This window comes from Cololabis saira, chromosome 18, assembly GCF_033807715.1.
Source record: "Cololabis saira isolate AMF1-May2022 chromosome 18, fColSai1.1, whole genome shotgun sequence".
NCBI classification, from domain to species: domain Eukaryota; kingdom Metazoa; phylum Chordata; class Actinopteri; order Beloniformes; family Belonidae; genus Cololabis; species Cololabis saira.
Window position 1 is genome coordinate 3389397 of NC_084604.1, and position 144179 is coordinate 3533575.

The 144179-nt window shown below is 45.1% G+C and overlaps 6 protein-coding genes across 13 annotated transcripts in view; all 6 read right to left on the bottom strand.

Moving 5' to 3' along the window:
- LOC133464727 (serine/threonine-protein kinase D3-like) overlaps nt 1-9472 on the bottom strand; it is an 85148-nt gene extending 75676 nt beyond the window's left edge. For all 3 annotated transcript variants that reach the window (XM_061746875.1, XM_061746876.1, XM_061746874.1), the window contains exons 1-2: nt 9247-9472; nt 4573-5247 (exon numbers count right to left, since the gene is read on the bottom strand). In XM_061746875.1, coding sequence (XP_061602859.1) covers nt 4573-4875 — 303 coding nt within the window. In that variant the 5' untranslated portion in view covers nt 4876-5247; nt 9247-9472. The remainder of the gene's footprint in view (nt 1-4572; nt 5248-9246) is intronic.
- A 13092-nt stretch (nt 9473-22564) lies between these two features.
- si:dkey-85n7.8 (COX8 domain-containing protein) lies at nt 22565-28504 on the bottom strand. The gene is made up of 6 exons (XM_061707492.1): nt 28484-28504; nt 27471-27536; nt 26391-26511; nt 26322-26347; nt 25969-26199; nt 22565-22931 (listed from the first exon to the last, which is right to left on the bottom strand). Exons 1-6 carry the CDS (start codon nt 28502-28504, stop codon nt 22818-22820), a joined length of 579 nt encoding a protein of 192 aa, XP_061563476.1. The 3' UTR covers nt 22565-22817.
- Nucleotides 28505-29941: 1437 nt separating this feature from the next.
- ubr7 (ubiquitin protein ligase E3 component n-recognin 7) lies at nt 29942-47826 on the bottom strand. The gene is made up of 12 exons (XM_061746891.1): nt 47704-47826; nt 46545-46669; nt 44240-44373; nt 44033-44093; nt 43853-43948; nt 43717-43770; nt 42640-42745; nt 42456-42553; nt 42160-42324; nt 32073-32238; nt 31917-31978; nt 29942-30238 (listed from the first exon to the last, which is right to left on the bottom strand). The coding sequence occupies exons 2-12, from the start codon at nt 46659-46661 to the stop codon at nt 30149-30151; spliced, it is 1149 nt and encodes a 382-aa protein (XP_061602875.1). The 5' UTR covers nt 46662-46669; nt 47704-47826; the 3' UTR covers nt 29942-30148.
- Nucleotides 47827-51330: 3504 nt separating this feature from the next.
- Nucleotides 51331-55264, bottom strand: tmem251 (transmembrane protein 251). Of its 2 annotated transcripts, none has more exons than XM_061746902.1 (2): nt 55160-55264; nt 51331-52100 (listed from the first exon to the last, which is right to left on the bottom strand). In XM_061746902.1, the coding sequence occupies exon 2, from the start codon at nt 52090-52092 to the stop codon at nt 51724-51726; it is 369 nt and encodes a 122-aa protein (XP_061602886.1). In that variant the 5' UTR covers nt 52093-52100; nt 55160-55264; the 3' UTR covers nt 51331-51723. The 2 variants fall into 2 exon arrangements, with proteins under 2 accessions (XP_061602886.1, XP_061602887.1); XM_061746903.1 differs by having other exon boundaries at nt 55120-55253.
- Nucleotides 55265-57969: 2705 nt separating this feature from the next.
- On the bottom strand, nt 57970-74511 carry LOC133464743 (proline-rich membrane anchor 1-like). 2 transcript variants are annotated; one of them, XM_061746900.1, is made up of 4 exons: nt 74254-74511; nt 70444-70573; nt 59377-59497; nt 57970-58415 (listed from the first exon to the last, which is right to left on the bottom strand). In XM_061746900.1, the coding sequence occupies exons 1-4, from the start codon at nt 74293-74295 to the stop codon at nt 58325-58327; spliced, it is 384 nt and encodes a 127-aa protein (XP_061602884.1). In that variant the 5' UTR covers nt 74296-74511; the 3' UTR covers nt 57970-58324. The 2 variants fall into 2 exon arrangements, with proteins under 2 accessions (XP_061602884.1, XP_061602885.1); XM_061746901.1 differs by lacking the exon at nt 74254-74511 and adding an exon at nt 73943-73999.
- Nucleotides 74512-96130: 21619 nt separating this feature from the next.
- LOC133464731 (ankyrin repeat and SOCS box protein 2-like) lies at nt 96131-138176 on the bottom strand. 4 transcript variants are annotated; one of them, XM_061746880.1, is made up of 10 exons: nt 138084-138176; nt 136516-136871; nt 125963-126073; nt 124731-124900; nt 118405-118560; nt 116998-117243; nt 101717-101888; nt 97741-98320; nt 97048-97201; nt 96131-96951 (listed from the first exon to the last, which is right to left on the bottom strand). In XM_061746880.1, the coding sequence occupies exons 2-10, from the start codon at nt 136851-136853 to the stop codon at nt 96815-96817; spliced, it is 2064 nt and encodes a 687-aa protein (XP_061602864.1). In that variant the 5' UTR covers nt 136854-136871; nt 138084-138176; the 3' UTR covers nt 96131-96814. The 4 variants fall into 4 exon arrangements, with proteins under 4 accessions (XP_061602864.1, XP_061602865.1, XP_061602866.1 ...); XM_061746881.1 differs by lacking the exon at nt 138084-138176 and adding an exon at nt 137949-138020; XM_061746882.1 differs by lacking the exon at nt 116998-117243.
- Nucleotides 138177-144179: the final 6003 nt, after the last annotated feature.

The following is a 144179-nucleotide window of genomic DNA, read 5'->3' on the forward strand; positions in this document are numbered from 1 at the left end:
CAGCTAGTTGTTAACCTGAAGGGAAGCGTGTCACTTCCACCTTCACATCTGCTGAAAACATGGTGCTGCTCTCGTTTGCTCGACACCTGAAAGAGGAAAGGAACATCTGGAAGTTGATGTTTTTGAATATGGGTACAGCATGAGTTGATGTTTTTGAATATGGTACAGCATAAGTGAAGCGTGGAGGTCAGATTGAGGCCAGTTTGAAAAAATGTTAGAAACAATGGCCGTTTTCGAATTCGCATACTGTACTACAAGTATACACTGATTTGGCCAAAGTGTAGTAAGTAGTATGCTGTATGTGAACAGAAGGAAATCTGCAGTGTGCGAAAAATACCCGGATGTTGTACTGATCTGGAAAAAAATCCGCAGCATGCTTCAGACAGCCTACCTCGCTTACAATATCCCAGAATGCAATGCGGCCTCGGCCGGGCAGCGCTTTTTTCTTTTTTTTCTCAAAGCTTTATTGAGAAAACAGCTGCAATCGGACAGTGATGTGATGTGAAGGCAGAAAGGACTAGTTACACCGTGGAGAGGGAGAAGGAGGAATATAAATGTAAGTAACTTTAATATATAACCTTTTTAATTCAATTTAGTGTAAGGACAACGATTAAAAATTGTGGGTTTTTAATAGTATGTTAGGTTTTTGTTAGTTATCTTAGCATGCTTGCTACGTAAATAAAAGTGAACTAAGTGTTATGACAACGTTATATATCGGTAGTTCGTTGTATTTTCATGAAATAACTTTCATTTCTGTGTTTTGACAGAGAATTTGTCCGGGAGCTGAAATAAATAGATGCAGAGAGAGGGTTTGGACAAGGTGGAGAAGATGGAGAGAGAGCTACTCGACAGAGAGGAGAAGATAAATAAAATAAAATTAACTTCAATAGACTGATATGTTCATTTCAAGTTCAGGTTTCTCCCCGGGACGAGGCCGTGGGTTGACCCAGCGATCGCGTCTGTTCTCCGGCCGTGAGCTGCTGATGCGGCCGGACCGGCGGCTCTTTTGATCCCCGAGACATCGGATCAAATTTCTACGCCTTACTTTTACGCCTGAATGTTAAAAGATGTTAAAACGTAATAAAGTGGCATATTAACAGCGCTACAGCTGGAATTACAACAGCTTCTAGTCCAGTGTTTCTCAATCCTGGTCCTCCTGCATGTTTTAGATGTTTCCCTGCTTCAGCGCACCGTGATAAAAGTACGTGTGTCATCAACAGAGTTGTGCAGACCTTGGTGACAGCTAATTAGGACCTTTAATTAGAATCAGGTGTGTTGGTGCAGGGAAACATCTAAAACATGCAGGACAGGGAACACGAGGACCAGGATTGAGAAACACTCTAGTCTGCTTTTAAATCTCATCTTTCGCTGACGTTTTGGTGCGAGATGCATTCTGGGATACACTGTAGCACACTGCTGTGTGAGCGGTCTGCTGGAGCAGCGTACTGAATCCTTCATTCAGTAGGCAGTATTCAGTGCATACTTTGCAGTATGTAGCATATAGTGCGGTAGTGTCTGAATTCGAAAACGGCCAATGTCAGGACAACAAGGAATGTTACACATGATTCTAGAGGGAAAGAGTCAGTCAGGTGGTGCTGATCATTGCTCCGACGAGCTGATCTTCACAGCTGACAAGCTGATCATCATGCTGAGATATTGATCATCACGCTGAGATAATTGTCATCTGCTCAGATGTGTGTTAACACAATGCCAAGAGGGAAAGACGTCAACAATGTTGCTCAGTGATCTTCACATTCCTGACCCCCAGCGGTGACATCATCAGTGGTGCAGGAGGCGGAGCCTCAGCAACCACAATCCACTCTGCAATGCTTGACCTATTGTTTTATCCGTCCTCCACCCAACCCCGTCCTCCACCCAACCCCGTCCTCCACCCAACCCCGTCCTCCAACCAACCCCCTCCTCCACCCAACCCCGTCCTCCACCCAACCGCGTCCTCCACCCAACCCCGTCCTCCACCCAACCCCCTCCTCCACCCAACCCCGTCCTCCACCCAACCCCGTCCTCCACCCAACCCCGTCCTCCACCCAACCCCCTCCTCCACCCAACCCCGTCCTCCACCCAACCCCCTCCTCCACCCAACCCCGTCCTCCACCCAACCCCGTCCTCCACCCAACCCCGTCCTCCACCCAACCCCTCAGATCTGAAGGACCAGGAGCCCCCTCAGATCTGAAGGACCAGGAACTGGAAGGGTCCCTCACAAAGACCTGATGATGTCATAAAGACTCAAGTTCTGGTTCAAACTTATGAAACTAAGCTGATTTCAGATATTTGCCATAAATGTGAACTTTCAGCCGCTGGTGGTTCCTTGGATTTAGTTTTTCCATTTTTGACTTCGTGTTTTCATTAAATAAATGAAAAGGTCGTCTGTCTTTGTTCACCCAAGGTTCTTCTGCCCGACACCAAGAACCGCCATGATTAGGTGATTTTACGATGTTTCTAAGCACGAAGAGCAGACGAGAACTTCTGAGCAGAACTACAGACGGCTGTCAAACGTCTCACGGAGCTGACGCAGCAGCGCTCCTGGAAAAACCTTCAGAGACGGGGTAAGGCCACACACCTTCAATCAATCAATCAATCAATCAATCAATCAGACGATCAATGAATACATGAAGGGTTCAAAATGTGACAGAAGTTCAGCTCAAGCGTTCCAGCGAGAACCACACTGATCATACATCTGCAGAGCAGTGTGTGTGCGTGTGCGTGTGTGCGTGCAGCTGCACGGTGCAGCAGTGCTGTAGACGCAGGTGCTGCGTTCGCTGGAAGCGGTAAAATCAGAAGACAGCGAGCGATGGGCCGGATGTTTGCACGAGGAGATGTTTGGAGATGAGCTCTGACGGGAAGCTCACAGACGCCGACAGGACTGGAAACAAGCGGCGGTTTCCACCTACAAACATCCGTCTGGAAACAACCTGAATGTTTGTTATCGTCCCGGAGGAACCGGCGGCGCTGATGGCGGTTCAGCGTGCTCTCAAGCTTCTTATGGAGACATAACACTGCACTTCAGGGTCAGGGTCGGGGTCAGGGTTTGGGTTGGGGTTGGGGTCAGGGTTGGGGTTGGGGTCGGGGTCAGGGTTGGGGTTGGGGTCGGGGTTGGGGTCGGGGTCAGGGTTGGGGTTCGGGTTGGGGTAAGGGTCGGGGTCATGGTTGGGGTTCGGGTTGGGGTTGGGGTCGGGGTCAGGGTATAAAACCGTGTGCACACATCTGCACGCAATGTTCTCTTTATAAATCACAGTCCAGCTGGAAGGTTGCGCAGGTGAATTCGCCTCATACCCCGCCCTCTACACGCCCACTTTCTACCATAAATGGTCAATGCAAACTACAGGATGATTGTATTTGCATATGAATGAGCCTGCTGAGCATGCACAGCGGCTTCCTGCAGTCTGTTTCTGCTGCGTCAGGATGAATGAGATGTGTCGAGCCACCGTGCCATTAAATTTCACGGAGACTGGGGTGGAGATGTTGTGGATGAGGTGGAGGCAGGAAAACCACATTATTTGGTGGTCACAGTAGTGGCACTAATCACTAACAAAAATAAAGCGAGTGAGTGGCAGCACGTCGTTGCTGCGCTAAACGCTGTGAGTGCCACGGACAGATAGTGCAGAAAAAAAAAGAAGTGGTGTGATTTGAAGGTGGAGGCCAAGAGGTACGGAGCCCCTAAAAGGACACAGATTTTTTTTATATATATAATGAGTTTTATATGCGCGCGTGAAACCTTTAAGGCTGATTTATGGTTCCGCGTTACACCAACGCAGAGCCTACGGCGTAGGTGCGAGTCGCCACGTACCCTACGGCGTAGGCTCTGCGTCTTTTTAACGCGGAACCATAATTTAGGCTTAGGCGCGCGTAAGCCTAAATTGTCCTAAATTGTCCTGCACCACGGCTGCAGCAGCAGCACCAGAGTCCTGACTGATGCTGTGCTTCAAACACAGAGAACACGATCAGCGCTATTTTATTATAAGTCTGATATGTGATGACATTAACAGTATGACATGAATCTGGCTTTATTTCACCACCTCACCGTCTGCGTCGCCAGTTCCCCATATCTTCAGACTGTTCCTGTGCGAGGGTCAGGGTTGGCATAAAGATACGCACATTTTTCGGTTAGTTTTTTCTTTTTAAATCCCAACCTTTGTGTAGAAGGTGGCTTGCGCATCTTTCAAGCCCTGTTTTGTGCGCAAGCAAGCTTTATAAATGAGGCCCCTGGTCTCTGGAAAGATCCTAGAGACAACTTCTGTTGTAATAGACGCTATATAAATGAAATTGAATTAAATTGAATTTAAATCTGTGCCACAACACAGAGTTCATGAACGTTGGGGACAAATCCACGAGATGATGTTCTAGCAGTAATGGAGACGGTGTGGGAAGTCAAATAAGCGATGTGTCTTGTGACACAAAGTTTTTGCAAATCTCCACTTTGGCCGGAGTTTTCAGAAATGATGGTTTTTGGAGACTTTGAGCTTCGTTTTCGTGTAAACGATCGGCCAAAACGCATGAAAACACCACAGATTTTGCTCCGTGTAAACGCGGCCTTAAACGACTCGGTGACTTTACCTTCTGATCGACGATGGAGCAGACGAGTTCCCGGACGGCCGACAGAGACATGTCTGCCGGGTCCAGCGTCACCGTCTCCCTGGTGAGTCCGATCTGGAGCAGGAAGGAGACGCCGTGCAGCGATCCCCGGGAGTTGGTGGGGCTGGGAGCCGTCAGGCTGCCGTCGGACAGCCGGCCGCAGACGCTGGCGCTGGCGGAGGGGCTGGGGGACGGCGGCGCGGCGGCCGGGGCGGGGGGCTGGGAGGGGGCAGGGACAGACCTCTGCAGGGCCAGCGGGGGCGGGGAGCTGCTGTCACCTGACATCTTCTGCTATATGTGATGTCGTCTCGATGGGGAAAAATGTCTCGTGGACAAACAACGTCCAACAGAAGCTCAGACGTCTACTGTCCCTCCAGAGGTCTCGGGTCCCGCCTCTCTCCGCTGGAGCGTTGCTTCCTCTCACCGCTGAACATCCTCCAGTAGGACCACACCAGTCTCAGAGGTCAAAGGTCAGGCTGGCGGCACGACCCCTCAGTGGCCCCTCAGTGGCCCCTCAGTGGCCCCTCAGTGACCCCTCAGTGACCCCTCAGTGGCCCCTCAGTGACCCCTCAGTGGCCCCTCAGTGACCCCTCAGTGACCCCTCAGTGGCCCCTGGGCCGGCTGCCGGTCTGCTCTTCAACTGCTTCAGCTCAGTTTCTGTCAAGAAAAAAGAAAGCATTTCATTAAAAAATAAAAAAGTTGTATTTAGAGAAGTGGACACCTGTCATAAAGCTCCTAACTGAATGAATGTAAGATGATCACTCAATTGGATAGATCAGATTGAATGTGACAGTCCTAAAACTTGGAAGATTCCCCTTCCCCTTACCCTGTGTCCACTTATTTCTACTTTATTTCATTTGCTCTACTTGGTCATTGTATATGTTTGACACACTGCGTGAAATTCTCTGTCAAGGAACTTGTTTTAATAAATGTAAAAAAATAAAAAAAAACTACTTGTGAACTGCTTGGAGTTCAACGATCTACAGAGATGATTCACGAGCAGAAAACATTAAAGACAGATGTGGAAAAAGATCTGGGGCCTCATTTATAAAGGAGTGCATAGAATTCATACTAAAAGTGCACGTACACCCAAAAAAAAAATGGCGGGCGCAAAAAGAAATCCGGATTTATAAAAACGCGTGCACGCACACTTGCACGCAATGTTCGCTTTATAAATCACAGTCCAGCTGGAAGGTTGCGCAGGTGAATTTGCCTCATATCCCGCCCTGTACACGCCCACTTTTTACCATAAATGGGCAATGCAAAGTAGTATTTGCATATGAATGAGCCTGCTGAGCATGCGCAGCGCCACCTGCAGCCTGTTTGGGCGTCAGGATGAATGAGACGTGTCGAGCCACCGTGACACTGAATTTCACGGAGACTTAGATCGAAATGTTGAGGATGAGGTGGAGGACAGGAAAACCACATTATTTGGTGGTCACAGTAAAAGTAGAAATAGTATATAAATAGTATAAAATAAAGCGAGTGAAAATAAAACGCTGTGAGGCGCAAGGGCGCAATTTCCACTGGGAACAGGGGGGACATGTCCCCCCCACTTTTCAAACTCATGCTTTTGTTCCCCCCCCCCCCCCCCTTTTTTTTTTTTACAGTTTAATAACTAACGGTAGGCTCAGCCTGTAATTACAAATCATCAAAACACCCTGTGCGAAGACGGGACGGAGCCCCACTCCCCCTCCTCTCCTCAGTGCTGCTCAAGGCTGATTTATGGTTCCGCGTTAAATCGACGCAGAGCATACGCCGTAGGTCACGCAGCCACGTGCACCGTACAGGGCGCGTCGCCGCGTAACCTAAGGCGTAGGCTCTGCGTCGATTTAACGCGGAACCATTACTCAGGCATAATTAGGCTTAAAGGAGCTTGAGGCTCCTTTTAAGAAATGAGACTCTCTAGCGCCACCCTTCACCAAGACGGCCGTTGAGGGTACTGCAGCCAACAGTGAAGCCGGCACGGGAGAACGGGGAGAACGCACATGCAGCGTCATGTGACGTCACATCCGCAGCCCAGCGCAGGAAATTCGTGACCGAATTGCAGCACATTTTGCAGCACACAGCCTGTTCAAGGCAAAGGAGAGATACACTAGAGGGATCATTCTTTTGGGTTTGGAACGCTTCATCTGACATTATTACTAGAAAAATTAAAATGTATACGGATTTTTTTCATAAATCCTGCCTCAATCCTGCCTCATGCTCCTTTAACTAGTGTGTGCGTGTGTGACAGACGTGCATGGGATGATTGTGAAATACGGAATAAACTGTTTTTATATAAATTTTAATTCCCAATTACGTAACAATTCCGTAATTCAAGGGACGGGTGGCAAGCCCACTCACCGCGGCTGCAGCTCCAGCAGCACTAGAGTCCTGACTGACGCTGGGCTTCAAACACAGAGGGACACGATCAGCGCTATTATATTATAAGTCTGATATGTGATGACATTAAGAGTATGACATGAATCTGGCTTCATTTCACCACCTCACCGCCTGCGTCGCCAGTTCCCCATATCTTAAGTAAGTTCCTACGGGAGGGTCTGGGTTGGCGTAGAGATACGCAGATTTTTCGGTTAGTTTTTTTTTCTTTTTAAATCCCAACCTTTGCGTAGAAGGTGGCTTGCGCATCTTTCAGCCCTGTTTTGTGCGCAAGCAAGCTTTATAAATGAGGCCCCTGAGCTGGAGGAAACGGCGGTGCTGAAGTCTGCTGCTCAGGAGAGGCATCTCTCATGCCTCGCTACCAGGAGACGTCTGGAGACACACGGTCCGGAGCAGAGGACCCGGCTGGACACAGGTGGACAGTCCTCTGAGTGGTCCTCATCCATCCGTCCACAGTTGGACAAACCGTCTCGGGATGGAGACAGTTCAGTGCCGTGTCCTACGCTTACTGGAAGTGGACGACCAGCGACAACAAAATCCACCTTCTGGAGTGGTCCAGTCCAGACCTTCCCCCCATAGAGATGTCCCACAAGTGGGTCTGAGACCAGAATTCCTCCTGAAGGTTGAGGAGCTCGGGTCCAGAGTTCCTGGAAGATCTAGTTGAGGTTCCTGCTGCTGCAGGAACTCCGGCAGGAGGGTCCCCCCTTATGATCCAGGTCCTGGTCCAGCAGTAGTAGCAGTATTAGCAGTATTAGCAGTAGTAGTAGTATCAGTAGTAGTAGCAGGTTTCTTCCCTCCTAAAGGGGAGTTTTTCTTGCCACTATATGGCTTAAAGATTTTCTCCCACTAGGGGAGTTTTTACCTGCCATTGTTTATGTAATAATTGCTCGGGGGTTTATGTTTATTTTCTGGGTCTCTGGAAAGATCCTAGAGACAACTTCTGTTGTAATAGACGCTATATAAATAAAACTGAATTGAATTGAAATGAATCCGTACAGGTACGATGAAGTCTCAACACCATCAAGACATTCTGGAGACAAATGTCCCGAGTCAGAGAGCAGGGTCTCCGTTGTTGTGTCTTTACCGGTTGCGTTTTCATCCACATGTGCACCAGTCCCCGCGTCCTCACCTCGTGTTGGACTGTTACCTGGACTTGGACGAAGATCAGCTCACATGGATGCAGAAAACCCCATAACTCCACAAGGTCATCAACTGTCTCTCGCCACCGTACAATTCAGTTACGCCATCAGAGGTTCAATCCAATTCAATTCAATTCAATTGTATTTCTATAGCATCTATTACAACAAATGTTGTCTCCAGGAGCTTTCCAGAGACCCAGAACATGAGCGCCGAGCAATATACCCCGGGTTCATACTGTGGCTCATTTAAAGATGTCCACAACCGTCATGATGCTTCACGTTTAACATTCATTTGTTTATAAAAAACAATTAAATCAGTGTTTGAAAGTTGTTTCGTAACACTTCATATATCAACGTCTGAGACCACTGCTGATGTCCTTCCCTTTTTGGCATTATTGTAAATAATGCATAAATAACACAGTGCAATAAGTCGTCAGAGATTCTACAGGACTGTCTCAGAAAATTAGAATATTGTGATAAAGTTATTTATTTTCTGTAATGCAATTAAAAAAACAAAAATACATTCTGGATTAATTTTTTCACAGTTTAAGATTAAGATTCCCAGAATATTCTAATTTTTTGAGATAGGATATTTGAGTTTTCTTAAACTGTAAGCCATGATCAGCAATATTAAAATAATAAAAGTCTTGCAATATTTCAGTTGATTTGTAATGAATCCAGAATGTATGACATTTTTGTTTTTTTAATTGCATTACAGAAAATCACAATATTCTAATTTTCTGAGACAGTCCTGTATCTGCCCAACACTCAGTTTTAGGAACCGCATTTGCAATAATTTTGTAGAGAAAAGCAGCCCGGGACTAAGAGCGTTTGTCTGGTGAATCTGAAATAGTTGAAGAGGTATTTGGGGTTTCACCTGGAAACATCTGTCTGAGCGCAAGGTTAGTGATTAGATAATAACGGATTGACTAAATAACTTCACAGTCGCCAAGTTTGAACATCAGCAACAGGTTCTCCCTCCAGCCTCGTCCCCGCGGAGCCGACCAGCTGCTGCAGCCCCGGGTCGGGGTGTCGGCCCCCCGGGGAGACCGCTCTCTGGTCGGGGATGTCTCCACTTCCACCCGGTCACAACCCTAGCCCTAACCCTGCTCTGGCTCCAGCTGTGAGCGCTCACCGGTCAGTCCGAACAGCCCGGTCCTCGGTCCCCGGGTCCGCAGGACTCCGCTGGAAACACCGAGGCGGATTCTCCACTTGTTTCACTCTCTTTCCAACTAAGTTGCTGTGGAAGCCGGGGCGCGTCCGCGCGGCTGCAGCTCTGTGCGGGTCTGATGGAGCCGCGGGGACGAGCCGCGGAGACCGCAGAGAGCAGGACACCGAGGAGATGTCTCACTCTGATGCGTTTACGGGGGACGGACGATGTCAGTGTTCTGCCAATAGGGCTTGGTCACCAAGGTGCATTCTGGGACGCGGCGGCCATGTTGGCAGCCTCGTGAGTGTAAACCAGCCCCCGGGTCTCGCACTCAGAAGGCACGCCGATTTTTCCCAGTGGCCAGCCGCGGTACTGCAACAAAAAATCCCATGGGGCCCAGAAAGCTTTTTTCCCATAGACCGCAATAGTAAAAGAGAAGCCTCTAAAACTGTTCACAGGAACCTCCAGCTGTAATCACCGGCAATTACTAATCTTTGTATTCTATATTTTTAGGTCATGGACTTTATATCCGTCAAAAATGTTTTATAACGGCCAGAAAAGTCAAAGAAAAGTCTCTTTCTGGGCGTGACGTCACGGCTGACGTCACAGCCGTGTCCGTGCATTCCACGGATGTTTTATATTAATATATATTATGTAATTATATTATATTAATACATTAATAATATATGTAATGCTATACATGTAATAATATACATTAATTAAGATATTATATGAATACATATTATATTAATATTCGCGTCATTGCCCCGGGGCATGATGGGAGGCCCCAGAGCATCATGGGAGGTGACTCAACTGCGCATGCTCTATGGGCCTGTGTATGCGGAAGTAAACCCGGAAGTCAGAGATTTTTTCGGCGTATGCGCTGGTGAGCAAAATGCATTGAAATGAATGGGCGGCCATTTTCAATTTCCCATCCAGTTAATATTATAGATCCATGGTGTAAACAAACAGCAGTGAGTAGCACCAAGTGAACAGACGGAACGCAAAAAAAAGATGTTAGACTGCTGGAAAGGAACTGGAATTTACCGGGACACCTTAAAGATGACCTATTATGGCATTTAATGTATATTTTAAACAGGCCTTGAATGTCTTAAAAACAATCTAAAGCTTGTTTTTTCTACATAAATCATAAATCCAGCCTGTGGGCCCTGTCACTAGTTTTACCGCTTCTAACCTCTTTTTCTGCGCCTCATTTTTAGGGAAGGGGGGGGTATGATAATGAGGCTCTGTGCTGATTGGCTCCCTGAATGACGTGTAGCAGGGGAGGAGCATAAACCTCGCTCCGCCAGAGCAGCCCGAGCCTGTAAATTATCACAACACTGAATTTTCACAAATGGAAACTTTATTGTTAAAAAAATAAAATATGAGTTGTATATAAATAACATTTATGCACTATTTAAGCCGGATCTACCCGGCGGATGCTGAACGCTGGCCCCGGAGCCACGCCGGGCGCCCGGGAGCAGCGCTGCTGGAGCAGCGCGCATCACCGCGGCTTTAACGGGGGAATCTGACCGGTTCCGACCGGCCGGGACCGCAGGAACCGGCCTGGACTGGTAGCAGGGACTCCCGGGGACCGACCAGTGGAATTTCAGCCGGATCTGCCCGGCGGATGCTGCGCGACGGGCGCTGCAACCCCACGGTGGACGCACAGATCGGCTCCGGAGCGCATCCTGTGCGCATCGTCGGTTACCGGTGATCAAACCGACAGATTTGCCTGAAAATCTCGGAGGATGAAGCTGGTCCGACCTGGGACAGACCCCCGAGGACCCAGCTCCCAAACCACCCGGGAACCTGGATGATTTAACCCGGATCCGCGGCGCCGCGGCGCCGCGTCCGACTGGCTCAATGAAAGGACCGCTCCAGCAGCGTAGAGAGCTGGTTGTGGGCGTGCTTTCAGCAGCGGAGGCTGAACCTCTGGAAATCTGCTCCCGTCGTGACGTCACGACGGGAGCAGATTCTAATCGGCTCAAAAAAAAACACGTGACACTGGGGGACTCTGTCCGGCGGGGGTCAGAGACCTTGCAGAAATTCATGGTATTTTGTCTCCCCTGTGTTGGCAGGGTGAGGGGAAACCACTTTATATATGTTAAAACAAGAAAAAACCTGTTTTTCATAATAGGTCCCCTTTAAACAAGGAAGCTAAAGACTGGAATATGGAGAAAATAATGATTATCAACGGTCTGGATCCATATGAAATCCCTTAACTTACTGCCGCAGTTCTGCACAACCCACGTCTTAGGCTACCGTGTTTAGGAGTGTTTGGCAGCTGCTTTGGTAAATGTTTGACTCGCCATGTGTTTCAATAAATTTGTATAATAGTACAGCATACAGTACATGTTTTGTATTACTCTTACTTTTTTCTTTTCTTTTTTTTGACTGCTATATTATGCTGAAGAGACTCCGAGGCGTGAGCAATATTTTTGTTTTCCTCGTGGGATTATTTTTCTCCTCTGCAGCTACAAATAGAGTTAATATTTTTGCATCAACAAACTAGTTTTATCTGCAGATTGGGGTTAATCGCACCACAGAGAGCTGGCCAGCAACTGCGTTTAGCTGGAGAAGTGGGGAATAAAACCCATGTGAATGATCCGACCCCGGTCTGTGTGAGTGTTTGTTTCTGGTTCACTGTGGAAGGTTATGTTTGGTCGTTACAGCCGCGATCCAAGCGAGCCGACGACTCTTTCCCTCTTTCACTCTGTTATCTCAGATACTTGGTGTCCGTGGTTCTGCCTCCGAGCAGGAAAGCGGTGAAAGGTTAAACCATTAGCGATCTTTTCCCCACGTCTGTTATGTGGAGCTGCTGCAGCTACAACACAGCAACGGGTTACCATGGTTACAGAATAACGGAAAGTAACGATTACAAGTACCGGTAGGCTAAGACACAACGAAGAGGGAGCTCGTCTGTACACAGTGCTCAGCAGTCCGAAGAGCAGCTCAGGTAGCTTCCAACATGGCGGCTCCGCCAGGTGATGACGTCAAGACGACCAAGCCTCTGCTGCTTTGCCAAAAAATGCTCCCTAATGGTTTTCTACCTTTGTAGAGTTTTGGGGGGATGGAAAATCATTTAAAAACATTTAAAATCGAGGTACATTGTTGTTTTCTTTCTTTTAATGAGTTCCTTAAAAATATTAATATGAACGATAAGTAACCTCCCACAAAGTAACGAAAATAAATGAATTAAAATATTTGAATAAAATGTATAAAATAAAATATATTATGTAATAATGATATTAATGATATAAGTATAAATAATGTAATAGATAATAAGTAACAAATTCCATGAAGTTAAATTCAGTTAAAAAAAAATTATAAGATATTTCTAAAAAATCCAGCTGAACTAATCTGAATATTTACTTAAGAAATTGTAATTATAATAGAGATTTTGCAAATAAAATTTCTTAACAAAATACAACCCAAAGCTAAACTCAAACCTCTTTTTTGACAAACCAATCCCCAAGAGTGACTCATATTTCATAAAATAGACAATCTTTGTCAGATAACGTACAAGGAGATATAGTTCCATTGTATTGTTCATTGTCGCCATCTTCTGGTGAAAATAACACATTACAGCAGGAGGAATCTAACCGTTTACACAGGACAGGGTAAGTGACTGGATTTGGTAAATTCTGTAGAACTACGTACTGTGATTATTACAGACAAAAAAAAGTTATAAAGTAACAAGAAAGATAATTTATTATTCTCCACACCATAGTTTTCATTTTAAAGGCAACATAATTTTATATTTAAAAATAGTTTGAAAAAGTTCATTTTGCAAGGTTAACAGTGTCAGGGTTAGACACTTCCTGTTTTATTTTGAAACCCGTGTCTTTGTGTTTAAGTTCTGGTATGACCTTCCTGTTACCCATCTGCCCTGATTGTCTGCACCTGTGTCTCGTTTACCCTTGTGTATATCTGGTCTTGTTTTTCCATTGCTCCCTGTTGGTCCGTACTGTTTTCCTCCCTCCGTGTTTCCACGTTCAGGTTTTTGGTTCTTGTTTGAGCACTGGTTTTTTTGTATCCTGCTCAGCAGCGATTTTTGTTAGTTTCATTAAATATATCACCTTTTGTCTTATGTCCATCCGTTTAGTATCTGCTCCTGCTTGTTCTTGTTCAGAATCCCAGGGGTCTGCTGGAGTCTCTCCCAGATCTCTCCAGGTGAAAGCCAGGAGTGCACCTGGACAGGTCACCAGTCCATCACAGGCCACCTACAGACAAACTACCTCACACTCACACTTGCTTGTATAGGCAATGTAGACCCATCCACCGGTTGTTCCCTGACCTGCCAGAACCTGGAGAAACTCCTCACCAACACTGGGAGAACTTGTGAACTCCACACAGAAAGACTCCTGCTGGGAATCGAACCAGGAACCTCTAACTGTGTGCCAACGGTGCTAGCCAGGAAAAGATGAATGTGGCTCAATGTGTGATGCTATGATCTAAACAATGTATTTGTTTGAAAAATGTTGCGACTAGAGTAAAATTAGAGTTCAAAGGCCACACCAGTCTCTGCACTCACCTGAGGGCCAATGTCAATGACACGATTGGACTGACCTTGGCCGGGTTTCCCAGATCAGTTAAGAAGCTCTTAACAGCAAAAGGCTTCTTTCAAACCTTCTTAAGGAGCCTGTGAAAGAAAAATGCGTTTCCCAGAGTTAGTCTTAGCTTAAGTATCTCTTTCATTAAGAAGGAAATGAAAGATGCTGCTGACCCAGTCTTTACAACCATCTTAGTGAACAAAGACTCACAGATCCAGCCGCGTCAGGCAAATCAATATCAATATCAATATCAAATCAAAAGTTTGTCTTAATAGATATTTTATAATTGTAAATTTTATCATTCGTAAATGTATGATATATTGTGGATGGTGTGATTGACTGTTTTATATTCTTGTTGTTGTTCTTTGTGGACCCCAGGAAGACTAGTGGGTTACTATGGTACCAGCTAATGGGGATTCCTAATAAACTAATAAACTAATATCACACCAAGCAATGAGATATTAAAACAATGCACACCGCACAAATTTAGATCTATTTTATACTTTAGATTTATATTGTTTAGCATTCATTGGTGACAGCAAAGGGGAAAAAAAGAAAAATAAGGAATAACAAGTGCGTTTCTGTATATGCTTTATGCATTACGCACAAATAAAACGATCATCATGACTATCATTTATCACATGTGTGAGATACCATGGCTGCTATACAGCATATTCTCGTTGCAAATCAACCGTGTCGCCGTGTGCGACACATTGGTGCGTCAGCACTTCAATCCCCTGGACGTGCTGTCAGACCGGCCTGTCCAGATGAGGTACCGGCTTCCACGGGCTGAGATACAACGCCTCATCACGTTGGTGTCTCCACATATCCGGAGGGAAACCCGGTGCAATTTGGCCCTGAGCCTGGAGGTCCAGTTACTGGCTGCACTGCGTTTTTACGCAGTGGGGAGCTTCCTGGAGGTGGTGGGGGACGGCACCGGACTGAGCAGGCGTCGGTGTCACGGAGTGCGGCAGCTGTGACACCGATCCTCCTGCCCGAGCCCGAGCCCGAGCCCGAGAGCACCTATATGTGTGATGACAGGGAATTAGTGCATTGAGGAGCAGCGCTGCGTGTCTCCACCAGTGTTGTGCTAGTTACTGAAAAATAGTAACTAGTTACTGTTACTAGTTACATTAAAAAGTAACTCAATTAGTAAATCAGTTACTTGGACCAAAAATTAATGCGTTACTATGAAAAGTAACTTTTTTAGTTACTTTAAATAAAAACATTATTTTAAATGCTCCCATAAATCCCCTCAAGCCTTCATTTCAGCAGGTTCTGTATGGATTTACATTGTGCATCGTGTTCTGCATTCTAAACCCGCTTCTTCACTTCCTGTGTCAATAACGTTGGTTGCTTAGCAACAAGCTGAGAACGGCCAATGAGCTTCAGCAGCAGCTCAAGAACGGGACCTTTGATGAATCGTTCATTACAGTCTCAGATATAATCCATGGTGGCATGTCGGTTTATAAGAATCTTTTTGCCCAGAAGAAAAAAGAGCGAAAACAATGACCCATAACTAGTTTCTTCTCTGGTAAAAACACTCCTGCACCGCGGCTTTAGGAGAAAAAGACGCTACAGAGTCGGGATGTAGCGGCTCAGAAGAGCAGTGGAATACGTGAGAGGCGGGGCTGATCTCCGCAATTTGAAGCCTTCTATAATAATTGTAAAAATAATTTCACTCATCACAGGTTCTTTTTGAAACGTAACCCCTGCGAAAAACCAGGGATTACTGTAATGACAATATCTCCACTTTGGGAAACTCTCCTTCTCTTGGCTCATGACCGTCATGTTTTTGAACGCACACACACTACGTTTCCTCCGGTCTCCGCGTGTGGGGAAAAAAAGCTTCACTGTAGCCAGAAATAACGGAGTAACGCACCGTTTGGTAGTGGTAACTGCGTTACTGAATTTAAAAAGTAATACGTTAGAGTATTAGTTACCGCAAAACTAACTGTGTTACTGTAACGCGTTACTAAATAACGTTAGTCCCAACACTGGTCTCCACACCCGCTATGTGTCTCCAAACATCCGCAAATACAACGTTGATGAATGCAAGATTCTGCTTAATAGTGAAAACGGTCAAGCAGCTAAATAAACTTCAGAATATTTTTTTTAGGTGAAGGATTCTGTTTTACTAGTCACGAGGATACAATGTGGTCCTATATGCTGAATGATCATTAAGTTAATTTGTCCTTTCGTCCAACTTTCACATTTAATAAAAACAATACATTTCCTCATTATTCTCTTACCAAGACTACTTCTTATTTGGTTTCAGTCTTGTTTTCATCATGAAAAGGGGTCATTGAAGTATATTTATCATCTTAGTTTTTCATTATAACACACATAACGCACAGGCAGCAGGGAATTAGTGCGTTAGGTGGCAGTGCTGTGTGTGAAAATGCGCTGATAGTGATCGGTGATCGATTTGCCTGGCATCGACTGATTTGGTTTCAGAACCGGACAGCTCCTCCAAAGAGCTTCTGAAAGAGCCAAACTCTCAGTAGATGTTTCCTTCAGCAGGAACTCTCAGTAGATGATCCCTCAAGCAGGACAGCATCCAATGAGGATAAAAAGTTATTTATAAACACAATGGTTGACTACTTTAAAAAACTAAAAGAAATGTGTCAAAAGCTCCTCTACGATGGATAGAAACTACTGCACCAAGCTGCGACCAGGAACAGCGCGACTGGAGAACTTTATTCTGTCTGATCCTTATTCTTTTATAAAAATAGGTCCCAGTCCCAGTAAGAGACCCCAGTCCCTAATAGACTTGCGTCCCAGACTATGAGGACACCGGCAGGGATGTGGACCTGTTCACTGCCCAGGAGAACGCAGACAACGCCGAGTCGGCCACACCACATGTGGACAGAGAAGACAGCGTTCCCAGGCCTGACATGACTGTACGGAGACAGACCCAGTCTGGGCCCTGAACGCAGGTGGGGTGTTTACCCACATCTAAGTCCTCTATTAGCCTTCAACTAGTGCTGAATGCAGCTGCCCGTCTTTTAACTAACACTAAAAGACGTGAGCACATTACTCCGGTCCTCTATTCAAACCATTGGCTTCCTGTCCATTTTAGAATTGATTTTAAACTTTTAATGTTTGTTTTTAAACGACCTCTCCCCACTCTTGGCAGGGCATTGAGATCCTCAAACCAACTGTTGTTGGAGGAGCCCAGGTCAAAGTGAAAGTACTGGGGTGACCGAGCCTTTTCAACTGACCTCCCCCCGGAACAAGCTCCCCTGCATCTTACGCATCTCTGACCTGAGCCTTTTTAAATCAAGGCTTAAAACCTATTTATTATATTATATATATTATATATATTTATATATATATTGTAAATTCCAAGTAATTTGCTGAATAGGCTCCAGCTGATCCAAAATGCAGCAGCAGAGTACTGACAGGAATCAGCAGGAGAGACCACGTCTCTCCAGTGTTAGCGTTGTTCCATTGGCTACCCGTAAAATTCAGAATCCAATTTAAAATTTGATTACTTGCATATAAAGCCCTAAAATGGCTTAGCTCTGCATTATTTGCAAGACCTGATAGTGCCTTATGTTCCTGGCAGAGCTCTCCGTTCTCGGAGTGGAGGTTTACTCATAGTTCCTAGAGTATCTAAATGTAGATTTGGAGGGTGGCGTTCTGCTATCAGGCACCACTACTATGGAACCAACTTCCAATCTGGGTTAAGGAGGCACAACACCTGAACCTGCAGTGTGGGAGTGAGAGGGGCAGGGTAACGGCCCGGTCAGGCGGGGGAGAGATTTGTCCGTCAAGACTCCTCTCCCTGGCCCTGCCCCTTCTAAAACCTTTCTCCGACCCTGAACCTAACCTGGGGCTTGCTGATTGGGCCGGAGCTTCGGGAGCTGCGTGCTGGCCTGTGGTCCCCACCCCCGGTCATCCCGCTGCTGCTTCCACCTGCCTGCTGTCCCCGCCCCCGGTCATCCCGTTGCTGCTTCCACCTGCCTGCGGTCCCTACCCCCGGTCATCCCGTTGTTGCTTCCACCTGCCTGCTGTGTTGCTGACGTCCCCGACCCCCAGTCTGGCCCTCGGCAGGAGGGTCCCCCCTTATGATCCAGGTCCTGGTCCAGGTTTCTACCCCCTTATGATCCAGGTCCTGGTCCAGGTTTCTTCCTCCTAAAGGGGAGTTTTTCTTGCCACTGTTTGGCTTAAGGTTTTTCTCCCACTAGGGGAGTTTTTACCTGCCATTGTTTATGTAATAATTGCTCGGGGGTTTATGTTCATGTTCCGGGTCTCTGGAAAGCGTCTGGAGACAACTTTTGTTGTATTAGACACTATATAAATAAAATTGAATTGAATTTATTTAGAATGGCTTTTAATACCCAGTATTGTGGTGACACGTTTTACTCTTTTTCTTTTATTCTATTTATTTTTTGCTCTGTCTTATGATTGTATGTTGTATTTCTGTATGTTTTATTCTGTGAAGAACTTTGGCTCACCTAGAGGTGGCTGTAAAGGGCTATATAAATAAAGTACATTTATATTTACATCTAAAGAAATAAACATTAAAAATAACAGAACCTGTATGGGAAAGAAAAAGACCGGTATGGGAGTGCCTCTAGCTGAACACCAAGGGGTGCAGGTCGTCCGGATGTGTTGGCTAGGATACGTGAGAATGTGGGGACGGGTTTGGACGTGGCATCTCAGCAGGGATGTGGAGCTCTCGGGGGATTGGTCAGGATGTTTGTGAACTGCGTGGACGGGTCAGGAGGACGGGGGTCTCTGGGGATGAATCTGCACCCTGTTGGATCTGAACACGTCTGAAGTGCAGACGTCTCTGGTGCTGTGTGAGGACGTCTCTGCATGTCTCCACCGAGCAGACGTGTCCTCACACGTCCCTGTGGTGCAGTGTGGACTGGACTTCCTGTGTCTGTGCAGAGCCAGCAACAACCGCTGTTTATTCAGACTGTTTATTTATGTGGATGTCAGCAGCAAACATTCCACCTGCCAGTGTTCAGCGATCACTGACCAGTGACCTGGACTCACGGACCCCAGTCAGACCAGCAGTGGTCCATGTGTGGCCGGGACTGGAACTGGGGCAGGTTTAGTTTAGTTTTAGTTTAGTTTGTTTTGGTCAATTAAAGATGTTTGCATATACACACTGTATATGTATACACACAGGTGTGACCAAAAAGGTATAGGCTGAAGCCTCATGGCTTATTTTGCCTATCCTTTTCAACAAAAGGCAGAACTACAGAAAAGGAAAAAAGATACTAATAAGAAGAAAACGAAACGAACAAACAAAACAAAACAAAGAAAATGAACAAAGAAGAGAAGAAAATAAATGTGGTCACTCACGATTGAGGACAGCATCATTTAGACAGTTTGATATTTAATATCAAGATAATGTATATTAGTGTTCTATATTTATCTATTAATTTAGATGTATAATTTTTTTAAATTTGTAAATTGAGCTACTTTTTTTAGTTCCTCATCCAGGCGGTTCCATAGTTTCACCCCTTCGACGCTGTTACACCTTCACATTTCTTTTGTTCTTGGCCATTTCTGCTGAAAAATGCCATGTTGGGAGGACGGAGGGACCAAGAAGACCTCTGTGTTTATGTTGTGGCGTCCGTGAGAAAGTATGTCCTAAAGCAGGAAGTGATTAACTCTCTAAATCCAGCGGAACAAAGTAAATAAACGGAAGACTTCCTGCTCAAACAGAAACGCTCCGAAAACGCGTTTTATGCTGCTGTGAATCATGGGAGAAACCAGTCACATTTGACTTACTTTTACTTTGAAAGGACGTGTTTTCTTGGATCAGCACCACAGACTATAAAGACGACAGGATAAACCCCTCGGTCACATGAATGAGGACGCCTGGTCGTTGGTGGTGACATCTGTACCAGTCATACAGTCGTACATGTACATGTAGTCATACATGTACCAGTCATACGTACACAGGACTCTTAGTTCTCCAGTTAACGGATCAGCAATATTGATATATGTGTGTCCTCTCTTTGTTCTTTATCCTCTCTTTCCTGGTTCTCTTTTCATCCTCTACCTGGCTGGTCTTCGGCAGGAGGGTGATCCAGGTCCTGGTCCAGGTTCCTTCACTCCTAAAGGGGAGTTTTTACCTGCCGTTGGTTATGATTATGTAATAATTGATGGAGGGTCATGTTCTGGAGCCGGATTCACAAAACATTCTTAAGAAAAAAAATCTTCTTAAGTGTCATTTTTTTCTTAAGTTAAGAAGAAAAAAGAGAAGAAGTCATATTCTCCAAAAAAGTTCTAAGTATTTTCTCAACTTTCTTCTTAAGATTCTCCTTAAGAAAAAACTTAAGAATAAATGGTATTCTGGAAATAAAAGTTCTCAAATTTGTTCTTGACTTTTTTCTTAACTTTAAGACAACCTTGACCTGTCTTAAGATTTCTTCTGTGAAAAGGTAATAATAATAATAATAATAAGCCTCTAATATCACCTTTTTCAACACATTTTAGACAAGTTTAGACTAGTAGGTCATAGTTTGAGGATATACTTTGTAATTACAGATACATTGTAATTAGACGCTATATAAATAAAATTGAATTGAATTTAATTGAATTAATTACACAAAGAGCCTGTTAACTGTTAGTTAGCATGTTAGTTAGCGTGGTAGTTAATTATTATTAATTTTCCCCAACAGTATTTTTTTTCACACATTAATCTCACCCACCATAACCTTGAAAAGTTCCTGCATCTCTTTTTCTCCTTCTCCATGTTTAGTGAGTGACTGACGGTTAAGACCAAACTACCTGTATATATAATATATATATATATATATATATATATATATATATATATATATATATATATATATATAAATGTTGTTTGTTGGCGCGTGCAATGCAATGACATATTTTAAGAAGTTCTTAAGTAGGAAAAATAAGAAATTCGTAAGAAATGACAGTTATTAAGATGGTTCTTAAGAAAATATTGAGGAATTGCACTTAAGAACTTTTATCATGAACTTCTTAATTTTAGATCTTAAGACATTTCTCAAGATGGTTCTTAACAACATATTGGTGAATCCGGCCCCAGGTCTCTGGAGACCACCTGGAGACCACTTGTGTGGTAAAAGACACTTTATGAATAAAAGTGGACTGAAGTGAAAGCCAGCCCAGCGCTATGGGACACCAGAAGTCAACGTTAACACTAACCCACTAATCAGAGACGAGGCCGCTGTCTCTACGTAACCACTGTGATCTTTAGAGTTCAACTCTCTGCTGCTCTGATTTATCTCCCAACAAACGTAGACGTCCTTGTTGATCTTATGGAAGACAAGGAGGAGTTTAATGCAAAACAGAGGTTTAACTCGGTTTAGTTTGGATTTAGGAAATAAAATAAACTCCATCATCTCCAGTACCTGGAATCAGTACCACAAAAACTGCAGACACATTCATTTAAATAAACTCAATAAACAGATGTGAGTTCAGGATCTTCGGGGTTTTTTTGTGGAGCTGAAACCTCCACAGAGTCCCAGTTCTGCTCCCTGTGGAACTGATATTCAGGAGCCATTGGCTCACCTTTGTTGGGGGGGCGGGGCCTAATGGCAGGTCAATTAAAGCAGCACAATGTAACTTTCAGCTTTTGTTGAGTTTGGCGGCTCCTTTGGACAAAAGCGGTAGTGCTTTACCAGTAGTGTGGAAGGGTTCCTACCATGCTCCTCAAAGTTACATAGTGCCAGTGAAGGCGATACAGACCCCTCAGACCATGACAGAGGTTCATTAAACCTGTTGGAAGTTGATGTTCCATCACAATGATGATGATGAAATATTAGATTAAGGTGGAAAAGTTACATAGTGCTGCTTTAACAGGACTATAATTATATTGTCTTTAAAACCAGTCCATGTAGCAATAACTTCTGACACGGTATACGGAGACGTGCCGGGTCGTCCCCTCTCATATGCACGATATAACCCCCCCCCACCCCCCCCCCCATGAAATACAATGATTCTGCTGTTACGCCTTAATTCACAGTTTAGAGGTCAAGTTCACCAAAAAGTAGCTTAAGTCCTCCTCAGAGCATAAAGCAGCTGTCTATCAAAAACCTGAACTAGTTTACCTGGGGATGAACTACTCACACTGGTTTCTACCAGTTTAAACTGTTTCTGCGGTAAAGTTAGACATTTAAACACTGAGGTCCATGGAGATGAACTCACTGCTGGATCTGGACCCTACTGGTCTGTAGAGGACCTGCAGGTCTGGATCTGGACCCTAGTGGTCTGTAGAGGACCTGCAGGTCTGGATCTGGACCCTAGTGGTCTGTAGAGGACCTGCAGGTCTGGATCTGGACCCTAGTGGTCTGTAGAGGACCTGCAGGTCTGGATCTGGACCCTAGTGGTCTGTAGAGGACCTGCAGGTCTGGATCTGGACCCTAGTGGTCTGTAGAGGACCTGCAGGTCTGGATCTGGACCCTAGTGGTCTGTAGAGGACCTGCAGGTCTGGATCTGGACCCTGGTGGTCTGTAGAGGACCTGCAGGTCTGGATCAGGACCCTAGTGGTCTGTAGAGGACCTGCAGGTCTGGATCTGGACCCTGGTGGTCTGTAGAGGACCTGCAGGTCTGGATCTGGACCCTAGTGGTCTGTAGAGGACCTGCAGGTCTGGATCTGGACCCTAGTGGTCTGTAGAGGACCTGCAGGTCTGGATCTGGACCCTAGTGGTCTGTAGAGGACCTGCAGGTCTGGATCTGGACCCTAAAAGCGACACCAGAATTTGCCTTTTAATGAAGAACTATTGATGACGTCAAGTTAAATACCTGATGATGTCATTGAATCTGATAAAGACAAGCTGTTCCAAACTTTATTTTCTAAAAAGGTTAAGATAAGGGAAGACACAAATACAGTGAACTAAACCTAAACTGAACTCTTTATATTTGATTGATTACAGGTCACATGTATTTCTACATCAAAGATGAATGAGGATGATTAAATGTGTAGGTGACTGAAGGTCATGCAGGTGTACGAGTGAGGAGGATGGAAGGCTTGGATGGGGATCAGGTCCGGGGACGCTGCTGGGCTCTCTGTCTGTACTCCGGCAGGTGATGGAGGATCCAGGCTGCTGGGGCCAACATGGCTGCAGCAAACACCGACATGACCAGGAAACTTTGCTGTTAGAGACAAGAAACCAGCAACTGTAGTGAATCAAACGAGAAGCTGATGCAGAAGTATCCACACGTAGTTGCATGCTGGGAACCATGTAAATGGCATGTTATGAAGATTTGATCTATATTTGACATAGGTTTGATGGCAGCTCACAAAACAGCTGGGATATGGACCCAAAAAAACATGACCCCCCCTCCAAACCAGAATACAAACTGTCGACTAAAGACTCCAAACTCCAGACTAAAGACGTTCGATTTAAGACCCCGGACTAAACACCCCAGACTAAAAACCCCGGACTAAAGACTAAGACTAAAAACCCTGGACTAAAGATCACGGACTAAATACCCCAGAGTAAAGACTCCAAACAAAAGACCCTGGACTAAAGAATCTAGACTAAAGATAACAGATAAAGACCCCCGAAAAAAGAATCCAGACTAAAGGCCCTCGTCAGGGGGTCGGCAACCCGCGGCTCTAGAGCCTCTTTAGCGCCGCCCTATTGGCTCCTGGAGCTTTTTCAAAAATGTTTGACCTTTTTTTCGTTTTTTTCTTCTTTTTTTTCTCTTTTTTCTCTTTTTTTCTTCTTTTTTCTTTTTTTCTTCTTTTTTTCTTTTTTCTCGACATTTCGATTTTTTTCTCGATATTTTGACTTTTTTCTGACATTTCGACTTTTTCCTCAAGATTTTGTCTTTTTTCTCGAGATTGTACTTCAACATTAATCTCGACATTTTGACTTTTTTCTCGCCATTTTGACCTTTTTCTCAACATTTACTTTTTTCTCGACATTTCAACTTTTTTCTCAAAATTCTGACTATTTCCTCGACATTTCGACTTTTTTCTCAACATTTCAACTTTTTTCTCGAACTTCTGACTTTTTTCTCGAACTTCTGACTTTTTTCACAACATTTCGACTTTTTTCTCAACATTTCGCCATTTGCCTTCATTCTAATACAAGACTTTTCATTTTTTGCGGCTCCAGACATATTTGTTTTTTGTTTTTTTTGGTCCAATATGGCTCTAAAACATTTTGGGTTGCCGACCCCTGCCCTAGACTAAAGACTCCAGACTAAAGACCCCTGACTAAAGGGGTAGGCCAGCACGCAGCTCCCGAGGCTCCGGCCTGCAAACATGCACAAAAGAGAAAAAAGGGGGGCCGGCATAAGAAACTACAGGAACGATGGACAAAAAATAAATATTAAATAAAATTATAAATAAAAATGGAAATGGAGAAGAGAGGAAGGGAAGAGGAGAGGAGAAGAAGGGTGAGAGGCACCGCCCAGTGGATCATGTCGGTGCCCCCTGCAGCATAAGCCTATAGTAGCATATCTACCACCAAGCTATATTTGAGACTAACTATTATAGTCTTGATCTATAGCTGCAACTATGACTACTGACTCTAACAGTTTTAAGACTTCAGACTAAAGACTCCAGACTAAAGACCCAAGACGAAAGAGTAGAAGAACCGTCAATCTTATCAGAGCTCTGCATCTCTTGTGGTCTGGAGGTCCATTGGTGTAAAACCAAACCCTAAACCACATCCTGCATCCTGCACCACAGACTGTGTTTCCATGCATCAATAACCCTTTTAAAACCCGAATATTGGCAATAACCCGAATTTGCACGGCCATGTAAACACCAATAACCCCTTTGAATAACCTGAATTTGCTCATATTCAGGTTTTTAAAAACCCCAATATGAGCCCTGGGTTACTCCTTTTATAACTGAATATTGGGTCATGTAAACACCAAACAGAATATCCCCATCAAACGGAACAGGAATTTGTTTTCTGCACATGCTCTGTTCACAAGGAATCCTGGTCTTTTGAGTCCAGGAAGTTCTTCTAAACACGGAGAAACAAGACCAGGAGGAGACTAATCACTTCATAAATGTAATGAAGGATATGAACATTTCTGCATTTGTAGACGGTAGAAAGTACCGGGATAGAAGATTTACAAGAAAGTGAGTGAAAAGTTGCGCAAAGCAGCATTTGTTTTGAATTTGGATACAGGAAGAAGAAGCAGAAATGACGGGAATTGTGTCATGATGTTCTCCGTGCGTCGCTGGTTTGATCCAGATATCCTGAATGATTAATTACCATGTATACAGGGATAACCCTGTTTGCTCACGCATGGAAACTGAATATTCCCAATGTTTCAGTAACCGGAATATTAGCAATAACCCCAATTTTGACTGCATGTAAACGTAGTCACAGTGGGACTTCTTGGTACAAGAGTCCAGGTCCTCAACAGTTTCTTAGTTTCATTTTTTCCAGTAAAGGTTTATGAACTGCAGAGGAGTACATCATGATTTCACTTTACACAACTTTCTTTTTTAGGATTCTGGTTGTAAATATTCACTTCTCTGGAATCAATAAAACAAGCAACATCCCGTGTTCAGGTCCTGATCCGGGATCAGAGAGATCCAACAGTCAAGGAGAACTAGGACCATCTTTTTTAAAGGTTTTTGTGGCACTAGTGGCCTTTATTGAGAAAGTGGGTAGACAGAAAACGGGTAGAGAGAGGGAGAGGGGGGGGACACACACACTGCAGTACAGAGACAGGTCGGGACTCGAACCTCTACAAATGGTGCCCGCTGAACCCACTGAGCTTGCAGGGCCCCGAATTCACAAGGATCTTTGAGTCCTGGATCATCCTGAGTCCTGGATCATCCTGAGTCCTGGATCATCCTGAGTCCTGGTTCCCTCTGATTCAGAGGGAACCAGGACTCAGTGATACTGAAGTGATACTAGTGCAAAAGGGGCATGCAGTGAACCAGGACTCAGCAGGAATTATTCAGCTTCTCTTGAGGTAAACCTTCATTATTTGTAACTAACTGGTATCATGTCAGTAAATCTAAACAGAAATCAATCAGTAATAAATGTATAAACAGTGAACCAGTGTACATTTTTAAGTTAAACCTAGTTAAACACTAGTTAAAACCAGTTTTTGTAAACACATCTGTCCGTCCAGGATTATTTTTAATAAGCGATTAATTATCTGGTTGCCTGCAGGTGTTTTAATAACTTAGTTATTGACCTTGACTCACCGCGGCTCCGATCTTGTTCCGGGGTGGTTTGCTGTAGATGGTCCTCTTGGTTTCCACCAGGATGTCCTTTGGAGGAGTCAGTCTGGAGATGTTCACCACCATCCTCTTCACACAGCCCACCATCTTCCACAACTGACTCCTGAAGCAGCTCTGACGGGCTGGTGCTCCGCTCTGGTCTGGTGCCTTCGCCTGCCGTCCTTCCCTCCGACTGAGGCTGAAGCCTGCAGGACCCTGGAGGAGGAGGAGGAGGAGGAGCCAGCAGGGTGACGGGACACAGGCTGACAGCTGGCTGAAGGGTCGTCACATCAGCTCAGACAAAGCTTGAGGTCTGAAGAACTGATCAACGATCTGACCCGGTCAGGTTCAGCTGCTGCAGGAACTGGAGCAGATGAAGCAGAAGCAGGAGCACCAGGAGAGTTAACGTGAGCAGATGTTCAGCTGCTCCCCCAGCTGCTGATTAGATCTCTGCAGGACAACAGAGCCGGAGGAACGACGAGTGACGAGCTGGAGGATGAAAGCCGGAGCAGACGTGCAGGTGACAGTCTGCTGAGCATCGGAAACACATCAAACAGTGGTGACAGATGACACACACACACACACACACACACACACACACACACACACACACACACACACACACACACACACACACACACACACACACACACACACACACACACACACACACACACACACACACACACACACACACACACACACACGGGTACAGTGAGTGATCAGCAGATCTTTTGCAAATGTCAGGTGCGTGTTTAAGACACCACCTGAACAAACATGCAGCTGATCAGGAGGACCAGGACCTGGACCTGGACCAGGACCTGGACCTGGACCTGGATCTACACCTAGACCAGGACCAGGACCAGGACCTGGATCTACACCTGGACCAGGACCTGGACCAGGACCTGGACCTGGACCGTCCTCCTGCACCTGCAGCCGAGCTGTCAGTCAGAACCCAAGGAAACGTTAACACGTCTAAGGCAAGGCAAGTTTATTTGTAGCACAATTCAACACAAGGTAATTCAAAGTGATTTACATAAACATTAAAAGCGGCAAGACACAATTAAACAGTAAATAACAAATAAAATGAAATAACAGTACCGGTAATGTTTTTATCCTGATTTGAAGGATCTACAGTTGGAGCAGACCTCAGGTCTACAGGAAGTTTGTTCCACCGGTGAGGAGCAGAATAACTGAACGCTGATGAACCTTGCTTGGTTCTGGTTCTGGAACCACAACAAACCGGATCCAGAAGACCTAAGGGGTCTGGGAGCTTCATAGGAACTAACAGATCCAGATGAAGCTCAGGGGTCTGGGAGCTTCATAGGAACTAACAGATCCAGATGAACCTCAGGGGTCTGGGAGCTTCATAGGAACTAACAGATCCAGATGAACCTCAGGGGTCTGGGAGCTTCATAGGAACTAACAGATCCAGATGAAGCTCAGGGGTCTGGGAGCTTCATAGGAACTAACTACCAGTCACCCACCCGGAAGTGAGAGGGACCGTGGGCCCACGTCACCGTGACCGAGCCAATCCACGAAGCTAATGAACTCTGCACAGAACACAAGGTTCCCCTCAGCAGTTTAACTGGACAGCTACTATTTCATTTCGGCAAGTAAAGGGATGAAATACGACGCGGGACCGGAAACGTTTCTTCTCGATCGCTGCTTGTTTGTCGTGTTGGAGGTTGAAATACTGGTTGTTGTATTTCTATTTTCTTGTATTTAGTTATGATGCAAAACAACGTGACCTGAAGCAGTTTTGACTGAAGCCCCGTTTCCACGTAGCAAAAACGGTGGTGTTTTCATGCGTTTTGGCCGTTTGTTTACACGAAAACGAAGCTCAAAGTCACTAAAAACCATTGTTTCTGAAAACTCCGGCCAAAGTGGAGATTTTCAAAAACTCTGTCTTCACGTTTGCTTGTAAACGGAGAGAAACGGACATTTAGGCTTCAGAACGTCACATTATGAGACAGAAACGTCACCAGCGTCATGTGTACGACCTGTGTTTACAATCTGTAAACTGTAGTTACTGTTTTTTTCCAGGATTCTGATTGGCTAGCATGACTTTATCTTCTCGTTACACTGCCCCCTGTAGGTTTGGCTGCTCATAGCACCGTAACAGCTATTTATGCAGATTCGTGTAAATGATGGTATTTTTCAAAACGTAGAGGTATAAATATACATTTTTGTAAATACCCGGCTATGTGTAAACGTGAGAATTATATGCACGCACACACAGCAAAAAAAAAATAAAGGGAACACAAAATAAAACATCGTTCTTTACATAGTTGAATGTGCTGACAACAAAATGGCAAAAATTATTAATGGAAATCTAATTTTTTAGCAACCCATGGAGTCTGGATATGCAGTTACACTCCCTATTTAAGTGGGAAAACACACGACAGGACGTAATGTCCTTAAACATGTCAGAATGAGGCTCAGCAGTGGGTGACAGACCTCCCTACACGCCTGGGTGGGGGATGGTCTCCTCCCAGACCTGGACTACAGCATCTTCCATCTCCTTGACGGTCCTAGTCGGATGGAGGAGACATGATGTCCCAGATGTGCTCGTCTAGGTTCAGGTCCGGGACGGCGGGCCAGTCCAGAGCATCAAGCTTTTGTTCTGCAGGACCTGCTGAAACACTCCAGCATTGTCCTGGAGGAACCTGGAGGGAACGGCACCAGCATGTAGTCTCACAACAGACCTGAGGAGCCCACCCCGGTACCCCCACCACCCCCATGCAGGCAGTATACTGTTCAGCACGGCGTCTCCAGACTCTGTCACATGTGCTCAGTGTGAACCTGAAACCCCCACCTGTGGCCGGCGGGCCTCCTGCCCCTCACCGAGTCTGTTTCTGACCGTGTGAGCAGAGCACCTTCGTGGCCTGCTGGAGGTCATTTGGCAGGACTCCGCCTGTGCTCCCCCGGTTCCTCCTTACACCAAGGTGGAGGTAGCGGCCCTGCTGCTGGGTTGTTGCCCCCCCTAGGCCTCCTCCACGTCTCCTGGTAGCGCCTCCATGCCCTTGTAGTTTCTTGTGCTGGCCCCCGTTTTTCTCTTTTGTGTATGTTTGCAGGCCGGAGCCTCAGGAGCTGCGTGCTGAGCTGCAGTCCCCCCCCCCCCCTCTGGTCATCCCGTTGTTGCTTCCACCTGCCTGCTGTGCTGCTGACGTCCCTGACCCCCCCAGTCTGGCCCTCGGCAGGAGGGTCCCCCCTTATGATCCAGGTCCTGGTCCAGGTTTCTTTCCTCCTAAAGGGGAGTTTTTACCTGCCATTGTTTATGTAATAATTGCTCGGGGGTTTATGTTCATGTTCTGGGTCTCTGGAAAGCGCCTAGAGACTTTTGTTGTATTATTATTAATAATAATAATAATAATAATAATAATAATAATAATAATAATGACTTGGTTTTATACAGAACTGTCTCAGAAAATTTTAATATTGTGATTTTCTGTAATGCAATTAAAAAAACAAAAATTTCATCCATTCTGGATTAATTACAAATCAACTGAAATATTGCAAGCCTTTTATTATTTTAATATTGCTGATCATGGCTTACAGTTTAAGAAAACAAAAAATATCCTATCTCAAAAAATTAGAATATTCTCGGAATCTTAATCTTAAACTGTAAGCCAACTTGGACATTAATATATATGCAGACAAAAAAAAAGTGACAGAAATATCAGCCAGAAAGCAAAGGAACCGAGACGAGACCACACACGCACACGATTATTTCTTTTGTTGTAACGATGCTTCTTGGTAATAACTGTTATACGTTGGAAAGTGTTTGTCCCCTCTGAAGCGGCGACCCGCCTGAGGGACACGCCGCTGTGGACCACGAGGCCTCCAGACCAGTCAGAGAGCTGGGTCTCCGCTGATGGAGCCAGGACCTGTGAACCCAGTTCTAGGGACACCAGAACCAGAACTGCTGGCTCTGGAAACACGACAGCATGACATGTTACTCAAGCTCACTTTTATTCTTCTTTTAAAGGAAAATACCACACTAAGAGGCATTTAACAACGTTAAAACAACGTTAACAACGTTAAAACATCCAGAAACATGACGGAGGAGACGAAGGTCAAAAACAAGTCCAGAAATGCATAAATATGTGGCGGGGATGAAGTCAGGGGACCAGGAGCAGATCAGGAGCAGATCAGGAGCAGATCAGGAGCAGTAGAAGGCCGGCCCGTCCACCCGCCGTCTTTTGCGACTGTGCTGCTCGAAGAACTCCCGGATGTCCTCAGAGGTCACGACCTGCCGGACGACAGAAGGTCACATGACGCCTTCAGGCAGCTTTAGCAGTGGAGCGGTTTCAGGCGAGCAGCAGCTCTGGAAACGCTGGCCAGGGGGAGGAGTTAACTAGCACACTGCTGCATAGGGATGGGAACTGAGAACCGGTTCTCCTTCAGAACCGGTTCTAAAGTGTTTCAATTCCTTGGAATCGTTTCCACATTTTGCAAATGATTCCCTTTTGGATTGTGATGGGCACGAATGACGTCATCACTGAATACTCCCATGAATAGTAAACATGGCCCCCAAGATATACAAACCCTCGAAAGTCCGGTTACATTTCAGTAAAAAAGACGACAGCAGGGCAACTTGCAATACTTGCCAAGTGAATATTTCGTCAAAGGGAGGAAATACTACCAACATACAAAAACATTTGTGCACACAGCATGCAATTAATCAATGAATGTTGTGTTTTGGACTAACGTCAGTAATTCTTAACCCAGCAGCAGCAGCAACGTTAGGGTGTTCTTGGCTAATAGTACTGCAGGTAACTAATTAACTAACGAACACAGCCTGTCATATTAGCACCATTTGCTTCATTGTTGTCCCTTTTTTCAAATGAGAATCGATAAAGAAAGAAAGAAAAATAAAATAAAGAAATAAAGAACCGAATCGTGAATGGAAAATGGAATTGGAATAGTAAAAATCTTATCAATTCCCATCCCTACTGCTAAAGCTACGGGCGACAGAGCTGCAAGGCTGATGGGTAACGTGGGCGTGGTAAGAACACAGCTGGAACGTTCTGTCCAACAACGGGTTCATGTAGACGCGTTTTTATGACCCGACGGTATGAGGTGAGGCGTGGAGCCGAGACGCAGCCACATGGCGGGATCCAAATACCAGACAGACGTCAGTGTGGGTTTATCTGCAGCGCCAGGCGGGGGGGGTCATGCAGCCACAGCCTTGCTGGGTCAGAGTAAGACTGTAACGCTGTAGGACTGAGATGAGGCTGAACATCTGATAACTGAGTACAGTAATCCCTAGTTTTTGGCGGGGGTTACGTTCCTAAAAGAACCCGTGATAAGTGAAATCCACGAAGTAGGAACCTTTTTTTTTTTCCAATTATTATACAAGTCTTCAAATAGTGGAGATCAGCACCGCCCCACCGCGACCCGAGCTATTGGATCTGAACGGGAGAAAATGAAAAATGATTATGAAAAAAAATACAATAAGTCCAGTAGGACAAATTGTGACTTGCGGGAATTTCACTGCATCCCGACTCGCTCTGTAGTGTCTTTTTCTTCTAAAGCCGCGGTGCAGGAGTGTTTTTACTAGAGAAGAACATAGTTATGGGTCGTTGTTGTCGTCGCTCTTTTTTCTTCTGGGCAAAAAGATTCTTATAAACCGACACCATGGATTATATCTGAGACTGTAATGAACGATTCATCAAAGTTCCCGTTCTTGAGCTGCTGCTGAAGGTCAATGGCCGTTCTCAGCTTGTTGCTAAGCAACCAATGTTATTGACACAGGAAGTGAAGAAGAGGGGAGACTGTTTAGCCAATCAGAATGCAGAACACGATGCACAATGTAAATCCATGAAGCAGCGAGTCGTGAAAGGTGAACCGCGTTACAGCCAGGGATTACTGTACTGATCGTCGACCACCTGCTGAACCCAAACCTGACCGCAGTTCAAGGCCCTCACCTTTCCTTCAGCGGCGAACCTCTGCAGGAAGTCCTTCAGCTCCGTCTTCATGTCATTGTACCCTGAAAGACAAACACGGTCAACAGCAGCATGGAACCATGGGAGCTGTGGTTGTGTGGGGTCTGGTGTGGGCGTAGGGTTGGCGGTTCCGTGTACCGTGGATGATCTCCAGCTGCTGGACTCGGTTCAGGTTGTCCAGCGCCGACATCAGAGGGTCGTGTCCCTGCTGCCCCTGCTCGTTGTTCTTCCCCTTGTTTTCGTAGGCCAGGACGGTATCAGACTCGTCCAACAGGAAGGACAGTCCCGCTTCAGACAGCTGCTCCTGAAAGAGTTTGAGAGAATCGATTGGAGCTTTTCCACTAGTACTTACTCAGCTCGACTCTCCTCCACCCGGTTTGTTTCTTCTCCGTTAGGGGTCTAACGTGCTGAGTAGTTACTTTTTCTGTAACTACTCTGCCGAGGTTCTAAGCGGGCCGAGTCGGGCTGTGGACATCAGTTGAAGAGCGTCTCTGACGGCGGATTCTTGTTCATTTTATTCAACGGCAGCAAAAGTCTGTTTCTGATCCAACTCTGAGGGTCAGATGTTCATAAACCTGGTGACTGGGGAGAGAATTAAAAAGGGATCTAGACGGAGATAAGGAACGACCAGATCTACCAGGAGCTCTGTCTCTTCATAGCTGCTCACGGCTCCAGCTGACTTTTCAGCAGCACAGAGACAAAATAAAAAAAAAATTAAAAAGCGTTGCCGCTTGAATCTTCTCTCACTCTCATTTTTTAACTTGATATCAAACACAAGCCACAGATCCAGCAGCACATCTATCATCTCCTCCAGGTTCTACATCTTTAGTGTTGTTGTCTTCTTCCTTTAGATACACAATCAAATACGTCACAGCAGCTTCTCCAACCTCCTACTTCTGCTGAATTGTAGTGAAAAAGAAACCAGGCCGAGTTGAGCTGAGTAGGTGCTAGTGGAAAAGCGCCATATGAGTCACGTGACAGCGAGGCTGCTGATCAGCTGTGAGCTCCGAGTGGCACTCGGGTTGCCATGGCGATGTCAGGTGCAACAAATGTGAATGTGGTAGCTCCCAGTGGAGTTACTCTGCCACCACGAGGGGTTCCCACGCTGGCCAGGACCAGGACCAGAGAACACTGGGGACCAAAGACCCGGAGAGTGGCTGTGACATTACCATGCAAACAAGACAAGCTTCTAAGTTCAGAGTCGTCCAAGACTGGGCTGTACCTGGCAGGCACGACTCGGGGGGGGGGAGGGAAAGTACTTTGGGAGACGGGGGGGGGGGGGGGGGGGGGGGGGGGTTTCAGTCTTCCTGCAGTTGGAGCATCTGTCCACTTGATGACATCACAGCTCCGCTAGCGGGCCAACGTTTGATCACAAAGCTCGGCAATTTATTTGAGCATAAAATAAAACATTAACACAGCTGAGAACGGACCATGGACCCCTCCGGCAAAAGGTATGATGTTTTTAATGTTTTTTAAATCCTTTTATATTTCATCTGTTATAAATAAAGTTTGGAGGAAGCAAAACAGCTACTCATTTTCTTGATAACCACAAACCTGCATGAAGCAGCTTAAAACTATATTCTTCTGCACAAGAACAATGTTCTAACTTTACTTTTTATTCTTCTCCTCTACTGTTACTGCTGCTCTTCGGTGTGCAATGCATTCTGGGAGACTCTGGGACAACAGTTTCAACAGTTTTTAGTGAACAGAATCCAGTTTGCCGCCTTATTTTCTCGTCTTTGAGTATCTCCACCCGGAGTAATGTGTCTGATTATAAACTTGTGATGTCAAACATGGTGGAGTCACGTCTGCAGCGCCTCTGGTCGCTACGGTAACACGGTCCCCTCTACCTGCCTCTGGTCGCTACGGTAACACGGTCCCCTCTACCTGCCTCTGGTCGCTACGGTAACACGGTCCCCTCTACCTGCCTCTGGTCGCTACGGTAACACGGTCCCCTCTACCTGCCTCTGGTCGCTACGGTAACACGGTAACACGGTCCCCCTCTACCTGCCTCTGGTCGCTACGGTAACACGGTCCCCTCTACCTGCCTCTGGTCGCTACGGTAACACGGTCCCCTCTACCTGCCTCTGGTCGCTACGGTAACACGGTCCCCTCTACCTGCCTCTGGTCGCTACGGTAACACGGTCCCCTCTACCTGCCTCTGGTCGCTACGGTAACACGGTCCCCCTCTACCTGCCTCTGGTCGCTACGGTAACACGGTCCCCTCTACCTGCCTCTGGTCTCTACGGTAACACGGTCCCCTCTACCTGCCTCTGGTCTCTACGGTAACACGGTCCCCTCTACCTGCCTCTGGTCTCTACGGTAACACGGTCCCCTCTACCTGCCTCTGGTCTCTACGGTAACACGGTCCCCCTCTACCTGCCTCAGGTCGCTACGGTAACACGGTCCCCTCTACCTGCCTCTGGTCGCTACGGTAACACGGTCCCCTCTACCTGCCTCTGGTCGCTACGGTAACACGGTCCCCTCTACCTGCCTCTGGTCGCTACGGTAACACGGTCCCCCTCTACCTGCCTCTGGTCGCTACGGTAACACGGTCCCCTCTACCTGCCTCTGGTCGCTACGGTAACACGGTCCCCTTTACCTGCCTCTGGTCGCTACGGTAACACGGTCCCCTCTACCTGCCTCTGGTCGCTACGGTAACACGGTCCCCCTCTACCTGCCTCTGGTCGCTACGGTAACACGGTCCCCCTCTACCTGCCTCTGGTCGCTACGGTAACACGGTCCCCTCTACCTGCCTCTGGTCTCTACGGTAACACGGTCCCCCTCTACCTGCCTCTGGTCGCTACGGTAACACGGTAACACGGTCCCCTCTACCTGCCTCTGGTCGCTACGGTAACACGGTCCCCTCTACCTGCCTCTGGTCGCTACGGTAACACGGTCCCCTCTACCTGCCTCTGGTCTCTACGGTAACACGGTCCCCTCTACCTGCCTCTGGTCGCTACGGTAACACGGTAACACGGTCTCCCTCTACCTGCCTCTGGTCGCTACGGTAACACGGTCCCCTCTACCTGCCTCTGGTCGCTACGGTAACACGGTCCCCTCTACCTGCCTCTGGTCGCTACGGTAACACGGTCCCCTCTACCTGCCTCTGGTCGCTACGGTAACACGGTCCCCTCTACCTGCCTCTGGTCGCTACGGTAACACGGTCCCCCTCTACCTGCCTCTGGTCGCTACGGTAACACGGTCCCCCTCTACCTGCCTCTGGTCGCTACGGTAACACGGTCCCCTCTACCTGCCTCTGGTCTCTACGGTAACACGGTCCCCTCTACCTGCCTCTGGTCGCTACGGTAACACGGTAACACGGTCTCCCTCTACCTGCCTCTGGTCGCTACGGTAACACGGTCCCCCTCTACCTGCCTCTGGTCGCTACGGTAACACGGTCCCCTCTACCTGCCTCTGGTCGCTACGGTAACACGGTCCCCTCTACCTGCCTCTGGTCGCTACGGTAACACGGTCCCCTCTACCTGCCTCTGGTCGCTACGGTAACACGGTCCCCTCTACCTGCCTCTGGTCGCTACGGTAACACGGTCCCCTCTACCTGCCTCTGGTCTCTACGGTAACACAGTCCCCTCTACCTGCCTCTGGTCGCTACGGTAACACGGTCCCCCTCTACCTGCCTCTGGTCGCTACGGTAACACGGTCCCCTCTACCTGCCTCTGGTCGCTACGGTAACACGGTCCCCCTCTACCTGCCTCTGGTCGCTACGGTAACACGGTCCCCTCTACCTGCCTCTGGTCGCTACGGTAACACGGTCCCCTCTACCTGCCTCTGGTCGCTACGGTAACACGGTCCCCCTCTACCTGCCTCTGGTCGCTACGGTAACACGGTCCCCTTTACCTGCCTCTGGTCGCTACGGTAACACGGTCCCCCTCTACCTGCCTCTGGTCGCTACGGTAACACGGTCCCCTCTACCTGCCTCTGGTCGCTACGGTAACACAGTCCCCCTCTACCTGCCTCTGGTCGCTACGGTAACACGGTCCCCTCTACCTGCCTGTGGTCGCTACGGTAACACGGCCCCCTCTACCTGCCTCTGGTCTCTACGGTAACACGGTCCCCTCTACCTGCCTCTGGTCGCTACGGTAACACAGTCCCCCTCTACCTGCCTCTGGTCGCTACGGTAACACGGTCCCCTCTACCTGCCTCTGGTCTCTACGGTAACACAGTCCCCTCTACCTGCCTCTGGTCGCTACGGTAACACGGTCCCCCTCTACCTGCCTCTGGTCGCTACGGTAACACGGTCCCCCTCTACCTGCCTCTGGTCGCTACGGTAACACGGTCCCCTCTACCTGCCTCTGGTCGCTACGGTAACACGGTAACACGGTCTCCCTCTACCTGCCTCTGGTCGCTACGGTAACACGGCCCCCTCTACCTGCCTCTGGTCGCTACGGTAACACGGTCCCCCTCTACCTGCCTCTGGTCGCTACGGTAACACGGTCCCCTTTACCTGCCTCTGGTCGCTACGGTAACACGGCCCCCTCTACCTGCCTCTGGTCTCTACGGTAACACGGTGCCCTCTACCTGCCTCTGGTCGCTACGGTAACACGGTCCCCCTCTACCTGCCTCTGGTCGCTACGGTAACACGGTCCCCTCTACCTGCCTCTGGTCGCTACGGTAACACGGTAACACGGTCTCCCTCTACCTGCCTCTGGTCGCTACGGTAACACGGTCCCCCTCTACCTGCCTCTGGTCGCTACGGTAACACGGTCCCCCTCTACCTGCCTCTGGTCGCTACGGTAACACGGTCCCCCTCTACCTGCCTCTGGTCGCTACGGTAACACGGTCCCCCTCTACCTGCCTCTGGTCGCTACGGTAACACGGTCCCCCTCTACCTGCCTCTGGTCGCTACGGTAACACGGTCCCCTCTACCTGCCTCTGGTCGCTACGGTAACACGGTCCCCTCTACCTGCCTCTGGTCGCTACGGTAACACGGTCCCCTCTACCTGCCTCTGGTCTCTACGGTAACACGGTCCCCTCTACCTGCCTCTGGTCGCTACGGTAACACGGTAACACGGTCTCCCTCTACCTGCCTCTGGTCGCTACGGTAACACGGTCCCCTCTACCTGCCTCTGGTCGCTACGGTAACACGGTCCCCTCTACCTGCCTCTGGTCGCTACGGTAACACGGTCCCCTCTACCTGCCTCTGGTCGCTACGGTAACACGGTCCCCTCTACCTGCCTCTGGTCGCTACGGTAACACGGTCCACTCTACCTGCCTCTGGTCGCTACGGTAACACGGTCCCCTCTACCTGCCTCTGGTCTCTACGGTAACACGGTCCCCTCTACCTGCCTCTGGTCTCTACGGTAACACGGTCCCCTCTACCTGCCTCTGGTCTCTACGGTAACACGGTCCCCCTCTACCTGCCTCTGGTCTCTACGGTAACACAGTCCCCTCTACCTGCCTCTGGTCGCTACGGTAACACGGTCCCCCTCTACCTGCCTCTGGTCGCTACGGTAACACGGTCCCCTCTACCTGCCTCTGGTCGCTACGGTAACACGGTCCCCCTCTACCTGCCTCTGGTCGCTACGGTAACACGGTCCCCTCTACCTGCCTCTGGTCGCTACGGTAACACGGTAACACGGTCTCCCTCTACCTGCCTCTGGTCGCTACGGTAACACGGTCCCCTCTACCTGCCTCTGGTCGCTACGGTAACACGGTCCCCCTCTACCTGCCTCTGGTCGCTACGGTAACACGGTCCCCTTTACCTGCCTCTGGTCGCTACGGTAACACGGTCCCCCTCTACCTGCCTCTGGTCGCTACGGTAACACGGTCCCCTCTACCTGCCTCTGGTCGCTACGGTAACACAGTCCCCCTCTACCTGCCTCTGGTCGCTACGGTAACACGGTCCCCTCTACCTGCCTCTGGTCGCTACGGTAACACGGCCCCCTCTACCTGCCTCTGGTCTCTACGGTAACACGGTCCCCTCTACCTGCCTCTGGTCGCTACGGTAACACAGTCCCCCTCTACCTGCCTCTGGTCGCTACGGTAACACGGTCCCCCTCTACCTGCCTCTGGTCGCTACGGTAACACGGTCCCCTCTACCTGCCTCTGGTCGCTACGGTAACACGGTAACACGGTCTCCCTCTACCTGCCTCTGGTCGCTACGGTAACACGGTCCCCTCTACCTGCCTCTGGTCGCTACGGTAACACGGTCCCCCTCTACCTGCCTCTGGTCGCTACGGTAACACGGTCCCCTTTACCTGCCTCTGGTCGCTACGGTAACACGGCCCCCTCTACCTGCCTCTGGTCTCTACGGTAACACGGTGCCCTCTACCTGCCTCTGGTCGCTACGGTAACACGGTCCCCCTCTACCTGCCTCTGGTCGCTACGGTAACACGGTCCCCTCTACCTGCCTCTGGTCGCTACGGTAACACGGTAACACGGTCTCCCTCTACCTGCCTCTGGTCGCTACGGTAACACGGTAACACAGTCCCCCTCTACCTGCCTCTGGTCGCTACGGTAACACGGTCCCCCTCTACCTGCCTCTGGTCGCTACGGTAACACGGTCCCCTCTACCTGCCTCTGGTCGCTACGGTAACACGGCCCCCTCTACCTGCCTCTGGTCGCTACGGTAACACGGCCCCCTCTACCTGCCTCTGGTCGCTACGGTAACACGGTCCCCTCTACCTGCCTCTGGTCTCTACGGTAACACGGTCCCCTTTACCTGCCTCTGGTCGCTACGGTAACACGGTCCCCTCTACCTGCCTCTGGTCGCTACGGTAACACGGTCCCCCTCTACCTGCCTCTGGTCGCTACGGTAACACGGTCCCCTTTACCTGCCTCTGGTCTCTACGGTAACACGGTCCCCTCTACCTGCCTCTGGTCTCTACGGTAACACGGTCCCCTCTACCTGCCTCTGGTCGCTACGGTAACACGGTCCCCCTCTACCTGCCTCTGGTCGCTACGGTAACACGGTCCCCTTTACCTGCCTCTGGTCTCTACGGTAACACGGTCCCCTCTACCTGCCTCTGGTCTCTACGGTAACGCGGTCTCCCTCTACCTGCCTCTGGTCTCTACGGTAACACGGTCCCCCTCTACCTGCCTCTGGTCTCTACGGTAACACGGTCCCCTTTACCTGCCTCTGGTCGCTACGGTAACACGGTCCCCTTTACCTGCCTCTGGTCGCTACGGTAACACAGTCCCCCTCTACCTGCCTCTGGTCGCTACGGTAACACGGTCCCCTTTACCTGCCTCTGGTCGCTACGGTAACACAGTCCCCCTCTACCTGCCTCTGGTCGCTACGGTAACACGGTCCCCTCTACCTGCCTCTGGTCGCTACGGTAACACGGTCCCCTCTACCTGCCTCTGGTCGCTACGGTAACACGGTCCCCTCTACCTGCCTCTGGTCGCTACGGTAACACGGTCCCCCTCTACCTGCCTCTGGTCGCTACGGTAACACGGTCCCCCTCTACCTGCCTCTGGTCGCTACGGTAACACGGTCCCCTTTACCTGCCTCTGGTCGCTACGGTAACACAGTCCCCCTCTACCTGCCTCTGGTCGCTACGGTAACACGGTCCCCTCTACCTGCCTCTGGTCGCTACGGTAACACGGTCCCCTCTACCTGCCTCTGGTCGCTACGGTAACACGGTCCCCCTCTACCTGCCTCTGGTCGCTACGGTAACACGGTCCCCTCTACCTGCCTCTGGTCGCTACGGTAACACGGTCCCCCTCTACCTGCCTCTGGTCGCTACGGTAACACGGTCCCCTCTACCTGCCTCTGGTCGCTACGGTAACACGGTCCCCCTCTACCTGCCTCTGGTCGCTACGGTAACACGGTCCCCTTTACCTGCCTCTGGCTGTAGTTAACACCGGCCCAGCGTCTTCCTGCACTCCAGTTAATGTCCAGTCATGACTGGCTCCGTTAACGCCGACATCAACTCAACATGAAGGTTGCAGCGATAGCGGGGGGTTGTGGGAACTGGTGTGGAGGGTCCTGTCGGAGGACGGGGATTAAGAGATGGACCAACACTAGGGATGGGAATCCAGAACTGGTTCTTGTTCAGAACTGGTTCCCAGTGTTTCAATTCCTTGGAATCGTTTCCAAATTTTGCAAACGATTCCCTGTTCGATTCCCGTGGGAACGAATGACGTCGTCCCGCACGTTGCATAAGTCAGCAGTCAATAGTAAACATGGCGCCCAAGTGATCAAACGCTCGACAGTCCGGTAACATTTCAGTAAAAAAGACGACAAAATACTTGCCAAGTCAATATTTCATCAAAGGGAGGAAATACTACCAACATGCAATAACAATCAATGAATGTGGCGTTTTGGATCCGCTCCGGACCAACGTCAGTACTTCTCAGCCCAGCAGCAGCAGCAGCAACATTAGCATGTCCTTGGCTGACTCCATCCGTTACTGCAGGTAACTCATTAACCAACATTGCATATTAGTGCAATTTGCCTCATTGTTTTCCTTTTTTCCCCAAATGAGAATTGATAAGGGAATCGATTAAGAACCGAATCTTTAAGCAGAAAGGAAAATGGAATCTCGTATCAATTCCCAACCCTAATAACTTTAGAGGTGTGCTGGAGGGCACACAGAGGAGGCTCCCTCTTATATCTCTCAGAGCACATGCCATCGTTTCCAGCCCTGCTTAGAAGATGATAAGAGTCGGAGGGGAGGACCCCCGAGAGTGGGGGGGCGGAGGACACTGTGTCCTTCACTTTAACAACATCAACCCCACCCGCGACTCCAACCCGAAGCTCGGCCACATCAGCGTCCACCTGGATTAGCAGACGCCTGTATTACGATCGTTATGGTTGGTTTCACCGGTCGCTTTAGAATAAAAAAGAAAGAAAAGAAGGTCTGAGAAGTCCAGATGCTAAGGGACAAAGATGCCAAGGGACAAAGATGCCATGTCCATGACAGTGTGTCCCAACATGCACCCCTCCTGAGCATGATGGTGCACTGTGACCTACAGCTCAGAGACAGACAAAGAAGCTTGTTTGTCTGCTGGAGACCTGAATAATATTAAATCATAATTACACATTTTATAAATATTTTAAAACTAACAAATGCACAAGTAGCACCCGTTGTCTCCGTGTCTCTTCTTCTTCTTTCGGTCTCCTTTCATGCTGCTGGCCGTCTGTGTTACCGCCCAGGTGGTCGGCGGTGTTACTGGATCAGTCAAAGGTTCTTGTGAGGCGCTACGTTGTCATGGAGACGGGCCGAGGAAAGGGTCGGCCCTGGTGGGAGTTCCTGTCTGCTGGGTTTACCCTGAGACCCCGCTAATGGACGCCACGTACTGTGAGCAAGCATCAGGCTGGCGGTTACGACTGGGACAGGTCCAACTAGTGGGCCGGTAGGTCCTGGTTTACTCGTCCAGCGGCTACCGCGTCGCTGCAGTTTTTAAACCCGACTGACTGCTACTGAAGTTTGAAATGCTGTAAGAAAGTCAGTGAAAGGCCGTCAGAACCATTTTCCATCGGACCCGATCTGTTTGAGTCACGGTGTGTAAGATTCATGCAGGACGTCTTCAAAGGGTCCAGTTTCTGGTGCAGTTCATGCAGAGCCACACCCAAACCCAAACCTAACACCAGCACCGGCGTCACTGGTGTTCTTACCAGCTCTGGTGGTGGCAGGAAACAACAAATCAAGCTTGAGATTTCACTCTCATTCCCCTTTTCCACCAAACCGGTTCCAGGGCTGGTTCTGGGCCAGTGCTGAGTTTGGAACCGGGCTTTCTGTTTCACTGACCAAGAACTGGCTCCGGGCCAGAAAAAGCAGTTCCAAGGTAGCACCAACTCTTTGCTGGGCTAGAGGAAAGAACTGCTTAGGTAAGCGGAGGGGCCGGAGTTACTAAGACCAACAGCAATAGCAAGACTGGGAGACGGAGACATTTTTAAATAAGCAACGCAACGAATGAATGTGGATGCAGCAAAGCAGCAGTGGTTTGTGGAGGAGACAACCTGTCTCTTAGTGATGTGGACCAAGTCTGTATTAGAGCAAATACGTTGTTGCTGCTTCAATTTTCACGCCAATGCAAACGCAGCGACATAACTGAAGTTTACAGGGACGTAATGACGTGGCTCCCCTTAGCACCCGAGCTGTGGAAACAAAAAATAAAACGGTTCTCAGCTGGTTGGCTAGTTGAATGCGTTGTGAACCAGCACCAGCACTGGCCCAGAACCAGCTCTGGAACCAGTTTGGTGGAAAAGGGGCATCAGATACGTGTGCAGCTCCGGCCACAGGTAAGCGGGGCTTACCTGACAGCTGCTGCAGCAGCAGAGTTTGGAGCGCCACACGGAGGGCCAGAACACGGCTCCGGACTGGACTCTCTTCTGACCCGCCGACTGCAGCTCCTTCAGTCTGCAGCTCGGCTCCGCCTCGTCGCGGCTTCGCTTGCAGCTGGGCTCCGTGACATCATCAGCCTGACAGGTTTTTGATCAATACCCAGATAGGAAGAGATGTGGATTCAGAAATCTTTCTTGCCATCACCATGGAAACCAGAGGTGTCAAATCCCCTCGACATCATCCAGATCAGGTGAAGCAGGTGACTCACCTGCTCTTCCTTTTTAGGAGCCTTTACATTTGACCCTTCTGCTGCCGATTCTTCCTTCACCGGAGCTGCTGCTGCTGCTGCGTCTGTTTCTGCTGGCACTAAACAGGAAGTCAATCACACTCAGGACAGGATCCAGGAAGTGTTAAAACACCTGCAAGGTGAGCTGTGTAAACGCAGGGCTTACCTGCCAGGTGAGCAGCATAGGTCCAGAGAAAGGAGTGCTGGTTCATACAGGACTCACAGATCATCTCCTGCAGCTCCGCACAGTCTGGAACCGCACAGCCCAGGTGCTGCAACACAAGTCAACACCAGCGTAAGCATGCAGGCAAGTGCCAGGGTGAGTGTGTGGTGGTCCCTCTTTTCATTCTGCGTTTTTTGTGCTAAAACATTTTGGGCGGGATGGTGGAGAATATTTTTTTTGTCAAACTTTATTGAAAAACTGCAGGCATACTAGGCCTGTGTTGAAAAGATCGATTCTCCGATTTTAAATCGATTCTCATATTAATTCCTAAAAATCGATTCATATGTCTAAAGATCGATTTTAATTTTTTTTTTTTTTCATCATTACTTTACAACTTTTGGTATTTTTTTGTTTATCCCCAAAAAAGGAATATTTTGTTGGACAGGAGAATAACTGTTGCCATGTTTTTGCCTTTAAATGTGTTTAAAAGGTATGAAAACATTAAAGTTTTCAGTTATAATTGCATAAATTGTCTATATTTCTTTGCTTTATATACTGTCTTGGGGTTACATTTGCATAAATGTTAAAAACCAAATTATCATAAATGGGGAAAAAATAAAAGCGATTTCTTTCGTCTCTGTTTCCTCCCTGGATCTGTTTGGTAATTCTGCCCACGATGTTTCCTAAAGCAGTTCTATCAGCATTCTGGGAGCTGATTGGTCCTTACAGCATCATTAGCTGCAATACTTGCTGTTGAATCTCAATATAATACTAGTATTCATATATTGCATAACTACACGGTCATATAATTCACACAACAGCTGAAAAAACTGTTTTATTAACAGTAACCTAAATCAATATCGGATCGAATTGGATCGAATCAAATCTTGATAATCGATTCTGAATCTTAAGAATCGGAATTGAATTGATTCTTGATATTTGTATCGATCTCCAGCCCTAAGGCATACAGACATTAATTTTGTATGTAAAATACAACCTTTCGCAGTGTAGATATTTACAATTGGATAATAAGGATGGTGGAGAACGTGACACCCAGGTACAGGCGATGCTGTTACTCACCTTGGCGTGCAGCCAGTCCTCACACACCACGCACTGAATCATCTCGTCTTCCTCCTAGACACAAACCGGCCAATCACAGTCAGACACGGCTTCATCAACACCTGCTGGACAGGTCAGGTCCATGTGCGTCGCTCACCTGGTCGTCCGGGTCTGGATACGGCCGTCTGCAGGTGCAGTAAACGCCAAAGAAGTTGTGACTGTATTTATTCAGACTGTTCACGTCCTCCTTGTCCTGAAACACACACACACACAGTCAGGATTGCTATGGGAACCAGGTGACAGCGAATGCTCTGCAGTGAATAACGACCAAACTCACGTGCTGAAGTTTACACTGCAGATCTGGGAACTTCTTGTTTCCACAGTCACAGCGAAAGTTCCTGCATAAACCACGGAAGAAGAAAAACGAACAACATCAAAAAAAATATGATCGCCGCGGTCTGTGTTGTTACTGATCTAAGACATTTATGAACCGATCGATTCATCTGACAACTTTTCATGAGAGCATCTAACAGTGATCCATCACCTCTTGGTGTAGAGTTCAAAGAGCTCGTGACCCTCGTGACATTTGTAGGAACACGCCAAACAGATCCCTGCAGCCTCGCCTCCCTTGGGCGTGCAGGTGTTGCAGGCGTACAGCGCCTGCCGCTTCACGTAGCCCTGAAACACAAACACATGGATGTGATGGATGATGGAGGCAGAGCTGCAGACCTCCACCTGGAGGAACCTGACGGAGAACTACGCTGCGCTCAGGTGGAGACCTTAGAGTAGAGATGCACCGATCGATTGGCCCCTGATCGGGATCGGGCCGATAACGGCCCTATCGGCTTTGATCGGAGATCGGAAAATAATAGTTCAGAGCGGCCGATCTGATGATGTTTACAACAACAAACGCTGCCCGCGCGGGCGTTCCCACATCTCAGACCGAGCTGTCCTAAGGGGGCATGACCGGCCTCGCCGGTGCGGGAGTTTTACAATGTCTGAAAAGGACAACAAATTTGCAGTTTGCAAAGTGTGTCCAAAGGAGATACCATGAGGAGTAATATTACAAAAGAATAACAACACAACGAAGCTGATAAGACATTTGAAAGTTCTTCACACGGAGTATATTGAGTTTTCAAAGTTGGCTGCCGCAGAAAAAAAGGGAGAGAAAAAAAGGAGCGCGCGCAACGTCACCAATTCAGCTGTAACACCTGTAACGGAGACTTATAAACGACAGGAAGAAAAATAAAGAAATACATCGTAAGGTAATGAATTCATAAGCTTTGCTCATCAGCCGCTCTCTGTTGTAGAAGAGATCGTGTTTAAACACGTTTGCAGCTTGGATCCGCGGTGTGCGCTGCCGCGTCGTAAATATTTCACTGATGAAATCCTGTCGGAGTTTTACCAAACTATAAACAGTCCAAAGCCTCATGCAGGACGACAAGCGTGTCAGTCGTTTCACAAACTCTAGCATGAAGAGTTTTGCTTCACTCACAAGAGTTTCTTAGGCGGATGCTATCGCTAAAGCTTTAGCAAAGCTTTATAATTCATAATTAATTTTTATTTTAAGATTTAATTCCTCTTTCCACAGGAAAACTAAGGTTTATAGTTTGCAACTTCTATCAACTTTTAGAGAGTGACATGTCTGCTGTTTCTGTGTTGGTCACATGTTGTACATAATTATTACCACAGGAAAGCTGAAGCTACTAAACTACACTTACTCTTTATAGGCCGAGTTTACACCTAATCTCCTAATTTTTATACCTAATAATACAATGTCAGTGTCGTGTACATGAGACAACAATATTGACGAATTTATGGATTTCATGCTGTGATCGGTGATCGGCAATATCGGGATCAGCCAATACTGGTTTTCGAGATCGGTGATCGGCACTCAAAATCCTGATCGGTGCATCTCTACCTTAGAGGAGCGCTAACAACATGGTTCTGGATCAGCAGCCAGAACCTTCACCACACCGTTTCCATCTAGGGCCGTTTCTGCTTCTGTCCCAGTGCAGTTCCAGTTCTGACTGACTGCATTTACAACACGGGTTCCAGTCATGAGGAAGCATATTCATTTCACCGATCGTAGCTGATGGTTCATGATGCATTTACAATTAGCTTACAACACCCTTTACACGTGCCAGCTAGCATGTTTGTCCCAATTTATGATGGGGAGAGAGTACTTCGGAAACGGTTTCCACAACATCTTCCGTGACTGTGAGCAGGCAGGTTTACGACCTCATCACTCATCAGCAGCTGATCTAAAGACCAGCCACAAAAACATTCTCAGACGTAATATTTCATTTTTTTCTTCAGGTAATAATAAAATGAAATAAACAAGAGGCTAAAAAGAAAGAAAGAAAGAAAGAAAGAAAGAAAGAAAGAAAGAAAGAAAGAAAGAAAGAAAGAAAGAAAGAAAGAAAGAAAGAAAGAAAGAAAGAAAGAAAGAAAGAAAGAAAGAAAGAAAGAAAGAAAGAAAGAAAGAAAGAAAGAAAGAAAGAAAGAAAGAAGTCCTGCCGTTTCCCACTAAATACATTAATCTTCCTCAAAGCTTATCCTGGATTAAGCAAAACAAGACTGTTGCATTCATGAACTCGTGAATAAGTTGTCTGACCATAAAAATTTAAATATTTCCCACAATGTCCTATTTCATGATCCTCCTTATGACCCTGCAGTGCATGGCGTCATTCTGCACACGTATGAGTTGATTTCCAGGCAACTTTGAGGAAAACTGAAACTGTAGAGATCTCAGGACTTCACACTTCTGAGATGGCAGGCTCAACGTCAACAGTATCGCACAGTTGCATCCTAGTATGATCTCAATGTCTGCAGGGTTATGTGTGTACCTGTGGGTATGAACAGTGGTCTGAATCGCTTCCTCCCAGCACCGCTGAAGCCTCTTCCTCCAACTCCTCATCCTCCTCCAGGACGTCCACCAGAGACACCGTCTGCTCCTCACACATTTCTGCTCCTGGATGATTTGATTTGATTTGAAGATTTTTATATCGAACATGCATGTTAAATAAAAAAGAATACAAAAAAGTAAAGAAATAAAATACATACTTCTTTAATAACTATTCAAATAATGATATAATACTCAATTATATGTATATATAGTCAAAAACAACACCAACCAAAGCAAACAAAAAGAACACAAAACAAACGCCCAGCATTTAGTTGTGCTACTATGTATGTATGTAATAATAGAAGTCATTATAATGGATAATATTACATTATCATTACTTTACTATAATACTAGAATATAATAGAGAACAATAGACAGCAATGATACAACAATATACTTGAATAACTATATAAGATGAAACCAATGATCAGTGAAAAAGAAAAAAACAACAAACTAGAGCTCAAGGACTAATTATTCCGGCATGTTCGTTTAAAAAACCCAAATATTTATTCTTTTAAAGCTTGCTAAGTTGACTCGAAACTGAGTGTAAACATTCGACAATATAGACAGCACCAGACTGAAAACGTGGTTTATTTTTACAGTATAAACCCAACCGTCAGGATTAAGATCTTTAGAATCTTAATCTAAAAACAAGATTAAGATTCCCAGAATATTCAAATTTTTTGAGATAGGATATTTGAGTTTTCTTAAGCTGTAAGCCATGATCAGCAATATTAAAATAATAAAAGGCTTGCAATATTTCAGTTGATTTGTAATGAATCCACAATGTATGACATTTTTGTTTTTGTAAATGCATTACAGAAAATAAAGAACTTTATCACAATATTCTAATTTTCTGAGACAGTCCTGTAGGGACCAGGTCAAGTCATGACACTTTGCACTGATAATACGTTAAACGCTGCAACTTTGTTCCTATAATCCAGGTGGACCGTTAACACGGCAGGTAAACCAGTAAAACCCCAGTTAGCGTGCTTAGTTCTCTCTGTTCACAAGAATCTGCCTAATATTGATGCTAAGTTGATGCTAACACTCTTAGCTGTGATATAAACATGAATCCCCCGCTGGAAACAGAGTCTTACCGGGTGTGTTTTCTCCGTGTGACTGTACTGTGAGAGCGATGGTCGGGCTGTCTGCTCCGCGCTGCTCTCTCTAGTAAACAACAGGAGCTGCGGTCACTTCCGGGTTACGGCTCGGATTTGGCGGGTTTTTCTGGTCTGACGTCATCGCGTTTCGTGAGCAAAAATCCATCCAAATCCATTTTTGTGAAGAGAACAATTTTATATTTTTTGGACTATAATGATGCCTATGTATGTTTGTGTTTTATATTATTGAATGATGTCTGCCATATATTTTAATATTTTCTGGAATTGAAATAAAGTTTCATACAAAAAAATAAAAAAATCCATCCAAATCAATACAGAAGTAAATGCCAAATAAAACTATCGTTTAGTGGTGTTTATCATGCATACTGACAGTGACACAACCCCTAACAGCTATAAACTAACGTAAAAACACGACGTCAACCCTGCGATGTGTTCACCCCTCACGCAAAAAATCAGTCTGCACAACAGATCGATAATGTCATTGATAAACTCCGAACTGAAAGCGTTTAGTGATAGAAATCTTAAAACATATTTAAATGTATGACTTTCATGAGATTGTAATATAGTTATATCCAGTACTCGAGTTGTAAAAAACAATCAGGGGGGGTGGTGGATTTTATCATATGGGGACAGATCATTTGTGCTGATTACAAATAATATAATATATTACAAATAATAGCAGTGACCAAAACACCTGCAGAAATACTGCAGGAATGACATAGCAGCAGTTAAATGCAGCCTTCTGTAAGCTTTAAATATCCACTGGGCTTACATCAAATACATCAAAACATAACAATAAAAAACACTTTTCTGAACTTATCAATATGACTCTGTCATTCACAGGATAAGTAAAATGGATCACTGCAAAAACTCAAAATCTTAACAAGAATATTTGTCTTATTTCTAGTTAAAATGTCTCATTTTAGTAAAAAAATCTCATTACACTTAAAAAAGACTCATCACTGGAAAAAACAACAATTTTCACCTGTTTCAAGTAGATTTTCACTTGAAATAAGTAGAAAAATCTGCCAGTGGAAAAAGATTTATTTGCTTGTAATGAGAAGATAAATCTTGTCCCAATGGCAGATTTTCCTACTTATTTCAAGTGAAAAATTGACTTGAAACAGGTGAAAATGGTCAAATAAGTTATTTTTCTGGTGATGACTCTAAATGTTGAAATAGCAGTAAAACCACATTCATTGATGAAATGACATAAGGGATGGAAAGGAGGGATGGCAGTTTTACAGGGGGGATGATTTTGACCGTTTTTATTTCAGGGGGGATGCCATCCCCCCTCTTCCCCCCTCATCTCCAGTACTGGTTATATCAATTATCATTTTGCTGAAGATCATTATTTTTAATTAAATGTATGACGTCCAAATTAGCACGCGACATATACAGTAGAGTCGTATAGCACTCTAATATACAGTAGGTCCGTGAAGGCCACATAGTGTACGTGATGACGACAGCAGGAGCGTGTGAAAGCATGGCGGCCGTGGCGGTGCTGGCGGAGCTGCGGTACCGGGACGGGCAGACACGGAGCATCAGGGTCCCGGTGGACAGCAGCCTGACGGCTCTGATCGGCGGGATTCACCAGCTGAACGAGAAGGCGTCGCAGCTGCTCAGCGAGCTGGTGGAGCGGGAGAGAGCGGGGGGAGACGGAGAGCAGGGTGAGCTCCCCATAGTATACATGTCTATGGAGCTAAGATCCATGTGGAGCTCCCGCTGACTGTTGTGGTCACGTGATTGGTTACCTCTTTTTTTTTTTCAAACTTTTATTGAACAAAATTCTGTACGGTATACAATAAAGGGCACATGAAACCAAACAATCAATTACCTACACATATTCAACACTTGGGGGGGTTGAGAGAAAAGAAAAAAAAATATACATTTTTACTGACAAGCTATGGGAAGTGTATTAATAAAAATTAAGAAACAAAGGCATCGTTTCATATACAGGACTCTCAGAAAATTAGAATATTGTGATAAAGTTCTTTATTTTCTGTAATGCAATTACAAAAACAAAAAATGTCATACATTCTGGATTCATTACAAATCAACTGAAATATTGCAAGCCTTTTATTATTTTAATATTGCTGATTATGGTTTACAGTTTAAGATTAAGATTCCCAGAATATTCTTATTTTTTGAGATAGGATATTTGAGTTTTCTTAACCTGTAAACCATGATCAGCAATATTAAAATAATAAAAGGCTTGCAATATTTCAGTTGATTTGTAATGAATCCAGAATGTAGGACATTTTTGTTTTTTTAATTGCATTACAGAAAATCACAATATTCTAATTTTCTGAGACAGTTCTGTAAGCTTTGGACAATATCGTTTTTTTCACACATAAGTTTAAGAGACGCAAAGTACAGTTTACATTAATTTTTCAAATTTATAATGGAGGGTTTGCTGTTATTACATTTGCATTTACGTATGTGGTATTTACCTAGTAAAATAACTGTTAGCCATATTTGATATATTTCTTGGAAGATTGTCCATATAAATTAAGATTTGATAGGAGTCAAAAGATGTGTTGTTAATCTCAATGTTTAACCAGCTGTAGGTTCCTGCAAGAATTGTAATGAGATTGGGCAAGAGTAGAACAAAATGCTCTACAGTTTCCGTCTCTTCTAGGCAAAACCCACAGGGTTCTACAACAAAGTTAAATCTTTTGCGCAGAAATTCAGGAGCTGGGTATACATTGTGTGATTATTTACCTCTCGACCTGCCTGTGCAGTGGTCTCCATGGCAACACGGAAGGCCCCACCCTCAGCCTAAGCCCCTCCCACCACAGATGTTTCCATGGTGATATGCGTGAGGGGTGTTTACGAAGTGAGATCTTTAAATCAGGTTCCAGCGTCGCCTGTGCGGTTCTTTTATTGTGGCAAGATCACCATGGCAACATGATTTGGTCAAAACAATATATGTTCCCAGTTCCAGATCAAATTGTCCATAAAATGCTTTAAGATCCTGTTCTCCTAACTAGGATGTTAAAGAGCGAAGAATGATTCAACTGCCCTCTGAAAATGCACCAGGTGCAGGTGCACGCTCAGTCCAGTCGCTCAATGTAATCAGATTACAGTGTTGATTCCTTCTCTTCACTCCGTCCTGCAAGGGTTTGAACAGGAACCAAAAATCAACTCTTGTGACCAGAAACCCGTGTTAACAAGTCAGGTGGAGGGAAAATGTCAAAACATCTAAACCTGCTGGACCACATGAACCAGAAGCACTTCTGCACTCCCATTGGTTGTTGCAATAGTCATGATTTATGATTTAAGTTAAGTCATATGGACCAAAGAAGCTCTGCAGTTCCCCTTTAAGTGTAGCATAGGCGTTGTTACTATGGCAACCATGAAGCCAGGGTAGGATGTGTTTGTGCTGATCTTCTGGTGAGTGGGCTCTAAGCTCCTGATGGCAGCTACTCTGGAGTCCCGTCACCCTTCTGATTCTCTCGTGTTTCACCAGCTGCAGGCGAGGAAGACGAGGACAGCGATGGAGAGGATGGAGAAGAAGAGGATGCTGTAAAAAAAGAACTGCAACCCCCAGCTAAAAGATCCAAAACCTGAAACCCATGTAAACACCTGAGACTGCACATAGCTGTTTTGGTTTCGCCTTTATTGATGTTGTATTAAAGTTGTCATGGTAACCAGTGTGTCACATTTTTTAAATATAAAAATTCACAACAATCAAAACAGAAAAAGAGAAAAAAAAGTTGGTCTCTGCTTGGTTGACAGCAGTGAGTAACCATGGCAACGATACCACCGTCATCTGACCCAGGCGCACATCAGGAGCAGCCAATCAGAGCGCAGAATTTTCTGAGATGTCACAAAGAGAGGGTGCAGGGCAGCTGCAGGTGTGTGCCTGACAGTCCGAACCGAGGGCAGAGCTGCCTGCAGCTGCTTAAGTCCGAGGGAGTGTTTCTTCAAAGGCACACAGGAAGTGACGTCACAAACAACACAAACACGACCGTGAACCGTGGCCCCGCCCCCCTACGTGTGGATGAGTGATCCCGCTCTCAAGTTGGCTGGTTTGTCGGCGTGGCGGCGGCTGCAGAGCAGGACGATGCAGACCGGAAGCACGCAGTACCCGATGGCCCGTGGGTCGGCTCTGGTGCACGAGAACAGGAACAGGAAGAGCTGCAGGTACGGCAGCAGGAAGACCGACACCCACATCCACGCAGGGAGCGGTGGGAGGTGGGCGGAGACGGCGGGCGGCAGAGCCAACGGGCCCATGCCGCCCCTCTGCACGTGCTCCAGGCTGAAGCTGTGCACCTCAAAGATGTAGTACGCCGCCACCATGCTGAGCAGCAGGTAGAGAGCCACGCCCAGCCATCCCATCCTCTGACGAAAGTTCATCATCCTCCATACTGCAGAGAGACCATCAACACAGCATCAGACGTCACACTCAAAGCTCCTAATCAATACACCACCAACACATTATACACCACGCAGGAGTTGCAGACATGTTAGCCCGAGCCTCCGTTCTCAGAGCGCAGAGTATTCTGGACATCATCTATGGCAGGCCATTTTAATATTTAACAGCTAGATTGGATATGTGTTGTAGATAACCACAATTCAATTCTTCCTAGTCAAAAAGAGCATTTCAGATATCTACAATTACATTCTTCCTATCCACAATTGTCATTTCAGATATCCACCACGTCATTCTGTCCAGGACTAATGACGTCACTTTTGCCATTCATGTGTGTGGGGTTTCTAATTACAGATATCTACAATTCAGTTGCAGATATCTGCAATGTGAATTACGGATATCTGCAACTGAATTACCACTAGCTGTAATTCCAGTTTCAGATATCTACAATTGAATTCTGACTAGACCTAATTCCAGTTTAAGATATCTTTAATTCCCCTCAATTCAAGATATCTACATCGTCCTTTTAAAATATCTTAAATTAAGTTTTGACTAGTCTGAACAATGTTGTAGATATCTTGAACTGGAATTCTGACTAGTCACAATGTAATTCTGACTAGTCAAAATGCAGTTGTAGATATGTTAATGTTAATTCAATGTTAATTCCGGATAGTCATACTAAGCCATTAAATGTTAAAAGCTTGCCATAATCATCTGTCCTCAATAAGTCTGGAATCCATGAACATGAGCAGACGGTGAGTTTCCTCCTGGAGATGCTCGTCCTGACCTTCAGCTGCTGTCCTGTCACTTACACAATGTACCAAACTGTTTATTGTGGCCCTTTTGCACTAGTCCTTACTCGGCCCGACTCGGCTCGTCACGCCTCTACCCGTTTTGTCCCCGTTTGTTTTTCCCCCCCAGGGGAGAAGTGGGGGGGTTGGGGTGAAGCTGCTGTGACGTACTCGATTGCGCAACCGCTTTGTTCATGTCGGCGCTGATCAGAAATCAGCTGGAGCTGGGAGCGGCTGAGAGTAAAACAGCCCGTCTACATCCCTTTTTTAATTCTCTCCTCAGCACCAGGTTTATGAACATCTGCACCTCAGAGTTGGATCACCAAACAGACGTTTGGCGCTTTATAATAAAATCGCCACGAGCCGCGAGTCGCGCTTGCGCTGACTCCCGCTTCCTGATTCAAACGTCTGCCGCCTCTGCCCCCGACCAATCAGTGGCGAGGAGGGCGGTGACGTCAGAAATAGTCCCGGCTCAGCCCGGATAGAACCTCGCCAGAATGGTTACAGAAATAGTATCAGCTTGGAGCGGCTCTAACCGTCTCAGCCCCTAGTGCAAAAGCGCAAGACGGGGCCGTGGCGGGTAGAACCGAGCTGAGGCGGGACTAGTGGAAAAGGGCCATTGGGTCACACCTGACGTTTATGTCGTCTCCTACTGATTTCTGTAGTTTTTCAGTCTACCGATGACCTTTGGTTGCACTCAGACCTCCTTGGACGTTGGTAGTTGCAGTCTGTCTACTAAGACCAGTTTGATACCTGAAGCTCCAGCTTTTTAACCTGCTGCCATTGTCTGGAAGTCACGAGAAAATGGATCTTTTCAGTACATATTGTCTGCTGTCTACACCCGTTTCCTTAGTGGTCTCTGTAGTCCCCCAACTAACCAGGTATCAGTCATATCTACATAGAACTCTTAGTTCTCCAGTTAATGATCATTAATACTAATATATCTGATCTTTTGGACCTTTGACAATAAATCTGTCTCTCCTCTCTCTGTTCTTCATCCTGTGTTCCCTGTCTCTCTTTTCCTGCTTTACCTGGCTGGTCTTCAGCTGATCCAGATCCAGGTCCTGATCCAGGTTCATTCCCTTCTAAGGAGTTTTTACCTGCCGTTGTTTATGTAATAATTGCTCGGGGGTTTATGTTCTGGTCTCTGGAAACATCCTTGAGACAACTTCTGTTGTAATAGACGCTATATAAATAAAACTGAATTGAATTCAGTATTTTCAGAAACTGCTGATTATTGGGATTTTGAATTGAAGGGATTCTGATTCTCCTACTGTATGACATTTAGGCCTTTATATTCTGATCAATATATTACTAATATATTCTACTTTACAACTATCAATAAACTACAGAAGAGTATTAGGGTCATGCAGGAGAAAAAATATTTTGAGAGGGGAAGATTTTTTTTATTATGCACTTCGAGAAAAAAGTCGAAACGTCGAGAATAATGTTGAAATACAATTTCAAGAAAAAAGTGGACATTTCGTGAACAAAGTCGAAATTTCGCCTTTTTTCTCAACATTTCAACTTTATTCACGAAATTTTGACTTTTTTCTCGAAATTGTATTTCAACATTAATCTCGGCATTTGGACTTTTTTCTCAACATTTCAACTTTATTCACAAAATTTTGACTTTTTTTCTCAACATTTCGACTTTTTTCTCGAAATTGTAATTCAACATTAATCTCGACATTTCGACTTTTTTCTTGTAATTTCGACTTTTTTCTCGAAATTGTAATTCAACATTAATCTCGACATTTCGACTTTTTTCTTGTAATTTCGATTTTTTTCTCGAAATTGTACTTCAATATTAATCTCGACATTTCGACTTTTTTCCTCGAAGTGCACAATGAAAAAAAAAATGTTCCTCCTCTAAAATATTATTTTTATTTTTCTCCTGCCTTGCCCTAATAAAATATTATTTTTAGTTTTTCTCCTGCCTGGCCCTAATAAAATATTATTTTTATTTTCCTCCTGCCTGGCCCTGATACTCTCCCGTAATAAACATTAATCCAGCACACAGGCCAGAACATGGATGTATTATATTAACAGGCCAGGGCCAGTGTTTGGAGGAGCGGTCACGGCCCGTGGACCACGTGACCGCTGCTCCAGCTGCTCCAGCTGCAGAGGTGTTCGGCTCGTCTGCAACATCTGCTCCACTTGTTGTTCAGGAGTAACTGATGAGCAGCACCGTGAGCTCGTCCTCCACGCCGCTGCGCTCACCCGTCTGTCAGCTCGTCCCCGTCGGTCGGTCGGGCCTTACCTTCCCTCGCGCCGATTCTTTTTACAGGTAAATTCAACTGCAGGCTCGGGTCCGATCCCGGATTTCCTACGCTTCCGCGAAACCCGGATTCTCCGTCCCACTTCCTGTTTGGTCACCTGACCTCCTTGGGTGACGTCACTGGAGCTGTCGCGCCGCAGCGCCGCAGCGCCCCCCGCTGTAGACGCCCCATCGAGCGCTGAGCCGTACGTCAACGTCGCCGCCATATACACTCAGATGGCAAAAATAAGAACTTTATTGATCCCACATAGGAGTAATTCATGTTATATCAGCTATAGAGAACAACGTAGTGCCGAAAAACAATATATATCCGCCCTCACAAAAATAGAGAAACATATTTTTTCATCAACAAAACACATTTTCAAATAACAAAATAACATATTTGAACCATACAATAAAATAACATTTGAATAATTTTTCAGACAGTAAAATAACCTAAAAATAATCATTTAAAAAAAATATGTTATTTTGTTACTTGAAAAATATAAAATATGCTTTGTTGATGAGAAAATATGTTTCTCTACTTTTCTTATTTTTGTGAGGGGGGATATATATTGTTTTTCGGCACTACCTTGTTCTCTATAGCTGATATAACATGAATTACTCCTATGTGGGATCAATAAAGTTCTTATTTTTGCCATCTGAGAAAATGAAATATATTATATTTGGTGCCTAACTGTTTCCCAAGTATATTAGTGCATGTGTGAATGAATAAATGAGACGTAAAACCAGGGGTTAATTTGTGCCTGATCCTGCCGGAACAAGATCCGGCACCTCTCGATTTTGGCCTCCCTGTGTTCCGGGACTTATTTGGGCAGATCCGGCACCTCTCGTATATATATAAAACAATAATAATATAAAAACGTTTTTTTTTAATGTATAAAAAATAATAATATGCATAAATTCATTTACAGAACAAATCCCAAGCATTTCATGTTGTTTATAAAGATTTAACGTCATTTGAAAGAGTCGGAGATTTGTTGATGCAATGAAAAGATGGGCCAGCAAACCACGCCCCTGACCAAAAAAACTTTGGAAATTTGCTGGATCTGGGGAGCCAGCAGCGAGCAACGCAAACATGTCAAAAAGACAGTTGCGTCGTCCGTCCGTCCCCCCCCCCCCGGTACCCCCTCGATGTTCCGGGACCTCTTCATTGACAAATTAAGCACTGCGTAAAACGTACATTTCTTTGTAGAAAGGCGCTTTATGAAAATAAGTCAATTTACTTGTATTAACCCTAATCCTAACCCAGTCTTGAACATCCAATATGGCGGCGACGTTGCCGTATCGCAGCAGCGGGCAAAACCACTCGATGCGGCGTCTACGTATATATCTCTCTGGTCTGAACAACGCTGTTACACCTCCAGCCTTTCACTTCCCCACTGGACCAGCCCCCTTACTGCACTGAGTGGCAAAACATCAGCAAAAACAGCTGCAACTAGTGGAGAAGACGGGATAACAGACGATTATGGGCTGAAATTAAAGGCAGTTGGACTTGACAGTGACCCGTACAGTTACCCCAAGAACCAGTGGTCCATGGACATTAATATTTGGTACAGTTACCAAGAACCAGTGGTCCATGGACATTAATATTTGGTACAGTTACCCCAAGAACCAGTGGTCCATGGACATTAATATTTGGTACAGTTACCAAGAACCAGTGGTCCATGGACATTAATATTTGGTACAGTTACCAAGAACCAGTGGTCCATGGACATTAATATTTGGTACAGTTACCCCAAGAACCAGTGGTCCATGGACATTAATATTTGGTACAGTTACCAAGAACCAGTGGTCCATGGACATTAATATTTGGTACAGTTACCAAGAACCAGTGGTCCACGGACATTAATATTTGGTACAGTTACCAAGAACCAGTGGTCCATGGACATTAATATTTGGTACAGTTACCCCAAGAACCAGTGGTCCACGGACATTAATATTTGGTACAGTTACCAAGAACCAGTGGTCCATGGACATTAATATTTGGTACAGTTTCCAAGAACCAGTGGTCCATGGACATTAATATTTGGCCCCGAATCGAGTTTCCGGATATTTATATGTACTTAATTTCTACGCCGGGGAAATACACGAAGCAAAGCTTGAAGATACAAAAGTCTTGACGCTTGGTTCGACTTCAAGGCAGGATTTGTTGTAGAAATTAAAGTGATGAGGACACCGAACTTTATGATTTGACCGTTTAACGGTAGCTACCCAAAAATCCAACATTACCTGATACAAAATGGGAACCACAAATCCACGTTTCGGTGTCTGGAATCCAGTTGTTTCTGTGAATTGCAGCGATCCATTTGTCTCTCTTTAGTTTATTTTTCGTCAGTCTGTAAAACGATAACTCAGATTTCTTGCTAAATCTATGAGTACAGTCGATCGCAAACAGCTCTTTCCCATTTTAGATGTTTTCCAGTTGATGAAACTGAAAGTTTACGCTGACACTCAGTCTTTCTGACACTCAGTCTTTCTGACACTCAGTGGGCGAAATCTGCTGTGAAGTCGCATCCGTGACGTCATGCGCATTCCCTCTATTCTGACGATCAAAACTCTTCCGTCACTCAGATAGAAATCTGTAAAACTCTTTTTGTTAAATCTTAAATGCAACACCAGCTCCAAAAACGCCGGGGCACTTTGTGAAATGTGAATAAAAACAGTTCAACGATTTCCAAATCTCAAAAACACACATTTTTACTGACAGAAGAAGAAAGAAAACACATTCACAGTCGAAAATAAGATATTTTACCATTTAATGAAAGGTTTTAGCCATTTTGAGTTTGTCAACGCATGTCAAACAACTTGGGATGTTGGAAACAATCGGCTGGAAAAGTGACACAAGGGTATTAAAAGACCAACTCAAAAGAGTTCTCAGAAGTAAAGATGGATAAAGGTTCATCTGAAAAAGAATCTATCTTGAGGATTTTTGTGAAACAATTTCAGTGTAATGTTACTCAGTGGTAAATTGAGACATCTTTAGAACATCTCAACATCTGCAGGTAAGTGACATCTGAGATAATCCCTGTACGCACGGTGCAAGACTAAACATCCGTACTGGATGCCCTGTTCCCTCTCAGCCACAGCTGATGCCGATCATGTATGACCTCAGATATGTTGAACCTGTTTCATGCTTCACACTTCTCAGAACTGGACTCGGTCATTGGTGCTGGTGAGGGTGTTGCTGGTGCTCGCTCCCGCGTTCATCCCATCTTCTTCTTTCTTGCTCTGTTTTCTGCCAGGACAAACATAAACTACAAATTAAAGACGAGAAGAGCAGAATCACAAACGACCCACCCTATTTCCCCAACCACAGAGGTCCTGAGATAACCGTACGTCAGCAGATCAACCATGTGCCGGCTGGAATCTTTTAAATTCATTTTTAAATCCTTTCGTGGCCTTTTTTGCCTTTTTCCCGATGTGACTGTGGTCCGCAGTGTGAAATTATGTTACAACTTCAGCCTATATCCACCCCATATTGGATAATGATGTCATAATTTTAGATGATAAACATACAGAATGAACCAACGTCACGCGGAGACTCATGAAACAGGAAGTCCAGACTAGCTCAATAGTAACAGTGAGATGAAGACGTGTAGCTGCACCGAGAAACGAGCGAGAAACCTTCAAGCTCAAAGCCTCCCAGAAAGCTACATTTACTGTTACCATGGCAACTTAATACGTAGGCTGAAACGCCATTTTCAGATTTTGTCACTTGTCAAGATGTGATGGGTCGTCAATGAAATCTAACTCTCGGATCTCTGATCAGATGCTTTTAACTCAATTTTCAAATTCAATCTTAAATAAACTCTGAAATCTGCCACCATGATCCCTGCCCCAAGGTTTTGGGCCCTGTTTTTTTAAACATGCAAAGCACTTTGTGCTTTATAAATAAAGTCTGATTGATTGATTGATTGATTGATTGATTGTGTGTGTAGATTGCATGTTCTCCTTATACCTGCTTACGCTCTTCTCCAGAGGAAGATTAACAGAGGCATTAGAGAGGCTGTAATGAGCTTGTTCATATAGCTCAGTTCAGTCTCACAGTGATGCAGTGTCCTCTGTCATCTACTGCCCTTCGTGAACTTTAGGGAGAAACATTTAAGAACCATCTCAGACAAAACTGGACATGTTCACAGACCCTGAGGAAGAACCTGAGGTAGGGTTGGGAGTTGTTTCAGTGTCAGACGGCTCACCTGCTCAGAACTTTAAAACAGACAACGAAGACCGCCACTAAGACGATCAATGACGCAGGAATGACAATCATCAGGACTGGCAGGAGCTCAAGCTTCACATCTGGAGCAGCAGACGGCCGCACTAGTGATGATGATGAAGAGGAGGAGTGAAGGATGAAGAGAAAGAAGAATCAGGATTAAAAACCCCTGAGGAAACAGCTCAGAGAAATTTGCTGCTCTGATCTTCTTCATGAAGGTAATTAAACTGTCAGATTATCAAAATAAAAGCCTCCGGCAGCTGTCAGTCACAGTCTGTGACCACCCACATCTAGAAGTTAAACGTGCCTGAGGTCAGAGGTGATGGTAAACTGCCTACTGAGATTCTGGAATAGACCAGAAGTTGGTGTTTGTGTCGTCAGGGGTTCACGTCAACTTCCTGCTCCAGAGATTCAGAAACTGAATGCGTCTAGGTGAGTCAGCAACACAGCTGTCAGTTCACCAAAAACTGGATAGAAGGACTGGACTTGGAGCCCAGCTAGGGGAGCCCTGGTGGACGCCAGACATCTGTTTGGAACACACCAACTTTATGGTTGCCTTTGCTGAGCTCATTCAATTCAATGAATTTCGCAGGCCAGCACGCAGCTCCCGAAGCTCCGGCCTGCAAACATGCACTAAAGAAAAAAAAGGGGGCCAGCACAAGAAACTACAGGAACGATGGACAAAAATGATGGCTAGCAGCATATCTACCACAAGGCTATATTTGAGACTAACTATTATAGTCTTGTTCTATAGCTGCAACTATGACTACTGACTCTAACACAGTAGAGTTTACACTACCTAGAGATTTACCAACACCAGCTAGAGGTTTACTAAACAGAAAGGTTTTAAGTTTAGTTTTAAAGGTGGAGGTGGTGTCAGCCTCCTTAACCCAGATTGGAAGTTGGTTCCATAGTAATGGTGCCTGATAGCAGAACGCCCGCCCTCCAAATCTACATTTGGATACTCTAGGTACTACGAGTAAACCTGCACTCCGAGAACGGAGAGCTCTGCCAGGAACATAAGGCACTATCAGGTCTTGCAAATAATGCGGAGCTAAGCCATTTTGGGCTTTATACGCAAGTAATACAATTTTTAATTGGATTCTGAATTTTGCAGGTAGCCAATGGAGCGACGCTAACACTGGAGAGACGTGGTCTCTCCTGCTGATTCCTGTCAGTATTCGTGCTGCTGCATTCTGGATCAGCTGGAGCCTATTCAGCAAATTACTTGGACATCCTGCTAATAACACGTTACAGTAATCTAGTCTAGAAGATACAAAAGCATGAACTAGTTTTTCTGCATCACTCTGCGAGAGGATTTTCCTAATCTTCGCAATATTACGGAGATGGAAAAATGTTATTTTACAAACCTGATTAACATATGGTTTAAATGACAAATCCTGATCGAAAACAACACCAAGGTTTCTCACAGTTGCACTGGAAGCCATCGCAACACCCTCTAATCCCTTCGTAAGATGCTCTGGACGTAGAAAGATAACCTCTGTTTTATCTGAATTTAGAAGCAAGAAATTTCCGGACATCCAGTCCTTGATGTCCCTAAGACATGCCTGAAGTTTAACTAACGGTTCTGTTTCATCCGGCTTCATAGACAAATAGAGCTGCGTATCATCAGCATAGCAATGAAAGTGTATGCCGTGATTCTGGATTATACTTCCCAATGGCTGCATGTATAAACTGAACAAGATTGGCCCTAGCACTGAACCCTGCGGAACACCATAACAGACCCTTGACTGTTCTGAAGAAACCTCATGTACATGAACAAACTGGAACCTGTCAGATAGATATGATTTAAACCAACGTAGAGCTGTCCCTTTAATTCCAACAACATGCTCTAACCTGTGCAGTAAAATGCTGATCTACAGTGTCAAAAGCAGCACTGAGGTCCAGTAGAACCAGTATGGACACTAATCCCTTAGCTGAGGTCCAGTAGAACCAGTATGGACACTAATTCCTTATCTGAGGTCCAGTAGAACCAATATGGACACTAATCCCTTATCTGAGGGCATAAGAAGCTCATTCGTGACTCAAACCAGTGCTGTCTCTGTGCTATGATGCATTCTGAACCCTGACTGAAAGACTTCAAACAGATCATTCCTATACAAATAGTCACATAACTGGCTTGAAACTACCTTTTCATTATTCAATGGCAACGATCTTAAGACATTTGATCAGCTAAAAGATGACTTTGGTCTTCCCAGGACAGATTTCTTTAGATATTTGCAGCTAAGAACTTTCCTGACAACACACAAGGAGTGGGGCAAACTCGTAAAACCTACCCCCATAGAAGAGTTCCTGATGGAAATACAAATGGGAAACAGAGACCAGAAAATAATTAGTAAATGATATCACATATTCTTATCTATGAATTTACATAACTCCCTACAGACTAAGCAGAGATGGGAGGCAGAAACGAAGATGGTCATATCACAGGACACCTGGAAGGAGGTGTGCACTGAGGCACACCTGGTCACAAATTCAAATACATGGAGGGAATTTAAATGGAAAATAATCACTAGATTCTTCAGAACGCCAGAAATAGTATCCAAAATGGGCCCGACACATCCCAGCTCGTGCTGGAGGAATTGTGGGACACACATTGCAAATCACACCCATATAGTCTGGCTATGTCCTAAGTTAAGTGTATTCTGGAGAGAGGTATTTGATGCCCTCAAAGAGGTTTTTCTACAGGATATCCCACAAGACCCCACAGTGGCACTGCTGGGAGTAATACCCAAAAGCCTGGACGGGAGGGCCAAGAAATACCTTTTAAGTATATTATTTACTGCAGCCTTGAAGTGCATAACAATAACTAATAAAATAGAATAAAATGAACAGGGCATGTCTCGTTATGTACAAAAAATATATAAATATACGAATGTCAAAAAAATTTACAATAGAGTGACTGTAGTGGTATAAATAAGAATATAAAGTATAAAGTGTCAGTGTAAAGTGTCAACAGTGGATGTAAACAGTCTAACAGGAGTATAGAGTAATCCGGTTGGGGGGGGGGGGGGGGGGGGGCTGTGGATGTGGGGGATGGAGTTAAGCAGCTGGAATTAAAAAGCAGGGTAGCTTTGGGGACAAAAGTAGCTCTCCTCCTCTCAGTCCTGCAGGCGACACAGCGCAGGCGCCTCCTGGAGGGGAGCCACTGGAATTCGGGATGAAGTATGTGGGAGGGGTCCTTCATGATTTTAGCTGCCTGACTGAGGGCCTGCTGGTTGAAAACCACAGACAGAGTTCTGACCGGCAGGCCGATGACTTTCGAGCACAGTGATGCTGTGCTCTGCAGTCTGTTCCTGTTCTGGATGCTGAGGGAGTGGAACCAGCAGGTCATTGAGAAGGTCATGATGCTTTCCAGGAAGGGGTAGTAGAAAGTCATCATGATGTGTGTGCTGACTCCAAAGGAGTTGAGTTTCCTGAGGAGGTACAGCCGTTGGTGACACTTCCTGAGAATCTCCTCTGTGTTGGCGGAAAATTTCAGGAGGTTGTCAAAGATGGTGCCCAGGTATTTGTATTCCACGACTGTCTCCACTGGCTTCCTGTGGATGGTGGTGGTGACTGCAGCAGCCAGATCCCTCTGTCTGCTGGAGAAGGTTACCACCATCTCTTTGGTCTTGCTGGGGTTTAGTTCCAATTTGGAGCTGTCACACCACTCCACGAACTCCTGCAGAGCGGGTCCGTGGTGTTGTGAGGGGCCTGACAGCAGCGACAGGAGAATTGTGTCGTCAGCGTACTTGACCAGATGGCGGTTGGGCTGTGTGGCTCTGCAGTCATTGGTGTAGAGGATGAAGAGCAGGGGGGAGAGCACACAGCCCTGGGGGGAGCTAGTGGAGGTGGAGCAGAGGTCAGAGAGAGAGTTTTTGACACGAACCCTCTGAGTCCTGTTAGTGAGAAAGTCCAGGATCCACAGGATTAACTGGTCATACAGGTGAAAGTGGGAGGAGAGTTTAGTGGCCAGGATGTGGGGCTGCAGGGTGTTGAATGCTGATGAGAAGTCAGCGAACAGAAGTCTGGCGGATGAGTCAGGGAGCTCCATTATTATTATTGACTTTACTATTTTTCTTTTCTTTTTAATTTATGGGTTTGTTATTATATACGTATATTTTGGAGTGAATAATTATGTTGTTGTTTTCTCTTGTTTTATTTGCTTAATACTTAAGTATAATGTGTACAGATATTGTATGCAGCTGAAAAAGGGAAAAAGAAAGAAGAAAATGTATGTGGTGTATTGTTGTTGAAAACTAAATAAAAATTAAGTTCCAAAAAAAAAGAAACTACCTTTTCCAGAATTTTAGATACAAATGGAAGGTTGGAAATTGGTCTATAATTAGCTAAGGTGTCTGGGTCAAGAGAAGGTTTTTTAAGTAAAGATTTAATTACTGCAACTTTGAAAGCCTGTGGTACATATCCTAAGTTTAGGGATAGGTTGATTTGGTCCAGTATTGTCGCACCAATAAGAGAAAAAACATTTTTGAATAGTGGAGTCGGGATGGGGTCTGACATACATGTGGTTGACTTAGCTCTATTGACAAGTGAGGTCAGCTCAGGGAGGTCTACAGGATCAAAACAGTCTAGAGACAAATCAGAGCCTAGGGAAGTCGCTAAAGCTGAAGAAACGCCCACAACCGGCTGGTTGATTTCTTCTCTAATTCTCATGATTTTACTGTTAAAGAAGTTCATAAAGTCTTCACTACTGAGAGCTGCAGGAATGCACGGCTCAGGACAGTTGTGACTCTTTGTCAGCCTGGCTACAGTGCTGAACAGAAAATGTGGGTTAGTTTTGTTATCCTCTATCAACGTTGAATAATAAGCTGTTCTGGCTTTGCGAATGGCTTTTTTATATACTATTAGAATATCTTTCCATTCACGATAAGAGTCTACAGACTTACAAGAGTACCACTTCCTTTCCATTTTACACACGTTTTGTTTCAAAATGCGGATATCTGAATTATACCAGGGAGTTAAGCTCCTGTGGTTAGAAATCCTCCTTTTCAAAGGAGCAACTTCATCTAAAGCTAAATGCAACAAATCAGGAGTGTTACTAGCAAGGAAATCAACATCTGCAGAGGTAGAAGCCAGGTCACTGACCTCGACTACTTCACTATTTTCCACTGTCGTAAGATGAGCAATGGCCTCCCTAAATTTAGCGATAGCTTCATCAGACAAACATCTGCTGAAATAATACCTCCTATTTTGCACTTCAACATCGACAATATTAAATTCAAACGTTATTAAATAATGGTCGGATAAAAGGGAGTTTACAGGTGACACCAACAGATCATCAGTTTCAACACCGTAGGTGAGAAAAAGATCCAGCGTATGATTAAAACAGTGCGTCGGTTTGTCCACTTTTTGTGAGATACCCATTGATTCTAGAAGAGAATTGAAAGCTAATTTAAGATTATCGCTTTCAACATCCATATGAATATTAAACTCACCCACTATGATGAATTTATCTGTACTGATCAATATTCCAGATAGGAAATCTGAAAATTCAGACAGAAACTCTAGATAAGCACCAGCAGGGGGCCGGTACACTACCACTAACAAAACTGGCTTCTCTGATTTCCAGCTCGGGTATTTCAGACTAAGCGTGAGGCTTTCAAATGTATTATAATTGCACTTGGGTTCAGTTTTTGTTTGGAGAGTGGAGTTATAAATTGCTGCGACTCCTCCGCCTCGGCCCGTGCTTCTAGGAGTATGAATTCAATTCAATTCAATTCAATTTTATTTATATAGCGTCTAATACAACAGAGTTGTCTCTAGACGCTTTACAGAGACCCATACCCAGAACATGACCCCCGAGCAGTTATTACATAAACAATGGCAGGTAAAAACTCCCCTGGTGGGAGAAAAACCTTAAGCCAAACAGTGGCAAGGAAAAACTCCCCTTTAGGAGGGAAGAAACCTTGAGCAGGACCAGGCTCATCAGGGGGGACCCTCCTGCCGAGGGCCAGACTGGTGGGTCAGGGACGGCAACAGCACAGCAGGCAGGTGGAAGCAGCAACGGGATGACCGGGGGTGGGGACCGCAGGCCAGCACGCAGCTCCCGAAGCTCCGGCCCAATCAGCAAGTCCCAGGTTGGGGTGCAGGGTCAGGAAAAGACTTGTGCTCCGTAATGCAAGCTACAGCCACCCACGACCACCTGCAGGACAAAAGAGAGAAAAGGGAGGAGAAGGGGGGGCCAGCAACGGGATGACCAGGGGTGGGGACCGCAGGCCAGCACGCAGCTCCCGAAGCTCCGGCCCAATCAGCAAGTCCCAGGTTGGGGTGCAGGGTTGGGGAAAGACTTCTGCTCCGTAATGCAAGCTACAAGCCACCCACGACCACCTGCAGGTTCCGGTGTCCGGCAAAGGATGCTGCAACATGGACAAAAGAGAGAAAAGGGAGGAGAAGGGGGGGCCAGCACAAGAAACTACAGGAGCGACTCTGACACACTAAAGTTTACACTACCTAGAGATTTACCAACACCAGCTAGAGGTTTACTAAACACTAACTATAGGCTTTACTAAACAGAAATGTTTTAAGTTTAGTTTTAAAGGTGGAGGTGGTGTCAGCCTCCTTAACCCAGATTGGAAGTTGGTTCCATAGTAGTGGTGCCTGATAGCAGAACGCCCGCCCTCCAAATCTACATTTAGATACTCTAGGAACTACGAGTAAACCTGCACTCTGAGAACGGAGAGCTCTGACAGGAACATAAGGCACTATCAGGTCTTGCAAATAATGGGGAGCTAAGCCGTTTTGGGCTTTATACGCAAGTAATAAAATTTTAAATTGGATTCTGAATTTTATGGGTAACCAATGGAGCGACGCTAACACTGGAGAGACGTGGTCTCTCCTGCTGATTCCTGTCAGCACTCGTGCTGCTGCATTCTGGATCAGCTGGAGCCTATTCAGCAAATTACTTGGACATCCTGCTAACAACACATTACAGTAATCTAGTCTAGAAGATACAAACGCATGAACTAGTTTTTCTGCATCACTCTGCGAGAGGATTTTCCTAATCTTTGCAATATTACGGAGATGGAAAAAGGCTATTTTACAAACCTGATTGACATATGGTTTAAACGACAAATCCTGATCGAAAATAACACCAAGGTTTCTCACAGTTGCACTGGAAGCCATCGCAACACCATCTAATCCCTTCCTAAGATGCTCTGGACCAAGAATGATAACCTCTGTTTTATCTGAATTTAGAAGCAAGAAATTTCTGGACATCCAGTCCTTGATGTCCCTAAGACATGCCTGAAGTTTAACTAACGGTTCTGTTTCATCCGGCTTCATAGACAAGTAGAGCTGCGTATCATCAGCATATCAATGAAAGTGTATGCCGTGATTCTGGATTATACTTCCCAATGGCTGCATGTATAAACTGAACAAGATTGGCCCTAGCACTGAACCCTGCGGAACACCATAACAGACCCTTGACTGTTCTGAAGAAACCTCATGTACATGAACAAACTGGAACCTGTCAGATAGATATGATTTAAACCAACATAGAGCTGTCCCTTTAATCCCAACAACATGCTCTAACCTGTGCAGTAAAATGCCATGATGATTGATGATTAAAGTAGCCGGGCGGAGTCAATTCATTCAAACTAACATACTTTTCCTCCTGTAGCCATGTTTCTGTTTAACAGAAAACATCACTCCTGCTCTCTGTTATTATATTGTTTACTAACAGAGACTTGGAAATAACGATCGTATATTTAGTAGTCTGCATCTAATTTTTCGGTCTCTTATTGGTACCAAATGCGCATTGGTTTTAATTTTTACAAGGTTATTTTGGTTAACGCCTCTATAATGCCGCACCTGGTGAACTTTTGGAGGGCGGGGAACTGCAACCACTTCTATTTTGATAGGCACCTGGTTAGAGTCGCCAATTACATAATGCAATCCTACAGTTTTAGAGTCGCCAATTACATAATGCAATCCTACAGTTTTATCGGCAAGCATTGGTCCTCGAGAAGCAGCAGAGAAGTGTGTTAGACTGCAGCTCTGCATCCTGGCCTGGACCCTGCATTGTCAGGGGGAGTGTCTAATAAAACTGTGCAAATTACTAGAGACAAGAGCTGCACCATGAATGCCGTCTCTTCTAATCAGACCAGGCTTTCCCCAAAACGTCTTCCCATTGTCAATAAAGGCCACGTCGTTTTCTGAACACCACCGAGACAACCAACGGCGGAGCGATAACATGCGGCTAAACATCTCATTGCTGGTCAGATTGGGGAGGGGACCAGAGAAACCTACGGAGTTCGAAAGGGTTTTGGCGTAGTTACACACTAGGGGTGTAACAATATATCGTGCCACAAAATTTCGCGATACAAAAACTTCCCAATACGTGTCGTGGAGGTGACAAACTGTATCGTGATATTGGGTTATTAATATTAATCTATTGTGTTGACTAGAAACGCGCATCTGACCGCGACCGCGCCTCGACCCGCGGACCAAAATCTTACTCCGCTCAGAAGTAACTAGTCCCATTTTGCGGTCCCGTTTTGAGGTCTGAACCTTTACTTATGTAAGTCTGGTGTAGAGTTAAGCCTTACCTTATTAAATTAAACCTTTTTTGGGTCGTGAGTAGGATAAACGCGGGACAACTTCTGCGTGAGTTCCAGTGTACTTCAATGTCCGCTCAACAGCGTAGGATTTTAGATCATCAACACAGCACCTAGTGCTGTATCACTCCGCCCAATCTAAAACATACTAACAACTACAGATTAACTGACTAGTGTAATTATAGTCCCTGATTAACAGAATATAAAGAATATATTTATAAAATAATGAACCCTGAATTACCAAACTAACCTTCTTAACAAAAATAAATCTCCTCTTACACTTAAAAGGTGAGCATGAATCAATCTTTTTTATGATGTAAAATTGTATGTATTTATTTACTTTTATTTATTTATTTAATTGTAGTTGTTACATTTCTGGAAAAGAAAAAAGTCGAATCATACATGAGAGAAACTATTCAGTTTGTGGCAAAATATTTTTACTTGTATGAAACTGAAGATGCATAATGCAAACCTGACATTTACTTTTGGTTCAGTTTGTGGAAAATGGTTGGCCTGGCTTTCTCTTTAAAACTTAAACATTTATAAAGCATTACAAACTGTAACAATAGGGCAAACGCACAGCACTGTTTTGTATTTTGTGTCTTTCAAATAAAAGACATCTTTTTCCAGTCATATGTTCCTCATTCAAGGTTGTTAAAAAAGTAATGCTATAATATCGTATCGTATTGTTATCGTGACCTCAATATCGTGTATCGTACCGTATCGTGAGATTAGTGTATCGTTACACCCCTATTACACACCAAGACAATATTCATTTTAGTGACTTCCGACTGGCGAAGACGGGAGTCATTAGCTCCGACATTTATGATAACTTTACCAAATTTACGATTACTCTTTGCCAGCAGCTTACAATTTGCTTAAATGTCGCCCGCTCTGGCCCCTGGGATGCACCTAACTATGGTCGCTGGAGTCGGCCTCACATGCCTGACTATGGAGTCGCCAATCACCAGGGTCGGCTTCTCAACGAGTGTATCGCTGAGTGGGGAAAATCGGTTAGACACATGAAGCGAGTGGTGGTGTTCCGTGTGCCCTTAAGGACTACGCTTCCTCCGAACCGTCACCCAAGTTGGGTGGAACCGGACCTCTAACTGACTGAATCTCGCCTCCAGTCCTGCAAATAAACTACACTTCAAGCACTTACCGTCTTCGCTAAAGGAGGCAGAGGAATGGCTAAACATTTCACACACTGAGCAGCAAAGAGGTGAAACGGTGGGAGAAGGGGAGGCCATGCTAAGAGGCTAACAGAGGCTAACGGACAGAAAATGTATCGGTGATTGGTCACAATGAAAGTTACGGAAGAGAAAAATGTGCGAGTGTTGAAATAAAGACAGAAATTTACCAGATATAGTATTATTTTACCAGAAAACAATCTAAGTTTAGAAAAAAAAGTCTGGAGAGATCAGAGCCCGCAAACGCAACGGCAACAGACCCGCAACACCAGGAAGTGACGCGATCGCGTGACGTGATGCGTGGCGCATTACGTTACGCAATCAGCAAGCCAGCCTCATGCTAACCCACAATGCTAACTCATTGTGGTTCTGATCCAAATTGTGCACTTGTCTCCTTGTACTGTCAGTTATCACATAACAATAACATAATAACATAATAACAATAACAACACATATTTACAGTCTGGTACTAAAACAGTTTTGGTCTCCAAAGTTAGATTGAAGATGTCCTCTGTAGCGCAGTGAGCTCGCGTCATCGTTGTTGGTGTGCGACAGTGTCATGAAGTGATAAATATTCGTCACAGCAGGGATAGAAATCTAAAGTTACTTTGGGGTTTTCTTGACAGGAGTGATGACGATGACAGCTAACGATCCCTAACAAGAAGCAGAAATCCCTTAAAATGAACTTGAAGCTGATGTTGTGTTTCCATGTCGGGGAACAGGTTCAGACTTGTTTGTGCTTATGCAGCGAACGGCGGTTCAGAATACCCAGCATTCCTGGAGTCCTTGGTAGGGTGGTGCGAGCTCTCCTAAAGAGGACTCTGCTGTGGTGGAGGGAGACGTGGGTAACGACAGTGCTGGGGGTGTGGTTAACGACAGTGTTACCTGGAAGGGTGTGACCGGGAGGAACAGCCTCTCCAATCTGAACCCAAGTGGTGTTCTGCTGTTGGACTTGTTCACGTTTGAGCAGGAGGGTGTCCACAAGGGGAGACCCAGATCGTGAGGGTGTCCACAAGTGGAGACCTCACAACACACAAAGGCAACCATAAACGTGGTGACATCAGAAATAGCCGCTGTGCTTAGCTGACGCTCGGTCACCACTAGCTTCCTGCTCTCAGCTGAGCTTTGTCCCCAGAAGCTTTCAGACCAACCCACAACCGGTCACGGTGGTCTGTGAGTAAAAGGAACCGCAGGTCTTGATCCGGACCCTGGTGGTCGGTAGAAGAACTGCAGGTTTGTTATGTCATTTTTCAAAACTGGAAGTTGTTTATTGGTGTTTACCTGAGAACGTCATCTCTCTGGAAGGAGGAGGAGGTGGAGGAGGAGGAAGAGGAGGAGGTGGTAACAAGACAAAAGGACAAAACCTGCAGGCTGTTTCCATGGTAGCACATGGACACGCCTCCCTGCTGACCTGCAGACACACAGATGTAGACTGGAAACCACACAGCAGGACAATCCCTGTCTGATTATTCCCATAATGCAAAGCTGTTCACCATAACCCTGAAAACGATGGAAAGACGCTTTGATGGAGGTGAAAATCAGAGAAACACCAGCAGCTACACTCGACAGTCACAACTGTTGCTCCATTAATCAATAACAGTTTCATAACAGTAATGAGTAGTGACGCGCCCCCAGTTGAGTTAGGATCATGGCACCAGCCGGGTCAGGATGATTGCAACAAATTTTTTTCATCCGCTTATCCGTTACCGGGTCATGGGGACAGCAGTCTAAGCAGAGATGTCCAGACTTCCTTCACCCCAGACACTAACTACAGCTCTTCCGAGGGGAGTCCGAGACGTTCCCAGGCCAGCCGAGAGACATAGTCTCTCCAGCGTGTCCTGGGTCTTCCCGGGGTCTCCTCCCGGAGGGACATGCCTGGAACACTTCCCTAGGGAGGCGTCCAGGAGGCATCCGATAGAGATGCCCAAGCCACCTCAGCTGACTCCTCTCAATGTGAAGGAGCAGCGGCTCGACTCCGAGTTCCTCCCGGGTGACCGAACTCCTCACCCTATCTCTAAGGGAGCGTCCAGCCACCCTGCGGAGGAAACTCATGTCAGCCACTTGTATTTGCGATCTTGTCCTTTCAGTCACTACTCAAAGTTCATGACCATAGGAGAGGGTGGGAGCATAGATTGACCAGTAAATCGAAAGCTTCGCCTTTCGACTCAGCTCCTTCTTCACCACGATGGTCCGGTACGCCGTCTGCATAACTGTGGATGCTGCACCGATCCGTCTGTCTATCTCACGCTCCATCTTTTCCTCACTCGTGAACAAGACCCAGATATATTTAAACTCCTCCACTTGAGGCAGGACCTCTCCCCCCACTCGGAGAAGGCACGCCACTCTTTTCTGGTGGAGAACCATAGCGTCGGATTTGGAGGTGGTGATTCTCATCTCAGCCGCTTCACACTTGGCTTCAACTCCCCCCATCTGCACTAAGCAGAGATGAAATCCTGTGGTTCCCAAATCGGATCCCCTACGGCTCCTGGCTCACTGGTCACAAAAGGCAGCCCTGCTGAAGTCCAAAATGCACAGGGAAAAAGTATGACTTACTGCTGGTAAGTCAGTGCAATGCAAACCAAACTCATGCTCCGATCATACAGAGCCGGAACAGCCCCTTGAAGAGGGCCCCGTACCCCATACTCGCAGAGCATCACCCACAAAATGCCACGAGGGACACGCTCAAATGCATTCTCTAGATCCACAAAGCTCATGTGGACTAGTTGGGCAAATTTCCATGAACCCTCAAGCACCCTGTGGAGGGTACAGAACTGGTCCAGTCTTCCACGACCAGGACGAAAACTGAATTCTCCTCTCCAGTACCTTGGCGTAGACTTTCCCAGGGAAGCTGAGAAGTGTGATCCCCATAGTTGGAACACACTCTCCACTCGCCTTTTTAAAAAGAGGGACCACCACCCCGGTTTGCCACTCCAGAACGGAAACTTGAGGTATTCATGGCAGATCTCATCCTGGCCTTGCCACTGACGAGCTTACGAACCACCTTAGTGACTTCGGCTTGGGTTGATTGAAGAGTAGTCCGCAGTTACTGCTTCCTCAAAGGAAGGCATGTCAGTCAGATTGAGGAGATCCTCAAAGTATTCCTTCCACCTTACAAAAATGTCCCCAGTCGAGGTCAACAATTCCCCACCCGCACTGTAAACAGCCAGAATTTTTTTGAGGCCGACGGAAAGTCTTCTTCCATTGCCTCACCGAACTCCTCTCAGACCCAAGTTTTTTCCTCCAGTACTGCCCGAGTTGCGGCTTTCTTGGCGTCCCGGTACCCATCTACTGCGTCAGGAGTCCCATAGGCCAACATGGCCTGATAGGACTCCTTCTTTAGCCTGATAGCATCTTTACTTCCGGTATCCACCACCGGGTTTGGGGGTTGAGGCCATGACAGGCCCCCGAAACCTTTCGTCGACAACTTCGAGCTGCCGTGACAACAATGGAGGCAGAGAACATCCCTTTGGACTCAATGTTCCCATCTTCCCTCAGAATCTTTGAGAAGTTCTCTCGGAGATGAGAGTGGAAGACTTCCCTGACAGAGGGCTCGGCCAGAAGTTCCCAACAGAGTTTCAGATTGGGGAAGCCATTCCTCCCAATCACGCCTCTCCAGGTATCACTGTCATTGCCCATGTGAGCATTGAAGTCCCCCAGTAGAACAATGTAGTCCCCAATTGGAGCACTATCAACTACCCCTCCCATGGACTCCAAGAAGACCGGGTACTCTGTACTGCTGTTCAGCCCGTAGCAGTACAGACACAAACACAACACAACAGTGAGAGACCTTTCCCCCACCAGAAGGCGCAAGGTAGCGACCCTCTCGTTCACCAGGTTAAACTCCAACACATGGCGACTGAGCTGGTGGGCTATAACCAAGCCCACACCAGCTCACTGCCTCTCACCCTGGGCAACTCCAGAGTAGTGGAGGGTCCAGCCCCTTTCAAGGAGCTGGGTTCCAGAGCCCAATCTATGTGTGGAGGTGAGCACGACTATCTCTGGCCTCTACCTTTCAACCTCCTTAACAAGCTCTGGCTCCTTCCCCTCATGCGAGGTGCCATTCCATGTCCCTACTGCAAAGGTTTTGATCCAGGGGTTGGGTCGTGGAGGCACCCCGCCACGACTGCTACTGAGACAACATGGCACCAGCCTTTCATTGTCCTTCCTGCAGGTGGTGAGCCTACTTGAAGGCGGGCCCACGTCGCCGTTTCAGGGTGAGCCCTGCCGGGTCTCATGGGCAAAGACCCGGCCACCAGGCCCTCGCCTTCGAGCCCCAACCCCAGGCCTGGCTCCAGGGAGGGGCCTCAGTGACCCCAATCCAGGCGATGCCACAGCAAGAGCAAAAGTACACGCTTATGAAAAAGTAAGAAATATAAGGTAAGCAGGTGGGAGGAGTTAAATACGTTGATGACTACTGTCAGGAGGGAGTTACTGTAATATTCTGTGGTGGACAGAATTATTGATGTTACTGAGAAGTTCTTGACCAGACTCGAGTTCCTCTCCAAAGTGAGCTACAGCTTCGGAGGTCTGCCGGTGTCTTCACCCTGCTTCCTCTGCACTCTGCAGAAGATGATGCAAGCTACCACCGAGAGAAAAAACATCTGCATGATGGTTCTGCAGACACTGGAATGGACCTGGATCTCTTGAGAAAACACAACTCAGCTGATCTGAAGAGATCTGAAGAAATTGACGTGGTTTCTATTATGTACATCTGTGTTCTCTCATGTGCAGCAGGTGAGTTCACATGTGCAGGTTAGGCCAACATGAACAGGTCACTCACCTGTGGACGTTCTCTGCTCTCCATATGTTCTGCTGGGACCTGCTCAGCCTGAAGGTAAGCCTGCAGACAACATTTGGGGCTGAGACTTCTCAATATACCTGTCACTGAGGTCCAGCAGGAACAAATACAGTGTTCCCAGACATCACTGAAGTTCTGCTCATGTTTCTATGAATATTATACTGACACCATTATTCTGCATCATTGTGCTGATGTTTAACAAATCATTGTCACATATTTGAGTCTTTATGAATCATTTCTAGTCTTTTCTGATCCTTCTAATTTGTTTTCATGCGACTGAGCTGAAGTCTCACCTGGTTGAATTGACCAAGCATCATGAGGAAAACAGCCAGCATAATCCTGGAGCAGCGGTTGGACCTGGAACAGCGGTTGGTCCCGGAGGAGTGGTTGGTTCTGGAGCTGCGGTTGGTCCCAGAGCAGTGGAGCAGTGGTTGGTCCTGCAGCAGGGTTCGGTCCTGGAGCGGTGGTTGGTTCTAAAGCCGTGGTTGATCCCGTTTCAGTCCAGATTTATGAAAAGTCACAGATCCACATCAGAGCTCACAGAAAAGATCTTTGCTGCTTCACCTTTAGAAGGCTCTGCTGTTCTCCGTCTGATCGAGAGTGGAAGTTTCAGAAAAAACAGAGAGAGGGGAAACAGCTGCAGCAGGGGCGGAGCCTGCAGGGCTGGCTGGGGATTTTAAGCTCTCACGATTTAAACAATACATGAGTCTTGACTAACCTTCGACATCCCTCCATCATCTGGCATCTCTAACAGGATCCTGCAGAAAGAACCGATCAGGGTCAAAGGTCCTGACCTGTGGGTTGAGCAACTGGATCAGTCAGGATGCAAAAGTTCCTGATGGGTGATTTAAAGACCTTTAACAGAATGATTTCAGACTTAACATATATATAATATTAATATAGAATGATTTCAGATTTAATACTCATAATTAATCAGCTTATAGCTATAGATCAGTGGGCAGAGTATCGTGGGCTGCTCAACGGACCATTCGGACTGACAGAACCGTCTCCAGGGCACAGAGGGAAAACTCTTGATTCTGCCATTATTTATTTCACAATAATGAAGTTAAAAAAAGGGACCGTAATGGGCAATACTAAGTACCCTCATGATTCAACAATTTGCAGATCTACCTTCAGCAGCAATAAGTTCATATAGCGTATTTTGCAGACTATCATAAGGCAGGTCATAAGGCACATAATAAAACATATAAAGCCAAACAAAACAGTCTGGAAAGTCAAACTTTATTAAACTAATTGACAGTATTGTAACTCAGAATATTGTTCAGTTGTAACTAATACATTAAAATACATTCACATTTTAAATAATTCGTCTTCCACGAATCCACAAATAAAAAGTGGAGGAAGTAAGCGTCGTACTACATCCTGTTCTCTAATTGGTTCATCGTCACCAGGGATAGTGGACACCTGAAGTTAGTGTGAGGTTGGAACAACGTTGTATTCAAACATTTGATTATATATATATATATATATATATATATATATATATATATATATATATAAAACAACAAAAAAACTTGATTATAATACGATCATGATATAGATTTGAAAATTGGGTTTACCCTAAAACACCTAACGTTGACGTCTAATCATAGTAAGGTAACATGGCTAGATGTTGGATGATGGTTGCTTGCCAGCGCTACATAATTTTCAATTCAATTCAATTAAATTTTATTTATATAGCGTCTAATACAACAAAAGTTGTCTCTAGACGCTTTCCAGAGACCCATACCCAGAACATGACCCCCGAGCAGTTATTACATAAACAATGGCAGGTACAAACTCCCCTAGTGGTAGAAAAACCTTAAGCCAAACAGTGGCAAGGAAAAACTCCCCTTTAGGAGGGAAGAAACCTGGACCTGGACCTGGATCATAAGGGGGGACCCTCCTGCCGAGGGCCAGACTGGGGGAGTCAGGGACATCAGCAGCACAGCAGGCAGGTGGAAGCAGCAGCGGGATGACCGGGGGTGGGGACCGCAGGCCAGCATGCAGCCCCCGAAGCTCCGGCCCAATCATCAAGTCCCAGGTTGGGGTGCAGGGTCTGGGAAAGGTTGAAAAGGGGCAGGGCCAGGGAGAGGAGTCTTGAGGGACGAATCTTCTCCCCCGCCCAAAAGGGGCCGTTACCCTGCCCCCCTCACTCCCACACTGCAGGTGTTTTACATTCAGAGATGCTCTTCGCCACTGGCAGAGGATGCTGCAACATGGACAAAAGAGAAAGAGGGGCCAGCACAAGAAACTACAGGAGCGACTCTAATACACTAGAGTTTACACTACCTAGAGATTTACCAACACCAGTTAGAGGTTTACTAAACACTAACTATAGGCTTTACTAAACAGAAATGTTTTAAGTTTAGTTTTAAAGGTGGAGGTGGTGTCAGCCTCCTTAACCCAGATTGGAAGTTGGTTCCATAGTAGTGGTGCCTGATAGCAGAACGCCCGCCCTCCAAATCTACATTTAGATACTTAGAAGCAAGAAATTTCTGGACATCCAGTCCTTGATGTCGTTCAGACATGCCTGAAGTTTAACTAACTGTTCTGTTTCAACCGGCTTCATAGACAAATAGAGCTGCGTATCATCAGCATATCAATGAAAGTGTATGCCGTGATTCTGGATTATACTTCCCAACGGCTGCATGTATAAACAGAACAAGATTGGCCCTAGCACTGAACCCTGCGGAACACCATAACAGACCCTTGACTGTTCTGAAGAAACCTCATGTACATGAACAAACTGGAACCTGTCAGATAGATATGATTTAAACCAACGTAGAGCTGTCCCTTTAATCCCAACAACATGCTCTAACCTGTGCAGTAAAATGCCATGATCTATAGTGTCAAAAGCAGTTAGTTATCTAATTTTGTATAACGTTGCAACCCGTATCCAACCAAGGACCGACTTCAGGCAGTCAGCAGAACGGTCCGACAATCAACAAAGTGGAGCGGCTTCGTCAGTTTCGTGTTGACAGATTTTTGAGCGCAGTGTACCTCATAAAACTGATTTGAGGTCAGTAGGCACAACAAAATTCATACATAAGGCGCCCCAGATTATAGGGTGCACTGTAGATTTTGAGAAAAATTAAGGATTTTAAGTGCCTTTATAGTGCAGAAAATATGGCATGTGGTTTTATCTCATGGTCCGTTTCCCAACGTTTTCCAACGTTGCTTCAGGTCATTGAGGTTCTTGGACATTCACGTCTACACGGGTCTCTGCAGGTGCACCACAGCATCTCAACCAGGTTAAGGTCTGGACTTTAATGGAGTCTTTTCAAAACCTTGAATATTTTATTTTCCATCATTCTGATGTAGACCTATTGCTGTGTTTGGGATCACATTTTCATTTCTAGTTTCAGCCAATCCTCAGCTGTCAGACAGATGTCCTCACATTGTCTGGTGATTTCATGAAGGCGGTGTTGTGCCACAAAGGGGGTGCTGGTTCAGTTATTAAATAGTTATTAATAATTGTCCTTCGATAATTATTAATAATTAATAAAGAAGATTACTCATCAAAATGAATTATCAAAATGAATGAATCAAAACAGGGCACCACCTGACAGGAAAATAATAACTATCAGCAAAATCAGTCTCAAAATATCTGTTATTCCATACGTGCCAGCCTGTTGCCAAGGGTGGTGTTACAGAATAACAGTGAAGGAAGGAAAGAGTCCGAGCACAGACCTTTGCAACCAGCAGCTGTGACAAATATGTATAAAATAAACACAAACCACTTCTCTCATTCAAATTAATCCGAATTTATTTACACAAGTGTTAAAAAAAAAGATGATAAAACAACACCTAGGATAAATTCTGATACCTAAACTAAACATAAACAACAACTAACTAAACATTAACAGAAACTTCAGATTATATATGTTTGTGAATGAGTGTGTGTGTTTGTGCGTGTGTGTGTGTCACAATGGCTGTTCATACACGTGGTGAGGCAAAAGAAAAGATGGCTGACAAAGTCCCGTGACTGAGGCCGTATCCAAAATCGCATACTGTACTACTAGTACGTACTGATTTTGCCAAATGTAGTATGTAGTATGCGAACAAAAGCAAAATCTGCAGTATGCGAAAAATACCCGGATGTCATACTGATTTGGAAAAAATCCACAGCATGCATCAGACCAGTCTACTTCGCCTACTATGTCCCAGAATGCAATGCGCCCTTGACCGGACAGTTTTTTTTTTTTACAAGCTTTATTGAGAAAACACAAGTGCAATACAAAACAGCGGCGACCAGACAGCACAATTTTGTAATGGCGGAAAGGATATTATTTTGATATATTTAATATGATAATGATATACATAATATTTTGATATTATTTTTATTTTTATTATGTTTCATACCAAGTACGTAGAGGTGCACTAAATAAAAACCCAAACATATGTAGCTTAATAAAATAAAATGAAATTCAATAGACTGATATGTTCATTTTAATACATTTATTAAAATTGTGAAGGCTCTGATGTACAGACAGAGCAGCAGCAGCTGCTTCTGGGGCTCTAGTAAAAACATGAAGCTTCACTTTATATTCAGACAAAATAATGTGGCAGCTACAACTGTTAGATTTCATCTATACACCAACATTTATCTTCCTAAATGATTTATTTCAGCCAGCTGTAATTCTCCACAGAGCTGCAGGTTTCTCCCCGGGACGACGGCGTAGGTTGACCTGGCGATCACGTCTGTACTCCGGCCGTGAGCTGCTGCTGCTGCCGAGCCGGCAGCTCTTATCATCCCCGAAACATCGGAGCAAATTTCTTAACAGGCATTATTTGGATAAACTGAGCCCAGGTTGGGGATCTTAACGGTTACTTTTACGCCTGAAAAAATATTAAAACTTGGCATATTAACAGCACTACAGCAGAAATTAAAAAGCTTTTAGCTTGCTTTTAGCGCTCGGCTTCCGCTGTCGCTTTGGTGCGAAATGCATTCTGGGATACTTGGCTGCATACTGCTGTGTGAACGGTCTGCTGGAGCGGCGTACTGAATCGTTGATTTAGTAGGCAGTATACAGTACATACTGATGCAGTATGTAGCATGTAGTACGTTAAGTATGCGATTTCGGATACAGCCTGAGTCTCGCGTGATTCAAAATGGCGGACGAGATTTCGTCTCATCCAGTGAAAAACAAACTTGGAGGCTTTATGACCAAGATAAGAGGATGAGAGGAGAAAAGTAAAACCCAAGACACTAGAATAACTTCTCACTACCGGAAAACCAAGTTCTTCTGATGTTTCCCACACAGAGACGCACTATTGTGAAACTAACTTCACATGTGCGCTCTGGTCATTCAACTGGGAAATGAGGAAGGACTTTTTTTTCTGTTGTGGAGGAACATGTCATCAAGATCCAGCAACGTGGATGCAGCAGTAGACAGACAATAAAATAAACAAACACACTTAAACCAATAAGCACAGTTGTGATGGGATCAGTGGTCCGGGTCACATTGTAAAACTAAACTAGTTAAATGTGTTAACTATGTTTCTCTGCCCAGACACAAAACAGCCTCTTACGTGGATCTTTGTAGTTGAAGAAAAAGGTGGTTTGGTCTGGCCGGTCAGCGTTCCTTAGTGAACAGCTGGATGGTTACGCTCCGCAGGTGATCCTGATAAAGAGCAGCTCTCTCTCCTGCTCTCCTCGTCTTAGTGAGGATGAGAGGAATGCATGGGCACAACACCTGGGCCTCCTTCAGCTGCAGGTCGGTCCAAAGGCGTTCACATCGAGACATGCAAGGGTCCCTCGTTCGTTCTGGGGCTCGGAACGTTTGCGGGTCACTCATTGCAGCGCTGCAGACTATGGTTGCCATATCAAGGCAATCAGACGCTTCTTCAGTCACGATCATGGAGAAGGCCGGCCATTAGCTAGTAGTTCTTCATGCTAAAATAGGAGCTGTGGCCTTCTTCATAGCTCACAGACTCCATGGGACCGTGGACAGGTCCTAGGTAGAAGAGACCCTGGGAGCAAGAGAGGAGGAAAAGAGAAAAGGAGAAGAGAGAGAAAGAGAGGGGGGAGCCTGCTCTTTATAGCTGGGCCCAGGCTGCGACTGCGGCCCCCCCTGCAGTTTGGGGTCCATGCCCATTGAGGGTGCTATTCCTTATCACCGAAGGGCCGTAAATGCAAAGCCTGCTCGAGCTTTGAGTCAATATGGAGGTTCCTTTTTTTCAGCCATGCGGTCAGCTGTAAGAAAATCAAGGCTGGTCTCAGAGTTAGGCCTCAGAGCTGCACCGTTACACCTGGAGGACTGTTACACCTGCAGGACCGGTTCACCTGCAGGTCCGTTACACCTGCAGGACCAGTTCACCTGCAGGACTGGTACACCTGCAGGACTGGTACACCTGCAGGACTGTTATACCTGCAGGACTGTTACACCTGCAGGACTGTTATACCTGCAGGACTGTTACACCTGCAGGACTGTTAAACCTGCAGGACTGGTACACCTGCAGGACCGTTACACCTGTAGGACCAGTTCACCTGCAGGACCGGTTCACCTGCAGGTCCGTTACACCTGCACGTCCGTTACACCTGCAGGACCGGTTCACCTGCACGACTGTTACACCTGCAGGACTGTTACACCTGCAGGACCAGTTTATCTGCAGAACTGTTACACCTGCAGGACTGTTACACCTGCAGGACCAGTTTATCTGCAGAACTGTTACACCTGCAGGACTGTTACACCTGCAGGACCGGTTGACCTGCAGGACTGTTACACCTACAGGACCAGTTTATCTGCAGAACTGTTACACCTGCAGGACTGTTGCACCTGCAGGACTGGTTGACCTGCAGGACTGTTACACCTGCAGGACCAGTTTATCTGCAGAACTGTTACACCTGCAGGACTGTTACACCTGCAGGACTGGTACACATGCAGGACTGGTTCACCTGCAGGACTGTTAAACCTGCAGGACTGTTACACCTGCAGGACTGTTAAACCTGCAGGACTGTTACACCTGCAGGACTGTTACACCTGCAGGACCAGTTTATCTGCAGAACTGTTACATCTGCAGGACTGTTACACCTGCAGGGCTGTTACACATGCAGGACTGTTACACCTGCAGGACTGTTACACTGGCAGGACTGTTACACCTGCAGGACCGGTTCACCTGCAGGACTGTTACACCTGCAGGACTGTTACACCTGCAGGACTGGTACACCTGCAGGACTGTTACACCTGCAGGACTGTTACACCTGCAGGACAGTTACACCTTCAGGACCGGTTCACCTGCAGGACTGTTACTATTGCAAATTTGTATTGCAAATGAGCCTAAAATGCTAATGTTACATCATGTAAACATGAACCTACCATGTTTGCATACTCATGTGCCTGATGCTAACAGGTTTATATGCTGATTTTTTGGAGGCCTTTTGCTCGGCCATACTTTATTGTAGATATGTCATTCAAACGTTCAAAGAGTCGGGACACTTTGAACTACAACATATTAAAGCCTCATTAGGCTGTGATTGACAGTTGATGAGAAATTCAGGAAGAACAGTTTACATGGCGAAGATGGTCCCATTCATTCCTATGGGTGATGTTTATGGCGTTATATTTATGTCAATAAAGGAGCGAGCGATAACACATGTGCACGCGCGCATATTTCTTTGCGCGAGTGAATTATTTCGTGTCACGCGCGCGGATTTCAATAGCCGCGCGCACTTGTTTGATGTTCGCGCACATATTCAGCAACCGAGTGGAGCAGAGGGAGGTGCGAGCGAGTAAAAGACGCTGCTTTGCGCGCGCTGGATTGCTCCTGCTCTCCCTCTCTCTCCCCTGGGCTCTCACAGATGGAGTTCTGCTCGCTCGAAGCAAAGAGTTTTGACAGTTTGGGGGCGGAGACCAAGGATGACCCCCGGCCCTCTTATGATTGGTCATTTTCCAGCCCCCCCTCCCTCCCCCCACGTGGGCGCATTTTCTCTTTTCTGATGATGATGATGATGATGATGCTCAGTGGTAGCCGCGACAAATTGGAAGACGAAGAAGAAGACGGAAGGAAAAAGAAAATTAATGTGACGGTAACGTAAGTATGCTGTTGTATATTTGGTTGCGTATTTTATAGCAGCTAACTTTAGATAGCTTTCAAGTGTTGACGCCCACTTCACGCCAGCTCTCTGATAAGGAAAGTTGGGGGAAGCTCCGGTTTTTTTTACACCTGGACCTTATTTATCGGTGTGTGTATATGCTCATATACTCACACAGACAAATCTCGTGCAGCTCGGAGTCCTTCAATGTTAGTGCTAGCTTTGATATTAGTAAGTAAGTAATTATCACAGCAGGTGTAAAAAACCGGAGTTTCCCTAGCTACCAAACTGGCTGATGCATTGTTACTGTTTTGCTAAGTCAGCCATTATTACAACATATTAACATTAGTGTTGATATGTTAATCACAGCATATGTTAGAAACAAGTCCTCAGACTAACTGTATTTTTTAGTATATCAGACTAACCCCCCCCCCCATCCTCCTGCAGGTAACGTTGAGAAAATGGCAGGCCGTAAAGAGGTGAACTATTGTTTTACATTAAAATGGGTGGCATAAAGTTGTTCATTTTGGGTGCAGACTGTCTGTAGTAATGTAACATTATTTCCTCCCTGTTCCTTTAGGACGACTTGCGCAATGCTGCCCTGAATTTGTTGTCTATGTTGAGGACAACCGTGAATACCACAGCATGCAACAGTATGTAATGTTTGGATCAGTGTCTATCAAATGTTTTAGGTGGCCCACTTTAAAAAGAAAAAAAGCCAAACATCCAATAGGTCTTACCTAATAATAGTAATAACAATAATAATAACAACAACAACAACAACCACAACAACAACAACAACTGAAAGCACAAATAAAGGACAGTTCATTGTTTCTGTATCTCATTAAGAGCTGCTATTATAATTGCTTAATTAATTGCCAGCTATTCTGATATTAGATCTGATATTAGATTAGAATACTTGCATTTTGTATATTCTTGTTTGTTTCATCTGCAAAGTGTTATCCAGTGTGTCCTCTGAGTTTAATGCAATCTGTACAACAGTAAATATACAATAGTGTATTGCATTCATTATGGAGGATTTCCTGTCACTATACAACCACAAGGCAATTTAGCTACTTATGTTGACTATGTTTCTTATGAAGCTCAGGGACAGAGCACTGCACAGCTGAGGTCAGCTAGGGGCAGCATACAAGAATCACCCCAAGGACCACCAGTAACTTCAGGAGCCGCTATTCAGGGAGACATGGCCAGGTTTGGTTGCTGTTTCAAGAATACATTTGGATGACAGTCATTTTACATCACTCTGGCATTGTTTTTTTTTAATTTCTGTAAAAGTGAGGAAAAAACAACACATATGTCATGAAGAGCCCTCTTCAGTTGAGGTCTTGGAATAATTAGAATTTCTGCATCCTTTATTCTAGGTGTTTCCCAGGACTTTATAGAGGTAAATGTAATGCTAGGCCTGGATCACAACTGTCCAGAAAAAGACCAGGCAAGAAGAATGCACCAGTCCAGTTTTTTCTAATGCAAGGCCCCTCAGAAAAAACTCCTAAACCGTCCGAGGAGCTCACACTTTTACAGGCTGGGCTGGGAAGGAGGACAGTAAATATCCCGGAGGATGCCAACCACAAAGAGGTATGGGAGCTGATATGACACTGAATAAAGTATCAAACAGGGTAAAAATTGAAATTTGCACAAAATAACCACACCTCTTACCCATTGACTATATAGTAACAGATCATGGTGGATCTTGGCCACCTATGCTATTTCATTTGTTCTATGAACACCACCATCAAGCATATACAGTTCTCCTTGTACACATTGCCCTGATCATTATTTCCTCATCTTTCTTTCTTCCATAGATTACAAACATTCTTTGTGAAACCTATCCAAAGATGAGTGATCTGGAGGGGGCCTGGATGCTTCACAAAGCCATAGGTAAAATAAATAAAAAAAACTTGACCATTATTCAAAGTGAAGAAAATGTTGTTGTCATTTAAAAATATATATGATTTTTTTAAACAGAGCAGAATAGAAATATACTTGTTGAATATTTAAACCCAAACAGGAGGTTCAGGTCAACGAAGGCTCAACCTTGTGTCACCTGAAGAGGCAGGATACACTGGGGCCAGTCTTGTGAAGACCTGGGGAGGCAAGGGCTGTCTTTACATAATGCCCATCCAGAACACACTGGACATTACTCCCTTGCTCTATACTGCTCCAGAGTTCCAGGCCATGCCAAAAGCCCGGTGTGTATCCTGCCAAGACTATGTGCCCCTGCAGCTCCTAAGCCTCCACATTAAGTCATGTGCCCAGTCTAAAGCCAGTGATGAGGTATGGCTTGCTCCCAACAAACTTAATATGTTGATGTTTTGTTCTCTGTTTCTTGTGTAGGTTGGTGTTGTCGACATGTATTCCCTTTACTTACACCAAGTATTGGATGGTGGAAAGCATGTTACCAACATCCCTTTTAGCTGACCAAACATGCTATTAGAAAAATGTGTAATTCCTAAATCTCATTTTACTTTCATAGAACAAATCTGTTGATGATTTCATCAACTTGGATGATATGGCCTCAGATGCTGAGGATGTGGTAAGCTATTGAGACAAACCTAACTTAAGATGGAGGTCATGTATTTCATACTGTTGAGACAGGGGATTATGATTTCATTATCAGACAGTTATATATATATATATATATATATATATATATATATATATATGTATATATATATATATATATATATATATATATATATATATATATATAACTATGACCCAATGATTCTATACAGGTGTCCACTGATGTGCAGTCAGCATTATGGTTGGAGCATGAGGTGAGCAGACTGCAGTACTAAATCAAATGGTTAATGTTTTATTCTGTAGGAGCACAGTTTCAGAGATGCATGATGTGTTTGGACACTTTACAGGTGTCTTCTGATGTGCAACCAGCATTAATGAACAAGGTAAGTACACTGCAGCTCAAAGTCAAAAGTCTTGTTTCATTTTAAATAACATTGTAGCATTTATTCTATAAGTAAATTGTCTATCCTTTATATTTTCTGTTGTGTATCCCTGTGTTTTCTACTCCTGGGTAGCTGATGTGCCAAGCTGCTTTGGTGGCACCCTCCTTGAAATTGCTACCTCCTCATCTGTAGGCTAGAGTTATAGTTCAAAAGTTGAACAGTTTTTTGTTTGTTTTTTATAAAATCTTACTGTAAACAAGTCAATTGAAGTGCTTTTAAAACCTATCAATCTCTGAAAGAATTAAATGTGGCATGTTACATAATACTCACCACAGACTACAATGTTGTATAATGTGTAAAGTTACTTTAAGTTGTTTCTTATGTTCATAGGTTGCTTGTCCATTGTGTTGTGAGCTGTTTACAGAGGATGACATCCTTACACATGCCAGTGCCTGCGGGGAGAAGTAAGAGCAATTGATTCCACTGGCTATAACATTCCCATTGCAATTACATGAATTTGTTTCCAGGCCTGTAATTGGTTGGGTATTAACATGTCTTTCATTTCATTTTTTCCTCCTAAATCTTCTTCCTCTACTCTTTTTCTTTTCCCACCTCCTCATCACTTCTATTCCCCCTCTTCATAATCTTATCTCATTCCCTTCCCCTTCCACTGCTTATTCCTTTTCTCTTTCTTTCCTCATTCCTCTTTTCCCCCTCTCTCTCTCCAATAAGATTAAGGGGGGGGGGGTTCCAAGTTAGGCTTTTATGGAAATTGATAATGCTATTGTATCTTCACAGAGACACAAATGAACGGCAAACCAATACCTTTGACGGCGCCCATGAAAATTACAACAGGTGTGCTGTAGAATATTTTGTTTATTGTGTGACCTGATATGAACCAGAATTCTCAGTAATTTTGTCTCAATATGGTTTTGTAGTGTGTCAGCCCTCCTGTTGTCACTTGAAAAGAAAATTGACCCGTCCCAGACATTCAACATAAGTGTAACAAGAGAGGACATGTATCAAAGGGCAATGAAACAGTGGTCCAGGCAAAAAAAGGGCTCCCCAAAAAATCCCCTTGTGGTTTCTTTCATCGGAGAATATGGGATTGACCAAGGTGCTCTTCGCAAAGAGTTTCTTACTGGTATGTCTTTCTGATCAAGGCCTAAAGAAGTAATGAAATTCAAATTTAATAAATTAACAACATAGATAACATCTTGCATCATTACAGAAATGATACGTGGAATTGAGGCACATTTCTTCGAAGGAGACGAAAAGGGGAAAAACCCTAAATACAGTCTTTTAGACTACCAGGACAACAAATTCAAGTATGTGTCATAACACACAAAATATAGTATTGAAATTGAGAAGAAATATTACAAGATTATAGTAATTTCATGTTTTCAAAACTGTTTGTGTCATTGTCAATAAGGACATGTGGAGAGATTTTTGCCACAAGTTTGGTGCAAGGGGGTCCTGCACCAAACTTTCTCACAAAATGGTGCTACCATTTCTTGTGTCATGGGAAGATGGACAACAATGGTGTGCCCAATGACGCAACTGCTACTGACATCAAATACCTGCAGAAAGAGGTTTTGACACTGTTTTATTTAGTACAACTTTTCTCATGTTATGTTAGAATTATCAGAAAAATGTTTCTTTCCTTTGTCAGAAACATGGTTTATTATGTGCTCCAGATTGAGGAAGCAGATGAAGAAGCACTGCTGCAAATGACTGACACAGTTGTGGCATGTGGCTACATTGGGTTAATTAATGTTGACCAGAAAAAGGCAATCACAGAGTATGTTTGGCACAACATTTAAATATTTGTCTCAAAATGACTTGGTGTTAAAATTTTCACTCTGAATCAATACTACATTTTTTTCCTCGCTATTAGTGCTGTTACTTTGCATGGACTGGTGAGGCTCATCCCAATCCTCAACCAGCTACGTGAGGGGTTGCAGCTTTATGGACTACATGAGGTCTTAGGGCACCATGCCCAGATGTGCCAGCAACTGTTTGTTCCTGGCTTCATACAGGAGGTCAGTAACATTAATTAAGATTGCTTGAATTAAATTGGTAAACATGTGATTTTTTGTCTTACTGTTATCTGTTTTTCTTAAAGGGATGGTTTGGATTTTTGGACATGAAGTTGTATAAAATACAAGCCAGTAGTATAGTTGATGCAAAGGTGCTAATCTCCTGCTCTGAGTTATCACCTGTTTCTTACCGAAAAAATAGTACAGGAGATATGAGCGGGACACGAAACCAACAATTTCATGCTCTCCTCATGATGGGGTCACCATACCAACAAGTTTTGCTCTACAAAGAAACATGCATGTGTTATGTTACACTATTCTAACAATTAAACATCTGTCCTCGCATATGTCAGACCCTTAATTTCATGTCCCCCTCTTATCTCCTGTACTATTTTTCTGGTAAGAAACGGCCAATAAAAGATGCTCCATTGCTAGAGAAGCTATAGCATAGCAACAAGAGCCAAAGACTGCGGAATAATCAGTTAACTGATGTTAAGGTTATCTATAAGTTATCTCTTACATTTACATTTTTAAAGATGTGATCTTCAAACCTTATTGCACTTGTGAGTGGAGCATGTGTAATTCTTACCTTTTAGGATTTATCATGTTTCTGTATTTAATGTTTCCTTCATTTAGGTGGATTCAGACTTCCTCGTGAATGCTCTGTCTCCCTCATTCAGTGAGGAAGGCACCACACGAAGGCATCGGGAGATGAAAATAATAAACTTCCTGCAGGATTTCCTGCAAAAGCTGGAAGACAGAGGTAACAAGCTGCATAGAAACATTTTCTTTGATAATATTTGTCTGTCATTCTTTTAACAATCATTATACAATTGTTTTTCACCTACTAGATTCAGTTTGCATTTTTATCACTTTTCCGAGGATTATGCTCTTGAATTAAGTCGAACTTTTTATGCAATTTGCATACTTGAAAATTTCTGTTTGGCAAACCTTCCTTCTTTATGATGAAGGGCACTGTGCCAATGGCAATGTTTTAATTTACATCTTTGTATTTATCTCTATGAGAAGAAGAGGAGGAGAGCAAAGAAAACTACGATGAAGAGGGCATCCCCTCCGCTGAAAGTCACCTGCCAGCTGTGCCTGGAATAACTGGCAGGGGGAAGCTTTTAACTGTGCGGAGTTTCTTGCAGTGGGTCACAGGACACGCACATGTGCCACTGATTGAAACAGAAAGAGAGGCGTTCAAAATTTCAGTCAGCTTCACCCATGACTGTCAAACCCACTACGGGGAGCATAGCATTTGCTTTCCAACAGTTAATGCTTGTGCAACCAGCCTTACATTTCCCACACAACACATTGAAACCTATGAGGATTTTGAAAAAAACCTCACCACAGCCATCCATTTTGGATTTGATTTCAGTAGGCACTAAAATAGCCTGATAGTTGCTTCATGCATCATAAGATATTTACTTTATTTTTTGCACATGTTTCCTTGTTAAGTGTGTGTTTATTGTGTTCTACTTGAGGTGTGTTTTACTTGAATTGTTTGAAACCTGCCTCTGTTTTACTCCGTTATTAAATAAGCAAGAAATTGCAGTTTTTCAGCATGGCTCATTTTTTAGATGTCTTCTTCATTCAATTTAAAGTCCAGAACTGCTTTCACAGTTTCACAACTGTTTTTACTAAAACCTTAAAATTTGCTAATTTTTGGTTTGCTGGCTACAACAGCACTTGTGCACCCACAACTATGGCGAAGACAGGACACAACACTTGACAGTTTGACACTCAAAACATTCTGATTAAGACCAAAAAGACATTTAATTTCATATCGTTAATATACAAATTATATACATTTTCAACAGATTTCCAGGGTGGAGGGGGTATGGAAAGCAAGAATTTCACAAACTGTTGTGTTACAGCAGTAAGAGAGCAGCATGGTAACGTGAAGCCATGGCAGTCAGTCTATAGACAAAGCTGCAACCACATACTCCCGACACAGGAGGTAAAGGTTTCTGGAGTCAGTGTCCCCATTCTCATGTAACAGCATCTGCATCTCCTCTAGCTGCCGATCATTCAGTGAACAGTCAAGTTCAGGGACCACTACCACACCATCCACATCTTCTCCGTAGTCTGTGGCTACATCCCAGTCGATGTCTGGTTCCCGAATATCCTGAAAGTTGTAGAGGACAGAGTAAACCACCATGTTTCATTCCATATCTACAACAACACATGCAATGAGTTATCCTAACTGTTTTGGCTTTAGTGGCAGTTCTTCATAAAGTAACACAAAAGCATACTTGAACAGATCAAGATAAAGTTTCTGACAGTCACATAAGCAAAAATTACTTGACTAAAAGTTTTGTAATGTTGGATATTAAAAGTACCTAACGCAAAACTAATGTTCTGGTAATGTTATAATTTAAGAGAAAGTTAAATGATACAAATAGTGGCACAAATCAATACCCTCTGTGTTCACTGGTTATCAGCTGATTATCCAATTTGATAACCAAAATTTTTCTTGTTGATGTTATTACTTTTGTTATTAATCTGATGGCTGATAAATCTAATTATTTTAAAGATGTGCTAGGCTGGCTGATTGATATAGAAGGTTGAGAATTAATAGAAAAACAGATTAACAGTCATTATGATTTAAAATGTAAAACATTAGGTCAAAGTCTTACTTATAAGAAGACTAAGTATATGTAACTTTAATGGAACAAGCAAAAAATACATATCTCACACTTTTGTCTTTTTATCTTATAACACAATATGGACATTGCTTTAACTGAAATTGGCTTTAATAGATACAGCTTGTAATATGTTAACAATTCTTTTTAAATGAAACTTAGTTGTATGAAACTACATATTTTATCCCCAAAGTTGTAGTGAACTGGAAGTTATGGGGGAGAAAATGGAAATCCTCAAGAGTACAAGTTATAATGATGTAAAGTGCCTTGAGATGATGTATGTTGTGATTTGGCACCATAAATCAAATTGAATTGAAAATGCTGTGCCCAAGTTAAGTTCTTAAAACAAAATTCTGTAACTTTTCAACTGAAAATAGCAGTAAAGTAATTTAAAATAATTTTAATGGTACACTGTCTGCTATCAAGGAGAATTGCAGTCATTTAAAAAGGTAAATGTAACCTCAAGATTCTCCGGCTGGTCAACTGGTCTGAGCATCCTTCCTACATGCCAAAGCTGTTCAGGAGTTTTGTTCCCTTCACTTCTGAGAGGGTGGTTGTTCCAGGCCTCAATAAAAGCCTCCAGGTCTGCCTTCAGTTTTGGAAGGAAGGTCATGTGCACAGCAAAAAGATCTTCTGTGGAGGACAGGGTAGTAGTAAATCATTATGTTTACAGGTGCACATCAAACACAGGCTATAAAATGTTACATTATGTACAGGGTTGCCTTTTGAAATTATATCCATAATGGTTTTTCTAGTGTTTTTCTAACATTTTGTAAATTCAAAAGTTAAAAGATCTACAATGAACCGTGATTCCATTAATGTTCATTATAGTAGCCCTGACATTTGTTAACCAATTTAATCCTGTTGAAACTGACTAATCTTACAAGGACTAGCACCATTTTTGTTTTCCACCCTAAATAATATGACCCTTACCTCTAGAGGAAACATTAAGAAGATGATCAGTTTCAAGGTTATGGAGATCCCGGTAATACTTTGATGTGACACATGTCCTGACATCACGCCACAAGCGTTCAATCCTAAAAAAGATAGAAATTAACATTATTTCAACCTCAATATCGAAGCTTAAATATTACTTTGGCAGTGTATTTTTTTTTCACTCTTTTTTTCATTTAGAGCTGTGATTTCCATTTTTACAATTTGCTTGAGGGTACGTGAATGCACCACAGTCTATTTGGTGCCATATGTAAAAAATTGTAATTTCATGTCAGAAACAACTTGGTTTTGGCTTTAGTGCAAGCATGGCAGTATTATCTAATTTTGCGGTATGTTTCACATCTGGTTATTGTGGGGCTCAGTCAGGTCAGTAAGAATTATAATAATGAGTGTTGATCATCAAATTGATTCGGTCAGCACCAACTCGGGTTTGGACAGGGATTGGTCTTGAGAATCTCAGACCAAATCCCAATCCCAAAACTAGTAAAACAATGCAACATTTTTAAAATACCTTTGATTGTGGACACTTTTTCCAGACAGGAAACTTCCTCGATCAGTTCCACGGGTGGTGAACATGTATCGTGCAATTTCCACATTCTCCACACCCTGATCACCTCTTACCCTGAGGTGCAAGCACGGAGATGATTAAAATTTGTAGCAATCTGTCAGTGAGGAACAATGCACAGAACTCTAGGATTTTGTGATACTGGGTAAACACAAGAAATGACAGAGTATAAGAAAGTACATTAGTAATCCTTTAACCCTACATTCCCAGATTCCTTGTTGAAATTCTGTCTAATAATAGCCTACAACAAACATCCATCATGTTTGTGCCAGTACATTGCAGTTTAACACAAAATATTTACCTTGAAGGTATGCCATGGATCTCAGTAGCTCTTTTGAAGGCAGCAAATGCAGTGGATGCACGGTTATTAGTAGCAGCTTCCAAGCACATCACCTGTGATATGATAAGAAATTTTTGATAAATGTACAAAATATTTTAAAATATTTTATTATTTAATCATACTCAGGTCAGTGCAACGTGGAAATTCTTCTTGATAATTTAAAAGCATATCTCACCAATATACTTGGAGAGCAGACTCCTGAATAATACTATCATTATTTCACAGCAATACCTGGCAGTGTTTCCTTTTAGTTGTCAATCACATGTACACATTATGAAATGATCACATATTTACACCACACACATTGAATTAAATGAATCGTTACCTTCCTGGAATAGCCATCCACTGTCCCAAACAGTACAATGTTGTACCTGTTGGGAACAGAAGAAAGCACTATACTACTTTCAACCAGGACCTTTTTTTAGAAAAAATGTCATGGCAATACACTTGTGCTTTGACCGCTCTCAGTAGCTACATATTTGTATTTATTTCTTATTTTCTTAAACACATTTTTCAACAGTACAGACCTGATCAATTTGTGGTTGGTATCACAATGCCACAGTGAAAGGGGCCCCCTGACAGAGTATGTTCTGCGTACAATGCAGCCCAGTCCAGTCAGTCTGGAAAGAATCCCAAGTGAGTCAACTCGGTGCATTGAGGCAGCAACTCTCCTCCACTGCATGTGTATTCCAAGTGACTTCAGCCTCCCTTTCACCATGCGGTAGCCTGATGCTGGCATTTCAGTTTTTATTTGTTGGATTTTGTCATCCAGCTCCTGGTCTGTTAAGTCACTGTAGTACTGTCGTGCAGATAAGCCAAATTCCCTCATTCGTCGACCGACCGTACTGGCTGAAACACCCAGTAACTTTGCAATGCAGTGCACTGGGAGATTTATCTCCAACAGCTCAATCAGTCTCTCTTCCTCAATGCTGTACCTGGGCCGACCGATATCACAGGTTACAGTCTGAACAGTGTTTTGGGTAACATCATCATCCTGTTCAATGTGGTCCATTACTAGCCTGAACAATTCCTGTAAGGCCAGTGCAATTTCTGGGGAGATATTTACATGCCTTGACAATGCTTCAAACAGATACATCTCTTGCCGACATGTGAACAGTAAGAAGTCCATGTCAAGAGGTGCTCTTGAGAGAGCTGACTCCAACTTTGTGATGAGCCTGGAAATCATCTCTCTTCTTAGGATACCCTGTTGACATGCAAAGCTTTAGGAGTTGAAACCGGTTGAAACCATAGACATCGTGTTTTCCAGCTAATAAGTCCCAGTTACAGTCATTTACAGGCATATATCTGCAAAAAATATTCAGGCGAAAATAAAAACCTTCTACTTCAGTGTGTTCAAACCTCTATTACTCAATACAAGTAACACTTACAGTGATTCTGACAGTTGGAGAAAAAACTTCAGTGTTACCTTTCAAAAGAGACCAAAACCATCCATGTACTCCAAATGGTTCAAGAACAGCTTTCAATTTACTTTAGATATGCCTTGAATAGGCGTTTTAGGTTAATTTTACAGGAATGGTAAGTAACGATTCTCACTCCACGTCACTAATTAGCAAGGTTATTACTTACGTGTAAATCTGCAGGTGTCGCCATTGTTCTGCCGATCACTCCGTCTTCTTCTTCGTCTTCCAATTTGTCGCGGCTACCACTGAGCATCATCATCATCATCATCATCAGAAGAGAGAAAATGCGCCCACGTGGGGGGAGGGAGGGGGGGCTGGAAAATGACCAATCATAAGAGGGCCGGGGGTCATCCTTGGTCTCCGCCCCCAAACTGTCAAAACTCTTTGCTTCGAGCGAGCAGAACTCCATCTGTGAGAGCCCAGGGGAGAGAGAGGGAGAGCAGGAGCAATCCAGCGCGCGCAAAGCAGCGTCTTTTACTCGCTCGCACCTCCCTCTGCTCCACTCGGTTGCTGAATATGTGCGCGAACATCAAACAAGTGCGCGCGGCTATTGAAATCCGCGCGCGTGACACGAAATAATTCACTCGCGCAAAGAAATATGCGCGCGTGCACATGTGTTATCGCTCGCTCCTTTATTGACATAAATATAACGCCATAAATGTTACCATGGCGAAGCAAATCCTATTCATTCCTATGGGGAGCATATGAATAAATGCCATACCACCAGAAACACTTCAGACAAAACCAGAACCACCCCAAAAACAACCAGAACCACCTCAGACAAAACCAGAACCACCCCAAACACAACCGGAACCACCCCAAACACATCCGGAACCACCTCAGACAAAACCAGAACCACCCCAAAAACAACCAGAACCACCTCAGACAAAACCAGAACCACCCCAAACACATCCGGAACCACCTCAGACAAAACCAGAACCACCCCAAACCCCACCAGAACCACCTCAGACAAAACCAGAACCACCCCAAACCCCACCAGAACCACCTCAGACAAAACCAGAACCACCCCAAACACACCCGGAACCATCTCAGACAAAACCAGAACCTCCCCGAACACACCCAAAACCACCTCAGATAAAACGAGAAACTCCCCGAACACAACTAGAACCATCTCAGACAAAACCAGAACCCCCTGAAACACAACCAGAACCACTCTCAACATGAGCAGCAGCAATTATTAAGTTCAGTCAGCAGCAGCAAGAGGCAACTAATGTCCGGCAATCGAGCATGCACATATCAAAACTATTCTTTGCTGTGTAATCATGTTCAGTGTAATAGGTTTCTTTTTTGCTTCTCACTGCAAAATATGTTTAAAGACATGAACAACTCCCCATCCAACAAGCCCTGTCAAGAACCTGCCCATCATACTCAGAGTCACTTGGGGCCCTGGGCAAAAATTCCCAGGCTGCCCTCCAACTAATCAATCTACCTTATTTAGGAAATTATCTGAAACTAATGAAAAATGTGAAATAAATTATCTTTTTTAAATAGTGCACATCTGTATAGTTTCAAAATAAAACATAAACACCACTGAAACACACCGTTACTTCCATCCGTGCACCTCAGCAGCACGTTTTCTACATTTCAATTCAATTCAATTCAATTTTATTTCTTTCTTTCTTTCCAATGAATTCTATAACAATCGAACGTTAGCTCGACAGTTAAGTTTGACACTTTGATTGACAGCTGAAAAAGGAGTTTTGACCAAGACAGTTATTTTATTTTCAGCTGCTAGTTGGGTAAACCAGCTGATGCAGGTGTTTTACATCAGGACAGACCGAGCTGCTCTCAGCTACCGTACATTAGCTTCTGTGCCAGCTGCATTACTGCCAGATGGATTACTTTATTTTGATGGACCTGCCCTCATCAGGTTTGTTTAAAGTGACGGGTAGGGAGCGCTGACCGACGACTGTCATTGCAAATTCACCTTTGAACCACAAATTTGTAGCTATTCAAAGTGGGTTGGCCAATAGGGGCCCCCTTGTGGCTCAGAGCCCCAACCATTTGCCTTGTTCTAAGGTTTGGCCGACAGAACCCACCTGACTCAGAGCATGTTCCAGATGTCCACCAGAGCGGTCAGACCAGAATCTAGCTGATGATGAAAACCAGTTTCTAAGCTCCATTTAAGAGCCTGAAATCTCCTCCTGAGGGAGAACTGGGTTCCCTGTCTCAGGTTTGATGTGGCTGCAGACTCGCAGGTGTGACATCATCTTTATGTCCGTTAATGGGAACACATCAACCTCTCAGATTGATGACCCTGATCAGCGTCTGCTGCCAGTTGTTAAGGTGTCAGACTACTGCCATAAAAGCTGTTTATGACACTGGAGGGTGTGACATCATCTGTTCGCTCTCCATGAAAATCACCTGATTAATCTCTCCTAAAAGGCTCATCGGTGGGGGTATTGATCCATCTGACCCTGTGTTGGAGCCCTCAGGGTTCAGATGGGGCCATTGTCATCCTCCTCCCCATCACCTGCTGGTTTTGATGACTTATTCACTTTGTGAACATGTTTTTTTCTCTATTGTGACTCTTATCAACCATTTATTTTAGCATATTCATCACAGATGCAAGTGTGTAACATACTTTTGAAGCAGCAGCTGACAACACGGATTGTAAAATTACTAAATTGGACATTATAACCTGGAGATCGTTAGAAACGGGCTCCCCTGGGCCAGACCCTAGTGGCCAGAAGAGGGACTGCATATTTCATATTTTGGGCTTCTGTCAGTTTTGAGAATCAGAGGTTGCCCCACGTGTTGGACCTGGACCTGCATTACCAGGTCCAGGTCCAACAGTAGAAGACATCCAGGTCAGCGCCAGTCTCCCCCCAGCAGGGCTAATCCAGGCAGGTATTATTGTTAGCGTTATTATTTTTGTGCATGAATCAAAAAAGCATTATAAATATGGGTTTTCGCATTGGTTTTAAGAGGCAGCACTCTGAGCGGATGGGTTTAAATGAAGTTAAAAGTAAGTAGTGTTTAGATCAACGTCGACGTCCTGCTGAGTTAAAGGTATTCTCCCTGATCTGGAAGAGCTAGCAAGAATTTTGAAAGAGGCACCTCTAAGCCCCGCCCATTCGGTCCGAATGATACGGATTGGTCCAGGTCCAGGAAGGGAAAGAACCAATCAGATGCCTTCATTTTAAACCACGCCCCCCCGCCCTGTCCCATGCGCGCACTCGCTTCCAGCCCCCCCCCCCTCGCCGTAGGGTACGCCGTAGGCTACGGCGTAGCCGTGGCTCTAGAGACTGCACGGCACCGCAGCGCTCCGCCACCCGCACCGGCGCTCTCCGGGATGGAGGCGCCGGTGGGCAGGATGCACGTTTGGGTGGGCACAGCCCCCCCCTGCCCCCCCTAAAACCGGCTTCGCTTACAGGTGAATGAGACATGGGGTAGTTTTGCTGTAAATGTGCTGTCCAAAATGTTTAATAATCGTATGCGCGTTCGTGTTTGTGGGGGCGTGGCTTTGGACGGAGCGCTCGTGGGTGGGGGCGGGGGGGGCGGGGCTTAGAGGAAGCGCCACTTTCAAATCTTGCTAGCTCTCAGAAGTTGCATAGAATAACTTTAAAGAAATGACTCCGACTTTTGTTAAAACTTAAAGCTAACGAGCAGCAAAAGTTACTTCCAGGGGTCATTTTCTGAGGACTCAGCAGCTGGGATCAACCCAACCTTCATCTGCAGGTTAAACCACAGCAGTTAACGACACAACAAACGGTGTTGAAGAGGTCATGTGACCTCTGGAGGTATCAGAGGGGTTTCACACCGGGCTAAACAGTGCAAAATATAACATCCACACATCATCACTAACCACAGATCACAGGCTGATCTGTGGTTCTCCGGACTCTCTCTGCAGGTCCATCAGGGAACAGATCGGTCCACTAGTTGGCCTGGAGGGGCACCATCAGTCGTCCAGACACGCCTCCTGGTGTTGCAGGAAGCGGATCAGACCTATAGGCAGCGGTAATCTCTTCACACGTCGACTTCCAACCAGCTGCACAACCTGTAGCCTGCAGAGCTGCAGCAGTGGCCTCGGTGGAGCTGCAAAGGACAAGGACTGTTAAGACCGCACACAAGCGAGACGGACGTCTGTTCGCTGCTGGATCGCCGTCAGTCCACCGTCACCCATCGACTCACTTGCTTTCTCCTTGATGCAGCTCCAATCAGGGAAGCTGTCCAGGTGTTCCATCAGTCTGGAGCAGAGAGTCACATGACCAACATAGTCCAACAGGACGTCAATGATTGGCCCCGCCCACCGACAGATACTGGGAATGGAGATCACCTCACAGAACTGTCAATAAACAAATGAAATTTAGTTATTGAGTTACAGCACAGACACAGCAGCAATATCAGAAATGTGCAGAAGTCCCCCACCTTCTCGTTTAACACAATCTGATCACACTGGGTGTGAGGAGTAATCAAACACCAAGGAACAACAGAATACCGCCTACGACCAGGGGCACCTCCAAAGATTTTTCATAGGGGTGGCCAGATGGGGCCACTTAAATTCTTGGGGTGGACACCAAAACTAAAAGCCATCATTACAGGATTTTATTATACTGTTGTAGTATACAGGCTCAGAAATACTTAAAGAAACGCCTACTGCTATGCATTTGGCCCAAATGATTTGGGATGAATCGCATAACGCACCCCAGTCTGGCCTCCGGCAGGAGGGTCCCCCCTTATGATCCCCCCCTGGTGGCGCCACTGCCTACGACCAGACGATTTTCATACATTTACGTTACAAAACAACGTTCTAAACAGGGGGACTAACCAGGATTTCAAAAGAAATTACGTTAAAGATGACAAGGCTATGAGAAACGTCGTCACCTGAACGCCTCTCCTCAGGTGAGGCTCCAGTACCGCGTCTTCACCCCGCCGGTCACTCCTCTGTGATTGGGAGGTTGTGAGTGGCGGATGAGTCCGGCTGCCGAACTCACAGTCAAAGCAGGAGAGGGCGTTCCCGCCTTGGTCCAGCAGGTACTTGAACATGGGAAGGTACTTCATGGAGAACATGTAGACGGCAGGGAAGGTGCTGGGGTGGGTCGGGATGCCAGCGTTGATGTCGGCGCCATGCTCCACCAACAAAGTCACGGTCTCAATGCAGCCCTGCCTGGCAGCAACCATCAGCGGCTTGAACACGTCCAGGTTTGGGTCCGCCCCGGCGCTGAGCAGCATGCCCACTGCGTAGATATTGTTATTGATGATGGAGAAGTAGAGGGCGGTGCTGCGGCGGTCCTCGTACAGCTTTGTTCGTTCTTCGGATAACTGAGCGTTGACATTAAAGCCCGCCTCAATTAGCAGCTCCAGAGTGTCGTCATGGTTATTCTCTGCTGCCAGGTGCAGTGGGCTGATTCCACTTCGGTTGACTCTGGTCTTACCGGTCACCGGGATCAGCATAGAGACGATTCTGGAAACAGGAGACGGATCTGACTGAACAGTTCTTGACGGGTGACGTTTGCAGAAAATGTTCTCAAAAATACTGAGTGGTATTGCTGAGAGCTTCTTATCTGCTTTATTATGTCTAACCCTAAGGCCCATTCAATGAAGCTCCACCCAAAGTAGCAGCAGCAGGGGTTCACCCTCCCCAGGGAGCAGCAGGAGAAGCAGGACAGGGCGGATGCAGTGCATTACGTTGGCAGGTGAAGACGTGACCTCGGTTTTCCAAACCTCTGTTGATAAAACTGGCACAGCACGGTGTTTGGGAAACCAAACACAACACGTGAGCCGAAACACCTCTCTGTTGTGTTCTCTGAGCCTTACTTGGACTGTCTGCGTGGGACTTACATGGACTCAAGAGACTGACAGGTGTTTTTGGCTGAAGGTCATATCACAGCTTATCAGTCAGAAACACAGGTACCAATATCAGGCACCATTACTTTGGAACCAACTTCCAATCTGGGTTAAGGAGGCTGACACCACCTCCACCTTTAAAACTAAACTTAAAACCTTTCTGTTTAGTAAAGCCTATAGTTAGTGTTTAGTAAACCTCTAGCTGGTGTTGGTAAATCTCTAGGTAGTGTAAACTCTAGTGTGTTAGAGTCAGTAGTCATAGTTGCAGCTATAGAACAAGACTATAATAGTTAGTCTCAAATAGAGCTTCATGGTAGATATGCTGCTATAGGCTTATGCCACAGGGGGGCACCGACATGATCCCCTGGGCGGTGCCTCTCACCCTTCTTCTCCTCTCCGTTTCCCTGCCTAGCTATCATTTTTGTCCATCGTTCCTGTAGTTTCTTGTGCCGGCCCCCCTTTTTTTTTCTCTTTTGTGCATGTTTGCAGGCTGGAGCCTCGGGGGCCTGTGTTCCTGCCCCCCCCATCCCTGGTCATCCCGTTGCTGCTTCCAGCTGCCTACAAGAAATGTCTGCTGTTGCTGCTTCCGACTGCCTGTGCCCCCCCCCCCCCTCTCTGTTCATCCCGCTGCTGCTTCCACCTGACTGCTGTGTGCTGCTGACGTCCCCGACTCCCCCAGTCTGGCCTTCGGCAGGAGGGTCCCCCCTTATGAGCCTGGTCCTGCTCAAGGTTTCTTCCCTCCTAAAGGGGAGTTTTTCTTGCCACTGTTTGGCTTAAGGCTTTTCTCCCACTATGGGAGTTTTTACCTGCCATTGTTTATGTAATAATTGTTTGGGGGTTTATGTTTATGTTTATGTTTATGTTCATGTTCTGGATCTCTGGAAAGCGTCTAGAGATAACATCTGTTGTATTAGATGCTATATAAATAAAACTGAATTGAATTGAATTGAATTGAATTGAATTGAATTGAATTGAATACACAGGAGGTCAGATTAACACCAGGTTTAACTGACAGCAGGGGCCTTCTAAGGGTCAAAACTCAATAGAGAAGAACCAGTGGAACGCTATCGTGGCTAATCCTGTCTGGCACAGGAAGAGGGAGAATGGAGCTTGAATCATGAGCAGCAAATAGACTCTATCTTGATAATCTAACCATGGCGCAGGTAGAGGAACTATATTCTTGCATGAAAACACACTAAATCTCCATTGATTTACACTAAAACAAAGCTATAACTTTCTCTTTTAGTCTTCACACATTCAACATGTAGCAGTTTGTCTAGATCAGGGGTCCTCAGCCCTGGTCCACAAATGACTGTGTCATTAACAGACTTGTGCAGAGCTGGATGACCAGATGATGATGACTATTAATTAGAATCAGGTGTGATGATGCAGGGCAACATCTAAAACATGCAGGACAGGGGGCCACGGGGACCAGGGTTGAAGACCCCTGGTGATCAAGATGAAACACCTAAAGCTGGGCATATACTGTGCAATATTTTAAATCGTTTGATTCAGCCCCATCTCACACTGCACGACTAGATCGCTGAGTTCAAAGGCTCACAGCTCCTGATTTATGGTCTCACACTGTACGACCTGATGCTCGGATGCGACCCGTCTGCTCACACTATACGATCATAATCCTCACGTCTGCTCACACTATACGATCATAATCTTCACGTCGGACTTCTGTGTACTGGAACTCGAGGCCGGTTTTAGGGGGGGCAGGGGTGGGCTGTGCCCACACCCAAACGTGCGTCCTGCCCACCCAATCAAAGGTTATGGGGATCCTTTATTTTTTAATAATTTTATTTTTTTATATATCTAAAAAAAAATCACAAATATCTGTACCGTTTCTGATTGGGTGGTCACTGCGCATCATTTTTAGACACAATGATGAACGCATACCGCAAAAGTTGTGTCTCGGGGGAGGGACCGGGTGTCCCAGCAAAATGAGCACAACAGAAAAGTGTTCAGAACAACGCACAAAGCGCACACTAAAGGCTGATTTATGGTTCCGCGCTAAATCGACAGCCGAAACCGTACGCGCGGGTCGCCGCGTACCCTACGCCGTAGGCTCTGCGTTGGTGTAACGCGGAACCATGAATGGTGCCATTCTGTGTGGCGATAAATGCTGTGAAACGCTGTGATTGGACAAGGAATTGGCTGGGCAGACGTGGGAAATGCAGTCTTTTTTTCTGCTATTAAAACATGATTTGTAATGTGAATTTGCAGCACTTTAAATTACAAGTAATAGTTTTTGACGTGACATCAGAGATTGCGCATGCTCTCTGCGAAAGGATGAGGCCAGTCGAGTCATAGCTGCTTGAACTGTGCGATACCTTCACGAGGAGCGACCAGGATTTCAAATACGTTTGATTTTCTTGCGAGCACACTATTTGTGATCGGGAGCTCGTCGTGAGGTGTTAATCTCTCGTCGTTACCCATGTATACTGCAGGAGGCACGACCAACGATTGGGTCGAAATCCGGCCCGATCCAAAAAATAGTCGCACGACTGGAAAATCGGCTCAAAATGAGCCGATAATCGCACAGTGTATGCCCGGCTTTACTGACAGCAGGGTCTTGTCCTGGCCCTGCAGAAGTTCCTTATGCTTCTGCTGGCTGGCTTTACATAAAACAGACTGGACTCGACCCGGACACGATTTGATTTGATTTGACTTGATATGACTTGACTGGACTTGATTTGATTTTCTATGATTTTAGTGAAAGCACAGACAAGTTCTGCAGTGAAATATGGCACTGCTATTTTGTCGTATGCAGATGACACCAGTCTCTATCTAGTGTTGAATCTGATAACTGAACTAACTTTCGTTGCAATGAAGTTGGATCTGATCCTCGCTTGCGTTCATCATCTCAGTGTCCCTGTTTATTTCACTCCACATCAACCACAATTTCTTATACTTTCAAACAGTTTTGTTACATGAACATCTGGATGTGTACGAGGAGTCAGTACGAGCATGTTAGTTTACACCTCATCATGAACTGTGTACCTACGTGTCACTTCCTCTCTTAGCAGCGATATGAAGTGGTAATAGTCCTGTCCTACCAGGCTTGTTGGCGTCAGCGCTCTGAGACAGGAGCAGCTCCACAACTCCCTCGTGTCCATTTTTAGCTGCTTCATATAGAGCCGTGGCTCCATCAGCCGCCTGTGTGTTAATGTCTGCACCTGCAGAGAGACGCATGAGGAGCCTCGGGTCAGGATTTATGATACACTCCTTGTTCCCATGTACCCTTCGCACATCAATATTGTCCTCCAGGGCTCAAAGCAAAGAAGTATGGGTCTAACTGCAGTTCTCTGATGTCAGTTAGTCCACACTTGTGCAGTTTTATGAGAGGAAAACTTTACAGTATTACCTTGAAAAAAACCTGAATACAATTATGATGAAAGGAATTTAACTGGTAATAAATTACATTTAATTGAACTTTTATCAAACATGGTCACTTTCTCTAAGGGCGTTTGTCATGACAACAGCTGTGAATTGGTTGGTTGTTTACGAGTAAGATTAAATAATTAAAATTGACAAAGATAGAACATTGGTTCTCATTAGTGATGTCTATACGTCAAATAATTTAAGCTGTGATGAAAACGAGCGAGGTAATTCAATTTTCTTTGAAAGGAGTCACAATTTAGTTCAGTTAGCAGTTAGCATCAGGAGACTTCAATGGATCCTGAACCCGGGTATCTGTAGTCCATTCTTAGTCTAGAACAGTTCCACAGTCGTTCTCTAAGACTTTGTGGAGAAGAGCACCAGCAATAAAATGTCGGAGTTTGGCACATTACCCCCATAAACTGTAGAAAAATAACTAAATATGTTTTCTGAAGTGGGCGGATTCCTCAAACAAGTCTGATAGTTCATACACACACACACACACACACACACACACACACACACACACACACACACACACACACACACACACACACACGCATGATCATATACATACACACATACACACACATAGACATACACACTGGCTTGTTCACCTGCATGCTTGCTCTGTAGTTTTTGGGGTTAGGTAGCTGTAGCGGTAGCTTAGCTCAGACTGCGATCAGATCTCAAAATTTAGGTCGATTGCTGTTCGTGTTTTGGTTGGCTCCGTGCCGGTTTCGTGTTTTGTTTGTGGTTTTCTGTTGCAGATTTCCAGTGCTTGACGTGTGTCTCCGTGTGTTCCTGCTTCCTGGATTGGCAGTGGATGTCGTCACCCCCCCCCCCCCCAAAAAAAAAAAAAAATCACTGGGTTTGTATGTGTATATTTATGTATGTGTATGCATATGTATGCGTATATATATTAAATATAGATAATTGGTTATGGTTTCTACCGTATGGATGGTTTCTACCGTCATGGTATCAATCATTAATATGTGTGCATCCATCCATCCATCCATCCATTATCTATACCCGCTTTATCCCTTGCGGGGTCACGGGGGTTTGCTGGAGCCTATCCCAGCTCATTTCAGGTGAGAGGCAGGGGTTACACCCTGGACAGGTCACCAGTCCATCACAGGGCCACATATAAACACACAAACCATGCTCACACTCACACCTACGGGCAATTTAGAAATACCAATTAACCTAATATGCATGTTTTTGGACTGTGGGAGGAAGCTGGAGTACCCGGAGAGAACCCATGCAACCCTGCCATCAGAAAACTGAGAGCCCTCTCAGTGGCCCCCCACCTCCTACTGTTACTGTACAAGAGCATAATTCAGCCCATCCTCCTCTACTGCTCCTCCTGTTTCTTCAACATGTTGTCATCCCCCAACACAAAAAGACTGACACAAATCACTCACAGAGCTGCCAAAATCATTGGCCTCCCCACCCCCATCCTCTCTGACCTCAACACCATAGCCATAACACGCAGAGCACTCACCATCACCCAGGACCCCAGTCACCCCCTAAACCCGTACTTTGTGCTGCTTCCATCTGGCCGCCGGTACAGGTCCCTGACCTGGAAGAGGGTCAAGTTCAGCCGAAGCTTCGTCCCCTCTGCTATAACAGAACTAAATAGATTGCGTCGCTAAATGTGTTCCTGTTTAATGTGTTGTTCCTGTTTAATGTGTATGGGTGGGTGATGTAATGTATGTATTTATGTATCTTGAGGTTGTGTGTGGCGTACGGGGGTGAAAACAAGTTTCCTTGCAAAGGACAAATAAAGCTGAATCTGAATCTGAATGCAAGCGCGGGAGAACATGCAAACTGGGAATCGAACCGGGGACCTTCTTGCTGTGAGGCAACAGTGCTAACCACTAAGCCACCGTGCTGCCCCCCACCGTGCTGCATATGTGTGCAGACAAGGTAAATAAAAAAAAAACAAGTCTGATAGTTCATTGAATCATGCCCACTTTAACTCAATTATAAGGATCTAGTTCCCCCGAGCCTAGCGGGTGCTAATGTAATGGGAAATTTTGGTAAAACAATGTTTTTTGCCTTGTATGCTTTAACACTAATGCACAAATCCTGTTTTCAAGTGAACATTCCAATGGCAAGGTCATGCTCCTTTGACACAGAGCCTGACATTCGTTGCCAGGGTGATATTTTGTTTAGTTGTTCCCAGCCTGGCCATTATAAGATAGCGTGTGCTTAACCATTGCTAGGGCATTACTGGCTGACTGAGCGGCTGTTCAGATCGGCACTGTGTGACTCTCCATTCATTGAATGTTTCTCTTTTGGCTTCCGGGATTGGAGAGGACGCTGGCGTTGTTTGTTCGCCGCTTCTCCTCCTGTGATTTTGTGATTCTGAACTGACTTTCTGGCCCATTTTGCGCTGCTTTAGTCAGCCTTTTTGCTAGTTTGAACAGTTCTAGTTGTTTACGTCCAGAACCTAGAGTTTTTAACTCATTTTTGCTTCTGATCCTGTGATCATCCACCATCACCTGAGCGCCACGTACCTGCTCCTGGCTTCCACCAGCTGTCAGTTTTCCTCTCCAAGGACTGCGCTCTCTCTGGATCCATCCACCGAATCCATAAACAGCTCGGCATGGTTCTGATTGCTCTCCTCTGCCTGATTGCTCTCTGTCACTGGGTCCCCTGCTCGAGACCACTTGCTGACGACGTTAGGCAACCGGCCAGCTTGCTGCCGATTGGTACTGTTTGGCTAGCGGCTATTTGAGCTAAGCAACATCTATTCTTAGACTCTATGGTGCTTAGCTATTCTATTCCAAATCTCCTCCGAATCAACTCCACAGTCATCCCTGGACATTATATTCCTGTCATCAAGCAACTTGGACCACTCCGTCGGCCCAGATATATCCACAGAGGTAGGAAAGTTTGTTTACTCCGGTAATTCCATTCCCTCCCTGTGGACCAATCAGCGACCCGCGGCACGACGTCATCACCAAAGCTCTGAGTGCGTGCGCACGGTCCGTCTCACAGCTGTAACCAAGGATTCCCGTGTAACATTAGGGATGCCCCTGTTTCCACTACAGCAAAAAGCGCACAAATTGTACTTTTTAACACCCAGTCCTTATCAAATAAGGCTACTCTGATACACGACTTCATCACTGATGATGCAACTGACATGATTTTTCTAAATGAAACCTGGCATAAAGAAGGTGATTTTTTCCATCTAAATGAGGCTTCTCCACCAGGATATACTTACATTGAAAAGGCTCGTGCACACGGAATTGGGGGTGGCATCGCTGTCCCACACAAGGACACACTACTCCTTCAACCACTGACTGTTCCTGAGACCCAGTCCTTTGAGTGTCTTGCCTTTAAATGTTTCTCACCCAAACCTCTTACATTCATTCTCATTTATCGGCCCCCAAAACCCACCGTTACGTCGTCTTTTTTGCCAGTATTCTTTAACCTCCTTACCTCAGTCTGCCCCACTCTCATTGTAATACTGGGTGATTTCAACATACATGTAGATAACCCCAACTGCTCCTCAGCCACAGCGTTTCTGTCCCACCTGGACTCACTAAACCTTATACAACATGTCAAGGGCTCCACCCACAAATGTGGCCACACCCTAGACCTCATCATCACCGGTGATGTACCAGCTTCCAAACTTAATATTTTTGAATTTGGAGCCTCCGACCACAAGGCTGTCTCACTGTCTCTGGAAGTTCCATCCACCAATCCCACCCCCACAGAGAGGATCTTTAAACTTTGCAAACCGCGCAATCCAACCTGATCTCACAAAAATCCGTGAAATGCCCACTACCTCTCACCACTATTTTCCGTGGTATATACACGGAAAATGGTATAATTCCGTGTGAGCACCACGGATATTGTACCATGAAAAGTCAATGGGATCCGTTGTCGTGATATATACACGGATTATGACATTATTATTATTTATATATTATTCTTTGTTATAGTGGCTAAATTATGAGTTTTTGTCGCGTCATACGGGTCTGGACCTCGGCACAGTGGATGAGAGTCACCTCTTGATACAGAGTCTAGAATTTCAGTCTCGTAGCTCAAAGCGTTAGGGAAATATGCAAAAAAAAGACATGAAATAGGCTTTGCAGGCCCGAAAAGCAACACACGCAGTGACCTTTGACACTTCCGAAGGTCACACAGATCTGAAACTCGGCACAGTGGATGAGAGTCACCTCCTGATACAGAGTCTAGAATTTCAGCCTCCTAGCTCAAAGCGTTAGTGAACTGTGCAAAAATGGACACGAAATAGGCCTCATAGGCAAACCTATAACAATACATAACAAACCTCCTGTGCCTACTGAGCATACATAACATGTCATAATCGAAGGAGAACTAATTAAAACGGACGTCCTTAACATGAACCTATTGTATGATTGAATTATCAAGGAAACTTTCGTGTTTTTGTGTTTAGAAATGTTAAAGATATTAAAAGAAAACCATAACACAATGAGGAAAATACTGTGGCGAACAAGTCGTGCCCAGAGCGTGTCTCGAACCACAGTCTCCCAGACGACAGTCAACTGCACTAACCAGTCGGCCAAATGCTGATGTGTTGCCCTGGCGGGCAAGGCCTTATCTTATCTGTGGTCGTTACACTATGTTCCAAAAAGTATTGTTTTTAATGGACAAGATCCGGCATTTTACGTTGAATTCTATTGTTCAGGTTTTAAAATTCTAGCTAAATACATGAAAAAGGGAGGTGAGGTGTGAGCTTCATAACAAAACTTCTGTGCCTACTGAGCATTAATAACATGGGGTTAGCCATAGAAAGGGGTGATAATGAGGTGTGAGCTCCATAGCAAGCATTAATAACATGGGGTTAGCCATAGAAAGTTTTGTCCTTCATTCAATAGTATGACAGCAGTCAAATCGGTGACGGATCCCATTGACTTCGCATAGTACTATATCCGTGGTGCCCCCATTAAAACCTCAATAAAACACTGCTAAAACAGCGTTAAAAACACGCTTTTACAAACTGACAGTAACAAACAGTACCTTGCGCGACAAAAACTCATAATTTAGCCACTATAATAAAGAATAATATATCAATAATAATGATGTCATAATCCGGGTATATATCACGACAATGGTATCCATTGATTCGCATTATACAATATCCGTGGTGCTCCCATTAAAACCTCAATAAAACACTGCTAAAACAGCGTTAAAAACATGCTTTTACAAACTGACAGTAACAAACAGTACCTTGCGCGACAAAAACTCATAATTTAGCCACTATAACAAAGAATAATATATAAATAATAATAATGTCATAATCCGTGTATATATCACGACCACGGATCCCATTGACTTCGCATAGTACTATATCCGTGGTGCTCCCATTAAAACCTCAATAAAACACTGCTAAAACAGCGTTAAAACATGCTTTTACAAACTGACAGTAACAAACAGTACCTTGCGCATCAAAAACGTATAACTTAGCCACTATAATAAAGAATAATATATACTGTAAATAATAATAATAATGTCATAATCCGTGTATATATCATGACAACGGATCCCATTGACTTTGCATGGTACAATATCCGTGGTGCTCACACGGAATTATACCATTTTCCGTGTATATACCACGGAAAATAGTGGTGAGAGGTCGTGGGCATTTCACGGATTTTTGTGAGATCAGGTTGCCAGATTGCGCCAATCTGGACACCCCTCTTTTCCTGGACTCCATAATGCCCACCCTCTCAACCGACTTCAGCTCCTCATCCTCTATTGAGATGATGGATCTGTACAACGCCACTCTGTCTTCCTCTCTCAACTTCCATGCTCCTGAACAGGTTAAGAAAACCACCGTCCAGCGTCACTCTCCCTGGTTTAATGATGAGCTGCGCCTTATGAAAACCAAGGGCCGCCAGCTGGAGAGGCTATGGAAGAAAAATGGCCTCACTGTCCATCTACTGGCCTACAAAGATCACAAAACTGCCTACGCCGCTGCCCTTAAAGTCGCTCGCTCAAAATACTATTCAACTTTAATCAGCAATGGTGAAGATAATCCCAGAACCTTATTCCTCACTGTCAACCGCCTTCTCACCCCCACCAACTCAGTCCCTTCAGCTGCCTCTCCAGAGCTGTGCAACCGTTTTGCTGTCTTCTTTAAGACCAAGGTGGATGAAATCAAAGCCAACATAACACCTTGTGGGATCCCAGCCATCTGCCCTCTGCCCACCAGTGGCTCCACCCTGTCCAGCTTCACGGAGGTCACACCAGCTGCACTCCTGGACATCATCACCAAATCCAAGCCCACCAGCTGCTCCCTTGACCCTATACCCACTCCCTTGCTTAAAGTCTGCTCACCAATTTCTCGCCCAATTTCTCACTACTCTTATCAATAAATCCCTGCAGAGTGGAGAAATGCCTGCCCTTTTGAAAACAGCAGCGGTCACCCCACTCTTAAAGAAACCAAACCTCGGCCGAGAAGTTCTGTCAAATTACAGACCAATCTCAAACCTCCCATTTATCTCAAAAGTTCTCAAGAAAGTTGTAGCCTGTCAACTCCAGTCCCACCTAGCACATAATAACCTCTACGAAGCCCTCAAGTCTGCTTTCAGGCTAGCTCACAGCACAGAAACTGCCTTGGTGAAGGTCACCAACGACCTACTCATGGCAGCGGACTCTGAATCTCCCAGCATCCTAGTGCTTCTAGACCTGAGCGCTGCTTTTGATACTGTGGACCATAAAATCCTCCTCCAGCGCCTTAAAACCTACACCATGGTCACAGACACAGCACTGAAGTGGTTCACCTCCTACCTGACCAACCGCTACTACCATGTCTCCCTGGGAGGTGCCAGGTCTGACGACACTGAGGTGACATGTGGTGTGCCACAGGGGTCAGTGTTGGGCCCCATCCTTTTTTTGATATATCTGCTCCCACCTGGCTACATCATGTGAGATTAATCAAAGTTTTGAATTAAGTTGTCATTACCAAACCATCAGAATCAAGTCAGCTTTGGAGAACTGACTGTTTCCACATGCTATCACATGCAGATCACAGGCCACTTCCTGAGTTTTGTCAGGGGGGTCGACTGACAACTGTTCCATTGTCTTTAAAAGTTAGCTAAGGGTTAGTTGACCATCTGATGACAACAAAACCCCCTTGACCATTTGAGTTCTTTAAAAGGATGTCTGTTGCTCTGCACACCACAAGATAAGTTGCTTATTAACTGAAAAGTCATAGGTGTGACCTTTTTAACCATCATCTGATACCATGTCTGTTCTCCATCTGTTCATTGTCCATTATCTATACACTGACAGTCTGTTTACCAAATATGGTCATTCCTGTCACCGGTTATTCAAATAAAAGCGCCAGGCTGCACAGAGGATTTTGGGAGAAGAGCTGACCAGTTCTCAGATGAGGGCCACGTTGCCCTGCACTACTCAGCTTTCTCGCCCAGACTTCTGCAGAAGTGCCTTGAAAATCATTCCACAGCCTCTGTGTCTTTCCTAAGTTATTAATTTATGTATGTTGATTTAGGAACCTAACAATCATCAGACAACACAAAATCAACTTCCACCGTTACGCTGATGACACTCAGGTCTATATCAAAATCCATCCAAATCCCTCTAAAACAGTCTCCTCCCTCAACACCTGCCTGGAGGACATCCGCTGCTGGATGAATAACAACTTCCTCCGACTCAACAGCAGCAAGACGGAGGCCATCATGATCAGTACCTCCCACCAACTCGCCAATGCTAGCACTGCTGCACTCTCCCTAGATGGTCAGCCTATCTCCTTCTCCCCTGTTGTTACCAACCTTGGAGTTAAGCTTGACTCTTCCCTATCATTCCAACCTCACATAAAACACATCTGCAAGATCTCCTACTTCCACCTTAAAAATATAGCCCGACTGAAGCCATCCCTCTCCAAAGACGACTTAAAAAACTGGTAAACGCCTTCATCTTTTCAGGCATTGACTATGGCAATGCACTTCTCTCCGGTCTACCTGCAAAATCCATCCACTGCCTCCAACTGGTTCAGAACAGCGCTGCAAGATTGCTCACCGGTACCAAAAAGTCAGCACACATAACCCCTGTTCTGGCCGAACTCCACTGGCTCCCGGTCCACTACAGGATCCAGTTCAAGGTCCTCCTCCTGACCTTCAAGGCCATCCATCAAAAAAGCCCCAGCTACCTAAGTGATCTAATCACTATCCATAAACCGGCACGCACCCTTCTCTCCAGCCATGCCACTCTCCTTCATGTCCCCTCTCCACGGCTCATGACGATGGGACACCGTTCCTTTTCTGCCTCCGCCCCACGCCTATGGAACTCTCTACCTGACTACCTCAGGAATGCACCTTCTGTGGAGTCCTTTAAAACGGGCCTTAAAACACTCTTCTATAAGCAGGCTTTCCCCTGAACTCTTCCCTTGACCCCTTTTATTCAAATATTTTTTTACTCATTTTTTTATCTTTTTGCTGCCCACAACTTTTTATCTTATTTAGTAGCTAGGTTTTGTCTTAGTTTCTTAGTCTTGTTTTTAGTCTTCTTTGTAAAGCGCTCTGAGATCTGTCGTTTCAGGTGAAAAGCGCTATTGAAATTATTATTATTATTATTATTATTATTATTATTATTATTATTATTATTTTCATTAAAACTCCAGAAAGACAGCTGAGTGTGTGCTGACATTCATTTTTGAACACCCTTTTTGAATGAACAACAATTTTTGCCACCACAATTTGGCGACCACGAAGGGACTCCATCTGTGAGCGGATCTTCCGTTTTCCTCTGGACTGACGGTGACTAGAGAGCGCACAACAAACCTCGTACTCCCCCATTAAGAGAAGGTCGAGAAGAGGGCCTGGACGTCCGGAGGACTGGGAGAGTCCCCTCACTGATTGGGGTCTAGCGAACTCGGTGGCTACAGAAACACCTCGCTGTTCTTTTGGGTGAGTTTTGAGGAAAGAAACGGATGAAATAAGCTGCGCGCGACAGTCTCCTCGCTACCTACTGAATTGACAGTAACGTCGGCAGACGTGCCGGACCCTGAGCTTCCATACAGGCGGAGGCCTTGTGTCAGAGAGTGGTAGACTTACTCCAAGTTTGGAACTTGGTGGCTCTGGGTTCGGGGAATTTAGAGTGACCAGGCTGGGTCTGGGGGCGACTTAGGGCCTTATAATACTAAGACAGGTGAAGGAAAAGTTTGTGTTTTGTCTGAGCTGTCTGTTAATGTCTGGCATAACAATTTTGACTGTCTGGAGAACAAAAAATTAATTAAAAAAAAGAATTAAAGTTGGAATCTCGGTTTTTCACGTTGACAAAGTCAAATCGTCTTTTTCCTTATAGCTGCGTCTGGAATCCGGTTTAAGTTAAAGGGTAAACTTAAAATTAAAAATTAGGAGTGCTACTTTTTATTTTCTGTTTTAGAGATTATCCATATTGTGGTTATTCTAAAATCAAAACTAAATTTATTGTGCTTAAAAATCTTTAAGCAGATTTGGAAGCAAACGGGTAATCCTAAGTACTACCTTAACTGCTTCTGTAGGATTTAAAAGATGCAGCACTCACAGATGGGGAGTGCAGTAAAATCTAAACCTTGACTCCTTCTCATTTTATTTCATCCTCCTATCTCTGTCAGCGAGCTGCGCGAGTGTTCAGGCTTCTGTGACATCACAGACCCTGATAAAAGTAAAAAGGCTTCATTATAATACTTTCGGCTGTTAGAACACTGTTGCGGTGGCTGATTTATACTTTTTGTTTTATTCTGCAGCAGGAAAACTCTTGCATCACATGCCAGACTGGAACGCTTCATTCACAGTTAATTAAAAATGAGGTACCGTATTTTCGCGACCATAAGGCGCACATAAAATTCTTTCTTTTTTTTTTTAAATGTGCCGCACGCCCAATGAAACGGTGCGCCGTATCTATTACCTGTATTACGGTAATGTAAGTTGGACGGCCACCATGAGAAGGGTAAAGGGAGAAGGGGGCGTGTGAAGCACCCGTGAGTTGCGGACGTGATAGAGACCATCCTCAGACGTTAAAGGGGGAAGGGGGGGGGTGTGAAGCACAGAGCCGGTGGAAGGAGCGTTTCAAAGGCCACCATTCAACTGAAAGCAGTAGTGCTGGCGGAAGAAATGAAAATTTAACATTTTCATGGAGGTCCGTCTTGGTGCTTTCGCTTCATGAAACGGTGCAGGCGCAGCAGCAGCGCCCGGCAGATTATATGGAAAAGATGGAGTGCTTCCGCTCATTCTGCAGCCGACACATCACGAACATGGACGAGGTGCCGCTCACGTTAGGTGAATCACACGGTGGAATTAACGGGGACCAGCGCGGGGGAGCGGGACCCGGGACCAGCGCGGGGGAGCGGAGCAGGACCAGCGCGGGGAGCGGAGCGGGACCCGGGACCAGCGCGGGGGAGCGGACCGGGACCCTGGACCAGCGCGGGGGAGCGGAGCGGGACCAGCGCGGGGGAGCGAACCGGGACCCGGGACCCGGGACCAGTGCGGGGAAGCGGAGCGGGACCCGGGACCACCGCGGGGGAGCGGAGCGGGACCCGGGACCACCGCGGGGTAGCGGACCGGGACCCGGGACCACCGCGGGGGAGCGGACCGGGACCACCGCGGTCGGGATCCGCAGCACAACGGGGTATGAAAAGTTTATTTACTGTTGTGCTTGCCTGCCACGCTGATGGACAGAAACTGCCGGCTATGGTGATTTTTAAAAGAAAAGCGTTGCCTAAAGAGACTTTTCCAGCCAGAGTCATTATAAAGGCGAATGAAAAGGGCTGGATGGATGAAGAGATGATCGAGTGGCTGAGACAGGTTTATGTGCGGCGACCCGGTGTTTTTTTTTAATTCTTTAATGCGGAAACAGAAGATGAAGACTTTGAAGGGTTTGATTGATGTGAAAAGTGAAATAAAATATCAAACTAAGTTTTGCTCCCGCTCTATTTTTAAATAAGCACTCTTGTGTGTGTGTTCTGCAGCGCGTGTGTGTGTGTTTTGCGGAGCGCGTGTGTGCAGCTCCGTGTCTGTAGACTGCGCCTTTTGGGTCGGTGTGCCGTATGTGTGTTTAAAATCCAAAAATGACACACAAAACTGAGGGTGCGCCTTTTCACACGGTGCGCCGAATGGTTGTGAAAATACGGTACAAATAAGATGAAGTAATATACTGTAAATGGACCAGAAGTGAAAAAGATTCGACCTGAATCCACATGCTATTCTGTCTCAGGTTCCGGCAGAATGTTTTTTTTTTCTCAGCGTTCCAGTGCATCCTGACAGTCAATTTTGGTTTGCCTTTGTCTTGATGGTAAAACGTAAACGTTCACTCGTGTGGGGTTGGCACGACATGGGATCAAGCAGCCGTGCTGATTTCAGCGACAAGGCTATGGTCCTGTGCCGATCTGAGGCCCGGTGACGGGTTTCCCCGTCAGCTGCCAGAAGGGGTAGCTGATGTAAGAGACACTCCTCTCGATAGATCTAGGAGAATGGAATTTTGTCTGTCTGTTTTGTCTAATGTTCATGACTGAAACTGTTTATTGACAATGTTGAGGTTTTCCAACATTGTGAAGTAAAGTTTCGATTTTTCACTCAAGATCAGCGCTAAAACCAAACTGTCAAAAAGGAAACTTATGAGCTGAAAGAAACTTGAGATGGCTAAAATAGCTGGCTAAAATAGCAGACAAACGGTTAAGTTGAAACTTATTCCTAAAATTCATTTCTAAAAAGACTCTTAGTCGACGGGAGACGTCCCTTAAACTAGGAAATAAAGATTTTGGAAAAAATAAAATAAATCTTCTGAGAAATAATATACGGAACTTAAAACCTTCGAAAATAACTATTTTAAGGCTAAAAGCATGTTAAAAATGAGACAATGTCCCCTCAGATAGATAATGGCGTAAGAAATATGGGTTTTGATGGGAGATTCAGAGGACGTTTTGGCTAATGTTTAGAAATGGAATAATAGAGTCTTTTTGAATCATTCTAGACCTTGAATGGAGGCATGCTGATGTAGAATTGTCAAATTGGGTTGATTCACCATTCGAATGGTTGCAGATTACTTTTGTGATACTGTATTTGACCCGGATTGTATGGAAATGGGATTCTTGCCATTGCGGGTATGAGCTGTGTATGATTGGGTTGATTGTGACAAGCGTGGAACATATCAATCATTTTTCTTTATTTTGTCTGTCGTGAAGTCATGTACTATCACCAGAGACGAATGCGTTAAAGCTACTCTGGCTCTGTTGACCCATTTTGGCTGAACAGGGGCATAAAGCCAGCCTGTCCAAACTGCAGTTTGCTGCCACAGAGGTTACGTTTCTGGGTCATGTCATTTCGGGGGAGGGCAAATCCCTCTCACCTGGCAGAATTAAGGCCATTCAAAGAAAAAATGCCAAAACCGGTCACTAAGAAACAAATGATGTCATTTCTGGGCATCACCAGTTATTGTCGACAGTGGGTCCCGCATTATGCTGAAATTGAGGCACCATTGGCAGCAATTGCCCATGGAAAAGGCCTGAAAAGCATCAGACCCTGTTACCTGGACTGACGAGGCTGACAAAGCTTTCACTGTCCTGAAACTGACGTTACAGACGCCTCCGACACTTGGACTGCCTGACTGTTCACGACCTTTCACCCAGACTGTGGACAAAAAAGGGGGGTTACATGACTTCAAGTGCTACTACAATTTCTTAACCCTTACCCTTTTGCCAACAGCTGAAAATGGAGAACCACACAACGGTGTGGCAACGATAACGTCTATTTGTTCCCCAAGACCTGATTTGAGGGATGTTGCAATTGACAATGCTGACTTTGATCATTTTGTTGATGGTTCTGCTTCCAGGGATCCTGCTACGGGCGGCAACATTGCAGGTTTCACTGTCATCACATTGCATGACTCTGTTGTTGCTGGACCTCTGTCCTCATCACACTCAGCACAAGCTGCTGAGCTGGTGGCGCTGACAGAGGCATGCAAGTTTGCTGAAGGAAATTCAGTAAACAGTTACACTGACAGCAGATACGCCTGGGGTGTTGTTCATGACTTTGGCTAAATTTGGCGTAACAGGGATTTTTTGACTTCCACCGGTAAACTGATAGCGCATCACGTCCTAGTGGCCGCCCTCCTGGATGCCATGTTGCTGTCTAAACAAATTGCTGTGTGTAAATGTGATGCTCAGACTAACAAATCTGATTTTATCCCTCAAGGCAATGCACGGGCAGACGCAGCTGCGAAAGCTGCAGCAAAACAACCCTTATCTCTCAAAGTACAGGCTGTTTCCCTGCTCTTTCCTTCCTCCGCTGTAACCTCGGTTGAGATTGCTGACGTGCAGTTAAGGGCCTCACACACTGAAAAACAGTCCATGGTGCTAATGTTACCTTGCATTCTTTCTAAACCAACCCATCCAGCCATCATTTCAGATGTCACTAGTGCAACATCTGATGAGTTCTGTCAGAGCTGATAGGAGGACTGCCGGACCGCCGGCCGTGCTCCGCCGGCTGCCTCAGCTAGCCAGTCAAGGTAAAGCATTTGTTAGTGCTCCAGTTAGTCAGCCTGGGTCCAGGTGTGGGCACGAGTGCCAAAAGTTGTCCGGATTAGGCCCAAAGGTTACATACACCAACATAGAACTACACACAAACTCCCAATTATACGTACATTTGTTATTACCGTATTTTCACGACCACACGGCGCACCGTACGAAAAGGCGCGGTCTACACATACAAATGACGCACCGCCTTACAACAACACACCAACAAGCATACTGTCAGGGTTTGACATTTCCCCCAGTTTGTGTTTCAGTTCTACCGCTCCTGTTTCCCATCTGCCCTGATTGTCCGCACCTGTGTCTTGTTATCCCTTGTGTATATCTGGTCTTGTCTTTCCCTGCTCCCTGTCGGTCCGTACTGTTTGCTCCCTCCATGTCTCCTCGCTTAGTTTTTGGATTCCTGTTTTTGTTCAGTTTTGTTCCTGCTCGGCAGCGCTTTGGTTTTGCTCAAGCTTAATAAATCCTGCTTTTGCCAACTCCTGCCTCCTGGTCTCTTGCGTTTGGGTCCTCAACAAACGCCAACTGTGACAGAACGGACCGACCAAGATGGACTCAGCGGGAGAGCTCACTACCCTCTGGGAGTTTCTGCCGGTAGGCGGAGAAAAACATGAGCTGGGTCGAGGAGGAGGAGTCCCCCTTCCGGGGAACGCGCCTGGCTCTGGGTGGGCCCAGGAGCCTTCAGGCTCAGGGGAGACGACGACGGTGTCGGCCCCAACCCCAGCTAGCCTCTTTTCCAGCGGTGGTCCTGGGCGCAACATCTCCTGTGTCAGCGGTGGTCCCGGACGCATCAGCCTCTGCTCCGGTGATGGTCCCGGAACCCCCCGCAGCCAGCGCCAAGGACCCGAGTTCCCCCGCAGCCAGCGCCGAGGACCCGGGTTCCCCCTCAGCCAGCTCCGAGGACCCGGGTTCCCCCTCAGGCAGCTCCTAGGACCCGGGTTCCCCCTCAGGCAGCTCCGAGGACCCGGGATCCTTTGTCTCCCGAAACCTGCTCCTCGTATCCTGCTGGCTCCCCGCATGCTGTCTGCCCCCTGAGCCAAGCACGGTGCTTCTCAAAGCGCTCCTGCGAGGGAGCCGCGGTGAGAGCCCCCGACAACACACATTTGGCGCTCTGCGTCATTGGGCGCGCGGCACATTTTGAAAAAAAAATAAGACGTTTATATGCGCCTAATGGTCGCCTAATGGTCGCGGTATATATAATTGTACCTTATATGGTCCCCCTTATACGTCCCCCGTACAGTTGTCATAGATGTTAAATCTGGCTACGGATACCAAAATTTAAGTATTTTTATTTTTGGACTTTGTAATAATAGTTGGTGGAAGCTGACTTGGAGCCCTAGTGGTGACTAGAAGAATTGCACCCTCTCACGCTCTTCAGGTACCGTGTTTGAGGAGGAAGCGCAGCGTGTCGAGTTGCCCGCTCTGAGCTGCCGTGAACAGCGGCGTGATGCCGTACATGTTGCGAAGGTTGAGTTTGGCTCCAGCCTTCAGCAGCATCTCACAGATCTCCACATTGTTTCTGACCACCGCTTCCTGCACAGCCGTCCAGTCCTGGTTGCAGCGGGTGTTCACCGTCGCCCCGCGGTTCAGCAGCATCGCCACTATCGCAGGACTGTTCAACTCACATGCTACAGAGGAACAAAAGCAGAGTTGAAGGATACAGGAATCAGTTGGTTAAAGATCTTGTGCTATGCTCTTCCGGCTTGACCTTTTCCTCTGTCACACGCAAAAGACAACCGACTGATTTGTTTAGTAAAACAACAAAAAAATTATCGCAGGTGGAGTATTAGGCAACAACAACAACTTATCACATTACATCAGAAAAACAACAACATATCACTTTTCCCCACATAACAATATTTATAATGCTAAAAGAATCAGGTGGGAAACACTCGTACACCTCTTTTTTTCTAAAGTTTCTGGATCCTCCTTCAGAGGCAGGAACTCTCAGTAGATGCTTCCTGTCTCTCCTGGTTCTGGAGGTTTTTTGTATTTCTCTGAGCTTCGCACCGATCTTGAGCTGAAGTAATGAGACGTTCACTTCTGGGAAGATCGACAATTATCTTGAATGTCTTCCACTTGTGACTAATCTTTCTCACCTCTAACACTTTGGAAATGATTTTATAAAAATATCCAGATGGATGTGCAACAGCTCTTTCTCTAAGGCCATTGCTGATCTCTTTCCCTCCTGGCATGTGGTAGCACTCACTGGAATGTTCCAGAGCATCCAACTGCCAAATGATCTGCTTTTGTAGAGCTCTGCACACCTGCTGGGGGAGTTCACCAAGGACTGATGATTAGCAGCACCTGACTGCAACTGACTTTCTTAAAACCTGCTGAACCTTGTTGAACCTTGTTGAACCCTATTGAACCCTGTTGAACCCTGCTGAACCCTGCTGAACCCTGCTGAACCCTGTTGAACCCTGTTGAACCCTGTTGAACCCTGCTGAACCCTGTTGAACCCTGTTGAAACCTATTGAACCCTGCTGAACCCCGTTGAACCCTGTACGACCCTGTGGAACCTTGTTGAACCCTATTGAACCCTGCTGAACCCAGTTGAACCATATTGAACCCTGCTGAACCCTGTTGAACCCTGCTGAATCCTGCTGAACCCTGATAAACCCTGCTGAACCCCATTGAACCTTGTTGAACCCTGTTGAACCCTGTTGAACCCTGTGAGAGGGTACATGGTATTGCCTGCACTTATTTTTACAGCCTCAGTTTTGTTAATCAGGTGCCGTCGCGGCCACAGTGTTTGGTGACAGTGTGACCCCTCAGGTGACCGTTACCTCTGTAGAGCGGAGTCTCTTTTTCATTGTTCTGGATGTTAGGGTCAGCTCCGTGTTCCAGCAGCAACCGAACACATTCCAGGTAATCTTTGTTGATGGCGACCAGCAGGGCCGTCTCTCCATGAGCTGTCTTCTTGTTGGTCATCCCCGGCTGAGCTGCTCACACAGACATAAAAGCTGTCTTATTTTACTTATTTATTTTATTGTTTGCACTCGTAAAAAGGAACATTACACAGAGGAAAGAAAGTTAAGAAAAGATGTGCAGGAGAGGTCATAAAAACCCGAAGGGCTTATAAGCGACTCCCCCCTCCTAAAAACAAGAAAACATTTAAAACAATAATTCACAAAACCATATAAGCACAATACATAGGCCTATACAGTATAACTGATAACTGAGTTATACAATACTTCAGAATACAATAAAATACTTTAGAAATATATTTGAATAATGGTGAATGAAAAACACATATATATTAAAAATCTATAAACCTTTTTTCAGCTTTCTTTTGAATGCAGATGATGATGAGCATGTTTCACTTAGATGTTTTAAACTGTTCCACAGCACAACACCTTGATACATAAATGAAAATGTAGCAACTGCAGTTCCACAGAACCCCCTGCCTAGCGGCAGGGGCGCTACTTCCTGCTGATTTGGCCGCAGCACGAAACATCCAGAATCGTGTGCATCTTCTGGGACTCTGGGACTTGCTGATTGGGCCGGAGCTTTGGGAGCTGCGTGCTGGCCTGCGGTCCCCACCCCTGGTCATCCAGTTGCTGGCCCCCCTTCTCCTCCCTTTTCTCTCTCTGCAGGTGGTCGTGGGTGGCTTGTAGCTTGCATTACGGAGCACAAGTCTTTCCCTGACCCTGCACCCCAACCTGGGACTTGCTGATTGGGCCGGAGCTTTGGGAGCTGCGTGCTGGCCTGCGGTGCCCACCCCTGGTCATCCCGTTGCTGGCCCCCCTTCTCCTCCCTTTTCTCTCTCTGCAGGTGGTCGTGGGTGGCTTGTAGCTTGCATTACGGAGCACAAGTCTTTCCCTGACCCTGCACCCCAACCTGGGACTTGCTGATTGGGCCGGAGCTTCGGGAGCTGCGTGCTGGCCTGCGGTCCCCACCCCTGGTCATCCCGTTGCTGGCCCCCCTTCTCCTCCCTTTTCTCTCTCTGCAGGTGGTCGTGGGTGGCTTGTAGCTTGCATTACGGAGCACAAGTCTTTCCCTGACCCTGCACCCCAACCTGGGACTTGCTGATTGGGCCAGAGCTTTGGGAGCTGCGTGCTGGCCTGCGGTCCCCACCCCTGGTCATCCCGTTGCTGGCCCCCCTTCTCCTCCCTTTTCTCTCTCTGCAGGTGGTCGTGGGTGGCTTGTAGCTTGCATTACGGAGCACAAGTCTTTCCCTGACCCTGCACCCCAACCTGGGACTTGCTGATTGGGCCGGAGCTTCGGGAGCTGCCCGTTGCTGCTTCCACCTGCCTGCTGTGCTGTTGCCGTCCCTGACCCACCAGTCTGGCCCTCGGCAGGAGGGTCCCCCCTTATGAGCCTGGTCCTGCTCAAGGTTTCTTCCCTCCTAAAGGGGAGTTTTTCCTTGCCACTGTTTGGCTTAAGGTTTTTCTCCCACTAGGGGAGTTTTTACCTGCCATTGTTTATGTAATAACTGCTCGGGGGTCATGTTCTGGGTATGGGTCTCTGTTGTATTAGACGCTATATAAATAAAATTGAATTGAAATTGAATTGAATTGAATCTTCTCCCTCCATCCTCGTCTTTTCCCAACCCAGTCTCACATAAAAACGTACCCTGCCTACGTTGGTCCAAAGTGCAAAAACGTAGAGGGGTTACAATATTAGCCCTTGAAATGTATAACTGTTACATTTTTCTAGCCCTTGAAATGTATAATTTTTCTGCCTATTCGTTTTGCGTCCAAGTCACGTGACTTTTAAGATTCTGGCCGTGACACCAACAAACACGGTGGACATTTTTCATTTTTGAGTGAAAAAAATCTATATTTTGAGTTAGTTTCTGCATAGAAATGCGTTTTGATTACATTTCTAGCAATATATAAATGTACATAATCTCTTGCTTGCTCGTGGTTGCAACGTTTTTTTTCAGATCTCGTGAGAATAATGTAAAACTGGAACGTTTTAATAACGTGAAATCGTTACATTTTTGGTTGCTGGACAGTGCTGTGAAGAAAAAACTATATTTTGAGTTAGTTTCTGCATAGAAATGCGTTTTGATTACATTTCTAGCAATACATATTTTACTTTCATAATATTCACTCAGTAAATGTACATAATCTCTTGCTTGCTCGTGGTTGCGACGTTTTTTTCAGATCTCGTGAGAATAATGTAAAACTGGAACGTTTTAATAACGTAAAATCGTTACATTTTTGGTTGCTGGACAGTGCTGTGAAGAAAAATCAATATTTTGAGTTAGTTTCTGCATAGAAATGCGTTTTGATTACATTTCTAGCAATACATATTTTACTTTCATAATATTCACTCAGTAAATGTACATAATCTCTTGCTTGCTCGTGGTTGCAACGTTTTTTCAGATCTCGTCAGAATAATGTAAAACTGGAACGTTTTAATAACGTGAAATCGTAAAATTTTTGGTTGCTGGACAGTGCTGTGAAAAAAAATCTATATTTTGAGTTAGTTTCTGCATAGAAATGCGTTTTGATTACATTTCTAGCAATACATATTTTACTTTCATAATATTCACTCAGTAAATGTACATAATCTCTTGCTTGCTCGTGGTTGCAACGTTTTTTCAGATCTTGTTAGAATAATGTAAAACTGGAACGTTTTAATAACGTGAAATCGTTACTTTTTGGTTGCTGGACAGTGCTGTGAAGAAAAATCAATATTTTGAGTTAGTTTCTGCATAAAAATGCGTTTTGATTACATTTCTAGCAATACATATTTTACTTTCATAATATTAACTCAGTAAATATACATAATCTCTTGCTTGCTCGTGGTTGCAAAATTTTTTCAGATCTCGTCTGAATAATGTAAAACTGGAACGTTTTAATAACGTGAAATCGTTACATTTTTGGTTGCTGGACAGTGCTGTGAAAAAAAAATCAATATTTTGAGTTAGTTTCTGCATAGAAATGCGTTTTGATTACATTTCTAGCAATACCGATCTGCACCAAACTAACGTCTGTCTGATCAGGGGATGCCCCCAGACAACATATAAAAAAATTCAGATTTCTATGACTTCTTCAACAGTATTTCCTCCAAAACGTTCTGGCTGGTTAGGAGGGTGTAGAAACCTCTAGCTCTGAGAGCCTCCTGACTAATGGAACAGGGCCTATTTTGTGTCTTTTTTTGCATAGTTCACTTGGTGCAGATCAGACCTGTACTTTTCGATGGGCGGGGCTTTGAAACGTCACCTTTTCCAACATTCGAACGGACACCGTTGCCACATTATTTGACCAAAACTTGACCTGTGGCCTCCATATGGGGCCTAGATTGGGCTTGCCAAGTCTCAACTCTGTGAACCCTCTGCAATGCCAACTAGCTCTGTGGAAGTCGTACAGCCACGGGACCAAAAGATCCTAGCAAAGGGCCTTCTGCATTGCAACATAGTCAAAAATCAGCCTCCCAGTTCAAAACATTAGTGAATTATTCAAAAAACACACAAAAAAGGCCCGAAAAAGGCACCACACACCGTGACCTTTGGCACTTCCGAAGGTCGCATGGATCTGGACCTCGGCACAGTGGATGAGAGTCACCTTCTGATACAGAGTCTAGAATTTCAGCCTCTTAGCTCAAAGCGTTAGTGAACTATGCAAAAAAAGACACGAAATAGCCTTGCAGGCCGAAAAGCAACAGACGCGGTGACCTTTGACACTTCCGAAGGTCACACAGATCTGAAAAACCGCACAGTGGATGAAAGTCACCCCCTGATACAGAGTCTAGAATTTCAGCTTCCTAGCTCAAAGCGTTAGTGAACTGTTCAAAAATAGACACGAAATGCTGCTGACGCCCCCCCCCGATCATCCTGTTCTTGCTTCCGCCTGCCTGCGCCCCCAAGCAGGAGATTATGTACATTTACTGAGTGAATATTATGAAAGTAAAATATGTATTGCTAGAAATGTAATCAAAACGCATTTCTATGCAGAAACTAACTCAAAATATTGTTTTTTTTTTACAGCACTGTCCAGCAACCAAAAATGTAACCATTTCACGTTATTAAAACGTTCCAGTTTTACATTATTCTGACGAGATCGGAAAAAACGTTGCAACCACGAGCAAGCAAGAGATTATGTACATTTACTGAGTGAATATTATGAAAGTAAAATATGTATTGCTAGAAATGTAATCAAAACGCATTTCTATGCAGAAACTAACTCAAAATATTGAATTTTTTGCACAGCACTGTCCAGCAACCAAAAATGTAACGATTTCACGTTATTAAAACGTTCCAGTTTTACATTATTCTCACGAGATCTGAAAAAAACGTCGCAACTACGAGCAAGCAAGAGATTATGTACATTTACTGAGTGAATATTATGAAAGTAAAATATGTATTGCTAGAAATGTAATCAAAACGCATTTCTATGCAGAAACTAACTCAAAATATTGATTTTTCTTCACAGCACTGTCCAGCAACCAAAAATGTAACGATTTCACGTTATTACAACGTTCCAGTTTTACATTATTCTGACGAGATCTGAAAAAACGTTGCAACCACGAGCAAGCAAGAGATTATGTACATTTACTGAGTGAATATTATGAAAGTAAAATATGTATTGCTAGAAATGTAATCAAAACGCATTTCTATGCAGAAACTAACTCAAAATATTGATTTTTCTTCACAGCACTGTCCAGCAACCAAAAATGTAACGATTTCACGTTATTAAAACGTTCCAGTTTTACATTATTCTGACGAGATCTGAAAAAACGTTGCAACCACGAGCAAGCAAGAGATTATGTACATTTACTGAGTGAATATTATGAAAGTAAAATATGTATTGCTAGAAATGTAATCAAAACGCATTTCTATGCAGAAACTAACTCAAAATATTGATTTTTTTTGCACAGCACTGTCCAGCAACCAAAAATGTAACGATTTCACGTTATTAAAACGTTCCAGTTTTACATTATTCTGACGAGATCTGAAAAAAACGTTGCAACCACGAGCAAGCAAGAGATTATGTACATTTACTGAGTGAATATTATGAAAGTAAAATATGTATTGCTAGAAATGTAATCAAAACGCATTTCTATGCAGAAACTAACTCAAAATATTGATTTTTCTTCACAGCACTGTCCAGCAACCAAAAATGTAACGATTTCACGTTATTACAACGTTCCAGTTTTACATTATTCTGACGAGATCTGAAAAAACGTTGCAACCACGAGCAAGCAAGAGATTATGTACATTTACTGAGTGAATATTATGAAAGTAAAATATGTATTGCTAGAAATGTAATCAAAACGCATTTCTATGCAGAAACTAACCCAAAATATTGATTTTTCTTCACAGCACTGTCCAGCAACCAAAAATTTAACGATTTCACGTTATTAAAACGTTCCAGTTTTACATTATTCTGACGAGATCTGAAAAAACATTGCAACCACGAGCAAGCAATAAATTATGTACATTTACTGAGTGAATATTATGAAAGTAAAATATGTATTGCTAGAAATGTAATCAAAACGCATTTCTATGCAGAAACTAACTCAAAATATTGTTTTTTTTTCACAGCACTTTCCAGCAACCAAAAATGTAACGATTTCACGTTATTAAAACGTTCCAGTTTTACATTATTCTGACGAGATCTGAAAAAACGTTTTCAGCAACCACGAGCAAGCAAGAGATTATGTACATTTATATATTGCTAGAAATGTAATCAAAACGCATTTCTATGCAGAAACTAACTCAAAATATAGATTTTTTTCACTCAAAAATGAAAAATGTCATCCGTGTTTGTTGGTGTCACGACCAGAATCTTAAAAGTCACCGGACTTGGACGCAAAACGAATAGGCAGAAAAATGTAACAGTTATACATTTCAAGGGCTAATATTGTAACCCCTCTACGTTTTTGCATTTTGGACCAACGTAGGCAGGGTACGTTTTTATGTGAGACTGGGTTGCTTTTCCATATGCAAATCATTCCTTCTTCTCGTGGAGCATGAATGATAATAAGAATTAAACTCAAAATAATTATGAAAATGTCTGGGTAAAGTTAACGGAGAGCATCTGACTTTATACATCAGGATTCCTGTTTTATACTTATTCACATCGTAGATGTGAATAAGTATCATCACATCATCACATCACAACATCACATCCTGTATGTGTGTCTGCGTGTGACCTACCTGACAGCAGCACACGCAGACACATCTCCTCGCCGAACCAAGCCGCCTGGTGGATGGCCAGCCAGCCAGGTTTGCTCGGCAGCATCAGGTTTGTTCCTGGACACATGACCAGTGCTTTGACTTTGCATGCGTCACCGTCACGGATTGCTCTGAACAGAGGCTCCTCCTCCCTGCAGGAAGCAACCCATCAATGCACCTGTCTTCTCCAAGTGGACTCCTATTTACCTGGGAAAGGGTCATCATGAACTGGACTACTCCTTGCTGGGTCTCATCTGAAAGGCCTCTGTTGGGTGTTTCAGGTAAAGTCGTGCAAAAGTTACTATTAGGCAGTATTAGGGCCATGCAGGCGAAAAAATATTTGAGAGAAGATTTTTTTTTTATTCTACACTTCGAGAAAAAAGTCGAAATGTCGAGAAAAAAGTCGAAATGTCGAGAATAATGTTGAAATGCAATTTCGAGAAAAAAGTCGAAATGTCAAGAAAAAAGTCGAAATGTCGAGATTAATGTTGAAATACAATTTTTAGAAAAAAGTCAAAATGTTGAGAAAAAAGTCGAAATGTCGAGATTAATGTTGAAATACAATTTCAAGAATAAAGTCGAAATTTCGTGAATAAAGTCAAAATTTCGAGAATAAAGTTGAAATACAATTTCATGAATGTCTCCTCTGGCCCATCAAATCCAGTTGGGTGAGCGACTGACAGCTCTGCAGCAGCAGCCGTAACTAACTAACTAACTTACATCTTTGGAGTGGAACGTTAAGGGTACGTTTCTGAAGTTATGCAACTGCATATGTGTGATATGTGTTTCAAATCAATATCGTAAAGACAATTCTTGTATTCTGAACTTTATTCACGACATTTTGACTTTTTTCTCGAAATTGCACTTCAACATTAATCTCAACATTTTGACTTTTTTCTCGAAGTGCATAATGAAAAAAAAATCTTCCTCGTCTAAAATATTATTTTTATTTTTCTCCTTCCTGGCCCCAATACTCTTCCGTATGGATCAGATTACTTGTATAGCATTTTATTTACAGGATTAAAACAGGGGGTACTACCTTCTGCATCTCAGTTCTAATGACTCACAGATCAGGTGGGTCTGTGACACACATCGACCTGAGAATGTCTTCATAATGTCCAATAATCCTGAACGTCCCATTGGTCAGTTAGACCTGCAGAAACCTCTCAGATGAGATGGTGAGTCAGCTGGTTCCCGAGCAGAAATGGACTCACTGTTCAGGTTCTGGAGCGATGTGGGCCACATTGCCATCAGCTCGGCGATATACCACCATCTTCTTTCCAGAACCCGTCATGAACCGGCTGACTGTTCCATCAAACGTCTTCCTGCCAGCGCAGAGACAGCAGCCAATCAGAGCACAGAGATGCACAGCTTAAATATAGCAGATCCTTTTATAGGCAGCATTTCAGGCTGTTTGAGATTAAACAATAAAGTTACAAGGTCTCTACCACAGATCACATTTAAATCCGTGTTAAACCCTGTAATCACACATCAACACTGCAACTCCCGGGCTGAAGCCAATGCAGAAATAAGAAAAGTTGAGGTTCCTCTGATGACTGCAGGGGTCTGGGTCCGGATCCGGACCTCAGGTCCCTCTACTGTCCACTGGATCCAACGGTGAGTTCACTTCCATGTTAAAATGCCCAACTTTACAGCAGAAATAAACATTTCTGTTTTGGTCTGTACAACCACATTTCATATCCATGACAACTGTACTGGGGAATTTTATGTACCTCATCAGGTAAAATGATGAAAAGCAACAAGCAAGCAAGTATGTATAATTAGGGGTATGGTGTTTTGATTTTTTTGACTAGTGGCCAGAACAATCAATGGCCGGGTGTTAGGTTCCTAAATCATCAACATAAATTAATAACTTAGAAAAAGACACCAGAGACTGTGAAATGATTTTTCAGGCACTCCTGCAGGAGGGGAAAGCATACTGACAGAGGCAGAACCTCCTGACAGCAAATGCTTCCCAAAGACCCTCCTCTTGCAGGAAGCTATTTATTGGTAAAACTGACAGGAAACATGACCATATTTGGTAAACTGACTGTCAATGTATAGATAATGGACAATGGACGAAAACAGATGGTCACAGACATGGTATCAGATGATAGTTAAAAGGTCACACCTATGACTTTTCAGTTAATGAGCAACTTATCTTGTGGTGTGCAGAGCAACAGACATCCTTTTAAGAAACCTCAAATGGTCAAGGGGTCAAATGCCTCTCGGAACTAAAACAGAAACTCTGAACAGATGTGTCCAAAGACACAATGGGTCAGCTTTTCCCAGGACAGCCGACCCCCCCCCCCCCCCCTTGAGTATCTCCAAGGAAGTGGCTTCCCTGTCATCTGTTAGAGCATGTGATGGGGGTCTTGAAACAGATGCGTCTAAAGACAATGGTTCATTTGACCAACCAGGAAGTCAGCAATTTTAACCTCCTGCGTGTGTCAAAGCATGTCTAAAACACAGTCAGCTCTCTGACTTGACTTGATTCTGATTCTCATAAGAACAAACTTAATTCAGACTTTGATTAATCTGACACGGGTTTCCCAGATCAGTTAAGAAGCAAGGCTGATTTATGGTTCCGCGTTACACCAACGCAGAGCCTACGGCGTCGATTTAACGCGGAACCATAATTTAGGCTTCATCCGTAAAGACTGCACCGGGCTCGTTGAGTATTTTACTGTGGTCCAGCCAGCTGTCATTCTTATTTACATGGTCAAATCAGCCGCTCCTAGATTTTCATGTGCGCTCCGATTTCAGCCTTTACGGCAAATGAATAAAAGCGGCTCAGAAACAGAAAGATATGAAGTACTGAGTTTGAGATAATGCAGATATGTTTTTTTCATATACCCATACTTCCACCGTAATATTTACACGCTCTTACTGTAAAAGAAAAGGATAAAACACTTTTCTTTTAAGATCTAAACTTCAAACACCTTACTTTTCTAAAAAGGTTAGTCTCCTTTTTTGCTTCAGGTTCTGTTTTGCAGAGACTGTAAAAATTAATTCTCGCATAATTTCACCCAATGCCTCATATAGCCCTCTTCACAACTACAATTACTACAAGCATGCTGCATTTCAAACAATTTTAATGTACAACAATTGAAATATTAAAGGAGCATGAGGCTCCTTTTAAGAAATGAGACTCTCTAGCGCCACCCTTCACCACGACGGCCGTTGGGGGTACTGCAGCCAACAGTGAAGCCGGCACGGGAGAACGGGGAGAACGTGCATGCAGCGTCATGTGACGTCACATCCGCAGCCCAGCGCGGGAAATTCGGGACCGAATTGCAGCACATTTTGCAGCACACAGCCTGTTCAAGGCAAAGGAGAGATACACTAGAGGGCTCATTCTTTTGGGTTTGGAACGCTTCATCTGACATTATTACTAGAAAACTTAAAATGTATACGGATTTTTTTCATAAATCCTTCCACAATCCGGCCTCAAGCTCCTTTAACATCTAAACTTCAAACACTTTACTTTTCTACAAAAGGCATTCGCCTTTTTTGCTTCAGGTTCTGTTTTGCAGAGACTACAAAAATTAATTCTCCTATAATTTCACCCAATGCCTCATATAACCCTCTTCACAACTACAATCACTACAGGCAGAGTGAATTTCAAACAATTTTACTGTATAAGTAGACAGCAGGAATGCACGGCTCAACAGAGTTGGGACTCTTTGTCAGCCTGGCTACAGTGCTGAACAGAAAACCTGGGTTACTTTTGTTATCCTCTATCAACGTTGAATAATAAGCTGTTCTGGCTTTGCGAATGGCTTTTTTATATACTATTAGAGTATCTTTCTAATAGTATCACGATAGGAGTCTACAGACTTACAAGAGTACCACTTCCTTTCCATTTTACGCACGTTTTGTTTCAACATGCGGATATCTGAATTATACCAGGGAGTTAAGCTCCTGTGGCTAGAAACCTTCCTTTTCAAACGAGCAACTTCATCTAAAGCTGAATGCAACAAATCAGCAGTGTTACTAGCAAGAAAATCAACATCTGCAGAGGTAGAACCCAGGTCACTGGCCTCAACTACTTCACTATTTTCCACTGTCGTAGGATGAGCAATGGCCTCCCTAAATTTAGCAATAGCTTCATCAGACAAACATCTGCGAAAGTAATACCTCCTATTTTGCACTTGAACATCGACAATATTAAATTCAAACGTTATTAAATGATGGTCGGATAAAAGGGAGTTTACAGGTGCCACCAACAGATCATCAGTTTCAACACTGTAGGTGAGAACAAGATCGAGAGTATGATTAAAACAGTGCGTCGGTTTGTCGACTTTTTGTGAGATACCCATTGATTCTAGAAGAGAATTGAAAGCTAATTTAAGATTATCGCTTTCAACATCCATATGAATATTAAAGTCACCCACTGTGATGAATTTTTCTGTACTGATCAATAATCCAGATAGGAAATCTGAAAATTCAGACAGAAACTCTAGATAAGCTCCAGCAGGGGGCCGGTACACTACCACTAACACAACTGGCTTCTCTGATTTCCAGCTCGAAAATTTCAGACTAAGCGTGAGGCTTTCAAATGTATTATAATTGCACTTAGGTTCAGTTTTTGTTTGGAGACTGGAGTTATAAATTGCTGCGACTCCTCCACCTCGGCCCGTGCTTCTAGGAATGTGATGATTAAAGTAGCCGGGTGGAGTCGATTCATTCAAACTAAGATACTCTTCCTCCTGTAACCATGTTTCTGTTAAACAGAAAATATCACTCCTGCTCTTTGTAATTATATTGTTTACTAACACAGACTTGGAGCTTAACGGTCGTATATTTAGTAGTCCGCATCTAATTTTTCGGTCTCTTATTGGTACCAAGTGTCCATTGGTTTTAATTTTTACAAGGTTATTTTGGTTAACACCTCCAAAATGCTGCACCTGGTGAACTTTTGGAGGGCGGGGGAACCACTTCTATTTTGCTAGGCACCTGGTTAGAGTTGCCAATTACATCATGTAATCCTACAGTTTTAGAGTCGCCAATTATGTAATGGAATCCTACAGTTTTATTGGCAGGCGTTGGTCCTCGAGGAGCAGCAGAGAAGTGTGTAAAACTGCAGCTCTGCATCCTGGCCTGGACCCTGCATTGTCAGGGGGAGTGTCTAATAAAACTGGCCAAATTACTAGAGACAAGAGCTGCACCACCCCGGGTGGGATGAATGCCGTCTCTTCTAATCAGACCGGGCTTTCCCCAAAACGTCTCCCAATTGTCAATAAATGGCACGTTGTTTTCTGAACACCACCACGACAGCCAGCGGCGGAGCGAGAGCATGCGGCTAAACATGTCATCGCTGGTCAGATTGGGGAGGGGACCAGAGAAACCTACGGAGTCCGACATGGTTTTGCCGTAGTTACACAGCGAGACAATATTCATTTTAGTGACTTCCGACTGGCGAAGAGGGGAATCATTAGCTCCGACATTGATGATAACTTTACCAAATTTACGATTACTCTTTGCCAGCAGTTTCAAATTTGCTTCAATGTTGCCCGCTCTAGCCCCCGGGATGTACCTAACTATGGTCGCTGGAGTCGGCCTCACATGCCTGACTATGGAGTCGCCAATCACCAGGGTCGGCTTCTCAACAGGTGTGTCGCTGAGTGGGGAAAAACGGTTAGACACATGAAGCGAGTGGTGGTGTTCCGTGCGCCCTTTAGGACTACGCTTCCTCCAAACCGTCATCCAGCCGCCCTGCCTAGCCGGCTGCTTGGGAGTTGCAGGGGAGCAGCTACCAGCAGCTGCTACAGGCCGGTCCGCCGCTAACTTAGCCTGGTTAGCTGACGAGTCTACCGGACTATGGTCTAGTTGGCGGAACCGGACCTCTAACTGACTGAGCCTCGTCTCCAGTCCTGCAAATAAACTGCACCACCCCGAGTGGGATGAATGCCGTCTCTTCTAATCAGACCGGGCTTTCCCCAAAATGTCTCCCAATTGTCAATAAATGGCACGTTGTTTTCTGAACACCACCACGACAGCCAGTGGCGGAGCGAGAGCATGCGGCTAAACATGTCATCGCTGGTCAGATTGGGGAGGGGACCAGAGAAACCTACGGAGTCCGACATGGTTTTGCCGTAGTTACACACTGAGACAATATTCATTTTAGTGACTTCCGACTGTCGAAGAGGGGAATCATTAGCTCCGACATTGATGATAACTTTACCAAATTTACGATTACTCTTTGCCAGCAGCTTCAAATTTGCTTCAATGTTGCCCGCTCTGGCCCCCGGGATTCACCTAACTATGGTCGCTGGAGTCGGCCTCACATGCCTGACTATGGAGTCGCCAATCACCAGGGTCGGCTTCTCAACGGGTGTGTCGCTGAGTGGGGAAAAACGGTTAGAAACATGAAGCGAGTGGTGGTGTTCCGTGCACCCTTTTGGACTACGCTTCCTCCAAACCGGCATCCAGCCGCCCTGCCTGGCCGGCTGCTTGCGAGTTGCAGGGGAGCAGCTACCAGCAGCTGCTACAGGCCAGTCCGCCGCTAACTTATCCTGGTTAGCTGACGAGTCTACCGGACTATGGTCTAGTTGGCGGAACCGGACCTCTAACTGACTGAGCCTCGTCTCCAGTCCTGCAAATAAACTACACTTCAAGCACTTACCGTCTTCACTAAAGGAGACAGAGGAATAGCTAAACATTTCACACACTGAGCAGCAAAGAGGTGAAACGGTGGGAGAAGGGGAGGCCATGCTAAGAGGCTAACAGACAGAAAATGATTGGTGACAATGAAAGTTGCGGAAGAGAAAAATGTGCAAGTGTTGAAATAAAGACAGAAATTTACCAGATATAGTACTATTTTACCAGAAAATAATCTAAATTTAGACAAAAAAGTCAGGAGAGATCAGGGCCTGCAAATGCTGTGCAACAGCAACAGACCACAACACCAGGAAGTGACGTGATTCGTGACGCAATACGTTACCCAATCAGCCAATTATAAGTATCTCATAACCATCATTGTTCTCCATTGCATCCCAGAGCTTCAGGAGCTGCATGCTGACCTGCAGCCAAGGCTGGCTATCTCAATCTCTCCTGGATGTTATGCTAACAGGATGTTCTGCCCCCATTGACCCCTCCCTTTCCCCCATGGCACCTGTGGAACTGAACTAAACAAAGGCTGGCTCATAGCACTCCATCACTATCAAGGACTATGGCAGAGGAAATGAATCCGGGGCAGAGTTCACAGACTTACTTACTCACACAAACAGGCACACATGCAAACAGCTCCTCTGTATTCCCGGATTTTTGGACAAGGACTGTTTACTGGACTGAGTGTGGATATCCCCCCTGATTGGTTTGTCTTTGTTGTCTGCATCTTCCCTCATCAAGATTTGCTTATTGGATTCATACATTTTGTGACATCTTTCTCCATAGTGAGATCCAGCATGGACCCTGCGGATAATCTGTCAAAGATGTTGGAGAAAAGTAACTCTGAGACCATTCTTCTGCTGATCACTGTTACCTAATCTGAGTAAAGATCTTATTCTACCTTATCCTGGGTGTCTGCTTGGTGATACATTACAGCTTCAGCTCTGGCAGCACTTGTTTCAGATGGCGTTTAGGCAGTGACAGTTGCAATGAGGGCGTTTTCACAGATTTGATCACAGTGAATGTAAAGTCATATTAATAAGCATCACAGGTTACTCTTATGGCGCTTTTCCACTAGTACCTATTCAGCCCGACTCGACTCGACTCGCCTCGGTTTGGGTCTTTCCCACTAGGGGTCTAACGTGCCGAGTAGATACTTTTCTGTATCTATTCTGCCGAGGTTCTAAGCGGCTGAGTCGGCTGTATTTGACATCATCACACTACAGGCCGGGGGGTTGGAGTCAGACGTCTGAGTCAGGATGCGACATCAGCGAAAGAGCGACTTGCGGCTTCTTGTTAATTTTTTTCGACAGGCAATGGCAGCAGAAGTCTGTTTGGTGTGCCAATGCGGCACAATTGAGAGCATCCTGACCAGTTGCCTCACTGTGTGGTTTGGCAGTTGCACTGAACTCTGCCGTAAGACCTTGCGCACAGTGAGAGAAGCTGAAAAAATCATCGGTGCCCCCCTTCCATCCCTCCATGACATCTACAGCACACGTCTGACCCACATAGCTCTCAAGATCACGAGGGACATCACCCACCCCATCCACAGCGTCTTCACTATCCTGCCATCAGGAAGGAGACTAAGGAGCCTTCAGGCTAGGACCAGCAGGCTGAGGGACAGCCTTGTCCACCAGGCCGTTAGGAAGCTGAACTCTCTACCAGCTCTATCCCCCAGTCTGGTCCCACTGTCCTTGGTCTAAGGCAGGGGTTCTTAACCTTTCCGACCTTGGGGCCCAATTTTTTCAGTACAGAGTGGCCCAGGGCCCATTAAATACTAACACTGTATAGCATGGGTATTCAACTAAAACTTTAAGAGGTCCATTTAGAGAAAATGTACTCAAGCGAAGGTCCAGAACATCATTTTATATATATATATATATATATATATATATATATATATATATATATATATATATATATATATATATATATATATATATGTGTGTGTGTGTGTGTGTGTGTGTGTGTGTATATATTCAAGTAGCCTCATAGTTGTATCAACATCTGCATCTGACTGTTATATTAAAAAAAGTACATATTTGCCACTTAACATGTGTAACTTGAATTGCACATATTTTTTTTCTCTTAAAAATAAAATAGATTTTATTTTATTTTTCAAATGCTATCTTATTTTATTTCTCTACCAGCAGTTTGAATTTCCCCTTTTCTTTGTTAATTGTCTCAACACAGTTTTATAATAAATGAATATAAACACATCTTAACAATTGAACAGTTTTGCAGTTTCTCTTTCTTCCCCTCTTATAATCTTATGCCCCCACTTTCTGTCGTTCAGTGAGAGAACTGAGCTCAAATTTCTCCTGTCAGGACTTTAAATCTGGGCTGGATGGTGTCAGGTTATTATGTGAAGGTGCTCATTGGTGAACCTGGAACGATATTTAGTTTTAATTATGTTCATTGTGGAGAAAGCTGCCTGACGGCTGTATCTGGACCCACACATGGGTGTTTTAAGATGGTCAGTTTTTTTCTGTGACTTCAGTTCAGACTTGAGTGGATATGTTTGATGAAAAACTTTGTGTTTTGTTTCAGTGGCGTTTCACTTTCGCACTTTGAACGCCACGGTCTCTGAACGTATGAGACACTGGTTTTGTCCCAGTGTGAAGACTGAACAACGATTAATCTGTCCATTCCGGGTTGAACTTCCCTTTCCACCTGTTACGCTTCTCATCTCTGTATAAAGAGCCAAGCTAATTGCCGAATTTTGACGACCATACGGGCGCCGTGTGGAAAGACGCACCCTCAGTTTTGTGTGTGTCATTTCTGTTTTTAAAACACAAACTCATGCGCCGTGTGGAAAAGCGCCGTCAACACACACGGAGCGCCGCCTTAACACACACACACACAAGCATACAGGTGTGCATATTTAAAAATAGAGCGGGAACAAAACTTAGTTTGATTGTACTTTATTTAAGTTATTTACATTAATCAGTTGTCAGGACTCAGCGTGTCGGGTTTCATCCGAGCCTGATCGCGCTGAGACCGGGAGAACCGATCAGCTGAGACCGGGAGAAATGATCAGCTGAGACCGGGAGAACCGATCAGCTGAGACCGGGAGAAGTGATCAGCTGAGACCGGGAGAAATGATCAGCTGAGACCGGGAGAACTGATCAGCTGAGACCGGGAGAACTGATCAGCTGAGACCGGGAGAAGTGATCAGCTGAGACCGGGAGAAATGATCAGCTGAGACCGGGAGAACTGATCAGCTGAGACCGGGAGAAGTGATCAGCTGAGACCGGGAGAAATGATCAGCTGAGACCGGGAGAACTGATCAGCTGAGACCGGGAGAACTGATCAGCTGAGACCGGGAGAAGTGATCAGCTGAGACCGGGAGAAATGATCAGCTGAGACCGGGAGAAGTGATCAGCTGAGACCGGGAGAAATGATCAGCTGAGACCGGGAGAAGTGATCAGCTGAGACCGGGAGAAGTGATCAACTTGCTTCAATGTTGCCCACACGTCAGCCCACGCATCTACATGTACAATCCTTCAGCAGTAAACGACGGAGCCCGCAAGCCCGAGCGGCACCGACCTCCCTGGCCGCGGGGACGCGTCAGGATAAATGATCACGCCGCGCTCGCTCGCTCTGGGCGCAGACCCAAGTAATCGATCCCTGATCCTAGCGGATCTAAACTTACTCTGTGCAAAATGAAGGATTTACTCTGTAAATACACACCATTTCTCTTACTATTACACTTACAGCTAGCTGAGTGTCTTCTTCTCCTCATTTGGTCGGGAGTTGCTATGCAGTCCCGCGGCCCCCACACGTACAAAACTGAATTATTTTTGCGGCCCACTAGGTGGCGCTCACGGCCCAAGTGTGGGCCGTGGCCCTATGGTTAAGAATCACTGGTCTAAGGCACCTAAATTGAACTGATCTCTTCATAGCACTTTATTGCCACAAATTGTTGCACTATTATTGTCTGTTTTTATGTATTGTTTTTATTGTTTGCTTTTATTGCACCGTGGATGAGAGGGAAACGAAATTTCATTCCTGACAGATGTTTGGTGTGACAAATAAAGTAACCTTGAACCTTGAACCTTGAACCAACTCTGAGGTGCAGATGTTCATAAACCTGGTGGCTGAGGAGAGAATTAAAAAGGGATCTAGACAGGTGATAAGGAACGACCAGATCTACCAGGAGCTTTGTCAGTTCATAGCTGCTCACGGCTCCCAGCTGACTTTTCAGCAGTGCCGAGACAAACAAACAAAAAAAAACCGTTGCCGCTTGAAGCTTCTCTCACTCTCATTTTTTAACTTGATATCAAACACAAGCCACAGACCCAGCAGCACATCTATCATCTCCTCCATATTCTACATCTTTAGTGTTGTTGTCTTATTCCTTTAGATCACACAATCAAATACGTCACAGCAGCTTCGCTCCAACCCGCCTTCTCATCTAGGTATTGAAAATAAACGAGGGCAAGGCGAGTCGAGTCGAGTTGAGTAGGTACTAGTGTAAAAGTGCCCTTAGTTAGGTCAGCAAAGCTAAAATTGCTGTGATTGAAATAAGGTGTCTGTGTTTCATGCAATGTCGTGGCCTGTTTTTTTATGTTTTTCAACATCATGCCACGTAGAATGAGGAATAAAAAGCAGTCAAAATCAACCTTCAAAAATCTATAGACGATGTCACAGGGGGTGTGTCAGGCACGAAATCATTAGCAGGGATTCTGGGTAAACCCACCAGCAGGTCAGCTGCCTACTCAGCAGTCGGCTGTCTTCTTCAGCAAAAGGCTGTGAGCCTATAAATTAGCAAATACCTTAACATCTAAAGCCAAGTGTGCTAACAGTTGGTTAGGTGTTAATTTAATGTTAAAAAGATGTTCTTTACCTTGCTATGTGTTTATATTTTCCCATTTTCATCAGACCTCTCTTGATGTTTGTGTTTTAACACTAGCTCAACCTATTCCTGCAGGATTGTGCCGTGTTATTTATCATACACTAACTGGCTGACTTGAGTTTTTTGAGGAAGTGTATTGCATTCTCTGAAGGACGGAACTACAAAGTCAGACCACAGTCTTGGTGGTGACAAAGCAGGAAAACAAAGCCAGAACACAATAGCATCAGTTACTGTGGTTTGGTTTTGAACGAGAGGCTGCTTTCAGGAAATGAACCAAAGACAATGCAGCATACGTACAGGTCAGGAGGCTGCTCCATTGGAGGGTTTGGAGAACTGTACTGGGCAGAGGTGTTGGCAGCACTGGGATTATGGGAGCTGTGTCTTGAAGGTGGATTATGGGAACTGTGTTGGTTTGTGTTTCTTGCCGGAGGGTTCAATCCTTTGTCAGGGAAATGAGTAGGTTGAATTTTGGTTGTTGTGTTGGCATTGGTGGCGGTGCTGTTGTGAGTGTCGGTCAGACTGCGCTCGATGGCGAGTTGCAGCAGCTCGTCATCACTCAGATTACTGTAGAGAGAATAATCCTCCAAGGCCTGGTCCGTAGCAGAACCGGAACGAGAGATGCTTGCTGCTGCCATGATGGATGTACCACCAGTCTGCAACGAAGAAGAGGATGCAGAAACTTATTAAGCTTATTTTCTCTAAATGGACCTCTTAAACTTATTAAACCAGGTGAGACCCATCCTTATAACAGTGACAAGGTTTTACTGTTCACCTACACATATAAGATGTCAATGTTTAATTTTCCAACAACATCCCCTCTAAAGTCCCTTCATCTGCAACATGAACAGAGAAACAACTTCAGGGTTTGCTAGTGTTTGCTAGGGTTCTGCTGAACCAGGTCAGGGTCATGCTGGGAACATGAAAGCATGCCCATGCGGTAAGCATGGATTTGGTGAACTTGGTGGACTTTAACAGACAGAGTGTCTAGGCAGCCAAGAATCAGAGGATGTTCGCTTCAGTGGTGTCAGGTCTGCTTTTTGCAGATGATGTGGTCCAGTTGGTATCACCTTCACTGGCGTACGTCCAGTGTGAAGCAGCAAGAATTAGGAGCTCCTATAGAGGTGTGAAGGGTCTCTTGTGGAGTCCTGAAGGATCTCCTTTAGAGGTCTATATGATCTTCTGTGGAAGTCTGAAGGATCTTCTGTAGAGATCTGAAGGATCTCCTGTAGCAATCTGAATGATCTTCTGTAGAGGTCTGAAGGATATCCTTTAGCAATCTGAATGATCTGCTATAGAGGTCTGCAGGATTCCCTGTAGCGGTCTTTGATGCAGCAGATCTGAAGAAACCTCTGACTGAGCATTCATATTAGTAAATGTGTATTTCATGTCTTTGTGTTAAGGAAATAACTTAGACGCTTGTTAAAAGTTCCCGTATCAGGATAAAGCAAACAAGGACAAAGAAAAGTGACCTTTAGCGGCTGACGTAATACTGTGCAGGTAATTGGGATCAAACTGACCTTCAGCTGCAGGTTAAATGCTAACGACAGAGCAACCGGGATTAATAGGTCATGTACAGTAACTGTTACATCACGCAGAAGTTCAAGACAGGTTCAACTGATAACCTCAGTTAAGATAGCGTCGAAGTTGAAATGGCCCAATATGTTCAGGACTTGCACCGTAACTGCAGCAGTCATGTATGTGCCCACATTGATGTCACTTACAGTACAAACCTGCAATGAAGGGTACAGAAGTTTCACAGCAGAGACAATGAGTTGAACAGAATGAAGAACCAACAAGAACCAACTCCAGCAGCTGTGAACGCTTGGATGAGACAACAGACAGCTGCAGCAGAAGACCGCGCTCACCTCAGCCCGTTAAATCCACGCTTTAATCACTGTTGGATTTTCCTTTGTCTGTCTGCTCTGCAGTTCTTTCATGACTCTGCAACACTCTGCAACTCTGCTCTCAGGGTGTTGGGGGTTGGGTAAGGGTTATTTTAAGGACCTGCACTTGAAACCTTTGACCAGCTGACCTCGTTGTGGACTCTAAAGTTACAGAGTCACATGGAGCTGCAGTCAAAACAGCAGATCCATCTCCACATAAACAGGCTAACACTTTGTGTTGAATCTCAAGACTCTGGACTGAACCAAAACAGAGCATTTCTTGGTTAAACAAACAAACGTGCACAGCACAGGATTATTTCCTTGTGACTTGAAAGCTATGCGGCACCATCCGTGTATTCTTAAGAAACCTAAATCATGAATTTATGTCCAAACTAGCCGGACAATTTATTTAGTAAACTTATCGGAATTAATCTCCCTCCTCTCTGCGAAGTTGGACGTTCCTCCTCTCCCGCTCCCTCCCTATCTGCCCTGCTGCTGCTCTCTGTCTTGTCTCTCTATTGGAGCTTCTCTGTAGATTTCTCTGAAGATTTCTAAAACCATGGATCTGGTCGGCGGGTCTCTCAACGCAATTGACCACATTTTTTTGACGAGAAGACGGAGCAGATGGGAGCCCTCTTGCCCCGACGGGACGTTTGCTGCTGGATACATGATGGACTCCTGGAGGACGTGGAGGATCGTGTGTCTGTCCATATTGTCGGTCGAGGATGTTGAAGATGCCTTCATAATTGGATTTCTGATAACAGGATTTCTGCTTTTTGGAGCTGGCGGTTACCTGGCATATCGACAAATTCAGAAATCGTCGACAGCTATTCTGGTCCTTTCAGAGCTGCTTGACATGGCTGAAGTGATAAGCTGTGCGACCAACACTCAGACTCAAACGTTGGGGGAGCAAAATCGCAAGCTGGGTGGGATTCTTGAAAAGAATTGCAGGCTTGCCACGGTTCTTGAACTCATTGGCAGGATGTCAAAGACTTTGGAGAAGTTGGAAGCTTTTGACCACAAATTAATCTTGAGTCACTATGGAGACGAACCAGAGAGACTTAAGGCAGACGGAAAATGACTGGAGTCTGCCTGACCCAAATGACAATTGTTGATTCTATAATCTGACCTTGACAGAGTGGCTTGGCAACCGGTCTAGCAATAATGTCCCTGGATGAATGAAAAAAAGACGCTCTGCTCTGCACCACTAGCCCTCCCCTTCCCCTCAGGACATCTGTGGACCTGTATCAGAACTATACCGAGCCGGCTGACAACACCAAAGACATAGGCAGAGGAGCATCTGGGGCATAGTTCACAAACTAACTTACTCACTCACTCACTCACTCACAAACACACACACGCACACGCACGCACGCACGCACGCACGCACGCACGCACGCACGCACGCACGCACGCACGCACGCACGCACGCACGCACGCACGCACGCACGCACGCACGCACGCACGCACGCACACACACACACACACACACACCATTAGTCAACGTTCCCCTCGTAAAAGTTTACATACATTTCCTTAATATTTAGTAGGATTGCTTATGGACTGCATGACTTTGGTCAAACATTTTCGGTAACCTTCCACAAGCTTCTGACAGTACTTTGCTGGAGTTCTGGACCATTCCTCCTGACATAACTGGTGTAACTAAGTCCGGTTTGTCTCTCGCACGCACCTCTTCAGATCTGCCCACAAGGGCTTTGTGATGGCCACTCCAAGACATCAACTTTGTTGTCCTCAAGCCACTTTTTAACTATGTTGGCAGTATGTTTAGGGTCATTGTCCATTTGGAAGACCCAGTTGTGCCCAAGTTTAAGCTTCCTGGCTGAAGTTGCCTTAATATTTCCATGTAAAGTTCTTTCTTCATGATTCTGTCTATTTCATGAAGAGTTCCAGTTCCTGCTGGAGCAAAACAGCCCCACAACATGATGCTGCCACCTCCGTGCTTCACAGTTGGTATGTTGTTCTCAGGTTTACAAGCTTCCCCCTTTTTCCTCCAAATGTAACGTTGGACATTATGGCACCAAACAGCTCCACCTTAAGGCTGAATTATGGTTCTGCATTAAACCTACTCTGTAGGGTACGCGGCTACGCGGGAGGCCCTCCGTAGCCTACGGCGTAGCCTGACGTGTACCTCCCAAAAATTGTAACTACACGTCGCGGCGACGCAGACCCAACGCAGACCGAGAGGGCTGTGATTGATTTGCTTGGTAGCAATGCATTTCCGGTTCTGGTTCGTGAAGCAGTAGTGAACTTTCAGCGCTCTTTTCTCCGTGTGTGTGGGATTTTTTTTGTTTTGTTTTTTTGCGCAATAGTTGTCCTTATCTCTTTAATTCACTGTGGAAAAGCCGGAAGCTAAACAAAGTATCAACTAGCGCTCTGGGAGGGTATTGCACCACGGCAAAATGGAGTGACGGAGAAGTCTGAAGGGTTCACAACGCCGTCACGGCAACGGCGTAGGCTCTGCGTTGGTTTAACGAAGAACCTTAAATCAGGCTTTAGCTTCATTAGACGACAGGACATGTCTCCAGAAGTTAAGGTCTTTGTCACAAACTGTAATCTGGCTTTTTTATGTTTCTTTAGGTGTAATGGCTTCTTTCTCGCTGGACTCGTGCAGGACTCGTTTCAATGTGAATGATGACTCTTTCTTACAACCTTCATCCAGCATCTTCACAAGGTTTTTAGCTTTTGTTCTGGGGTTGATTTGTACAAACCGGATTCAACCCATATTCAATTGAATACACTACAAAGACAACATATTTAATGCTCAAACTCAAACTTTATTTTATTTTTCAAATAATAATTAACTTAGAATTTCATGGCTGTAACACGTGCAGTAGAAGTTGGGAAAAGGCATGTTTACCACTTCGTTACATCACCTTTCCTTTTAATAACACTCAATAAACATTTTGGAAGAGAGGAGACTAATTAATAGGGGTAAATAAAGGGGTAAATAATAGGGGTGGCAGTAGCTCAGGTGGTAGAGCGGGTCGTCCAATGATCGGAAGGTCGGCGGTTTGAATCCTGCTCCGTCCCAGTTGCTGTCGTAGTGTCCTTGGGCAAGACACCTTACCCACCTTTCCCTGTGCGAATGTGTTTGAATGTGTTTGAATGTTTGGTGGTGGTCGGAGGGGCCGTTTGGCGCGGAATGGCAGCCACGCTTCTGTCAGTCTGCCCCAGGGCAGCTGTGGCTACAAATGTAGCTACCACCACCGGTGAGAATGTGTATGAATGAATAATGGTCTAAGTGTAGCACTTTGAGATTCATTGAATGTAAAGTGCGTTACAAGTTAAATTCATTATTACTATTATCCGGGGTCTTCTCTGTCGTATTTTATGCTTCATAATGCGCCACACATTTTCAATGGGAGACAGGTCTGGACTGCAAGCGGGCCAGTGGAGAACCTGGACTCTTTTACTTCCAAGCCACGCTGGTGTAACACGTGCAGAATGAGGAAGGAAGGAGAGAGCAGGAGGAAAGGGAAAAAAGAAGGAAGGAAGGAAGGAAGAGAGAGAGAGAGAGAGAGAGAGAGAGAGAGAGAGAGAACCTGGACTCTTTTACTTTCAAGCCACACTGTTGTAACACGTGCAGAATGTGGCTTTGCATTGTCTTACTGAAATAAGCAGCGGCATCCATGAAAAAGACGTGGCTTGGATGGCAGCATATGTTGCTCCAAAATCTGTATGTACTTTTCAGCATTTATGTTCCTTCACAGAAATGTAAGTCACCGATGCCATGGGAACTAATGCACCCCCAAACCATCACAGATGCTGCTTTTGAACTTTGCGTTGATAACAGTCCGGATGGTTCCGCTTCCTCTTTGGTCCGGAGGACACGACATCCAGTGTTTCCAAAAACTATTTGAAAAGTGGACTCATCAGACCACAAAACACTTTTCCATTGTGCATCAGTCCATTTTACATGAGCTGGGCCCAGATAACCCGGCAGCGTTTCTGGATGTTGTTCATAAACAGCTTTTGCTTTGCATGGTAGAGTTTTAACCCGCACTTACTGATGTAGTGACGAACTATATTTAGTGACAGTGGTTTTGTGAAGTTTTCCTGAGCCCATTTGGTGATATCCTTTACAGACTCATGTGGGTTTTTAAGGCAGTGCCGTCTGAGGGATCGAAGGTCACGCTCATTCAGTCTTGGTTTCCGGCCGTGACGCTTATTGTTTTCCGTAGTGATTTCATCAGATTCTCTGAACCTTTTGATGATATTATGGACCGTAGATGTTGAAATCCCTAAATTCCTTGCAATTTTGCTTTGAGAAACGTTGTTCTTAAACTGTTCAACTATTTTCTCACGCAGTTGTGGACAGAGCATGTGAGCGGAGTGGAGGGGCGAGAATTTCCGCTCCTCGCTCACAAAGGTTGTCACCGCTCCTCTCCACCCTCAAAGTCGCAAAATGCCGCTCCACCCATAACCGCTCAGCGCTCCAGTAACACTGCACCCCGCTCCGCTCCGCGCACCACTCCACGCTCCGCTCCAAAAATGTTTGCATGCATATAAAATGCACGTTTACCTGAAGCCTTAGATCTAACCAGAGGTGGATGAGAGAGAGAGAGAGAGAGAGAGAGAGAGAGAGAGAGAGAGAGAGAGAGAGAGAGAGAGAGAGAGAGAGAGAGAGAGAGCGAGAGAGCGAGAGAGCGAGAGACTCAGCAAAGTTACGTTCCTTGCAGCCAGTCACGGAGCCGAGAGGAACAATTAAGCAGAGCCGACATACGTTTTAAAGTCCAAAAAATAGATATTTACTGACAAGAAAAAATAAGAAAGTAATTTCACCTAACGGAATTAGCTGGTTTAATACACTTTTGTTTATTAACCTTTCCCGAAACAATTTTTCATTCACTGTTCTCCTCCTATTTTTATACTTTCAATGTCTAAAAGAACTAAAGAAGAACAACAATATTTTCAGAATATAAAATATTTATTTTAAACAACACTTTGATAAAAGATCTTAAGGTGCAAAACACTCAAATTAAACGAATATGGCAGAAAATGAACGTTCTGTTTGCAGGCTTAGTTAACAATAAGGCTAAAAACCGAACAAAACGTGCCTTTTAAAGTGCCTAAATCAAAGCCTGCATTAACTGAGCTGGATCGGGACATTTTTCTTAAAGTTCTTCTGAGTTCACTTTCAAAAACACCAGTTTGGCCAAAGTCGGGGGCTTCAGACCCCGGCGGTGTGTTACCGGCCAGCCCGGTCCCCTTTAAGGCGGTGTGTGTGTGTGAGACGTGTGGGTGCAGCGGAGGAGAGAGAGGGAGATGCAGGTGTGCGCGTGTGGAAGACCGGAACACGTTTTTAGTTACTTTTTCAGTGTGTCCTCCGTTAGTTTCAGTCGTCGGCCCTCACGCGTTTTGTTTGCTCTTATTACAAGTTTGTAATAAATGTGCGAGGTTGCACGGACAGCACTTTTCCTCCGTCCTTTTTTCCCTTCACTTTCCCCGGACTCTTAACGCCGGTTACCAGCAACGAGCCAGAGACTGAATTAAAATACCAGCTCTCCCAACTACGGTTCAGAGATAGGACTGGGAATTAAGAAAGGTAACAGGTGGTTTGTGGAGAGGTTTGTGGGATATGTTTGGACACGCATCGGGGCCGTGATATGAGGGGTAACGGAGCGAAACTGGAGGGGGATGACGCCCCGCTCCACCCGAATCATCCTAGAAAAAAAACTCCCGCTCTGCGCTCCTTTAAAAATTCGCCGCTCCGCTCCCCCGCTCGCTCACGCTCCGCTCCGCTCACATGCTCTGGTTGTGGACAAAGTGGTGACCCTCGCCCCATCCTTGCTTGTGAATGACTGAGCATGTTTGGGGAGGCTCCTTTTATACCCAATCATGGTACCCACCTGTTCCCAATTAGCCTGATCACATGTGGGGTGTTCCAAATAGATGTTTGATGAGCTTTTCTCAGCTTTCTCAGTATTTTTTGCCACCTTTCCCAACTTCTACTGGACGTGTTGCAGCCATGAAATTCTAAGTTAATTATTATTTGGCAAAAAACAATTAAGCTTATCAGTTTGAACATTAAATATGTTGTCTTTGTAGTGTATTCAA

Excerpts from the sequence above, each read along its gene's own strand:
- si:dkey-85n7.8 (XM_061707492.1), bottom strand. The coding sequence starts at position 28,504 with ATGGAAGATGCTGTAGTCCAG. Across the intron at positions 27,537-28,483 it reads TGGAAGATGCTGTAGTCCAG|AGTTCATTAGCTTCGTGGAT; the intron begins GTCTGGGAGGAG and ends TGTTCTGTGCAG. Across the intron at positions 26,348-26,390 it reads GCAGCTGAACATCTGCTCAC|TTCCTGCAGCAGCTGAACCT; the intron begins GTTAACTCTCCT and ends CATCTGCTCCAG.
- ubr7 (XM_061746891.1), bottom strand. The coding sequence starts at position 46,661 with ATGTGTGAGGAGCAGACGGTGTCTCTGGTGGACGTCCTGGAGGAGGAT. Across the intron at positions 42,746-43,716 it reads AGGACTGGCTGCACGCCAAG|CACCTGGGCTGTGCGGTTCC; the intron begins GTGAGTAACAGC and ends CTTGTGTTGCAG. Across the intron at positions 31,979-32,072 it reads GCAGCTGGAGATCATCCACG|GGTACAATGACATGAAGACG; the intron begins GTACACGGAACC and ends TTTGTCTTTCAG.
- tmem251 (XM_061746902.1), bottom strand. The coding sequence starts at position 52,092 with ATGATGAACTTTCGTCAGAGGATGGGATGGCTGGGCGTGGCTCTCTAC.
- LOC133464743 (XM_061746900.1), bottom strand. The coding sequence starts at position 74,295 with ATGCTGGCTGTTTTCCTCATGATGCTTGGTCAATTCAACCAG. Across the intron at positions 59,498-70,443 it reads CAGAGAGATGACGTTCTCAG|TGCGGCCGTCTGCTGCTCCA; the intron begins GTAAACACCAAT and ends CATCATCACTAG. Across the intron at positions 58,416-59,376 it reads TGTTTTAAAGTTCTGAGCAG|AAAACAGAGCAAGAAAGAAG; the intron begins GTGAGCCGTCTG and ends TTGTCCTGGCAG.
- LOC133464731 (XM_061746880.1), bottom strand. The coding sequence starts at position 136,853 with ATGGCAGCAGCAAGCATCTCTCGTTCCGGTTCTGCTACGGACCAGGCC. Across the intron at positions 117,244-118,404 it reads AGAGACTCCGCTCTACAGAG|CATGTGAGTTGAACAGTCCT; the intron begins GTAACGGTCACC and ends GTTCCTCTGTAG. Across the intron at positions 98,321-101,716 it reads GCTAAGAGAGGAAGTGACAC|AATCGTCTCTATGCTGATCC; the intron begins GTAGGTACACAG and ends TCCTGTTTCCAG.